Source organism: Thunnus thynnus, chromosome 17 (genome assembly GCF_963924715.1).
Source record: "Thunnus thynnus chromosome 17, fThuThy2.1, whole genome shotgun sequence".
Lineage (NCBI taxonomy): Eukaryota > Metazoa > Chordata > Actinopteri > Scombriformes > Scombridae > Thunnus > Thunnus thynnus.
Window position 1 is genome coordinate 19258744 of NC_089533.1, and position 116759 is coordinate 19375502.

The 116759-nt window shown below is 39.2% G+C and overlaps 3 protein-coding genes across 4 annotated transcripts; 2 read left to right on the plus strand and 1 right to left on the minus strand.

Annotated features, from left to right (window-relative positions):
* Window positions 1–21089: 21089 nt before the first annotated feature.
* Window positions 21090–84978, minus strand: LOC137168149 (alpha-1,6-mannosylglycoprotein 6-beta-N-acetylglucosaminyltransferase B). The gene is made up of 18 exons (XM_067570645.1): window positions 84065–84978; window positions 82564–82676; window positions 67905–68049; window positions 63854–63963; window positions 62314–62387; window positions 61452–61619; window positions 58290–58454; window positions 53959–54128; window positions 42583–42714; window positions 40671–40804; window positions 39422–39552; window positions 38665–38670; window positions 31621–31776; window positions 31374–31520; window positions 30382–30498; window positions 27656–27730; window positions 22437–22708; window positions 21090–21785 (listed from the first exon to the last, which is right to left on the minus strand). Exons 1-18 carry the CDS (start codon window positions 84130–84132, stop codon window positions 21587–21589), a joined length of 2382 nt encoding a protein of 793 aa, XP_067426746.1. The 5' UTR covers window positions 84133–84978; the 3' UTR covers window positions 21090–21586.
* LOC137168148 (trichohyalin-like) lies at window positions 34917–36974 on the plus strand. The gene is made up of 2 exons (XM_067570644.1): window positions 34917–35122; window positions 35518–36974. The coding sequence occupies exon 2, from the start codon at window positions 35570–35572 to the stop codon at window positions 36893–36895; it is 1326 nt and encodes a 441-aa protein (XP_067426745.1). The 5' UTR covers window positions 34917–35122; window positions 35518–35569; the 3' UTR covers window positions 36896–36974.
* A 6183-nt stretch (window positions 84979–91161) lies between the features above and the next one.
* Window positions 91162–99332, plus strand: LOC137168328 (neural cell adhesion molecule 1-B). Of its 2 annotated transcripts, none has more exons than XR_010924264.1 (4): window positions 91162–94525; window positions 97066–97156; window positions 97716–98033; window positions 98112–99332. XR_010924264.1 is itself a non-coding variant. In XM_067570869.1 (4 exons), the coding sequence occupies exons 1-4, from the start codon at window positions 96964–96966 to the stop codon at window positions 98483–98485; spliced, it is 804 nt and encodes a 267-aa protein (XP_067426970.1). In that variant the 5' UTR covers window positions 94540–96963; the 3' UTR covers window positions 98486–99332. The 2 variants fall into 2 exon arrangements, 1 of the variants encoding a protein (XP_067426970.1); XM_067570869.1 differs by lacking the exon at window positions 91162–94525 and adding an exon at window positions 94540–96984.
* The last annotated feature ends 17427 nt before the right edge of the window (window positions 99333–116759 follow it).

Consider the following 116759-nt stretch of genomic DNA (forward strand, 5'->3'; position numbering starts at 1 on the left):
AACTTTTTTGCTGGAGTTCTCAGAGCTTCTATCTCTTATCATAACACTGTATGACAGAATTCTGCTTTTATGTGATTTTAATATCCATGTATGTTGCCCCTCCAACTAGGGATGTGCAGAGGGTAAAATTATTTGTATTTGTATAAAAGTGAAAAGAGGCTTAAAAATCCTGTATTTGTTTTTATTAGGCTTTTAATTTTAGAAAATTGAAGTGTTACAATAAGTGTTCATGAATAAATTATCTTACGATGGAGGTCCCTACACTGGGTCTCGAACTGCAGTCTCCCAGATCATAGACGACTACACTGACTACTGAGCTAAAACATCATTCATTGCTTCATTGCAGGCAGACCTCTACCTATTTATACACCCATAACACAGAGACAGCACACTGTGCAAATATTCACAAAAAAATCCATTATTTGTGCTTTGCCGAATAACGTATTTGTATCCTGGCACACCCTTACCTCCAACACCATAGCAAGAGAATTCCTGAACTTATTCAATCATTTGGTTTCTTTCAGTCCATCAGTGGTTATACCCACTAGGTCACACTTTAGACTTGGTACTGTCATCTGGCTTTGTTCTCATAGACCTGGCTGTAGAGGACACTGGTATGGCAGATCATAACACTGTTAGCTTTAAGGCTAGGGTGTCTGTTTCTGCTTCAGATTTATGCACCCCATTTAGATCTCTCACCAATGAAGAGCTAGTTGGTCATTTTAACAGTGCTTGTATAGCTATCTTAGACTCTATTGTACCTCTGAGAGACAAGAAATCTAAATCTAGAGCCCTGCCCTGTTCTAATGAACACACTCAGGCTCTGAGACATGTCTGTAGGAAGGCTGAAAGATCATGGAAGGCAAATAAACTACAAGTTAACTTTTAACTGAAAATTAACTGAAATTTTGAGAGAATACATGTGCATATATCAGACGGCAGTTAAGGAAGCAAGATCATCCTATTTCTCATATCTCATCTCTTAGAACTGCCATCCACAGATTTATTCAATGTAATTCAACATGTCACCAACTCCCCTGCTAGTCATGAGATCGAATCCTCCCCTGAAAAATGTGATGAATTTCTAAAGTATTTCATCAATAAAATCTTTTATTAGGCTCCAGATTACACCGCAGGGTGGCGACCCTTTATCGGTCCCATCACTGGTTCACCAGTAATTTAGTCATCTCACCCACTTTGAACCCATATCTCTTCCATGCTTAGAAGAGATAATTATACACTTGAAACCCACATCATGTCCCCTAGATATCATACCCACTAAGTTTCTATTACAGATCTTTGACTTCCTTGGCACATACATCTTATATATCATAAATAGCTCGCTGGCTAGTGGTTGTGTTACTTCTTATTTCAAACAAGCCATTATCCAACCACTTTTAAAGAGAACTAATCTTGATCCCCTGGACTTCAATAGTTACAGACCAATCTCCAAATTAACATTACTTAGTCTTAGAAAAAATAGTAACATCTCAGTTAATATTGTTAATGAAAAGCAATAGTTGGGTTTCCAACCAAATGTATTGCAAATTTTGACCAAATTTTCAGAAAATTGGCAAAAGAAAATACAAATTTATGCGTGTTTCCATCCACTACTGTTATGCGAGGGTGCAATGAGATGATGTGATTAAAAGAGTGCCAGTCAAACAATACATAGTGGCGTTTCATTGCTGTTTCCCATGGCATTTATGTTTGTTTCTTGTATTAATTCAAAGAATGTTGCAGTCTCCTCATCAGTCCACACATTTTTCATCTCTCCAGTGGAGTGGAAGCTTGAGTGACATTTAAAGAACCAGTGTATAGGATTTAGTGGCATCTAGTGGTGAGGTTGCAGTTTGTAACCAAATGAATACACTTCTCCTCACCCTCCCCTTCCAAGCATATAGGAGAAACTACAGTGGTCACAAAACAAAAAGAACACTCTAGAGCCAGTGTTTTGTTACTGTAGAAGCAGGGTGATGCAAAATGGCAGCCTGTGTAGAAGGGGACCCTTTCCCTATGTAGATATAAATAGCTTATAGTTTTATGTGCAAACTGAAAATGTGTATAAAAACAGGTGGATGGAAACCTAATGACATTTTTGAGAAATTTAAATATGGTTTTAGATCTCATCATAGCACAGACTGCCCTTTTGAAAGGTGCTGCATTTGACCATAGCATCTTGCTCAGTCACCTCGAGAAGTGGATAAGCATCTGACTCTGCCCTTCAAATCATATCTCAACCGCAGAATATTCTCACTATTTGTAATGCTTCATCTTTAACTGCCCATTTTACCTTTAGCGCGCCACAAGACTCAGTCTTAGGTCCATTTGTATTTTCAGTACACGCTTCCAGTCAGGGACATTATTCATAAATATAAAATAAATTTTCACTTTTATGTAGATGACACCCAGCTATATGTACCAATAACACTGATTGATACCAGTGGTCTAAATAATCTTATATCCTGCCTCAATGAGATTAAATGTTGGATGTCCAACAAATTCCCCCAGTTAAATGAGAGCAAATCAGAGACTGTTTTATTTGGCTCACCAAACTCAAAACAGGTGTGCTTTTTGACTCTGACCTTAGCTTTGATGCCTAAGTCAAGAAAACAGTACAGTCCTGCTTTCTTCATTTAAGAAATATCATCATTGTCATCCACGCTTTTCACAGTTGCACTACTGTAATTCCATGCACTCTTGCTTGAGCCAAAGTTCTCTTTCCTGTCTGCAGCTTGTTGAGAATGCAGCAGTGAGGACTTTAACTAATTCAGGGAAATGTGATCACATCACCCCTATCTTGGCCTCTCTTCATTGGCTACTTGTTCATTTTAGAATTATTTTTAAAATTTTAGTAATTATGTTGAAGGCTAAACGGGGTCTTGCTCCAAAATATAATCTCTGAACTCCTCACCCCTTATGAACCAAATTGCAGTCTAAGGTCCTCTGCAACATTGTCCTGAAACGAAACAGGCATTTTAGCCCTGGACACGTACAACACCTGTGCCATTTCTGTAGAAGGCTGTAGACTACAGTGCATGCCACAATTACCATGATTAAAGATACTCATAAATTTAGTATGCTACAACAGGCACATGTAGAGGAAATGCTGATAGGTGAGGTGCAGGTGAAGGCGTAAAATCACAGACATGATGTGATGAAGATACAGATAGATACTGTTGCCAAAAACATTTGATATCTACGGAGCTTGCAGCTGCAACCAGTTCTAGTTCAGTGGTAATGATGTTCTCAGGATTTCTATAATCTATATTGTGTTGGTCTTTTGAAACAGAATCAGGTTTGTTGCCAAGTAGGTTTGCACATACAAGAAATCTGCCTTGGTGTTTTTGTGAGGCATAACAGTCAAGAATATACACAAAATTAAGTAATCTTAAATAATCCTAAAAGGAAAGAATTTACAATTAAAAAAAAAAAAGTAAAATATATTCTAAAAGAGAAGAGCTGCTGCACGTTTAAATATTACATAGAAAAGAATGAGAATGAAATGTACAAAATATTGACGAGTAGGAAAACAGCAGTGTGCAATTAATAATAATAATAATAATAATAATAATAATAATAATAATAATACAAGTTGTATTAAAGCTGGAGTGCGGGACTTTTGTCTCCACCCTCTGGCAGTAAGAGTAATTACAAAAACACTGTCAACACATTCTTATGTCATAGGCTACACCGTAGCCTACTCTGTTGCTGCTGTTGTGGCTGTAAAACAGTGGATAAATTGCTACTACCATCACACAACCCCCACAAAATCACTCATTTCACTATCAGAATTTGATCCATATGGTCTGATAACATTTGGAAAGTCTAGAGGAGTTGCACGATTTAATTATTTTATCCCCATTCAAGTTAGCAGGGTCAGCCAGTGGAAGTCTCTGGGTGTGCATTCAAACAGCCAGTATGGGAATGTCTCTCCCGGCATGAGATTTAAAAACTCTGTATACTGTGAAATACAGAATGATTAATCTGGTGGTGATAGGTTTAATCAGCATTGTGTGAACTCGTTCAGACAGACATTCATGTATAAGCAAAAGTTCTGCACTGCAGGTTAATGTAATGTGCCATATTCAATCCAGAGATCACAGATGTGCAAAGATTTTGGGGTTTTTATGTTAAGATAACATGTAATGTCCATGGGAGGGATAGAGTCTGTGTCAGTGGGTTTTTGGGGCCTTGTTGATGAGGCCGGCTGTAGATGGGAAGAAACTGTTCTTGTGGCGTGAGGTTTTGGTATTGACAGACCTCAGCCTCTTGCCAGAGGGGAGCATTTCAAAAGTTTATGTCCAGGGTGGGAAGGGTTCTCCATGACCTCTCCTGCTCACCTCAATGTCCTGCACATCCTGGAGGGATGCCAGATTGCAGCTGATCACCTTTTTGGTACAGCAGATGATACATTGCAGTCTGTCCTTGTCCTTGGCAGTTGCAGCAGCATACCAGATGGTGATGGAGGAGGTGAGGATGGACTCTGGCAGGTTGAACCTCTTCAGCTGCTGCAGGAAGTACATCCTCTGTTGAGCCTTTTTGGTGAGGCTGCTGATGATCAGCTCCCACTTGAGGTCCTGGCTGATGATGGTTCCCAGGAAGATGAAGGACTCTCTTGTCGACTGGGGAGTCACACAGGTTGATAGGGGTGGGTGGGGCTGCGTTCCCTCTGAAATCCACAACCATCTTAACTGTCACCAGTCACCATGGTGGTGATGGTTAGTCTCCCACCTGTAGGTGGTCTCATCCTCACCAGAGATGAGACTGATGATTCACCCACAGACCTGTTGGCTCTGTAAGGCAAACTGCAGGGGGTCTAGGAGTGGGTCTGTGATGCTTCTAAGGTGGGACAACACAGATGCTCAAAAGACTTCATTACCACGGAGGTTAAAGCGACGGGTCTGTAGTCCTGTGGTCCTTGGTTTTTTGGGGATGGGGATGATGACGGAGGTCTTGAAGCAGACTGGTACATGGCATGTCTTCAGTGAGGTGTTAAAAATGTCTGTGAACATCAGAGACAGCTGATCGGCACAGTGCTTCAGGGTGGAGGGAGAGACAGAGTCTTGTCCAGCTGTGACAGCAGAACTCATTCAGGTTGTTGGCCAGCAGTGAGTTGTTAGTGGAGTGGGGAGCTTTCGGTATGTAGTTGGTGATCTGTCTGAGGCCCTTCCAGAAAGAAGCCAAGTTGTTTTCTGAGAACTGCTGTTGAAGTTTCTCAGAGTACAATCATTTAGCATTTCTCAGCGCCTTGTTAAAACTATATTTAGACTCCTTAAACCCGTCCTTGTCCCCACTCCTAAACGCTTCCTCCCTTTTCAACCTTTACTGTCTGATTTTAGCTGTAAACCAGGGTGTGTCATTTTGCAACTAACCTGATGGTATACAGCAGTCTTCACAAAAGACATCACAGCCTCTGTGTACTCATCCAGGCTGTTGGTAGCAGAAGATCCTCCCTAGCTTCACTGGTTCACATCTTAGATTTCCTCACAACAGGTTTAGAGAGTTTTAATATTTGCCTGTATGCAGGAATCAAATGGACTATAGTGTGGTCAGAGTGACCCAGGGCAGTGCAGGGGATGGTTTGAAAGGCACTGTTGATTGTAGTTTAACAGTGATCTACAGTGTTCTCCTCTCTGGTTGGGCGTTTAATTGGCTGACAGTATTTAGGAAGTTCATGGCTGAGATTCCCTTTGTTAAAGCTGCCGAGGACACTAAAGAAAGAGTCTGGGTTTGTCCACTGCACACACAGTGTCTGGTCCGTGACCATGTGCTGTGCCTCCTGCACATGGGCCTGTGGTGGAATGTAAACATCGACCAGAATGAATGAAGCAAACTCACGAGGGGAGTAGAGAGGTTTACAGTTGATGAAAAATGTTTCTAGAACAGAAGAACATTGCTGCAGAATCACTGTCACATCTTTACATCAGCCACTGTTGGTGTAAAAACAAATACCTTCACCTTTCTTTTTGCCGGTGAGATCTGTGTCGTGATCCGCTCTGAACAGCTGGAAGCCTGCCAGCTGCAGCACAGAGTCTGGTATCGATCCACACATCCAAGTTTCTGTGAAGCACAACACGGAAGATGAAGTCTCTGTTCTTTCCCACCAGTAGCTGGAGTTCATCTAGTTTGTTGCACAGTGATTGCACATTAGAGAGAAATATTCCCTGTAACGGAGTCTGTGTCTGCTGAGATGCACGAGCACACCGGCACATTTCCCTCTCCTCCAGTGTTTCACTGTGTGAACAAAGGTGAGCACACTTTTGACCAAAATGTCCAGTAATTCCACAGGTGGGACGAGAAAGTTGGGAGATAAATACACAGAAGTTGTTTCCCTGATGTTCATGACCTCTTAGTGAAAGAACTCAGAGTACTGTAGCAAAACACTGAATTTACAAACAAAACAAGACAAAACAATGCGCACCCACACACTGAGGCAGCCATCCGCGGTACTATCTTGGTCCTGTACTACCTTGCTTCTGATATCAAGACTGATTGCAAAGCTCTGGACTCTGAGGCACAACATGGCAAATGACTCTCCTCACAATCTGCTCAGAATCAATCATCATGATGCATGCTTCCAGTACCCTTTCATATTCAAATGAGAAAGATGTTGGAGCCTACAGAGTCGGGGCAGCTGTGGAAAGAAAAACTCACTCAGGAGATCATGAGCTCGTCTTGGCCCTATTGCCACACACCACTGCAGGAGTTGCCTTCTTCACTGTCCTTCAGTTTAACAGAGATCTTCAACTTGTTATGTTGGGAAATACCATGTGACCCTGTTTGGGTTTAGGTGGTTATCAGTTATCGGTAAATATCATTTTAACTAGGTGTAAGTACTTGAAGCTAGGCATAAACTCCACAGCAGTGGCTTAAGAAGTACTGAGATCTTTTACTTGAGTAACAATAGCAATAACACAATGAAAGAATACTGCAAGTAAAAGTCTTGCATTCAAAAGATACTTATTTAAGTAAATACTAAGTACTTAAGTAAAAGTACATAAGTATTTGAAGCAGAATGTACTTAAAGTATCAAAGTACTCATTATGCAAAATGTCCCCATTTAGAGAGTTATATTTATCATATATATCATTAGAATATTAATATGATTAATTTACATGTATGCAGCATTTTAATGTTGTCAGGGTGGAGCCATTTTTCTTACAATCTATGTATATTGCTGGGTAATCTATAACAATGCTATTTTTACAGTTATTGTATAAACTGATGATGTTGTACATATCAAATATTAATCTGAAAATTAGCAAGTAAGTATTGCTGTGAAACAAATGAGTAAAAAGTACAATATTTCCCCCTAAAATGTAATGGAGTGATAGTAAAAAGTAGCATAAAAATGGGAATACTCAAGTTAAGTACTAGTACCTCAAAATTGTACTTAAGCATACTTGAATAAATGCACATAGTTACATTCAACCACTGCTCCACAGTTTGTTCTTGTTAACAGCTTGGATGTTTTATTAATCACATGGTGTCACAGATAAATTCTAGTTAATATTCATATTAGCTTTCTTGCTAAGAGTTAGATGAAAAGGTAATTACCACGCTCATGTCCGTACAGTAAATTTGTAGCTACAGTAAGGAAACATTCCACTTTCAAATGCTGCAGCCCCTAAACTGGGACATTACAATAGACCTCCCATTAGTAGCTTTTGTCATACTGGTCAGTAACACAGAGCTAACTAGCCCACATACTGTAACTGAAGGTTAAGATACTGGTTTACCCGGGCCAATATCCAGCTGCACATATAGCAAAAAAGAGGAAGTTAGCCACTTTTGTTAAATGACTGCTCCCGGATCTGTAGAGAGAAATAAATTAGTGACAGTCATGATTGTATCTGAATTGCAAAACTTTTGGGTTGTCATGCTCATATTAATTTTATTTCAAAAGCAGGTTTCTTATGTAACTAAACATAAATAATGAATTTCTAAAGCATGGTGTGGAATAGCTTTATATTAAATTGACTGAAGTTGAATTGATTTAACTTCACTTGAAGCTATAATTTAAATTTTAGGTTTCAGTGCACAGTTTTCTTGATTCCTGTTCAGCTTCCCTGCACCTCTGGGCAGAAGTGTGTTTTATTCACTGTGAGGCAACTGAAAGGCATTGCCTCCCCCACGGCAGCCAGTGGTGGGTTAACAACCTTCCTCTCTTTTCACACTGCTGTTTTCAGTAAAGATACCACCATGCAGAATATTGCATAAGACATCCACATATATACCGTATCAACATTTATTCTTCTGTATGGGCAGACAGCAAAGAAGACGGCTTGATGCAGCGTTCTGCTTTCAGCTACTAACTTGCTCAGTGTGTATCAGGCTTCAGAAAACACAAATTCTCAGAGGTGCAGAGAGATGGAGGTTTTTATTTGTTGTGACACCAAGTTGCCAGAGCTAACTAGGTGTCATATGGTAGTGTTGACATGTCATTAGTAAGCTCTGACAAGCCAGGCAACAGCTGTGTGCATCAATGCAACCTTACTCCGATTATGTTATGCTCATAGTCGAAGTAAGTATAATCGCAGTGAAATATGTGGATTATCCGATCTTACTGCGATCTTACTTTGGGGCCAGTCAGAGTATGTGTACACCTGAGTTGAATTACTGAAATAATCGAACTAACTATATGACACATGTAAACTGGATTATGAAAGGGAGTAGTCACTTTTACAATCATGTAAACGGCATACATACACTAATGTCTTAATCGCAGTATTGGTCATAATCACACTACTGTGCGCATGTAAGCATAGCCATGGACACACTCATACACACACACTGCTTCATTTTAGTATCACTGTGTTCCAGCCATAGCTGCTCCGGAAACAATTCTCTGTAATTACACTGTCTACGTGTATGAAATGACTTGCTTGTGCATGTTGCTAAAGTGATTAGAATAAGTAACTCCTGGAGCTAATTTTATTGCATTTCTCAAAATAGCTGATATACCATGCAGATAATTTCAGATAACCAGCGAGACAATTATGTCTGTCTTACAGAAATAATTGGTACTGGCAAAAAAAATATAGTGAGTGTCTGGACAAACTATAAAGGAGACCCAAAGTTCCCTGCTATTGTCTGGTGCTGTTGTAATCTTATTTGGAGAATTCAAGGAACAGGGAGGGCAGCTCAAGTGTCCTACAATGACACCACACCAACAAATACTTTCCATTACACATCCCTTAACTGAGTCATCCACAGCAACAACCAGGAAGTCAGGGGAATTGATTAGCCAAGTGTTGAATCATTAATCAAACATCGTCTTTTGCCTACTAATAGTGAGCTGAGGTAATCAACTGAAGCATTTCAGGAAGAAAGAACATCTTTAATCATGGGTAAACATCTTAATGATTCACCACACAGGATGTGCGCTTTGGCACAAAGCCATTTGCCGCTTAAGGGACATCATCTGTGACAGAGCCGAATAAAGCCAGGCAAAGCTGACAGAGAGAAGTTTCCAACTACAGCATCGCTAATACTGCAGATGAACATGGAGAGGCTATGCTGGGAATGCCTGAGGTAGAAGCTCATGTATAGAATAACATTATTGTCATAGAATGAGAGCCAAACATTTCCCTGTAATGTAGATACCTATTCAAGCTATAACATTTAATCTTCCTTATATCCTTTAATATTTTATTAGTGAACTTAAATCTTTAGCCATATAAGCGCCGTTGCTCTAGAGATAGCAAGGTAAGTCTGTCAGTTGGTCCGCCATTTTGGTCCAACTGAAATATCAATAACCACTGGACTGTATAACCACCAACTGTAATAACTTTGGTTATCCCCTGGCTTTTCATCTAGCACCATCCACAGGTCAAAATTTTAATTTGTCCAATGCTTTGGTTTATGATAGATAGCAACCCAACTTCCTTTGCTATTTCTGAGTATGTAATACAACTGTCTGTGACATATCAGTCCAGTGTTTAAAGGAAAAATTAACCGCTGTGACTATGATGATTTCTTTAAACTAGGTTACCTATGTAATAGAAATGTGCTTTTTTTTTTTATTTTGTTTTTTATGTGGTGCAGATTTGAGGTCTCGTCTATTTTCTCCACGTGACGTGTGCGGTTCTCAGCAGAAATAGACAGGGAAAACGATAGTAGCAGCGCAGCCGCACAGACACGCTGCCTGTGTGGACGCTGCAAGCGTGCGAGACGCAGCAGTTCAGCAACGCACACACACATGCACTGCTCACGCATCCTGTGTGTCCCAAGTGTTAGTGAGAGGCAGCATAACATCTCTTTCCTTAGGCTTATTTTCATTTACAAAATATTTTTCCTCATCGAGTCTGGATAAATCACACCTGTTTTCAAAGGATCATAAAACAAACCAGTGCGCTGGAGTCAGTTATGTTATGTGGATCAACTTACCGAGTGCTGCAGGGTGCTGCTGGATGTAGCTGTAGGTTACAGGTAACACAGTTGCTGTTTGCTGTTGTTCTGTATTCAGAGTTTTTTGGTTTGTGTTAGTGTTATCATGACGAAAGTCAGCTGACGTTTGTGTGTCAGCCTGCACTGTAGCTTAGCTCTGGTGGTCGTTTTCTCCTCCAGTTCACACTCCTGTCTGATTACACAGCACTATATTCGGCCTCAGAAGTTGTAATAGTGGCACCACATCTCTGCTCTGACATTACATTGTGAAGCTAGTTGTTGGTTTGTATTAGATTCAGCTCTTCTGGATGAATCACGGATAAACTTAGCAGCTTAGCTTTGCTGTTGCTCTGGTCCGGTGGTCGCGATATTTGACCTTGTATCATGAAACTAGTTTTCTTCAAAATTTTTCTTTTCTTTTCTAGTTTTCTTTTCCCTATCGCTAGCGTAGCATGGCATGGGAGTGTTTTGGGAGACCCACATTTTACCGTCCTTGAAGGCACCACTACTGAAAATGAGGAAACGTAGTTTGTAGTCGAAGGCCGATCTCCATTGTCTGCCAGATGACACGTTTTGCAGACATTTGCCAGCAAATGAGGGGGGAGCTCTGGGTTCAGGCAACATGGAGGAAAGTTAAACATTGTTAATTTGCATATATTACCCACATTGTAATGATACAATGCTGATTGAAAATCAGCAAACTTTCCTTTTAATGATACTGTAAGATCATTAACTTCCTCTCTGTCGTCTTAACAGCTAGTAAACTCAACTGCACTGAAAAGCGAAATAATTAAACTAATAATTACTGTTCTGCACATCAAACATGCCATACTCTTCTGTCTAAATATTTTCAGTAGCTATCACAGCAGAGTTTATTTAATTGATCTTGGGAATTTTTTCATGTATTTTGCACCTAGGCAGTTTTGACCAATGTGACCCTTTAAGTATAGGCATTCATAGACAGTTTCTTCACTTTTCCATCTTCAGGGACATATAACCTTTAATGCTGGTCAGCAGTTTCTTAGCCCTCTCTGCAGCTGATTACTGAGAACTGCTGTACAGAACCTACACTGCCACATTCAGTCTCTATCTTCTTCCACAGCCCTCTTACCTCCTGCATCAATCCATAGTTCACTAAATAACTCATGAGAACAGAGCAGCATGCTGGCTGTAAAACTACACGATACCTTTGATCTCTAAAAAAACTTTCACATCAAGGTCCTAACAACACTGATCCAAGAAAACATGTTTTTCTGTGATTCCCATTTGAGAGCTCTGGCCTTTTACTGTATGTTCTTGGTATGGCATTTGTAGAAGATCACTTTGAAGTTGCCATGCAAAGCCCTAATAAAAACTGTCACATACACATGCTGTTTTTCCTTTTCTGTCATCTCTCTCCCACTTCACTCTTTCCAAACTCGTCTAAACCAAGCCCCCTGCCTTGACTCTTATTCCTACTTTTCAATCATTTGTCTTCTCGTCTATATCTTCTCTCCCTTACATTCAATCCATTTTCTCTGCAGGATGGTCAGTCTTTCTCCACTTCTCTCCCAAATGCCCAATACCTCTCACACCTTCTCAATTACCCCTTTTGACAGTCCACTCAGACAACACGGTCACCAGGGCAGATGACCTGTACATAAGGGACGAGGATCTCTCATTCCCTTCTCATCACTCTCTTAGCCTACATTATTTGTCAGGACTGAGGGTATGCAGTCATCAAGCATCTCAGATCTACCCAAAAGCCAAGCCGAAGACAGCCCCCACCTCTTCAGTCAAAAGCTGTCAGTTCTTTTCCACAGAAGACCATGGAGGATTGGTTCCTATATGTCCAGTGTGCTTTACACTCAGCTCTATAGATTCACACAGAAGCTTAGTGTGAGACAGCTGTGACAGATGTAGCCTGGATGTCTGTTGCTGGAGCTGCCAGTTGGCAGAGGGAACCATAGATGAGGATGACTCAGTAACCGAGAATGACTGCGGAGTAGCCTCTTGACTTCTCATTTGGCTCTACAATGCCACTCAGGACATGCATTACTGGAGAAATACACACAGATAGGTCTAATGTGAAATTTGACCATTTACTGTAAGAGGGGGGAAATATCCTGCAAAATGAGGCACTGCCTGGAGGCCATAATATTGTCAGCAAGCAACTGGAAATGTAGCAAATATGATCCTGAACAAATATGAAAAATGATTTCCTTTACTTTCATCTGACTTTTAGGAAAAATATGAATTTAAGTGGAACCTTTACAGAATATATTTACACAAAAAGGCACCCCCATCTGCTTTTCAGCCAAACCTCACTACTGGTGCAATTTAGCCGTTTGACATTTTGGGCAATAAGTTTATTCAGGTCCTTGCTGAAAGGCAGAAAAGAAGATTGATGCCTCTCTCATACATATGTATATGTTGATTACAGCTGCCAGTTAGCTGAGCTTGGTGAGCATAAAAACTGGAACTGGGAAAACAGCTAGCTTGACTCTGTCCAAAGTAACAAAATGAGCCTACCTGCAAAGTCACTACCACCAGCATGAAATAGTCTGGCACATAACCCGTTGTGAAACCTTAACTTGTTTTTTGGAGGAGTTTTCTCTTCTATTTTTTTTTTTTTTTGAATGGAATAAACAAATAAGATATAACATGTCAGTTTTAGAAGTACTTAGGTGGATTTTGTTAGCTTCGGACATAGTAAGGCTATAGCTACAGTGATCAGACATCCTGGTTTGTCCGGGATTGTCCCTGTTTCAAGCTGGGTGGCCCAAGTCCCAACAAATATCTGTAAAACACTAAAATGTCCCAGTTTTCAACATTCACTACCAAATTGTCCTGGTTTTCACCACAATTCAAATAATAATAATATTATACTGGTTTTCAGCGCTACATAGACATTTATCATGTTCTGTCCCATTCATTATCTTAACTCAATAAAAAAACATAAACAGTGCAGAACCTGTCAGTATGCTAACAGTTAGCTATCATGCCGAAGAGAGAGTTTGTCTTTTCTAAAGAGCTCCAGGAGGCTTATTGCTTCTTTCATAAAGTACACAGCCTTGGTGCATTTTGGGAGACAAAATATAATTTTTCATCTGCTGTTGAAAGGTGTGCTCAGTAGGTGCGCTAAGCACTGAAATAATTGTCCCTCACCCTGATGAAAACGCCTATGGTGCATGCATAAGTGCATACATATGCGTGTGCATGAAGGTGCGGTATGCTTAAGGGTCCCGGTTTGGGAGTTTGAAAATATGGTCATCCTATCAGGCTAGCTGTTTCCAGTCTTTATGCTAAGCTAAGCTACCCTGCTGCTGGTTGTAGCTTTATATTTACAGTACATACATGAAAGTGGTATTCTTCTTCTCAACTAAGTACCAGCAAGAAAGCCAATAAGCATATTACTGTATTTTCAAAAATACACTTATTCGCTTAAGTTAAATGTATTCTCAGTGCGGCACCAACCTTCAGTTTGTGTCAGGCGGGTGAATAAGATAGTGTTTAAATAGTTATGCTAATCATAACAGAGTTTGCATTAATGATATGATTCCTGGCAACTTTACCATGAAACAGATTTTAACACCATCTGGGCTGACAGACCTGGCAGAGAAAGTGAAATTCTAACGAGTGTATAAAGAATAGTGTGTGTCTGTATCTATTGGTTCTTCTCTGAGGGTGTGTAGCTGAAAAATCAGCATGAACCTTTATGATTCGATATTTGCTCTGTTGCGCTGCCCCCTTAAACCTACCTGTAATGCCCCCGGTTCAGTTTAAATGAAACTGACTTCACTGCGGTAGACAGGAGAGCCTTATCATACACCAGCAGAGCTCTCTGTAAGTGGTGAGCAATCTGTTACCGCAGGTGCTACATACACATCCAATTCTGCAAAAACAGGCACGCAGACCCCAAGTTTCCATTGCACTTATTCACTTTGTTAAGTGCAATCGAAATATTAGCTGCAGTGGCTGTTGTAGCTGAAGTGGTTTCTGCAGTCGCCTCGAGTGGCTTTTAATTGACAGCAGAGTTTGATCATAGTCCAACATGGGGAATGCAAAAAACACAAACTGAAGAGTGAAACAAACAAAATGTTCAAACAAGCCAATTCATTTGCATAATGAGCAAGAATGCAATTACAATAAAGTGTTTTCACAGAATAAATGATATGAAAACAAAAGTTATCAGTTATCTTTAATGACTGTTGAACTATACCTTTTTGTCTGTGATAAGAAAGCTGAAAACAGGCAGAGATAGAGGATGAGGAGAGAAAATAGAGAAATTAGGTAGCAGACAGAGACAAATGATCACTTTCTCCACATAATTTCTGAGCTATGTACAGTATATGTGACTACATAGCTTTATGGTGAGACTGCCACAATTCTATCATTATAACTAATAAAGCTGCAACATTTATTTGTAAAATCTGTCCAGGACACACATCACTAACCTGGTGCACCACAGTTTATATCAAGTTGACTAATATTTCTTCCACTCTGCAGTTCTTTAGTCATAACAGGCGCACTCCATTAAGTTAAGTCTATGAGTGTCAATTTTTCAGACAGCTATTTTTATGAAGAAAGGCATTCACATACAGTATGCACACACACACAGAGCGGGGCACAGAGTCATTATAAGTGATGCATTTATCTTTGTGGGAGGTGGTGGTGGGTCAGTGTGAGCCGAAGGCATTGAGTCTTCACTCTGTCATCCATACTAAATAGCCAAAGAGACATGAGCGAGTGTCACAAACCAGGTCGCACGGCCATTACAAAAGAGGGAGACGCACACAGCTAAGCCAATTGACAAACTATTGAGAAGGGAATAACATAATAAACTTAATATAAGAAACTAAACTAACAGTGGTGTGTGTAATCAGTAAGATCAGCAGTGTAGGTGAGTACGTGAGTGAAGAAGTGTCTAGGTGCAATGTTGTGTAGTGCAGTAACACAACCAAAAACCAAAGGGATGTCTCAGGGAGGAGAGCACACAGCAATTGAGCTCCGAGAGGGTTTTTGAAGGAGCATTGGCACAATGGGCCCCAGGTGTTGCCAGTGTTGCTGATGAAACTCTGCCATACCAGCCTGGTCTCTTCAATCGCGTACAAATAACACAACTTTACTTACCACTTACTTACCCTACCACTTTCAAATTGTGTGCGGTGCATACACCAAAGTCCAATTTTGTGTCCAGATGACATGCCAATCCTTCCCAGGGAAGTGACATCAATATAATGTGACTTTATTTTATTTTATAAGATGATTTTTGGCTTAACAGGAGGAGGTGGGTTGGGTGGATGGCTAGATAATAAGTTGGCAAAAGCAGCAGGAGAGCACTGTTCAAGACCACCAACCGGACATCCTCAATTATGACATTTACATGCGCAAAAGATTTTTGCCCTTATTCTGAAAAAGGCAGTATTCCTACTAAGCTGTTTACATGGCTAATGAAAATGAATATTCCACTAATATTCCCGTTTACATGCAGAGGGTTTTCTGGGTTTCCCTCTGCTCCAGTGGGAGCTGTTGCCTGATATTTATGAGTGATATTGATATGACTGATACTATAAATTTATAGTTACAGGCACATCCAGTACCTAGGTTGTCCCATGATGTTTACCACACTGCTGAGTGTTTTTGGTGTATCACATCGAGTCGTTGCCGTCAGTCAAGATAATAACCAATCCCCTCCGCCCCCATTGTGGAGGAGGCGCGCTCTGCTTTTCCAGCCTGCACTGAACAGCTCTCTGCTCTCCTCTCATTCCTCTCCTCTGACTGCCTTCCTGCTCCAGTATATGTCATTTCGCTTGTGCAGGGATAAACAGGCAAGAGAGTGTGTTGCAAACTAGGGTAAAAACCCCAAGTGAGACGCATATTCCAAATGCGCTGTATACAAGTCCAAAGAATGCTCCTGAAACCAGAATAATACTGGCATATCCCACGTCTTAATTGGAAAATTATTAATGATTAATATGGAATAAGACCTAATTCAGAATATCCATACAGAATATGCTGCTTACATGACCCATATCAAATTCAAAATATGTAATATTCAGACTAGTAGTGGAATATTAGTGTGCATGTAAACGTACCCATTGTCACGTTGGGCATTTTAACCCTAACCCTAACCCAATAACAGACAGGGCAGAGAGGGTCGTCACACAAGCAAGAGAAAGAACTGATTAAAAGGAAGTATCAAATATATATCTGTAATCAGAGGGTAATCAGTCATGGAGAGGTTTTCAATATCTACAAATAATAATAATAAAATTACAAATATGATATGAGCAGACAGTTAACCTCCATTGAGGAGATTAGTTTTAGAAAGAGACAGAAGCGCCCATGCTTCTAGAAGAAGCAGAGACAAGGAAAGAAAAGGAGTTGAGCAGACTAAAGGGAGCAGAGAGGGCATCGGTGAGGAGGTGAGGTAGGAGGAATGAAGATGTCTGCTGTTTGTGGAGAAGAGTGATTAAACTTGGTCTGTGTGACCTCTCTCTTTAGAAAAGGTGGACTGTCACACTATGAATCATACTGTGTCATTGCCACTGTCTAATTGACTAGAAAACACATTCACAGTGTTGCAGCAGTTACAGTTCAGAGAAGCAAAACATGAATGCTTACATACTGAGTTTTCTCCATCGCTAACAAGTCATGGTCAAAACATCATAAATATATCATTCATTTGTGTAAATATGACATGCTTTCAGTTATTATTCTGCTAAAATCAGACTTTGTTAAAGTATCATCATGAGGCTTCTTTTCATAGTTTGGGCCATCATTTCTATTAGTTATGATAACATCATGTTCACCAAAGTAATCACTGAGATCTGTGAACATGACAACATCACTACAATGGAGTCTGACTGAGCAGGCAGACAATCAGACAGATATTAAACAAGCCAATAACCAGTTTTAAAAAACATACAAACAATCTAAACCATTTTTTGGAGGTAAAATCAAAAATGAGCACATCTGAAATGTGTTTCCACATGAGTACTGTAGGTCAAAGATGAAGCAGAACATTGGTAGATGTTTACAGTTCTCCTCCAAATACTTAAAGTTTGGCTAAACTCAGGGTGTTTCTTGTCCTGTTTGACTTCAGCATCATTTATACCCTGGTGAGTTCAAAGTTATTATTATAGATGATTGGAGTGATGGTCAAAAACTGTGAAAATAAGAACCAGGTTGTAATAAACCAGAATTATTCTTTGAGATGTAATAAAAACATTTTGTATGTGTCACATCCCTCATCAAAAAGAAAACTGTCAATGCAAACTTCGTTTTCAGTTTTGATTCTTAAAAAGGAATTTCTTACTCACTTCTGTTCTTTACACTTGTACACAGGTTATATCAGGCACAAAGGAAGTGTATGACAACATTTAGTGGAGTATGTTTAGGTTAAGGGGATATAGATGCTACTCCGCAGGCACCTGTGAGTTTGACAGTTAGTGAAAGACATCAACTACCAACTGGCAGAGACCAGGCACAGTAGGTCTAGCCTGATGCTGTTGCTGTGACTTTCAAAACAAAAAAAACTTTCATTAGCTTTATACCTCCAGGCTAGGTAATGGCCAGCACATATCCCAATAAACCAACAGGATCAAGTTGCTTAAGGCAAGCATGTGACATGTGTGCGCACACAGAGCCTGTCCTGTGAGCATTCATTTGTGTAATACTGTTATCTCTTGGCCAGCTAGTGGGATAAAAGAGGTCCGTAATAAAGTTCTCTTCTGCCTCAGTTCACTTTGTTACCTGAAATAGTCACTGCTGAGCTCTGAGCTTGCAGGCAGTATTACTGGCACACAAAGTCCAAGACTGATGCACAGCAGGGTGTTGAGTATCTGTCTGAGGTTGAAGTCAACAGGTTGTGAAGACAAAACACCTGCCAAAGGAGCACACTTTATCTGCAGGATGTAAAAAGCATCATTATGTGGTTCTGCTATATCTAAAACTGGCAGCACCACTATGACAATTCATTCTTGCCAGGAAATTAATGAAACTTTTTCAGCAGTGAAAAGCTCAAAGAGAAGCGAGCTTTTTGCTCTGCGGAGCTGAATAGAAAAGTACTTAACTGTGGGCGCAGCGCTGTAGGTTTAGCTCAAAAGAAAAATATAATTTAAGAAATGGTATGTTTATATTCCATTTTTTTTCTTTTATAAGTTTAAGTCTCAGAGGTTTTCGTTTCAACACCTGAATTCTCACCATAAAAGGAAGCAAAGCAGCAGCAATGAGATTCAAAGCCTTCCCGACTACACATACAGTATATTCTTTTTCCTTTGGTTTCTGAGGATCAAGAAAAAGTTCAATGTTAGTTCAGAGATTATAAATTGAAGAGGAGAAATGGGCACATTGTGAAATGGTCCCTTCTATCAGTCAAAGAGACACTACAGCACTGTCATTAAATGAAAACTGGGAAATTCTAACTGTCTTTTGAGGAAGTCTCATTAAAATCCTCTTATCTTAGTGAAGGGTTTCGGCTTCATTGGAGCAGCAGCTCAGATGATGATGACTTTAGTGACATTGCAGCCAATCTGCACATGCTATAATGTCTATTCGTAAAGGTGATTTAAAATAGCTTCGAATATTCAACCTCACTTTTATTCGTAAAGCTCACACAAACAAAACGAATATACCATATACCTGAAAAGATTTAGTCATAAAATGTATCCGAATACAGTATTTTTCTGTGCTCTTTGTGAAGAGCTCTGCGTGATGGTACACTTCATCTGCAATGATAAAAATATATAGTGAAAATATATGAATCTGTAAGTTGAGTTTAAAGTTGAGTAGAGATGCCACACAAGTGCCCCTAAAATCTTACTGTAATTAGGAAAACAAGAACATACCCAATTAGGACAGAGCACAATTCATGATCAGGTATATAAATTTAAAATAACATGAATGAATATTGTGAATGAACTAAATTGAAGAAAGCTGTTTAGCGCCACACACTGTACATTTCATTCATTTACTCCCTACTGATGTCACTGGCAGACATGAACATGATTGGCGTTTATTTATGAATATATTGGTCATATACAATATGGTACAAGATGGTCTTCTATTTTGTTTGTTTTTTTGGGAATTCATTATTGAACAAAATATCTTTCATCATTGTACTGTCTGTTACTGTCTACCATAAGTCCTGCTGCCTGAAGAACACACAACAACAAGAAGAACACGTAGCAAAATTGAAATTCAGAAAGCAAAGACTGTACAAGCAGAGTGGACAACAGGAGCAACATTGAACCTTTACCTTCTTAGGTATGTTAGCAAAATGTTTAAAGATAATACGGTACTGAAAAAAGCAAATTTTGATTTTTTCAGTTTGCCTTTCATTATGTGACACTTGATAATGGGTGGGCACCACACTGCAGAACATTTACTCAAGAATTGTACAATTCTGAGGTACTTTACTTTAATGCTGCTTTATACTTCATCTTGATTCATACAATCAATGGGAAATACTGAGATTTGTTTTACTCCACTAGATAGATATTAGACAGCTAAACAGTAGTTCTTAGATACTTTTCAGATTAAGATTTCACATTAAAATTATAAATTGTATTATTAAAGATTTATACAGTTATTTCCAACCTTTTTGGCTGTGGCCCCCTTTAAAAACACACAAAAGTACTCGTGGCTTCGTGACACATATCAGATGTCTATGAGTTGTTAGCAGATGCAATAAAGAAAGATCTCCCCTCAGAACTTCTCAGATGTTTTCTTCCAAATAACAGTTTCAAAAAGCAATATTTCATAAAAAAAACAGCAAAGATTTAAGTTTAAAAAAAAACATATAACTTTGTGTGTCTGAACTTTTGTTTTTTCCTCTTGCCAACCCCAGTACTCATCTCACAACTCCTCAGATCTATCTTGCGACCCCAAGGGGGGGTCCAATCCCTTGCTCGGGAACTTAATTATAAAGGAGTTAAAAGTAGCTTTACCTTGAGCGGCTACAACAGTAAAATGCTGCTTATATGCTGATATATCAGTATTAAAAACCCACAACAGTCACGGGGGTCATTTTTCTGCATACTTTCAATACCTCAATTATATTTTGCTGATGATATTTTGTAATTACAAGTACAACAATATTATGGCACCTTATTCATGAGTGATACACCAAAATAATATTGTGATTTGGCAAGTTGAGGAAGCTCTGATTCTATGTGCCGCTGCCACATATACATACACCCTTCAGTTGCTGTAATACTGCAGCTCATCTCTTATTGTCTCTTTATAGGAGGTTCATGTCTGCCTCTGTAATTTTCGCCAATAGTTCTGCTGTTAAAAGGATGTATATTTTTATCTAGAAAAGATGACACAATGTGGGTTTCTGTAAGGCCTGGACTCTGGAGTATAAATGCTGCTGTGGAATATTGTATTATATACAAACAAATATCTTCTTCAGTTAGAGCTAAGGAGGAGTCAAAAAATACCTCTGGCAACCCAAACACTATTGTGATCTTGTATCCAAAGACTGCTTTATAAACTAATGAGTCTGAGCCAGAAGTATTTGCATATAAATCACAGACTGAAAGAAGTAATTAGAATATTTCCCCACACTTGCCTGTGTGAAATTGACCATGAAAGATTGATGATATCTCCTAATTTAATTGAGTCCTACTTTATAAAAGGCAATGAATTATAATAATTTCCACCCATGTCCTGTTATAAATGATGGCAACATCCTTCTTTTTTTCCCTGTATTTTATTAAACAACACTTATATACAAATATATTCGTTACAGGACATGTAAAATAGTACATCTCAACATGGTGTAAATGGCTTTGGGTGCATCTAGTACAAATGTCCAAACTCCACTATGATACTGTAGGAATTCACACAACACTGGGTAAACACTTGTGAAACTGAGGCATGAGGCTTGATTACTCATGACTTCTTTACTAATCTAACTGATCCAATAAATGATACATTTCATTTACACTTGTGTAACGACTGTGGTCCTAATGCAGCCATGTAAACCTTTAAAATGAGGCTTCAAACACACCAGATTCAAAGTACAATCATGCAGTTCCCTGAGAGGTATTACCACCTTACCTACTTTGGCATGATGTGAAGGATTTTGCACAATGGCACTGAGTCCCAGGTCAGAGAGGTTTTACTATAGACTCTCCTCATCAAAGAGAGTCTCCTGGGATAGCCTGGATTTTGCTCCGTCGTCCATCCAGGGGCTGTCCTACGGTCATAGGCAGTCTTTGCACAGTGCCACCTGGCCGTTACGATAGTCTCTACAGGGGCAAAGGCGCTGGTATTTGGCGCTGGAGCCGGCACAGCTGAACAGCAGCGGGTCCTGCTGCAGGGCACATTCAGCATGTTCAGCTGAGAAGGCAGGGAAGAGGTGGTTCATCTCTGACTCCACTCCCTCACACTGGAATTCCAGCCTTGGAAGCAAAGACAGAAGAGGAGGACTAAGTTTATAATATATCAATAAATATCTTGGAATAATTATACCAATCCAGTATTCCTATTAATTTATTTTTCAAGTTTAAAGGGTATTAATTATATTTAATATTAATGTTAGCAGGAACGCCAGAGGGCATGAGTGATTATTCCACTAATATATTTAATATTAATGTTACAGTGTTGCCTCTAGGACCTCAGGAGTGAAGGGGAATAAAAGAGGGAAAGGGTGAGCTAGTGTCTTCTTCTGTGCTTTGTGCTGCTGCATAATTTTGAAACCTACAAGTGCGAATGAGGCGTGACACTGTGTGGAGAGAAAGTTAGTCAAGTTTATTGTTTGTAGGATTAATATTCTTGAGATGCATCATCTCCTCTAGACAATGTTGTGTGGCTGGAAAATAGAGGAGTACTAATTTCTTTATTATGTTTACTGTAATCACTCAAGTGCTCGTGTTTAGTTAAAGGAGACTCTTCTCATAAAAAAACTCATACCTTACAATTCTGTTACATTACGTAACAGAGTGACAATGTTGCTATAATGCAGTGTTATTCTGCCATATGAAAAGCTAAAAATGTGCAGGGCCAAACTTTGTGCACAGTCATTTTATAAATGATCCAAACAGACATCTTACGCGCTGAAGGCCTCCTTAATGTTGATGAAACGATACAGGGCTGGTTCGCAGATTAGTCCGGCATTCTGGCATGCCTTCACACATGACTGGCCCTCCAGCGAAGCCAAAAGCCGCAGTGCACTAAGGGGAGGCCAGGATGTGTAGGAGGTGGCATTGGGGGCCCAGCTTAGGATGCTGGAGTTGGGCAGGAGGATGAAAGGGCTGGGAGGGCTGCTCAGCCAAATCCTAGAGGAGTTCACCGGAGGAAACGGAGCTTCAGGAGAACAAAAGTCCTGCAGGTGCAAAGATGAAATGACCCTGAACAGCAATACTTTCTGTGTTATATTGCAAACACTTTGACCTGTCAGTTAAAATAAACAGTACCTGTATGCTCCACAACAGAGCAGTGACAAATGACACATTTAGCCGAGCAACACATATAACTTCTGGATAGCTGACACAGGAAATAATAAAAAACTATTACAATATAAAGGTGCTTATCAGAGCTGACAAGTACTCATCAATCTTCCAGGAAATGATATGAATGCAGTTATGCCACCCAATAACAAATGAGGCTTCAATGCAGAATTATGCTCTGGTGAGAGCTCTGATTAGATTCCCCCTCCAGCTGGGGCTATTCATAAGACCTAGGTAATAACATTTCTCTGACATGTCCCTCTGGCCTCCAGACCCGTTTATTAAACAGGCTCATAGTGCCCACAGGCAATAACTAGGCTTCCGATCTCGCCATCTCTCTCGTCCTTCCACTCCTAAACAGAAACATCCGTGATCCAAACACACACACACACACACACACACACACACACACACACACACACGCACGCGCATAACACACACCGCTCATCAAAAATATAAGGGGGTATGGAAAGAGGTGAGGTGTGTGGAGACGCTACCATTTGTAATTATATTATTTTTACTCAACCAAACAGCTTATGTATAAATGTGCATGTATTTGGATTTAAATCTACAGCTTGAATTCCCTGACTTCTTAGGTTTTATTCTTCCTTGCAGTCACTGTGATTGTTGAGATGGTACATGTATTCAAACACAGACCCTCTTGAGACAGATTAAAATCGTGTGTATGTGTTAAATCTTTATGTGATTATAGCAATTTTCAAATGATTCTGATTGCATAAGTGTGTGTTTATGGAAAAACGAGACAGTCAGCCCCAGACTCAAGTCAGAAATTTTACAATCCTACTCATAGAGGACATAAAAGAAAATTTGAAACAAACCGGGGTCTTATTTCTATTTTTGTTGATTTGATAATATTTTACTCAACAACTTAGTTGCTGAGATATGGGGATTGCCCATCTGTACTCCACTCTACTGTATTGATATTGTTGCATCCCCAGATCTCAGCAATTAAATTTTGCGTCAAAATTAATAACACTAACAGCTAAAACTATAAAAAAAGACACAGGGTTTGAAAATCTGCAATTTTCCTTTCATGTAAACATAACCCGGTTTCCAGCGCCAGTGAATCATATTTCTGGCTTTATTTACTGAGTCCTGGCATTACCCCACTTGGACTAAGTTATTTAATATCACTGCTTGTTCCAACAGACTCAGAAATGTTAAATCAATCATAGAAACACACACACACTTGTCTTACCAAAATCTCATGCTGCAAGGGAATGCAGTCTTCATTTACATCTAAGAACCCCATGAACCCTTAGAAGAAACTGTCCTCACTCACTAATGTCTTTTAATAATAAAAAATAATTACTCTCCCCCTTATAGTTAGCCTCTTTCCTCTTTATATGTAGGAATAAACTCCACCTGGTTCTTTCCTTAAATAAGAAATGTCAAGTAGTTTTTCAGATGACTGTTTTCTCCATAATTATAGGGATACAATTAAACAAAACAGATATCTAAAGGTGTGAAATGCATATTTGTGCACTGCTGCATGTGTGATCACACAATCATACAGTCTAAGCTTTCAGGAGAAGAGACTGAGCTGCCATAAGAGGATATTGTAACCTATATGTAATATGAGGGGTCACCGTGGACGGAGACGAGAAGAAGCCACGGTGGGAGATAACGAGGATGAGAGATATAGTCAGAGCGAGTAGAAAAACGAGCGTCTGACTTGAGAAGTTAGAAATAAAATTGGAAAAGTCTGAAATGGGGAAAGAGGAGGTTAGAAAAGTGGAGAGAAAGAAAAGAAAAGGAGAGGAGTCTGATTGGGAGTCTGACCTTGTACACGCCAGATGGGCAGTCACAGTCAGTCAAGGCACACTGAGTGTGTAGTGTGTGGTGTGTGTATGTGTGTGTGTGTGTGCATTTCTGACAGTGAGGGAAAGATAGTGTCAGAGCAGAGCAGAGGCTAACACATTTCCTAAACCTGCCGCCGCCAGACACTATACCGACTGTCACAACATGATAGATGCGCCAGAGGACGACAACATCTGTAAATACGGTACAGTATATAAATGGGTGTTTTATTCTGTTTGGAAGTAGGAAATCTGCTTATACCGGACATAATGACAACATATTTTGATTACTGTTTAATTCCCATTTTGATGTGTGTAAAGTGTTGGATAACAAGCCCATTTTTATGTATGAACTTTCATCACTGTCCTCGAGGAGCATCACTGAGAAAAATTAATCACCGTGTTAGTCTATTAAGCTTGCAGCTGGCATCTGCGAGGGATTTAATAGCTGACCCAGGCAGTGTAGCTGAGGAATAAATGTTGTGGCTGTGCAAATAAGAAACCCCAGAAAGGGAACTCCTTAAATGGAATTTCAGCATATCAATTGAATTGAACATGTGAAAAACTTTGTTTAAATTGCTCCAAACACATGGAAATGAACACAGTCACCACCACTGTATCAGTCGACACATTCAATTCATAGTATGACAGATACTGTTTGTAGAAGAAATGTATCTGTTCTAAGAGATGGACAACTGACAAAAGGCTTCAGAAACACTTAAGAAAATGGTTTTGGTGTTGTTGCTCTCACAAACAAGGATAGAAAAAGCAACAGCAAGCTCCTCCAAATCAGTTCAGGCTTCAGAGAGCAGCCAATTAATTCCCCTCTCCTGTCAACAAAGAAGCTGAGACAACTCAGGATGGACTAACCTGATGAGCAGAGGTGAATATCCTAGTCCTTAAATATTATGCTTCCTTCCCCCATTCATATTCTGTCCTTGTATTGTAGGAGAGCCAGGAGCGACCCGGGTGTCCAACCAGTTGCACCACAAAAACCACATTCAAATTATATTGAATGCAAATTAGTTGCATTTATCAGCTATAAACTATGATATGTGCCAGAAATCTGAGAGAACTAATAGTTTTAAAAAGCTCAAATAATCTCTGGCGAAACTGCAGTTTCATCAGTCACAAATTATATAAGTGAATACTTGTTGCTCAACACCTGAAGGCTTCAAAGATGGCTCTGCAAAATGTGCAGCTTCCTCTACTACAGCGACCCAAAAAAACACTCAAACCAAAGAAACTCTTCAAACCACTGCTGTTGTGTAATCCACTCTGCTGCCCTTCTGTATACTCAGTATATTCCAGACACTTGTGTTTTCCCCAAAATAGGCCAGAACCAAGCGGGTATTTCTGGATCTAAAAAGTGACACCAATGCAGAAGTGCCTTAAACCTGCATTCTCTCTAATGGCCATCAGGGGGCGCCTCCACTGGCTCCAAAAAGAAGTCTGTTAGTATTGAAATCTATGAGAAAATTACCCTACTTTTCACTTGATTTATTACCTCAGTAAACACTTTCCTAATGAGTTTATAGTCCCAATGGCGAGTTTCAAGTCTTCTTCAATACAGCATGATGTTCATTTTGTAAATTATGTTCCCATTTAATCTAAATTTGATGATAAAGCAGGGTATGCTTTAGGGCGTGGCTTAGTTGTGATTGACAAGTTGCTACCACGGTGACGACATTGGTTAGGTAACGTAAACATGGCGTAACCCCAGATTCACAAAGTATAGGTGTAGCCATAGCCGTCGCTTTTTCAGTGCGTTTTCAGTTCATGAAAGTTAATTGTAACATTTTGGTCGCCTAAAAAAGTCTTATTCAGGATTGGGTTGTACTAAAAGACCCTTTAAGGAGTCAAATGTTAAGTTTTTGCGGTAAGTACATTTCCTTTTAATGGTTCCTTTTTAATGTTTTTCGATAGCAAAAATTAGCATTGGCATTTGCATTATTACAGTTGACCATAGATTGTAAATGCACTGTGCTAACCAAGCTAGCAGCTAGTGTCAGGGTCAGCTCCACCCTCTCGTCCAAATATGGTCACTTCTCATCACTTCTGGCTCCAAAAATCCAACATGGCGATGGTTAAAATGGCAAACTTGAGGCTTCAAAACGGGAGTCAACAAACCAATGGGTGACGTCATGGTGGCTATGTCCATTATTTTTTACAATCAATGGCCATAACGTAGCTAAAATACACAGTTCCCATTTACTGCTTGTAATTTAGTTGTTTACATTTGTAGCATGCAACTATGTTAGCTTGTATTGGTTGCAAACTACAAGTGCAAGGAATACTTCAAAAGGGAATTAAGGAATAATCAGACGAATCAGAAGGTTGGTGGTGCGATCCCCGGCTTGTCCAGTCCAAATGTCAAAGGGTCCTTGGGCAAGACACTAAACCCCAAATTGTGTGTGTGTGAATGGGTGAGTGAGTATTAGAAACATTGTAAAGCATTATATTGCTCCCAATGAGCAGGTTGGCACCTTGCATGGCAGCCTCTGCTATCAGTGTATGACTGTGTGTATGAATGGGTGAATGTTGACATGTGTTGTAAAGTGCTTTGAGTGGTCAGTAGACTAAAAAAGCTCTATATAAATGCAGTCCATTTACCATATATCTAACTGTATATTCTTCGTATATATGATCTTGTTTTTCCTTTTTAATTTATTCTTTAGTGCTACTTTCTGTACTTTGTTCTACTTTATTGCCAAATGCATTGTTTAATTCTACTCTAATTTAAATTATTTTAATATTTGTAAATACTTTGTCTATGCATGTAGTGTGCAGGGAGCTACAACTGCATTTTATTGTGCAATCTCGCATTGTATGACAATTAAAATGAACCTTGAACATTCAACCCTAAAATTATTATTAACACAAGTTGACAGGCAACATATGCTTCAACAGATACTGCATCCAATTATTATTGGACTGTCTATTATAGTATTACAACCCCAAAAGCATCTTTGCCTGCTGATTTGGTTGAGTTTTGAGACTCACCTGGTTCTGGATGTAAGCATGAACTCTTTCAAGCATCCCCTCACAGGTGTACTCATAGGGCAAGAATGGCTCCACCTGCACACACAGATGTGCAAACAGATGAAGAAACAGTGGGGGAGTGTGTGTGTGTGTGTGTGTGTGTGTGTGTCTACAGAACCAAGCCATTGTAATTACAGCATCTGAGCATCTGATAGTTAATCAAAGCTGACACATTCATTAGCGTAATTGTGAGAAGCTTATATCATGCCACAAGCTCCACATTAAAATCAATGACCTAATACATCACAGGTGACAGCTTTGAAAATTGATTTCATTATTTTTAGTGACGACTACATCAATATGTCAAACAATGGATTAAACTGACAGTGGACCACAGGTCAACCCACTCTTAGGAGGCTGGTGTTTTTGTGCATTCTGGGTCCTTTGGGTCCAGTTATAAGTGTCTCTGTCACTCAATGTCTGACTTTTGATGGCAGATAATGGATTAAAATTCACTGAGATAATCAATCAATAGCTTTTCCCCTTCTTTCTAGCACTTTATGCAGACAGTGACAGAAAGATACACTTGTGCAGGTTGCTGTCTTTAGAGATTTATATTAATTACTGCATTTTAAAGCCTATTGTAGTTTGACAACATCAATAATTATAAAGGCTAGCATGTCTTCAGTTGGTCTGTATGGTGGATCCCTGGTGGAGAATATCTTCTGAGTGTCTCCCATGGTATTAAAGTGAGATCTCATTGTTTACTATCAGGGTACTAAAGCATTCAGGCTTTTAAATTGATAAATGGTTCCTTTTAGTGTTGTGTTCCTTTTAGCACTCTCTTATTACTTTATTTCATCCGAGTTTAATGAAATGTATCTGGCACTTCATCAGCTATTCCACAATGCAATTTGCCTTTTGGGCATCTTTGGATAATAGAATGCAAGAGAGAGAGAGAGAAAGAGAGAGAGAGAGAAAATTCTTCATAGAGGGTGATTTGAATTCAGCAGTGGAAAACATTTTTTTAAATGACAATGCAATTTATATACATAAACTAATGGCATTGCTTGGCCACAAAAAGATGTGAGCGACATTTATTATTTCATGCCATCATTGATGACATAAAATGAAATGCAATCTCATCCACATTCCTGGGGCGAGTTGGGAACAGCCACGTCCACCAAAAAAAAGGCTCACAAGCTCAGGTGGTGAGTAAGATCGGGCAGGTGTGCTTCTTTATCAGTTGCCTGTTTCTTTATTTCCATCATGCACTGTTGCCATGGCGCCAATAAAATCGGAGGCAACAGTGTTTCAGGCTGGCAGGCAGCTATTGAGCTCAAAATCAACAATATTAACAGCAGCAGTACGAACAAACCTTATCCAAAGACATGTTGAGTGAAGAAAATTATGTGCTGAGCTGGCTGTGAATACATATAAATAGTGTCACTGTGTGCTAGTAGCCAGCCTATCAATTGTGCTGCACACTGTAAAAAAAAAAAAAAAAAAAAGGTACATTTACATACGGTACCAGTCAAAACTTTGGACAAAAATTTTGACTGGTACTGTACAAGGTACTGTATTTTTACAAGACTGTGTTAATACACTGAAATTTCATTTTACTGTTAAAGTCTATAATTACAAAAGCAGCGTGTCTGTCTTTTAAAAATGATGTGAAATGATTTGTGAAGTGATTTCACAACAACGCTGTATTTTTACAAGGTTACAAGGTTTTGTTATACATAGCTGCAGTCTACATATAACGAAACATACTTTTTGTTTTATAGTAGGATCTATCTCATTAAACTTGAACATTGCACTACAAAAGCTTAAATACTATGATCAAAACACAGGATCTTCTTAAAACACACATTCTATACTTGTTTAACATTTCAGACCATGGTCTGTCTTTTTGAATTCTCATTAGGCACTAGCTCTGTGTCTCGGTAAGTACCAGTTTCACACAACTAGCCAGGTCAGCTAGTGCCCCACCTTCTTAGCACAACTACAAATGACAAATGACATGCACTATTTTCCATTTTGTCTGTTTAGGCACACATGCTTGTCAAAATGATGGAAAATAAAGCTGGTCTTAGTTCCAATTCATCTTTTACATGTAAGTCAGTCTGTCTGTGTGATTAGTGTTGTTTTTCCTTCCCTCAGGATCCACTTTTTAAGCATTTACAGTGCCATAACGGGTACTTCATTTTTCCTCTATCAGCAGGAAACACAAGGTCTATTTAACACACCTGGCAGGTAGAGGTACACATGCATCTTGGCACTGCGAGAGGCTTGGCTTAGCTGTAGCGCGGTGCTGTTCTGGTGGCAGATTGAGCACAGCATGATTGATTAATATGATCTGCTGCGGACAATGCTTAATGCCTGTGGGGCAGACCTCTGGAAAGCTGCCATGTAAACCCAGGTGTGGGCACAGTTTACATACTGAGCCACTCAATATCTCTAGCAATTAGCGGTGCGTAGAGCGTAGAGCGGAGAGCGGAGAGGGAGCCAGCTAAGCATTTTGCTGTAATGTCGGATGCCGTGATCAAGAGCTCTATTAAAGGCTGAGGGCTTCAAAAGTGGGTCAAACCAGAATATGAAGTGTGCTAGAGCAAATTATGCTCTCACCTGCACTATTGTGCAGTATTGTAATATATACTGTGGTAGAACAATATTGGAGGACCATTATTTTGTTGAATGAGCAGTAGTGGGTATGGATGGAAAACACCCCCAAAAAATCAACATACATTGATTGCCATGATCTCACGGATGGTTGCATCAAACTCTTCGGAGTTATTGAAGTCGATAGTGATGACATGCGGCCTGCCAATGTACTGCTCTGCATAGGGATGTTGAGAGGACACCTGACAAGGAATGAAAGGGATATTTTCACAATCACAATAATAACCGTTCAACCAAACAGTTGGAGATCACACAGTTGTATAGGTGTGGCATTTTTATTTATACTATGTATAGTATGAATTGTAGATAAACCTTTGAAAGTGTGTGCATATGTGAACAGATGGTCAGCTATTGAATGACTGTATTATGTAACAATGTCGCTAAAGGATTTGGCTGGTGATTTTCTATATTTTTCTTGTCAACAAATCTCAAACCAACAATGAATTGATCAACTTACAAGTATTGTGTGTAGTAAGTACGATATATTCCTCTGTGCTGTAGACAACTGTTGTTATGCAAAAACTATTACAAACACGTCAATGAGTCACACCATTGCACTGGGTGACATGTTCTTTCATCCCAGAGACTATGATTATGGTTATGTAAGTAAGTAAGTAAGACACCACTGTTAAAGTCAAGAGGTTGTGATATGTAGCACAACAAGCTAGCAATGCTCTGTAAATGGAACCGCGTTTGTCTATTGAACAAGGAACTTCTTTCAGGAGCCTTTGGAGATGTTTCTAAACAAACTACAATAACCATACTCTTTGGGGTGAAGGAACATGTCACCCAGTGCAATGTTGTGGATCACTGACTTGTTTTTAACAGTTTTTGGACAATGGAGGTCTATGGCAAAGAGGAATACCATATATCAGGCTTTGGATACACACACAATACTTGTAAGTAGGATGAGTTCATTTTTGTTTTGGCTCTGCACATGAGATTTGTTGACAATAAGAAAAATATAGAAAATTGCCAACTTTATCCTTTAACCATCACATATACTACTGAGAGTGCTCATCGTGCTCACTGATAAGATAGTGACAAGTGCATCTACCTTTCTGGAGGTGGGCTTCCCTCTGAAGAACTCATGATTAAGGGAACTGTGAGGGGGATTGAACTTGGGTTGCAAGAAGATGCAGCCATTGGCTATGGCCTCCAGAGGGGCGGGACCTTCGTATGGGAAGCCAAATCCAATGAACAGCTTGACAGGAAAATGAAAGGCAGGAGGAGGAGGAGGAGATAGTAAGTCTATATCACATCAGTATACATCTTAAATAAAAAGCCTCAGTAAAATTTGTCACCTTGGCCTTTCTGAGGAGCTGCTGCAGTTCCTGCTGAGGCAGCAGACCGTGGTTCTTGACAAAGGCAGGCACCTCTGGGGGACGCTGTGTCTCATAGTACACCGTCCCGTGGATCTCCATGTAGCGATGCAAGATGGCCAGGAACTTTTCCTTACCCTTTTGAGACATACAGGAGGAAGGCAAAATGACTTGAGCACTCTGTAAAGGGGAATTTTAACATAATAACCAGTGGAAACACTGCTACAAGAAGTGGAACACCCTCATTTCCATTCTTCTTGGTATATTCTTTAAATCCCCTATTCAGTATGACAACTATATTCATATTGATCAGTTTTAGCCTCTGGTTGCTGCACTTTATGTATAGCATGCGTTGTTTTTTGAGGCTGTTCCTCTTGACTTGTTTTGGGCACATTCTGTCATCTCCGTCGCTCTGTTCGATGTCTTATGTTGCTTTGAAAATTCACAGATCAAAGTACAGATTGCCAGACCTGTATTTAATCTGACGAATGCTGCTAATTGTGCATGCAGCAGCAAATGCAGCATTTCTATGATGATTTAGTTTTGAAGTGACTGCATTAATGTCAGACAGTAAATCTGACGCAATCTGAGCCAGCTATGCTTTTGCTTTTTCTTGTTTTAAGTTGCACTGTATTTACTTTATACATTATAAAGCACTTCTCACTGCAGTGGCCAGTTAATGAATTGAACAGATACATCAGTATTACATACTGTATGACCACTCTAGAAAGGGCAGAGCAGGAATACTTGAAGGTGTTGGGAAGGACAACAGCAAGGGCATAACTATGGTTTGACAGGGAGGAGTGGGGGATATAACAGGGAGTCCTGCATTTCAACATATATTTAGGGGTTAGGCGGGAAGTAATTAAGTTGGTCATTATGCTGAGTTCTGCCAGGATAGTACTGAATATGAAAAAGCTGTTTTACTGTATTGTCTTGTCTTTCTGTATTGTTTAACCCATAACTTTACTGAACTTCACATTTTGAGTTATTCAATTATAGATATATATATATGGATGTATATATATATATATATATATATATATATATATATATATATATATATATAGAAGAACAGGACTGACAAATCTATGTTAAATTATTGTGGCACTATCAATAGATGAGTATTGATAATACTTGAGATTCGATAGGCTTTGGTTTTACCTTCTCATAGTGTAACTCAAAATACATGCCTTTTGTAATCCCCTTTTTAATGATCCTCCAAGAACTTCATTCTTTTATGTATCCATACTTAACAATTACCTTTTAAGATTGAAGACAGTCAATTAATCAAACTTTTAATATGAAGTGCATTTCTTTATTCTCCTCCTTTATCTCTCCCTTCAACCCCATCTCTCTATTTATCCGAATTCCTTTGATCCATCCTTCTATACTGTCCTTTCTTTTCTCCTCACTTGAAAGAACCTGTACTCAATCGCAAGGATAAAGTCCTGCTACATTGTTTAGAATTTGCACCATTGTGCTTCTCAGCCGGGTCTTCAGCCTCCTCAAGTATGTGAAATATTTGAAGGGCTGGTGACTATTTTGCTCGTCAGCCAACATTAGTAATAGTAACTATGTTACCTAGCAAGAGTGTATTGATGTTGGCTCAGTCAATGTTAGCCTTACATCAACAGGTCTAAAGAAAATATGATTATTCAGGGCTAAATTACTTAATAGCCTTCTAATCAACCAAATCATATTTCCTTTCTTTCTTTTCATCCCCTCTCCAAAGAAAGACATTAAATTTGACTGCTGCTGTTGGCATTTCATTTTCATGAACAGCTGCTTGCTCATTCAGTGAGCAATTTTTCAAGTGCGCATGTGTGGAACACATCCACGTCCACAGACGCCAAAATGTACTATAGAACCGCCTAGATAGGCGGTCCATGTCCGCTACTCGTCTGTGGCAATTGTTTGGAGTATATCAGGGCCTTACAATCAAAAGCTTAATTCACATTCTCAGCCAGAATCTGAGGGCTGGCCAAACAGTAGCATATTAAACATGATTTTTGCAGTTTAAAAAAATGATAATAAAAGGATTTTGAAAATGGGGTAGATACAAACAGGATTTTGAAAAGGGGGGTACATGTCCTCCCCAGTCCCCAGTGGAATGTACGCCCCAGGGCAAGAGTACCTCTCCTCCGAGCAAAAGTATTGGTTGATGGTAATGAGGCAAACTTAAGTTGATCTAATGAGCTGACTCTGCTGTTGTTACCACTAATATCATCAGTAATTATCCAGTACTCTACTGTAGGCTTTCTGTTCATTTCAGGTTCAGGTTTTTTATGTTTTAGCTCTTTACTACTTCAAGTCAAGCACACTTCATCTTACAATTCTTACAATTAAATATTGCAGCTACACACAAGAAAATAATCAAAAATCTCGTGATAAAAACATACAAATATGAATATTTAAAATACAAATACTAATATAAAAACTTGATCATTCTGCTTTATACTTAAACTTTAACTACCAACCAAATATCTCCAAAATCAAATACCATCCTAAGGGAAAGGGATTTCTTCGGCTGTGAAAATAAACACCAAGTTCTTTATTTTCACATTAGCCAAGGAAAGCCAAAGAAATGGACACAAATGGACATGAAAGAAATGTCAGTAATCAGAAATGTCAGCTTTAATTTGGGGGTGTGTGGGTGTGGGTTTACATGAATATAGAAAGAGCTGTGTAGGAGATATAGCCCTTTAAACACATAGTGCCCAAATTGCAATGTTTCAAAAGTAATTGGGCACTTGGCTACTAAATGTTTCTCGGGCAGCTGTGTGTCATTTCAAATTTTAGTTCATGCACAAAAGAGCTCACACATGGCTCAGAGCTGATTGAGAGTTGAGAGATACCATTAAGATTTGATGAAAAACCACAGATGAAACACACAAACTACAGCTGAAGCTGATGAAATTCAGCTGGATCTAATGGATAGTGAGCTAAGCCTTTTAAAGAACAACTGAGACATGTGAAAGCAGAGTTAAAGCTTACAGTCTGAGATGGACAAAAATGCTCCAAACAGCCGCTTGAATATATTTTTAGTAGTTTTACTAGTGAAGAATGTGAAGAGGGGATGAAACTGTAAACGGCCATGTTATGTTAATTTAGAAAAGGGACTTAATGTTTGCTGGTCTGAATGTATTTTATTATTGTATGAATGTAAACAAGAAAGTATTATGTTGCTTAAATGCGTAGTTTTAAAGTTTATTTGATTTAAGTTGACTTTGTATGGAGCTCTGTCTTGTATTAACTAGAGCTCATTAGACCTGCACTGTGATGCGTACGTAGAATTTAGAACTCTACACATCATAACGGAACTGGCTGAAGAGAACTGTGGTGATCTTAGAAGTCATTTCATTACACAGAGCCCTGACTACTGGACATGTTGGCATGTTGACAAGAAAAGCATCCATTGCATCTGCAACAAGCATTTGAAATGTCCTTGGTGGAACTTTTACCAGACCCACCTCTCTTGGTGGTAAATACCTTATTAGTCTAATCTAAGATAATGTTTATTGACAGACACTCTCCATGTCTTTAAGAGATGAGAAACATCTGAGAAACAGTAGTCACATCAATGTCACATGCTTCCAGGAAGTTTTAAGTTGGTTTGTTAAAACACTAATCTCATGATTAAAGCTCATTCTCTCTGACATGGTTAAATGAAATGGAATTACTCCACTGCACTGTATATTCTGTTGTGTTTTCAGCATTTAAAGGTCACTCCAAGATACACAACCATCTTTCTTGTCTGAAAATAAATTGTACAATAATTTCTGCCTCCCAAAGACTGAATGCTCCTTTGAAAAAATGTGTCCTATATCACATTTAGAAAAAGTAAAACTTTTCCATCCCAAATGAACTCTTCATCAGGTACAGAGTTATCAAGATCCACTTTCAGTTGGAAAAGCTACACTTTCTCTACATGTTTATCACTACATATCAAGTGCATGCTGTATCTGTGGGCTTCCAGATAAATCTCCATGCACGCTCTGTGCTCCAGCAACAAATGGAGGCAGAAGCCAAAAAACCCTCTGTAGATGAGGCATGGGAGAAACTTGTGTGTAAAGAGGCACTTATCAACAGGATGAGAGAGGAGCTGGAGAAGGAAAGAGAAAGAACGAGAGGAGAGAGAGAGGCCTTTCAAAGAGAGTGTGCTGAAATGAGGAAGGATTTTCAGTTGGAGAAGGAAAACATGAATGAAGAAAGAAAATCCATCCAGAAAGAGTTCACAGCACAATTAAATAAGAGGAAGGCTTTTAATGCTGAAAAACGTTCAATGTGTGAAGCAAGGAAGGTCTTCCAGATTGAAAAGATAGAGATGGCTACGATGAGGAAAGCCTACAATAAAGAAAAAACAGACATCCAGAGGATGAGGGAGGCTTTCTGGGTAGAGAAGGAGGCTATGGCAAAAGAAAGAAGAGCCTTCAATAAAGTTAAGGCAAAATATGATGCTGAAAAAGATGCCATGTCTGAGGACAGAAAGGCCTTCAAAGTAGAAAAGGAAGATATGAAAAGGACGAGGAACACCTACATTCAAGAGAAGTCAAATATCCAGAGGATAAGAGAGGCTTTCCTGTTGGAGAAGGAGAACATGAAAAAAGAAAGAGAAACCTTCAACAGAGAAGTTAGGGTGCAGGTTATGAAGCGGAAGGCCTTCAATGCTGAAAATGACGCCATGAGTGATGACAAAGAGGCGTTCAAGGTGGAAAAGGAGGAGATGGCGATGATGAGGAAGGCCTACATTAAGGAAAAGATAGGCATTCAGAAAATGAGAGATGCTTTCCAACTAGAGAAAGAGAACATTGAAAAAGAAAGAAAAGCATTCAATAAAGAACTCAAGGCAAAACATAAGAGGAGGAAGGCCTTTGAAGCAGAGAAACACATCATGTGTGAGGACAGAAAAGCGTTTGAGATGGAAAAGGAAGACATGGAAAAGCTGAGGAAAGCCTACAACCAAGAAAGGACAAAAATCCAGAGGATGAGGGAGGCGTTCCGCAAAGAGGAAGATATGAAGGGGCAGAAGAAAAATGCATCAGTGACGGAAGATGTGACAACACTGGCCACTAAGAGACCAGTCAAAACAAGAAATACAACACTTCTGTCAACACATCAGCCTCTGCGTCCTCCAACTTCCTTTCTGTCTGGGCGTGCAGAGATGAACACGGCTATTGCAGCAGCGCCAAGAAATGTAAACATCAAAGACGCTCCGAGAAACAGAATTAGAAGTCTTTACAATGAGCCTTCATGAGAATTTAATTTAATATGTATGCATTTAAAAGAATGCTTTAAATGCATATTGACATTTATACTGTATGTTGAAAAATGAAGGTCTGCTGTTCTGTATAGATGTATATATATATATATATATATATATATATATATATATATATATATATATATATATATATAGGTTTCCTCACAGCGAGGAAAGGGAGGGCATAAATTGTAACCAGACTGTGCTGATTTGGATATGATTCCCATACAATTCATGATGTTTGGATAATTAATTTGGTATTTTAGACATTAAGCCTTGAACACTGATTCAAATTTGTGAATTATAGTTTCTATAAAAGGAACATGTAACTAAAAAGGACGTTTGACATGATTTTAGTGGTGATTTTGGTGGTAAATTTATAAATTTCCATTTATATATTTAAATGTGTGGGGATAACAAATAAGCAGGGAAGCTATTGCATATTTTACAATAAGCCACTAGTGACTTACAGTATGCAGTACTCCTTCCTTTCCCTTGGGATAAGGAACCCTCAGGGACTTCTGGAAAACAGGAAGTGTCTATATAGTCTATATAGTGTGGTTAATAGAATGAAACACCTATTGGTTAACAGTGTAAAATAATTCTTCTTCCATAGAAAGTGGAAGACATGATGTCACGTCCTGCCTTCTGTAACTCAGTGCAATCCCACATTCAGAAATAAGATAAAATGTGCTCCTGCAGTTCACTTCTCGCATTCTACAACCCAGTAGCATCCATGATAGCACGTGCTTTAAGAAGTTGAAACTTTCACGATCTTACTTTGGTTTCTTCCATATCTGTCTATGTCTGAACTAACAGCGGCCCCTCGTCTCTCCAGTGGGCTTGTCTCTTTTGTCAAGCTGTGAATTTTAATCCACAAACGTTTGCTGGCAAACTGTTGCTAAAAACAATGAAATTAAATATTTATTAATTATTGTCCTTATTGAAACATGTGGAGTAAATTACACAACAGAGAAAGGCTATGCTCCAAGGCAGGATTTTTAGTAATTTACAAATGTCAGTGGGATTTTAGATGAATCCTGATTCAGGAACAAACCCAGACTTTTCACGTATAGTAAACGTGGAGTTTTAATGGAACATGAAAGACTGAAATGAATGTATAGCTTCTGAGGTAAAACTGAATTAGTTTCTCTCAAAAAGTGTCTCTTGGGGAATGTTATGAATTATTTACCGAAGTTCTGTCTTCAAGGCATAAATCATTTATAAACGTCATCTGAGCGTTACTCCTCTTTTTTCATCTTGTGCCATTATACTGTTTCTGAGCGACACTGAGATGAAATCACACTTTCTTTTACTTAAAGCGATATTCAAAATCTATCTTTTAAGAATCAAACACACAGGCGCTGCAGACTTAAAAGACGGCTGTAGAAGTTTTGTAAGCTTCATTCTTCATGGAGAAAAGGGACTATAACCAGTGAAAAATAAACTCCATTCATTCAGTCATTTGAAATTTGTTGTAAACATTTATATTATGTTCCTCTATATTACTTTACATAAGAGGTTTGTGTTTTTTATTAACAGATCTAGATCTTGTGACATATTATTACATACAAGTCTGTAAGTCCCATTATATTTTGAAATATTTCTTTCCAGAACTGATATTTAAAAGTTAGGCTGTTAGGTATAAATTCATGCCCACATAACTGAAATGGAAAATATTTTTTTGGAAACAGAAAGTCAGGAACAATCTTGGTGTGAGTTTTGATCAGTCGATAATGTCAGTGAGAAGCAGGTGCACTTACTTGAAGCTGAGTGGATCCATCAATGATGCATCATAGGAGAATGAAGACAAAATAGTACAGGGTGAGAGCAGAAGTATGAGGAGGAGGGATGGGAGTAGAGAGACAGTGGAGAGAAAATGATACGAAATATTAGTAATTTACGAGTGTTGAGCTGTCAAAAATCTCACATGTTTATCTCAAAACTGCGGGTGGAAGAAGAGCCCGCTCTCAACGAAGGGGTATTCACTGTCTGGAGAGACCCCAACACTATTGACGTTTACACAGCAATCTTCAGACTCACAAATGTTACACTGCGACTCAAGTTGTTCTGAGAAATGGGCAATACTACGGAAATGCAGGAACAAAGCTGCAGTCGGATTCATGTGAACCAAAGCTTGGGGGAGGCTGCAGCACACTTCAAAGTTACAGTAGGAGCGAGAAACCTTGCCAGTGGCTCGGAGGGAAAATTTGCTCTAAACAAAAACAATTGTTCCTCAATCATCACACTTAAGGCCAGATTCTTCTGGAAGTCCCTTGTTTGCAGGAAATGTAACATCTAGTGGGTGTTTCACAGTGAAATGTTGTGAAGGGTTGCTGAGCTGCATCTCTGCAGCATCAATATATATAATGTATATATCTATAGCTATAGAAAAAAATCTTCCACTTCCACAAAAAACATAATACCAAAATGTTATGTATTCACACAGAGTGAAATCATTTCCTCTTCTCACAGATTAGAAAGGAAAATGTGCTAATTATGTTACTGTGTGATACTGACCTTCCACATGCTGGCTTCTTTGCCGTACACAACAGCCATATTGTTAACCTTGTTCCTCTGAATGTTCAGTCTCTCCGTCTCATTCAGCTCCTCTGCCACAAAACCCATAAAAGAGTTGTCTGGGGTGTGGGCTGCCAAGGACAAACAAAGCGATTGGCAATACAACATTTCAAGTCAAATTTCATGTCTCAAAAAAAAAAAAAAAAAAAAAAAGTGATTAAACTGAAAGAGCTGTTGCGGAGATCCAGAGTGCTGAACATGTAGAGTATACAGAACCAAGGGAGCATTGTGGGTATTCTGACAAGCTGAAATTCATCGTTTTTTAAATAATGTATTATTCTATTCATGTGTACGAAACAGTAGAAATGGTGCACTTACTGAAGTTGAGCTCAATAATCAGTTCAATAAACAATACAATGTATTTGCACTCACTTTACCTGGTCGGCTGACTTTCATTGCAAACTAGCAATGAGGTGAAACAATTCAGCAAAAGCAATGCTTTCTGCTCAGTCATCTTTGTTGTAGTTTTAACACGCAGAGAGTTTGGATTTTAACTAAAATATGCCACAGCTTACAGCTTTCAGCACACAATACAGCACTATGAATGGTAGCGCACACGATGAAAATCCACAACAGCAGGGAGATGTCAAGTGGGAAGCAGAGAGAAGCAGTATTTTCAGTCAATTTTCTAACCTGAAATGAAAGCTGACATCTTTCAGTGTCAGGCTTATGATAACAGTATTTCAGAAACAGTGGGGCAGTCCATTGTTGAGGAATTAATTGGAGGCATACGCAAACAGCTGAAGTTTCTTCTGCTTACAATTTCACCAAAGGTGCTGTGAATTTGTGTGTTTTTGTACATTTCTGTGTGTGTGTGTGTGTGCATGAGCTAAAGTGTGTATGGCTACTGGTGCTTGGCCACAGTAGGCGGTTTTAGGCATCTGTGCAGCCACAGCTGTTCTGAATGAGTTCCCCGGTCTGTTTGTTGCCCAAAGCCTCGCCTGTGACAGTCTGAGGACGGCATATAACCTCACGCAATCTGCTTGCACTTTCAGTCACATAAACACATATGTACACATGTCCATGCACACGCATCAAAACACTTCATGTTCTAGATATATAATCATCTGTCAGAATTCATGCAGACATTTAATTCAATCTTCTCCTGTGAGCAGATGTACATCCTCAACCTCAGTAAGAGCAAAAAGGAAATCTCCGTTGGAGGGATGAAATGAAAAAGTCCACATACGGAACATGGTCATGTACTGCTGGCCGTGAAGGTTCCAGTAGCCCCAGTTAGTTCTGTAGCCGTGTAGAGTGGCGTACTCCTCGTGGTTGTACGCAGGCTCAGTGCCGAAAGTGTCAATCACTCGGATGTGGCACCTGGGACAAAATAGAAAATAGGCTGAGCTAAAATTAGAACAAAGTTGTCTCTTGCTTTTACATAATACACTGATGAGTGAGACAAACAGCAAAAACAAGAAAGAATGATCCCATTATCTTTCACAGCGCAATTAGACCAGACCAGCAACATAAATGACAGAGGTACATCCAAATCAAACAGTAAGGGACATTCTATAAGCAGCAACGTTAAAACTAAGAACGTATACTCATTTTGAGTTATAAGAGCTCATTTAAGTACAACAGTGTCAAGAGGTTTGGTTTGTAAAGCTGTCGGTGGTGATGGATATCCATGTCCCCTGCCAGTACTCCCCTCACTGAGCACACAGTACACGGGCCTCAAGGTGAGACGACTGAGGCTTAAATCACAGCCTTGTTTCACAGCCACCACTGGGCTCTCAGCTAGAACGAATCATAGTTCAACCTGGACGGATCTAAACTGAATTTGATTCGACCACATCTTGGAATGCTGAACACATTTTTAGGAGATACTGTAACTATCTTGCCACAAGCAAATTTCTCTGGATTGACTGAAAAATGCTTAGAATTCTCTCTGATAATGTTAAGCCGATACTTCAAAAGGGGAAATTAAAGTTAAATATGTTAACAGAGAGAAAATATGTGGGAGCACCCCAATAGCCAAATGGTTGCTGTGCATGCCACATAACTGCAACATCCCTTGTTCAATTCCAGCCAGGGACCTTTGTTGCATGTTATTCCATCTCTCTGCTTTGTTTCCTGTTTGTCTCTTTACTAATCACTGTCAAATAAAGGCAAAAATGCCAAAAAAAATCTAAAAAAAAGAAGAGAGAGAGAAAATATGTGTTTAATTCACAATAAACAGCCTGAGAGAAGACAAAGAAAATGACATCAGCACTTTATCAGCAGTGAATGTTCACAATGGGAAGTCAAAAATCAATTGATGTAATCCAATCTGAGAAGATTTACCAGTGCCCTGCATCTCTAATCAGTGTCAGGGCTGAGGAGGGAATTAAAGTATTGGTCTGTCACTCAGTGACAGTTGAGGAGTGTTGGTCGATCAGCTGACGTTGGACTGATGCTGATTGGAATCAGTGGAGGCTTTTACTGCTGCCGTGCCTCACTTTAGAGAGTTCAAAATGCAGGAGAACCAAGATGAATCATTGTGAAATGTGTGTGTCAATTTTTTAATGGGTGTAGCACCCTTCTCCTCCTCAACACTGACAGTAAAATATGGAATGAAAACAAACTGTATTGCAGCTACACATTATCAGCTAACTGAATTGCACCCTAGAAAGCCATCCTTTGCATGATCATTATTTTCACACTGCTATAACTAAAACCTTTGTTTTCTTCCACTCTTTTCCTTTTTCATAAATATCTTTTCCACCCAGAGTTGTAGTTTGCATTAAAATTGGTTTGCTTTGTTTTTTTCTGTTTGGATATGACAAAAAAGGATTTGCTTGTACACTGTGACTGCTACAGTGCTGCCAACCAACTAGCCCTGTCTGCTTAAAATGTGAAGCATATAAAAAAGCAGAGTTTGTAACCCTGAGAAAAAGGAAGTGACATAAACCTCAAAGCCTGAAACTTTTGCTGACGCACAGTGAAAAGTTGCCCAGTGTCCACCAGCCGGTAACCCTAGCCTGTCAATAAGCCAATAGTCAAGTATTTCAGCAGAAAGGCAATTAGTGATAGAAATGTATGCAACAAACAAGCACATCACTTACTGTAGAGTGACAGTTTATTGACAAGACCGTGAGAGAGAGCAAAGTACTGACTTGTGCTTCCTCAGCGACAGACCCATGTGCTGCTTCATCTGCTGCAGGCCGTGGTAGTCAGTGTAGATGAGGTCAAAGGGCAGAGGTCCCGTCAGTGGGCAGCTTCCTCTTCCTGGAGGGACCCCCAGAAACCTACACACACAGGTCAGATGTGCTTTTAGCATCATAAACAGCCCAGCAACGTGCACAGTGGCATACAAACAATCACTGTAATCCCCACAGAAGAAGAGAGAAGAGATAAAAGACAGAAATATAAAAGCAAAAGCAAATGTCACTCCCTAGGAGAGTTTGAATAACCATCGCACAACTGTAAAAGGGAAAATATTTCTGCAAAAGTGAAACACAGCAGGTAAAGCTTATGTGTTGTGTGCTTGAACAATATCTCAAATAAGGTAGTGTACATCTAAAAGCTTGGTGAGCTTACCCTCAGTCCAATGAAACACAGACTGCAGTTTGTAAAGTGTTACAGTATGACTGGAACTGTTTCTTTATTGTATAAAGATAATGTTTCTGTTAAATGATCAGGCAAATATATAGTACAGGTCCAGCAGAAGTTGTAGGTGAAGCAATTTAACCAGGGCTGCAGTGTTTGTGCAGTTGAAAAAATTGTCAGTATTTTTCCTCCAGTGTTATTATGGCTGCACAGATGAATGTAGTCTTGCAGAAGATTGAAGACACTAAAAAAATATTTGTGAAAATTGTTGTGATGACAGAGATTTTATCATTTTAAAGTAATGATAGATCGTTACCCAGAAAAGGACCAACAAAAATTACTAATGAACTGAAATACTTTTAATGCATCAAGATGCTAACAACCGATCAGGTGAGTAATTAATTTTGATGGGACCGCCTTACTTTTCATAGCTGCTGTATGCAATTTCTCCCGTTACTCTGAAGATATGAGCGAGTATGAAACGGGTATAGTTGAGAGGGAGACACGACGAGAGTGATAGTTGAAAGCAGGAAGAGTGAAAGGGCCCAATTGCATTGTGAAGCATGTCAGTGCTCTCAGTGAGACGCCGGCAGGGCTATTCAACCTTACAACACAGAATTCAACGCTACCAAGCAGCGATGCCTCGCAACGGGGAGCCACCCAATTTATTTGCACGGTTCGTTCTGACTCTCACACGAAAACACACATATTATGCGAGAGACGCAGCACGTTTATTTAACCACATGTCTTTGACAGATACAGAGGGATGGTTGCTTTCAAGCATTATTTGAGCTGAATCTGTCTCCATCATGGTGCCATCCAAGCACTTACCACATAAATGTTAAATTCAAGAGTGCTACAATAGCGCCTTTTGCATTCGGTGTTCTTCTCTCTTGCATTGTAAGCTGTCTTACCAGACATTTTTTTGGGAATAATAATGAGTATATTACAGTTACCATAAGTGATGGACGTGTTTTTTTTTACAATGAGGCTTCATTATAAATTTCCAGTTAAACACAGGGCACTTATGTGAATGAATGAACATGTCAGTGCTGTAGAGATACTGTGCCCTTATTCTGTGCAATGAACCAGCTTGGCTTTATCAGTCTTGATATCAAGAGTCTGCTGCCAGAAAAAAATAACTAAAACCAGACTAGAGCAGTTACAAAAGAGCCTTCTGTTACAAAAAAGAAACAGGAAAGACAGATGATTTCAGTTTGTTGTCTGCTATGACAAAGTACAGCATGGCTTCAGAGTGCTGTGTTTAGTTGGGATCAAGGTAACACTTTGCTTGAGGAAAACGCAATCAAGCGTGTCTATTTTCATTAGAGTATTGCTTTGTCAAACTTCAGCAGTTCTTTAGAGCTACACCACAGTAAAAAAAAAAAAAAAACAGCCCAGGAGAAGAGGTGTGGATGTGCAGATCTGTAAAATATGAGGCAGTTTGTGAAAAGGACCAGCTCTGGTATACTGTAAAATATCTTCATTAATACATGAATACAGTTCTGTAGACTAAATTTGTAATACTATACTTGTGAGGATAATGTATTGACTTGACATTTCCTGAAGGTTTATCCTTATCTGCTACATATCTGACCCTAACATCAACCTTAGCCTGGTTATAATTGAAAACTTAACCCTAAAATCATGTCCTAAAAATAAATGGTTAACCTTGTGAGGACCAAATCTTGTCCTCATATGGGAAGTGAGTCCCCTAGCTGATTTTTGTCCCCACAATAAGATGAAGTGGTGAATACATATTGTGAAAAGATCTGATTTAGGGATGTCATAAGATCTGATTTTTCTCTCTTTTCTTCTCTCATTTTGACTGTGTATAGTTTATAGTTGTACAGCCAAAACATGTGATATACATCTTTGTGCCAAGAAAGCAACAACACACATTTGGAAACCTTCCAGCTCTGCAGTGTACACTTGTTTAGATTTTAGATTTTATATATATATATATATATATATATATATATATATATATATATATATATATATATATATATATATATATATATATATATATATATATATATATATATATATATATATATATATAGCATTAAAGGTTATCTGTGAATTTATCAAAAACTGTAATGATTAATTGACAAATTTAGGCAGAGCTACAGGCTACATATTCAGTTACATCTGAAATGTCTAACTGTGTTATTGAGACATATATATGGCCACAAAATGGATATTGCAACCAAAACCAAATTACTTGCAAATAAATAAAATCATAAATATCTAACATGTACAAAATGTAAATGTTTTGTGATCAAAGGAGATCATATAAAAAAGAGAGCACTGTCAAGTCATTTGTTCAAATATGACAGACAGCCTTCTCTTTCAGCGAAGAAAAGTAGCCAATATTAATGAAAGCCTCTCTAAAAAATAGAGAGCAGACATGTAAATTATAAATATGATCACAGTTGTACTGCAAGTAGTGGAGAAAAATGCTGTGTTCAGTGACTGTTGGCTCAAACACGTTTTTTTTTGTTAAACTGCATACACTTCATGAGTCTTTTTGCAGCTGTAGTCATAGACCCATGACCTTGCACTCCCTCTTTCTCTCGCTACCTTGTTCAGAAACACATCATGTGCAACCCAGAATCCACACACACACACACACACACACACAAATACAAATACCTGCAAAACAAGAGCATATTGATCTTTCTTTGGACACTGATCATAATTAGTGAGCACTGCAGCCTTGTGGAAACAAGCATGGCGTCTTGTTCCCCTACAGTAGATGGGATAATGAGCAAGAGAGTGTCAGCAATGGTGCTTCAAGTTTCATCAGTCAAAGGTAGACACCCAGGCAATTCAGTGCTTACACAAACAAAAGCTTTTCACTTAAGCAGTATTTCTGTTTTCTACATTGTGTGCAGGCAGGAGGATACAAGACAGTCCAGATGACAGGATCTTACTGCAGTTAGGCCCTGATGCAGGCAAGTAAGTTTATATGATAACAAGTTAACGTAATTTATATAGATGATAAAGTGCTTCATAAAAGGCGGAAGGGAAAGAGATAGGCAAGGTTAAGTGTAAAAAAGATTAAGAAAGAGAAAAGTGATGATACAAATCTTTTATAGAAAATTCCATATTTTACATCTTATTATTATAAGTCCAACTGAAATCACATTTACTCATCCCTCTTTGCAGTCAAAAATAATGCCACCATGCTTTATAAAAGTATTATTAATAGTGTATTTTCAGAATGAATATCTGGGGAAAATATCAGAAATGCTCCCTTTAGTCTCAGCCGTCATTAGTGGGCAGTCTATTGGTGTTACACCGTACGGAACGGAGACAAAGTAAACAAACTGCTACAAGTTGGACAGATAGTGTGTCGTTAACATGGATTTTGAAGTGACCAAACCAGCCTCTAACTAACTAACCGACGTTAGCGGTGCACATTTGCTTGGTGGCTTGTTCAACAAGTTAAGGTGCAGGACAAGATCTGTGTTCATGTATGTAAGTTAGATAAGTAGAGGAGACTTTAGCAGGAAAGCTAATGTGGGTTGTTGTTCAGAGTCTCTTGTGTTGTGTAGCAGGATGCTATCAGGCTTAGTGTGACTATCTGCTCTGCCTATGATAGAACGCCACATTATTGCTTTATTCAAGATTTGATTTCCTGTATTGCCATTGTAATAATGTAAAACTCGGCACAAAAATAAAATCAAATAATTTAAAATATAAATTTCTCCCTTTTGGTTTCAGATTTTAAAATAGACCAAAAGATACGTGATTTACAGAGCATATATGTAGGTTGTAGTAGACAAAAAAAAGCAGTTTAATTTCAGTTGTACTTTTTTTGGTGGGCATTTTTGCTTGTAACATTTTTGAGATATTGGTAGCGGGTTGCCTCTTAAAAAGCAACAACCACACACATTCCAGGTGTGGAAAGTATAGAAGTGTGTGTGTAAGTGGAGAAAAAGTCAAACTTCAAGGCAAACTTAAAAGAAAAACACTGAATCAAAATCTTCCACATTATACCGAAACAGCTCTCATTCATGCATTTTTTGTGATAAATTAAAATGTATCTGTATGATGTCTCCATTGGAGTGTGTTCTTTCTTTTCTATGTGTGTTTGGTTTCACTTGCCAGTAGTGTATGTATGTCGAATGTGTCAGCAGTATGCATGTATGTGAGGTTTCATTCTATGACTATAAGTATAAATTATGGCCTTACATGGGCTCTCATAGTTTAATGCTGACGCGCATTAATGTGAGAGCAGATGTATTACAGTGACTGAGTGTAGAACTGTACGTGACTCCGCTCGTCACAGATCCATTGAAGCTGCTGGTGTTCAGAGGTTTAATTGGATATATGCAAATCCATGGAAACTTTAAGGGAAGAGTAAAAGGATTAAAGTGCATTAAGGAGCCAGGAGTGTGGAAATGGGAGTACACACACATACAGTAACACACAAGCATACATACCGTACCAGACACAAACAACTCTATCTCTCTTTATCTCCCTCACACATATACACACATGGGATTAAAGGATAAGGCTGGCATTATTTTATCTTTTTATCATTATCAACAAATCCTATGAAAACACAAAAATCAACAATGAATTTATCCTACTAACAAGTGTTGTCTGTGCAGTTACAGTCTGATATGCCTCCGTGATAGACTGTACAGCTCTATTTTCCTCCAAGATTAAAAACACATAATAGAGTCATACCATTGCATATGAATGACATTTTGGTTTATTACAATGAACATAGCAGGTGTAGTTTATTCTTCTCAACTGTATAAACAGGCAACCATGAGCATGTGATGTATGCACAACAACTTTATTGTTCTGAATGTGTTTTTGGACGACACTTATTGGTACAGGAGGCATAAGCTGTATATGGTTTAGGCTGCATAGACAATAATTATAAGCCAGATAAATCCATTGTTGGCTTTGGGGTCTTCAGGGGATTTTTAATAGAAAGATAGAATAATGTCAGCATTATTCTTTAAGATATACATGTGCAAACGCAGTATTTCTCTGAGCTTTACAGAAAAAAAAAGATCAGACTTCAGAGAGGAAGAAATAAGTTGTGAGAGAATGACGCCTGCAAAGAGAAGAACAAAGGTGCAAGACTTGCATAAATTTCCTGACACCGCTTGACAACCACCATTGGGCACAATTTCTCTGTTTCACAGCTGGCTACTGGCACCATAGTCGCTCACCAGTTCGGGGGAAAGGAAGAGAGGTAGAGAAACAAACGAGTGTACGACGCCACACAGCTGCACTGCATTACTTCTTAAAGGAAGGGCACGTATGTCCAACAGAGAGGGGAATTGGCTGAGGCAGATTTCCAGGCACATATGAGGGGCTGTGGCTAGGGGCAAGGAGTTTACTGAAGGCTGGAGAGAAGGGCTCACAGTGTGGGAGGAATGACATGAGCAGAGAGTAGAGTTGACGTGCCACTGTGTGTAAAGCTGGCCTGGCAGTGCAAGCGGGGTCTGGCATGCTAAACGACCACTTGAGACAGTAGGATAGCTGGAAAAGACAAAAACTCAGATGTTGTCTCTCTTATGATCCGATACAGCTGATGTGCCAGTTGCAGATTTCATGATAAAGCAGCTCATTAATCTGGTCACTGTCACAGCACGTGAGAAACACTCTATTTTTTTGTGCTTAACAGCTGTGTAAATGTATAAAGAGTAGCTATGGCTCATTATTTTCAGTTATTATTTAAAAAAAATATATACATCAATAATAAAAACATCAGGGGGAAAAAAATCTGATTTTAAACTTTGTTTTTGTGGGTTTTGTAACTTACTAAGAGGGACTACGGTGCTAAATCAGCAGCTCATTTGTATTTCTCCCTGTTTTTCACTTCACTTTCTATTCTGGAAGCACTTTTCTGAGCTGTCAACATCACAAGAGGACCTCATTTTCTTAAACTGCTGTAAACAGCATCCTTATGCAACAGAAAACACACCAATTCTGGGTATATGCGGGGATGTAAAATCTGTGAGAGAACAGGCTTAAACCACTCAGCTCCTTATAAAAAATCTAATATTTTTCTGTGACAGTCTGGAAAAATGAAATACACCGAGCCCTACGTGTAACACATGTCACATATCACACAAGAGGTGATTGCACCAAAGAAAACCACCATACTGTTAACATCAATTATCCAGTGTATTACACTGTTGTATTAAAGATGAATCCTTATGATGTTATTTGACTGACTACACTGGCTATTTTTAACAACGCTGCTGTTTTTGCTTTTCACCACAAAGCAGAGAAACAAAGGCACATCAATCAGAAGCCTGCAGGGTGAGAGTGCATCAGCACTTATGGAAAGGCACGACCTGAAACTGGCAGTATAATAAAGCTCGTTGCTAGAGCTTCGAGGAAAAAGCAGCTTTGATTTCACGTTTCTAATTTTACACCTCTGCATATGCCTGTCATGACATTCACCGTTTGGGCTAGGCTGGTGGATTACAGACGCATTTGACCCCCCAATATGACATTTTCTTTAGGTTACTGTTCACACAATTCAGGCACGTCTGTCTGTTTGCAGAGAGAAACAAGGTGGAATTACCTGGGGACTGCGTTAATGTGCTCTGTCAAGTGCTCCACAGAAGCCCACTAGACATAATTGATATAGAAACGACATTGGCAAAATGCAAAGCAGTGCTCACATCCTGTATGTCAAACCAGAGAACAGAAAAGTGGGAGAGCCTGAGATACAATATGTACCAACAGTGACATTGAATCAGTGTGAGAAAGCAAGGGAAAGGGGAAGATTGTGCATGGAGGACAGGGAGTGTTGTTGAAAAAGCACAGAAATATCGGTGTCATCAAATTCTCTCTGGATAACAACACTATTGGGTGGTGGTGTGTGCATACGTTATTTCCTCAGTCTGCTGACAGAACTTGCTAAACCTGACAGGCTGCAGCTACCTCTCCCCTCCTCTTTTTTTTCTCTCTCTCTCAGGTGTTGAGACCCTCTGCTCTGTCGCTGGCTAATTACCCGCGTCTCTCTGGGAGGAGATGAGGGGAGATCCCCAAGCGGAAGTGACAGCTGTCTGTGCCGCCCTGCAAACTGCTGTAGGGCCCTTCCCACAGTGTGCCGATGTTACTGACAGAAATGATGTCACAGCCACTCCAGTCTCTGCTTGAATTACAGTAAATCCAGTAAAAGAATGAAGAGAGACTTCTTCCTCTCTTTTTCTTCTCTTTCTGCCGCTCCTGTCTTTAACTCTTCTCTTCATGACTCAGCTTCTTGTCAACAAGGTTCTCAAATTCATATCTCAACGTTCTCATTACTACCTTTTCTCATTTCACACACACATAGGGAGAAATGGTTCATGGGGGATGCTTTTAGTTTAAGACAGTACGAATAATAGTGCAATATTATTAAAGGATAAGGCTGGTGATACGCTGTATTTTTATTACTGTCAGCAAATCTCATGAAAAGACAAAAAACAGCCATGGACTAAAAAAGTATTACCTTGGTTGCCAAAGCCTGATATAGCTCATTCATCTGTGCCTCTGTGCCAAAGCTCCACTGTTGTCCAACAACCATTAAAAACACATAAATGAGACACACGTTCCTTTATTATGACGAACATGGGCATTGTAGTTTGTTTTGAATCAACCCCACACATGCCGTCCTGGTGCTATTAATACTCATTAAAGCACCAAATTGTGCATCAATCCACAGCTGAAAATAGTCCCCAACGAATGCTGTATTTTCTGTTTGCATAATGTTTGCTGAAAACTACAGTGCCCAGCTGTTTTAGGAGATTACTGAGCCTTTCTATAAACATTTTAAATGGGCTGAGAGCCACAGAAAGAAGATAAAAAAGTTGAAAGGTGTTGAGCGATGGGTTAATCTATCATTAATTTTGGTATTTTTATGGGATTCGTTGACAATAAGACAAATATAAAATAACACCAGCCATATCTTTTAAGGTTATACCACAGAAAGCTATTTGATCTCATTACCATCATTGGCACTGTGTTTTAGAAGAAATACGATTTTAAAACAGTCTCAAATATTAAATACTGTTTAGTTTTCACTGTTGAAGTCAAAATTTGCCATGAAACATATGCCTTAAAAGATGTGAGCCAATTTGCAGCCGTTGTCAGAGCAGTGGTCGCTCCACCGTGACATCCATCTGACACTCAAGAGTGGTGTTCTGAATTTCACGGCGCAAGATCATAGATTAACAAGACTAAGAGTCGACAGCAACACTAACGGCTCCGTCAGGTTGGAGGTGTCATGAGTTTTGTGGATATTTGGTTATAAACCGAAGTATTAGACAAAGTCAAAGTTGGACCTGATGGTGGTGCTGCATGATAAATTGGGGGAAAACCAAAATTATTACAGTTCACCCTGGACACGAATATCTGTACCAAATTTCAATCCTTCCAATAGCTGTCGAGACATTTGATTCAAAATCAGAAGTGTCAACTTCATGGTGGCGCAAGAGGAAAAGTCAGGGGATCACTAAAGTCAGCAGGATACATCATCTGGGGACCATGAATGTATGTACTCAATTTCATCACAATCCATCCAATAATTGTTGAGACACTTCAATCTGAACCAAAAAGGTGAAACGACCAACAGACTGACAATGTCATTCCACTGAGCAGCCACAAGCATAGCTAAAAAACAGTGTACATCAACAGGTAAGAGGAGGTGTATCACACATATCACGCCTCTCTGGGTGATTTGCATAGACAGTTATGCCATGCAGCCCTAACACAGACACACTCGGTAAACCAGCTATTTAATAATTCTTAGAAATGTCTCATTATTATCATAGCTGCCATTTCAACTCCATCACTGATTGGTGCATGAGATAGAAACAGATTAATATTAAACACTGAATAATACAATTGCATAATAATAATTACAATTGGTGAAAAATTACAATCACATACTCCCAAGACAGAGTAAGCAGAGCATTTTGAGAACATTTTGCATCGTGTGGGGCAACAAAAGACTAGATTGTGCAGTGAGTTTATTCCTCCTTGTTCATATTGACATTTTAGTGGAGCATCTGCAGGGAAAGTAAACCAGCGTATGTCTGTTGAGAAAAAGACTGTGGCTGAATGAGAGATATGTGAGCTTTACTGATTTGTCTAAGCAGGACAGCAAAGGGAAGACGCCAGTCAAAGTGACGACTCAGTGAAGCCACCAGAGAGCATGAATGTTGCCAATTAGAGGCATTTATGTGATGCAAACCAACAGTTTGACTCCCACTGTAACTAAGCTCCGGTTGTGGCTAATCTGTCTATCAGAGAAAACTCTAAACACATCAACAATCACATAAGAGCCACAGCAGGCTATCCAGCAATACTAAGCTCCTTTCTGAAAAGCCTGGGTGGGAAAGTGAAGAGTAGGGAATGTAAATAGATACAAGCCTGAGGGAATATGTGGGAGCACAACCCACATAATGATCTGTCAATTTAAAATAGCGAGTGGGAGAGTAAGAGTAATGGATGGAGAGATAGGTTCCCTTTTTGTAATCATTAATAGTCACAGAAAAGGGATTTATAGATCTGCAGCATCTGCCATTTAATGGCCAGTTTAAGAAGCTTGTAAAAAAAAGAGTAGGATATATACACTGAGTTATGTTTTGTGAGGCTGCAAGCAAAGAGGGAATGGTCAGCGCCCGATAAATCCACTTGGCTTCAATTTTAGCCCTCCATTATATTTTCTCTAAGGCTGAACATTTCATTTTCTGATGAATAGAGTCTAATATCAACTCTAATGGATGGCCACTGCACGCTTAAATAGATGTACATACAGTACACCAACAAAATATCAACTATCTCTCTCTGCTGTAGTATAAACACTCAAAAACACACATATATAGCCCTAACCTTGGCCGATGTTTCTTTGCAGCGTTTGGGAGTCTCTGACAGAACTTCTGCAGTTTTCTAAACATTTCTGATGGTGCTCCCAATGGAGGCAGACTGCAGTGATTCAATACACCATGACACCAATTAGTGGGGTAAATAATAGCACGGTCGGCAGAAGCATTCCCACCGCGGCATCTTTCCCACCTCACTGATCTCCCTAGTCTGTTCTTATCAAAGCAGCTTTTCTGCACGGCCTGATATTTAAGATCAAAGGGCAGCTTTAACTCATCAATGCTCTGACCTCTTCCCCACAGCAACGGATACAGTGTTCGATAACAAGCACGCATTATCATCGGCCTGTCTGCTCCAGCTTCACTCCACCCACTGGCATTAAAGAATCGACAGCAAATCAAGTCTTGTACACAGTCATTTTCCTGACCAGCCAGCGTGAAGCTGGAGCAGTTTTGAAAGATCACAGCGCCGCAAAAACGTCTGAGGCAGAACCGGTCGGCTTTCTGAACTCCTCCGATTGCACCTCGCCGGTGTGACAATCAGTAGCCTTATATTTTTAAACCATCCCGTCTGTCTGACTGGAGGAAATGCTGTGTATGTGTGCATGTGTGTGTGTGTGTGTCCACTGGCACAAGCACTTATGTTTGTGATGACATGCGACAAGCCCGTTATCACTCCGGAGTCAGTGAGCTGCAGCACGAAAGAGGTGCACAAACTGTAGAGATGCTGTCAAGCCCCCAGGCTGAAACTATGCTCTGCAGGAAGGAGAGATAGCTTATCTGTGTGTGGCCAAAGGTGATCGAAAACAGTGGGTGGGCAACGGCGCTGAGATTGGGCTGCTGATCAGTTTGCAGAGCATCCAGAATGGACAACGAATCATTTTTATTCAACAAATAAGCTAAAAGAGAATGTTTTGAACTCCCATAAAATAAGACAGGAATCCTGCACAGATTCATCAAAGAATTTCTCATAAAATTTGGAATGGATAAACATCAGGACTGCGAATCGTACAGCGACTGCAGCAGTTCTGCCTACAGCTTGAAAATACAGTAAAAAAAAAAAAATCACAAAATCAAATCTTCACTTACCCATGCAGCTCCTTGAGAGAAACAGAGATCTTGAGGTTGTGTCCCAACACATGGAGGGCTGTAAGGATGTCGGCCCATTGCACCATCTCACCCAGAGGACCCCCCTTCAGCACCTTGGGGCTGAAGACATCCCCAGACTCCTCTGTCAGAAAGCCCACATGGACTAGAATCTGAACGCAGAGGAAAAGGAGAAAAGTCAAGGCAGGAGAAGCGAAGAGCACAGTGTGTTTTGTTAATGCAATTAATGCGCTTTTGTTAAACTATTTCTGCACTGTTATTGTAGAGAGCGAGCCATTATTTCCATCAATTTTTGATTTTTCTATTCAGACGATCTCCTCCGTGGTGAATAATTGAGATTATATGAGAGCAGTTTTTCACTAACGCTTCAGAAAGTTCACATACACTTCTATGAATAAATTTAGATATTTGGCATGGATCAGTGATGTCAGATTTTAAATATAATTGAGTATCTAATGAAAGCAAGAAACCACCAATGCAACTCCCAGGAAGTACAATCAACTGTGCATAAAGTTGATTGAAAATTGACCTGCTGTGAGCTAATTGATATGCAGAATAGCACACAAGCAGTTTAATTGCTGATGGGGAAGGATGGAATTTCCAGGCTGTTAAATATGTAATGAAATTAGATTTTTCAAAAGATGACAGCATTGAATTTTTTTCACAGTTACTTTTGTGTTGAAAAAACTTTCAATGACAACTTTATTCATCTACTAGACCACATATTTACTCACCAACATTATTTGTTTAGGGGTGTGAAAGTGACTGATAACTGACACAACAGACATCAACGTGAACCCTTTCTGTTTAGACAAACACACACATCGTCAAGCTTGATTCTTGGTTTTTCCTTCAAATTGTCTTACTGGAAAAACATTTTTTCTAGCTGTCATGTTTTCAAATGTCTCCTACACCATCCTCCAAAGATTTTCTGAATAACTTTGAGGAGACTAATAGACCATGCAGCTGAAGATTCATGTTTCATTTTACATCAACAAGGCCGAGATTAAAGAGATGTTAATGAGACTTTGAGAGGCATAAAGTCATATTAGCATCTAAACTCTCCTGTGTTACACTCTGGTCTGGTTCATATCTCACTGAGCCAGACTTTCAGATTTAAATTTTATAACTAATGCCAGTGCTAATGCCAGAACCACCCAATACAGCCTCAATAATTCATCCTGGACGCAAGTAAGTCATCATGTTCAAGTCACTGTGCCTCCAGTTAAAATACAACCTGATGTAATGTGACCGTGACATAACTAATGGTTCATAACTAACTCCATTGGACATGGATACTGAATAAAGACTATAAGAGGGTAGAGTAGAAACTTGTTTCTGCACTCAAACGCTGAAAGCACAGTGCACACCAAGAACAGAAAGACAGAAGAGAAAGTAGGAAAAAAACAAGACAGGTGGGACAGAGACCTTCCATAAAACATCTCTCTTTTCAACAAATCAGTCTATTTCTGTTTTCTCAACAGCACTCAGTGTTCCAGCGATGAAAGCCAAGCCAGCAGGGCCTGGTTAATGGACAGTAACCATTACTGTCAAACACACCATTACAATAAACAAAGCTCGCTCCCTGGTGAGGAAGAAGCAGGCATTTGGGACAAGTGTGATGTTACAGAACAGGCTTTGATTTATCCAACTGAAAAAGCTTTCTGGCCGATGAAAGAAACAGATTTTAAAAAAGCAGAAGGGTACTGTCAGCTCGTTTGCAAAAAGCAAAACACTACAAATGAATTTCTGTCATTCCTCATGTTTCATTCCAGCTTTTTAAGTTTCACGCCACTTTTCAACTACAGAGGGATTTGTGTAGAACTCTCCACATGTTCATAAATGATCTGGTGAAAGTGAGATCTACATATTTCTTCACTTTAGTCCACTTTACTATGAAGCAAGCCTACAAATAGTGACACTGTGCTATATTAATTAAGGATGCTGCAGAGGGAAATGTGTTGAAAAAGGGTCAGAGATGAGCGGAGCTTCAGGCAAAAACAAACTTGAAATGCCCCAGATAAGGTTGTGTTTTTGCTTTTGTAATGAATCATTTTATGGATGCAAATGATTTAGTTACTGTGTATGTTTTCCTTGCAGTGCTGATCTTTAACAGTGTTGAGTACATACAGAACATGTTCCCACTATGGTGCTGACATCAGATTTAATGCTTAAAAGAGCAATGTAAACATGTAAAGAGGGGAGAAAATAAACATAATCAGTTAACATATCATAACATAATAAGTTAAAATATCTTGGTCATGATTTTACAAATAACTTAAAGTGGTATCCCAGTGATTTTAGTATTACACTTCCATAATGATGGGAGACTATAAAGCACCAGTTTAAAAGAGAGAACCATAAAAATTGATGTAGCAGTAAACTAAATTTTATAATTTTACAGCCCGCAATGTACAGAAAAATAATTCCCAATATACAGTGTACCAGTACAGCGCATACTGAAACATACATGTACAAGGGAACACAATGTGAAGTTAGGCAATAAGGAGGTAACAAACTGGGAACTTACAAAGAATTTACACTGTAGTTTGTTTGTTTTTTTTAAATAAGTTACATATTGCACAGTAACAACTTAAATCAGATCATCTTCCACCACTACCTTAGCCATAAATGGACACTCCTTGTTTTTAGTTCAGCTGTATTTACGGTAGAAATCTTGTCACACAAATGCTTTTCTGCCTACTGTATTGAGATTCACAAAGTGCTACAGAACTCATTACCCCACCTTCCCCCAAACTTCCAGCTTTATTGCTCAGTAATGATCATACTGTACCCTGTGATAATAGAATAAATACTTGTTGTTTTAAAAAAAAAATGACAGTATAAGTTCTCTAAGTTCCTCCCAAATTTGTTGCTTGTTGCTCAGTAGGTCATACGCTTCCTGTAACATTAAAATAGGTACCCATTACATTAAACAGTACCTACAGTATAAATATTTTTTTAATTTCCAGATTTTTACCTCCTTATTCCCTAACTTCACATCTTGTTCTCTTGTACCTACATGTATATACCAGTAAGTACAGTACTGTTACACTGTTAGTACAACATAAATAATAAATCCTACCAAAAGCTGCAAACATTAAATGTTAAGAGTTTTGATGAAGCTGGTGGAGTTTATTTATTCATTTTGAGATTGTTAAAGTGAAGATTAGATAGTGATACTGACAGTGTCATGTTTTTTAACCTCTTTGGGTCTGAAACAAAGTGAATCGATGATTAGTTGGCTCAGATGAATTACTATTTTTACAACTGTGTTCTGGAGCAAAAAATAAATAAATTGAGCAGCACACGGCAAAAGAACACTGTTGGCACCCTGCAGGCAGCAACAGAAGAATATTTCAACACCATACAAATCATAGTGTCATCAACATATGAAACAGCCAAAAAAAAAAAGCAAAAATAACAGCAATCGAAGGATGAAGGTGGTTTGGAAAACTGAGTTGATAGTGTGGGATGTGCTGTATCGTATATTGTCATATAAAATGGTGTAAATCTTAATGAAAGACATTTAACAATTATTGTGTGTCTTTTTTTATGTGCAATTTATCCACCTCAAGAATAAAAACATGCATTTAATACAAAAAACTCCAATAAGTCCTCCAAATTACAACCACAAAAGAAAAAAAAAACAAACAAACAACAAAAAAGCACTCTTCCAGGTCATTTTCTTAAAAGTGATCTTGTAAAGGTTTTAACATATACACCAGGAGAGATTTAATGTCATTGCCTTTTCATCAGGCAGGAGGCAGTGCTCTTTGGCACCTTGTGGAAATGTCCCTGTAAATGTCAGCGGTGAAAGTGCACTAAAGCCAATCAATCCCTGTGAGGAGTTAGCCTCCTTCATTATCTACTCATGTCTTTAACTCAACATACCCCACCTCACACTGAGTAGCCCAAATTAAGAGAGGAAAATGTTAGTCCAACAAAATGTCACAGCTGTTCTGGTAACTTGGGAGAGTAGCATGTGAGCATTAAAGGACTGTCTGGCTTTCTCAAAATTGTTTGATCCAAAACATCTTGTGCCTTGAAGTGTTTTGACTTTTTTTTTTCTTTTTATACCTAAACAGAACATATCCTTACATCAAATTAGGAGCGAAGGAATACGTTTCTAGAATTACGGTAAAATAAAAATCTTTTGTAGCTGAGAAAAGGACTTTAACTGGCTCATCATCTGCAGTCTTTTGCAACCACAACACTTTAAAAAGATGAAACCGCAACACAGACTTGTTCTCCTGTCCTACACTTTTATCCTCTAGTGTGTGCAGATGCATATTTGTGTGCCTCATATTCACCCTTTTCTGCTCTCTCCAGTGGTTGCGGAGCTTGTCATCTAGCCGTCGAGCAGCAGAGGCCCACTGTGCTGCCAGCCTGCGTATGCGTCTCTTCATGAAGCTCAGAGATTCCTTCCCGGTGCCCACCTGCTCCAGCAGAGTCCCAATGTCAGACTGGAAGGCAGCCTGGATGACAGGAGCAGTAAAAAACGTGTAGAGAACTCTTGATTTGATCTTTTCCTTAGTTCTACACCGCAAAATACTAAAGGCTGGCATTAAGATTTATAAGTTGGCCTGAGGCAGAAGGGGAGGGATGCTCAAAGACTACTACAAAATAGGCTGTTTATACAAGTGGAACTATTTTCATTGGAGTGAGTGGTGGCTTTTACGACTGTATAGGGCACAGATATATGAAAAATATAAAAATAAGCTAACATAATGAGGTTATGTAAGAAGGAGGGGATAGACATTACTTTACTAATTACAGGCCTGTGTCTTTACTTTCGCAGTTCTTTAAGGTGTTGGAAAAATTCTCCCTCTCACTGAGAGGTTAGACATTTCAGTTGACAAGCATGAATTGTTTACTGACAGTCAGTATAAAGTAGATTTAGAACAAACACATCACATCTACGGCACTAATTGAGTTAAGAAATAACTTACTGTATTGACAAAAAGAAGTACGCAGTGGGAGTATTTATAGGTCTAAAATAAAACATTTGATACCATTGATCACAATATAGGTGATGGTAGGTGTGGTATTAGAGGGGTTGTGCTGAATTGGTTGAAAAGCTATGTAGGAAACAGGCAACAATTTGTAAAGATAGGGGAGTATAAATCAACATGTATAGATATTACTTGTGGAGTCCCACAGGGGTCAGTATTAGGCCCGAAAATGTTCACTTTGTACATAAATGACATATGTAGGGTATCAAACACACTGAAATTTGTTTTATTTGTGGACGACACCAATGTTTTTTCACTCTGGGGAAAATTAGCAGCAGCTTTTGGAAGTGTTTATGACTGAAATTAGTAAATTAAAATGGTGGTTTGACATAAACAAATCATTAAATTTGAACAAAACTAACCTTATGCTGTTTGGAAATTGTAAAATAAACACTCAGGTATGTAGTGATGATAGACAATGTTAATATAGAAAGAGTATATTAAAATAAATTTCTAGGTAAAATATTAGAACACAAAATCTGCTGGAAACCTCACACAAGATATGTGCGAGGAAATGTGGCAAGGAGCATTGCAGTTCTGTGAAAAACAAGGCATATATTGAATTATGAAGCGTTATACACTGTGTATTGTTCACTTGTATTACCATATCTGAATTACCGTGTGGAGGTGTGGGGTAACACGTACAAAAGCACCACACACTCATTATACATATGACAAAAAAGAGCCATGAGGATAGTAAATAATGTAGGGTTTCGTGAACACACTAACAAGCTGTTTTTAAAGACACATGCTTTGAAGTTCATGGTTCTGGTAGAATTTAAGACGGCACAAATAATGTACAAAGCAAGAAGTAATTTTCTTTCTGGCAACAGAGAGAGACAGAGAGGGGGGGTTACAACTTAAGAGGAAAATTTAATTTGAAAAAACATTGTGTTCGTACCACTCTAAAGTGTATGTGTATTTCAGTTTGTGGGTTGAGTTTGTGGAATGGTTTCGATGTAGAACTAAAGCAAAATACAAATATACATCAGTTCAAGAAGGTGCACAAAGAATATTTTTTGAGAGGTACAGAGATGAGGAAGAGGCCTTGTTTCTCTCAGGACTGTTGTTGTTGTTGTTATCATTTTTTTGGGGGGGGGGGGGGGGGTTTCTCTGTAAGTATTGGGACATGCTGTATGGGCATCTGCATGATGACTATGTATGTGTAAATAGGATAAACATTTCGGAAATTATGTCAGTGTATATATGATAAACATTTCAGTTATAGAAAAGGGGTAGGACCATGTAAGTGTATACTGCTTCCTTCTCCTTTTCGGACATGTAATATCTATTTATGTTTATTGAGAATTTGCTGTATATGTTTACTGTTCATTTTATTGGTTATTCTTGCTTTGTTTTCTTACTTATTATTTTCTACATATTCGAACTCAAATTTGAAAAAAAGAAAGCCTGTCATATGTTGTTATCTGCTAGTGCCCTGCGGCCAGGCCTCTCAGACAGGTTGCCTGAGGGATTCCTGGATCATCCTCATAAATAGTCTGCTCTCATTTTACATCTCCTCCTCTGCCTGCTATAATCACTGCATCACAGCGCAAGGCCAGCATCGGAGTATTAATCAATGAAGTAACAGCATGCAGAAGCACAGAGTACTTATAAATATAAAGAAGAGTAATCTGATACACATAAACACAAAACTGTCTGTCTCTCTCAAATACACATACAATATAAAAGAATTCTCTCAAAGACTAAATCAATATGCAGAGCTGTACTATACTCTCACAATGCAGGTGAATTATTGCTCTCAAGAGCAACTTGTGTATGCCACAGCAAAATGCAGAGTACCCAGGGGAAGCCTTGGGATTAGTCTCAGTGAATACAGGCTGTCAATTAGAGCAGAAGGTAGAGTTGCAGAATGAATTCACATCAGGGCCTGTTGTGCCAGGTGTACATTACTCTGGGGACAAAAAGGGGAGGAGGCGAGGAGTGGGGTAGACCTTGAGGAGTGATTGTAAAGTACGTCATGTGTTGACGCTGAAACAAAAAATCTAAAGGTGACAGGAAAGACAGATGCAGCAGCAATGAAAACTGGGAATGACAGTTAGCACAGCAGGATACTGTGGGATGTTCTGATTGTCCCAGGAGGTTATCAATCAAAAAGTGTGGCTTGTGATTGATTTGGAAGGATGAAGTGATAAATTCTATGCATTAGAGAACAAGTTAAAAGCTCTCTGTAGCATCAGTGTCAAGCTGCCAAATCTACAGAAGGGGTAGAGCACCTTGATGTTTTGCATTGTTCATTTTGACCCATTTTCATCCAATTTGGTCCAAGACAATGGATCATGGAAGTGTGGAACCCCTCTGTTTGCATGAGGAGAGTTTAGACCACCATGTGCCCCCTCAGCTGAGTCGGTTCTTTTCACCTGACAGAAAATAAAAAATGTATTGAGAGAGATCTGTGTTGTGTGCTGTGTTGTGAAATTAAACTGAAAGACATCATACCTGTCTCTTGGGTGGAGGCTTGAAGGTGGGTGTAGCAGTCTGGTTCCTCCAGGCCAGCGGGGGGCAGAACCACTCCACCTCGCTCAGGTAGATGAGAAAGGAGCAGTCAGAGCCGTCCACGCCATAAAACGCATAGCAAGGGTCCGAGGTCCAACGAGCGCGCATCCACTGGAAGGCAAAGACTCAATCTGTTGTCTCGAGTACATACTAACAAAACTATAAAAGTATTAGCATTGTGTACACTCATCATTTCAGCTGACAAAATGTGAAGCCAGAGGGGACTTTTTAACATTTTAACTTCAACTTCAATTTGATGCCCATGTTGAATCCTTCATTACTGGATACATGCGCAGAAAGAATTATCCGTTGTCTTTATTAATTGCTTAATTAACTGATGCTCTGAGGGCAAGTATCCCTAATAACTGACAGCTTATAATTGGCTCTCGTCAGAATGATTTTGTTTCAGAGGTTCAGGTCAACAAATCTTTTGCCATGCACTGTTCTGATGAAAAGCTGTAGTGTACATGCTTGTATTGTACATGCTGTATTTTCTGCTGCTAGTTTGAACAACCTGTTAAGGCTGTAATAAATACAATGCATGCATATACAATGTTTTTCCATAACCTTATATTGTTTCATTCTCATTCTTTTCTATATTCTGTGTTTCTTTGCTGTCACTGGGTATAATGTGTTGCAACGAGGACCCGGTGCTCCACAAGGAGCTCTTAAACATCCTCTTATCTTATTACACAAAATTTATGTTGCACCAAGGTGAGTCCCTGTGAGAGAGAAAAAGAGAGGACAAAGGGATATTTGCTCTGTGTGAAATTGTTTGGGTTTAAAGTGAGATATGAAGACTTACATCCATCTTACTGGGGCAGTCTGGATAACGGGGATCTTTAGGAATCTCGCATTGTCCTAATGTACCATCCCTTACTAGAGAAAGAAAAATGCAGGGTGTTTATCAAAGCCTTTGCACTCCAACAAAAGACCACAGATCAGACATCGGCACAAATCATCAGAAAAAAGCTGAGAGAGAAACATAAAGAGGAAGCTGAGAAGAACATGCATTTTGTGCGTTTCTGTCAACCTTATTAGTATAAAAACTCTAACAATATGTCTTGTTTTATATAAGGTTTAACTTTGCAACACAAAACAGAATTATCACTTCTTTTGGTGGTCCCTATTGATCATAAGACTTAACAGTTAATATTGACTGATTGGGTCTTAACCTTATTGTTTCCTCTGGGCATTAAGTCCGCTTGTCTTATGCATTACAGTATACAGTACAGCCTTTGGGATGAACAAAGATAAATTAGAGAGTATGGCTGGCTAACAAGCTCCTGTAAGAGCTCGGCCTCCCCTGTTGAATGGCCACATCTCTGTTCCAACCCACTCACTGGATTTACTATAGATAGATTGCATTAGTGTGATTCATAAAAATCATCATCTCTCCCCCCTCTTCTTTCTCGCTCCCCCTTCCATCTTTCCTGCCTCTTTCTATCGCTCAGTTGACTCTCTTTTCTTTCTACCTCTCCCCTCCTTCCTCTCCCTTCCTTTCTTCTCCTCGAAGCCCAGTGCTACGGAGCCTAATTAAAGGAGCGGTTGCAGCTCCTCTGCCAGCATCCTGCCAAGAGCACAATCACAGACAAATAATTGCCAGCCATTCTGTCTGATTAGCATGATAACGACAGACCTCTCACGATGAAAAGTGCGGCTGCCTGCTGCTGTCTACACGTAGCCAGGTTCAGATCGGCTTTATTTAAATGATACCAGACATTATGTCACCAGAAAAAGTATCTGACACATTAATGAGACAGTGTATTGAATTGTTTTCTGTCACAAAGAGCAATGTAGTGGATACAGGGGAGGAGCTGAATCCTGGATTAAACATGATGTCCAATTTCTATCCTGCACCCAATAAAGAAATTGAGGATGAAGGCTAATAAAGGGAGCTGACAGACATGGACCCCATTAACAAGAAGGTAATTCATCATCATGATTTAAACATCCATGCTTTCATGTGGTTATGATATGGCAGCAACAGTGGAGCACTGTATGTGCCATGGTACGCTGGAGCTTCTGCACCCTGACACAAATTGTGGCTTGCTATTTGAGCGGGCAATGTGCCATGAATAATGTCTGTCATGTTCTATATGATCAATCAGGGAGTGCAAGTTAGACATAAATTGTGCATTCAAGTGTTAGACTGGATCCAGGCTTGACAGTCAGGCTTATGTGGGCAGAGAGGAAAGTGTTTTCAGATTGGATGGATTTGAAATGGACAGGGGGGGATTCATCTGAAGGGCTACAGCTATATTTGGTATTCTCCAGGTATATGAGTGGGCAGTGGGCAGGCTTTGTGTGTGTGTGTGTGTGCGTGCATGCATTTTAAATCCTACCTCTGTTGCTGGCCATGCTGCGCTGTAGGATCTGCTCCACCCTCACCGCCATGTCAGACATGTTCTGAGCTATGGCCTGGATCCGCTCCACTAGCCCTATAGGCTGAATCCTGGCACACAAAGAGGAAGAGAATATCTAAAAATGTTCCGGCAACAAGCATATTTAATGTCCCGAATTCTTTTCAAACTGCAATCAGGCACCTTAAAAAGAAAGAGGACACTACATTTCTTTTATAGCTTCCTTTTGTCCAGCATTTGCTGTTTTTCCAGCCCTCACAGTGAGCGTGAAGTAGCAGCAGAAATGTTAATTGTCTAGAACTTTAGGCGTGAAATCGAAAAAGCTTTTAAACACTGACAGATAATTTATTTGTTGAGACAAAAACATGGCTGAGCATATTAAAGTGGGTCCTTGGGGGAAATAAAAAAGAAGGTTGTTCAGTGTTTTACTGCACTTGACCTCTGTGGCCTAAAAGCTGTTGGGAAAACAATCAAGAACCAATATTTACAATGGGGAAGGAGATATGGGGGATGAAACACGGAGAGAATAAAGAGAAGAGGAGGGGTTAGAGTATAGTATTATAGTTTCAACAGATTTCAGAAATCTATAAAATGTCAAATCATCCGAAACTTTGGAGAGAAAGGAAAAATGTCTAACCAAAATGTTATCGTTCTGTGCAAAAATGAACCTTTAAAGAAAAAGATACCAGATATATTTTCCCTTTTTTTGTCTAATAGTCCAAAACCTTCAATTTACAATCGTATACACAGAGGAAATAAGCAAATGTTCACATTTTAAAAACAGACACCAGCAAATGCTTGACTTTGTTTTTGATAAATGATCATTATTTTTTTCTGGTGATTACAGTTCTATTGATTGATGAATGTATTAATTAACTAATCAATTTAGCACTAGAAGCTAGTGTTGTAAGTGTTTGTAAAATCCTGTAGTGACTAGTTGAAGACTTATTTCGTGGTATTTTTTCTACATACACTTTATGTTTAAGTTTTTAGAGAGAAACTATAGTAATAGTCATATTTTCAGACTATATGTGTTGCACTTAGTTGTACTTTACAAGAGGAGAGCCTGTGAATACATAATGTTCACAGTTGCCGGTGGATCCCATTAAATTTGTGGAAGTCCTTTAAAGTGAGATCCTTGTTTTTACACAGCTCAACACATATGCAGAGCAAAACCAATACATCTCACATGTAACAACTTCAGAGAAAAGTAAAACTTAACCCCAAACTTTTGCACATCACCACATGACTTGATGATGATGTGTGCTGCCCATTATATTCGACCAGTGTTAACCAGTGTAACTATTCTATCATTGCCATGCTTTACATGAAAACAAATACTAAAATGAATTATTTTAATGAGCTCTCTTGTTATGTAGTAGTATTTCTGGAATTTACATTGCTCAGAACTCAGAATATGTATATTCAGGAAATTTACAAAAAAACGAATGAAATGGTGGCTCTGCATTGGATGCAGATCAAGCGGTAAAACTCAGATTTCATTGAGGCAGCATGTATTTCATTGTGCGTGTGTGTGTGTGTGTGTGTGTGTGTGTGTGTGTGTGTGTGTGCGTGTGTGCCAGAGGAAAGCAATATAACTGTGTTTATATGCAAAACTTAAAATAATCCTAAACCCCAATTTAATTTTTCCATGTAGTGCCCAAGAGGCAAGTGGTAGCCAAACCTTCTCTTCTACAGTATCCTTTAGAGCATCAGGTCAGCACAAATGAATTGCCAATTACACACACACACTGGCCTACAGTATAGTGTGCATACACACACACACACACACACACACACACACATACATGCGCATGCACAGAGAGAGCGAGCAGTGATATTATGCAGTGGAACAAAACCCTTTACTTGTGCAGACAGACATTCGTGGTGTCACACACAACCAGCCCATATTTACATTGCAGGGACTTTGACCCAAGAGAGTCTATCAGCTGTTAAAGAGCAAGAGGACAACATAATTACTTTTTGAACAGCATACCATGTGGGCAAAGTGTTTCCTGCCAGAAGATCTCACACTAATCTCTAGGGTTGGCCCTGACAGAGATTTTTAATCACCTGAACGAGCCAAAATCGAGCCAAGAAAGATTATCATTAGAAATATTTCCACCACCAAGTTGAATTTAAAAACTTGTTGGCCTTTGTCACTGTAACATTTCCAGTTTATTCCCTAAGAGGCCAATTAAATGATTGTTTGAACTATATAACTTTGAGTATATCCAAAGGGCATTTTGTGGAGTAAATTAAATTCTGTAAGTGTAATATCAAACTGCAGATAAAAAAATGATAAAATGCAGAATACAATCAATATTTTCCCCCTAGGATTCAGAAAAGCAGGAGTCAGGTCTGACGAGGTGGTGCACCTCTTCTATCATTGTACATTACTTCCAGTCAGCAGTGGCCAGCAATAGTAACATTAACATTAAATGACAAACTTTATTACAATACCTTTTGCTACATTAAGAGAGGTGATTACATTATTGTGTGTGTGAGAGTGCAGGCTTTACTGAGGTGGATTTCAGAAGAGATATTTCTCTCTATTTCTCTCTATATCTCTCTTCGCTATGTGGAAGACGGAGGCGATGTCCAGGAGGGAAATGGACAGCAAAGGCAAAAACAGAAGGGAGCTTCCTCTCTTCAAATCCTGAGCAGGTGTGTGCATGAGAAAAGGTCTGTTGCTGTGGCAACCACAGAGCACACACATGACTCTGGGTTGGCAGCTTCAACATGTCCAGCAAGACCTCTGCTCTTTCTTTTTTTATATATGACAGTCTCTTTTATTTCTTCCCAAAGAGAGGGATGGGGTTGTTCTAACACATATCATCTTCTTCAACACCAATGTATGCAACACAAGGCTCTTGTCACTGCATGCACCTGCTCTACTGGGATGCCCCAAGGCTCCGTACTTGGCCCTCTTCCTTTCTCCACACTATATCTCACAGGTCCTCTTCAGCTTCCATGTATTTTTATCTTATCATTACTATGCCAATGAAATTCACCTTTAGCACACAGGTCGAGCTGGAGAAATAGATAGAATATTCTTTAGACCACCTCAAGTTCAACTTTGACAGTTGTACAAACTGTACAATAAATAATTTAGACTTTCATGACATTAATTTCCATTTTGTTTCTTTTATCACGCCATTGACACAGCAAACAGATGAACATACACATCTAATAAAAGTAACCACTCAAAATAAGCATACATTTTAAATTTGCTTCATAAATAAATCATCATAGTGATTAAGTAGCCTAAAGACTCACTGCTATTTGTTACCACAGTAATGTCAAACTCTTAACTGTGACGTGATTTGAAAATTATTTAAAATCTACATTTGGATTGCAGTTGACAAAATGACAAGGTCCATTTAGTAGCTGTTCTAGAGCTTTTTATCATATCACACAAGATGGAGTTTGCCCAGTTGTCATGGTGTTCAAATTCTTTCTGAGCTCTTTGAGCACAATACAACCAGGCAAACTCTGCTGATGAAGATTATGTGATATGATCCGGAAAAGCTACTAAATGGACCTTCAGGTAAGATTATTTTGCCAAATCTTGTTTCTAAGGTCAAGAATGAACTTTAAAGCTCAACATTTCTATTTCATGATTTATTTTTACAATATAGCACTAATTTTGCAAATAATTATGGTGAAGGGGAATTTTCACTCCATGATCCCCCTTGTCTGAGGTACTCCCTGACATTAAAGGCATAGAATGTTATCCAAATACACACCACCCCAACCCCATACCTCTAGTGTACCTCTTTTACTTACTCTGCCCAAGGAGCTTTTTTTTTTTCAAAAACTGTATATCAGGCTGTGATGAGCTGAAATACTGAGTGCTATTACTCTTCAAGAGTGAGAAGAACAAAGTAATATATTCACCACTCAGCAGCAATTTCCTAATTTCTGTGCAGTTGCCTTTTGTCTAGGCTGTGTCTAATGCTAAACCAAAACTACAAAGGCAACACTTTCCGTAAAATTAGGATTCACAGTCTGAGAGATGTGCTTGCTTTACCTGTCCAGGGCCGAGCTGAGCTCATCCAGCCTGTGGGTGTCAGTGGTGTTACCCAGTTTAGACAGAGCGTCCATCCTCTTCATGATGACCTCCAGCATGTCACTGATTTTCCTCAGCACCCCGCGAGATTCTTGGCCACCAAGTACTAAAAAGACATAGATTGAGAAAAATATTACTGATGTAAATCAGAGGTAAGAAAAGGAGTGAGGATAAATAATAAAAGAGGGAGAAAATCATTCCAGATAAAAAAGTAGAATGACCAGGAGTAAGTTATGAATTAATAATAATAATAAAATTATAATAATATAATAAAAATAGTAATAATTATGTACATTTTTATAGAATGTAGAGTGTGTCTCTGTGCAAAGTCACATTTTATATAACCATATTTGGGTTTATATAATGTCAAATACAAGGTCACAGGAACAAAACAAACTGATTGTTCAGATTTCTTTTCACTGAAATGATTCTCTGTATGAGTAGTTTCCACCAATGTAGCACAGACTCACCAAGGTCACATTTTAAATCCATCTATTTTATGCCCCATTTCATTGTAGGTTTACTTTAAAACATCACCTCATTTGAATTTCTATTTTTTTGTCCTTCAATTTCAAACCAATGGCTCACTGGGAGCCAGAGCTCTGGCAAAATACAGGAATCAGCAAATTAGTCTGACAGTATTGGTTTTCCCTTCTTGCTTGGCTCAAATAATTAATGACCTGACAGGCGGTAAACCTGGAATGATGCTGTTAGCGAACACCTAGTCAATTAACGAGCCTGCAGCTACAGACAATAAGGTCAAAGCAGGTCTCAGACTGGATCACTACACGCCAAGGTCCCGACCCAGCTCTGCTTTCTTTGATCACACTAAGCTCTACAGTCAGTTCTGAACGTGATTATTAGCACATAACAGCATCAGAGTTCAAAATCACTAAAGGGTTCAAATGCACCTTTGCCTCTAAGAAAACACAATTAGCTTGTTGCCTCAGGCTGTAGGTCTGAAGCCATTTTTAATGAGGAAAAATCAAAGAATCAAGATGAAATAATGCCACTCTCGGGACTTGGGAGTGAATTTTTGGTCTGAATCGCTGAGAAAAAAATATGAGAAACCCACAACAGACTCATATTGTTCTTGGGGAGTCACCCTTCAGTGTTCCTTCATCAATTGCATTAGGCTTTAGAAACTGCAGCGTGGGCAGACTCATTTCCCCTGTTAGAGTTCATTTATCACTGCTCAGGAGAAAGTCACCTTTTTCTCAAAATTTTTTTTATTACATCACCAGTAAATAGAATAAGGACCACGAGAAAAATCTCTCTGTGTGCATGTGTGTGTGTTATTGTTGAGATTTAAAAGAGGGAAGAGATGCACTGTAACAAAAGCTCATATACTGTCCCGGCAATGAGTAATCTTTATTCAAAGCTAGGCAGTTAGCTAATAGTATGAAGTCCTCCAATAAACCAAAGTTGTATCTTTTCTTGGACACATAATGAAGATCCACAGTTTTCACTGTAAGACTGCAACAAAGAACAAAATGCAAACACAAATTAGAATCTGAACAATACTCATTACAATGACATTACTGTAAGAAATAAAAAATGCTGAGTCACAGGGCAAAACATTTCTTATTACCAGCTTACAGCTATGGTAACTATCAATTAAGTCACTTTTAGAGCTGATTTGCAGCAAAACAAATATACAGCAAATATATTATGCATGTAGTATCAAAAGATTGACAAAAAATACTCAGAGACAAATAGTGTCCAAGGCAACAATATTGAAGACAAATTACAGCAGCAGAAGCAGTCACATTGTGCTCTCTTCCCTGCCTCATTAACTCTGAGGGAAATTCCTTGCTCTCTGACTACTGCTGTTGAATGACCAGATGGGGGCAGTACACAAAAATCTACTCAGCTATTATACACACACTCTAACAGAGGGAAAAGCACTGTCCCACAGGTCATTTAATCACGTGAGCTTGGTTATCCTTGAGCAAAATAACATCTCCAACTTTGATGCTGGACTTGTCCTCTCTCCATTTTCTTCGACTCTGAAGAGTGGCAAGATATTCCACACTGCATCTCTTCCTAAAAGTGTCTGCGAGACACTGGACCAGTTTCCACGGTTTTGTGTGGAGAGCTGCTGGATCAAAGTTGCCAGAAGGTGATTATAAAGCACTTGTATTCTGAGTCAAGATCATTGCTGGTGTGAAAACAGCTGGTCCAGGTCTGTAGACAATGGCATTAGTGGTCTTGCGTTCATTATTGCCATCACCTCAGCCATCAAGGTAGTCAATACTTCATGTGTGAGTCAAGTCTGTGCAGACTGAAGAAGAATTACATCCAGGACTGTTGAGAGCCTGCCGGCTGGCAAGTCTACCCTCTTTTGGATCTGTAGCATTCCTCTGAGCCTACAATAGATGAAACATTTGTAGATAACAGATGAGACGAGGCGTTTGCTACCAATAATCCACAGTCCTGCCGCTCTGATTTCTTCTTCCTTGATATGGCAGCACAGGTGTGTTACTTTCTCACGGTAGTATCTCACCAAGAGAGAAGCAATGTGGTGAGTATGGGGGAAGATAAGTGGTTGCTTTTCTTCCTCCGGAGAGTTGCCAGTGTCAGACAGCCTTTAACCCTGAGTAATCCATCTTCATCAATGATGGGGTTGACCTTTGTGAGTGGACTTTGTTTTGGCAATGCTTGCTTCACAATGAAACATTTGTATTCTTCCTTGAAGATCTCATGCTGCACAGTGAGAACAATCACAACTTTTGCTCGGAAGCTACAGCTCCAACTGCCATTGTGGGTGCATCTGAAAAGATGCTGAGGTCTCTTCTGTGGGAGGAGGGCTGTGGAAATGGGACATGACACCTTGCTATCTGAAGATGTTGAAGATCTTTTAAAGATTCTTTCCATCTGTTTGATTCTTCCTCATCCAAGTCATTTTTCAGCTGAGAGTTCAGAGAGCAGGGCTTCTCCTTGCGTCACTATAGGTGCCACAGATCCTAAAGGGTCATACAAACTGTTGAGAGTGGCTAAAACACATCTCCAAGTGTATAGCTTTTCCTCTTTGGAAACTTGGAATGTGAACCGCTGTTTCAAGGCTCCACAGGACTCCTAAGCTGCAATGTAGGGGTATATCATCCAATCTGAGGTACAAATCTTTAAAATCCTTGGCCTGTTCATCAGCTGGAAAACTTCCATAACCTTGTGGCTGTTGGATGCTATCTTATGTAATTGCAGGTTGGACTCTGCTAAGGATTTTCGTCAAGATGTCAATATCCTCTTCATGGGTGGGTGCAGATGCAAGTCCGTCATAAACATAAAACTAACTGTCTAACTACAAACTGCTTGGCATCAAAGCCATGTTCTCTCTCTCTCTCTTTCTCTCTTTCTTCTTTATGCTTCTCCAGTGGAGCAATAGGCTCTGCATGGTCATTTCAAGCATATTCAACATGAAGTCAATGTTCTGCCTCTTCATGTCAGGTTTTTTATCAAATGTTTTCCTGACAGAAAAAACACACTTCATTGCTTGGTCTCTGTTACTTGGAAGGTGCTGTCTGGATTATGAGATGTCCCCAAGTAGGCTTCACCCACAATGACCCACCCAAGGTCTAGCCACTGCGCATAAGGAGCACTGTAAGGTCCACTGATTTGCCCTGTCATCTTGCGTAAGATCTTGACCCAAGAGCAGGAGGATGGGAGCGTCTGGATCCACAAGTGGAATCCTGTTTGCAACTCACTTTTGGTGTGGGTGATAACATGCCACATCAGGAGATGGAATCTCTCTCTGGTCATCAGGAATCATTCAATTAAATTTGGGAGGGGAAGTTGTATTTGGCCATCCAGAGATTCAATCGTGAAATTTGTAGCTCTTCTGCCCATAGTTGTGGTTACCCCAGAGTAGGTTTTCAGTGTGTATGGGTCTGATGAGGTTGTGATGTTGAACAGATGAAAAGAAAACTCTGCTCATCAAGCAGTGCATACATTTTCCTTGCTAACTTTTTCCAGTAGGATACACTGGGCTGATTTTGGAACATGAGCATTAACTGTCTGCATTACCATAAATGTACTGCATTTTCACTCCCCATCACCTCCCCATCATCATATTTCTCGGCTTCTCTCGTTTCTTTTGTAGTGGGAGGAGGACCAGGATATAGCTCTGAGATGTGTTTTTCACTACCATGCTCCATACACTTAATTGCCTCTCTGCAGCCTTTGCCACATGCTGAGCTGACCCACAACACTTGAAACAAATGTGCCTCTCTTTCAGGAATAATATCCACTCTTCAACAGGTTTAGCTCTCTCATTTTTTGAGTGTACGGGGCTTTTTATGTATGGGGCATTGCTTATCAGGACTTTCCATTTTCTTCTCAGCAGAGTTACTCTGGATAGTCAAGGACTCTTGTGGAACCTCAGTTTTGTGTACATTTACAGAAGCTCTGTTGCCACTTTTCATGTATTTCTCAGTTTTTTTAGGCTATGTTTGCTGGGGGATGCAAAGGCAAAACTGGGGTCAATTCTTACTTTTGCCTGTTGTCTTATAAAGCTGGAGAAAAAACTGAGAGAGGGAAATGCAACTCTATATTCCTCCTTATATTTGGATCCCATGGCAATCCATTTCTCCTGCAAACTCTAAAGTAACTTGTCCACAATGGGATTTACTCCACAAACTGTGTTCAAATAAGACAAGCCTGGCAGTTATTCACCTTCTTTTGCACACTTAATCTCCTGAGAAATGTCGCCCAACTATTTTAGCTTGGCATTATCTTTGTTAGTAAGTTTGGGAAAATCTTCATCCATTTTTAGCAGCGCATGTTCAACTACTTCTGGTGACCCGTAACATTCTTCCAGTTGTTGCTAGACTAAGTGCTGTAGGGTTGAACACATGCACAGAGCGAATTCTCTTCACCTGCTCTGAGGACTAAACCAATCCATTTTATTAAATTAATAATATTATTAAAAATGTGTTATTAACTCTTCTCTCCCAGCTAGTAATTTTTGGTTCTAAAAACATTCTGAGAATGTCACATTTAATGTTCTAATAATGTTTTCAGCATAAAGTTTTCTTTTGGTTCCCAGAACGTTCTAGAAACATCTTCAAAATGTTTATTGATAACATTGCTAGAACATAATGCCTAAACATTCTTTAAAATGTTTTCAGTAGGAAGTTTTTTTTTGGTTCTCAGAATGTTCTAGGAAAGTTAAAATAACTGTCCTGTTGGCTCTGAGGAGTACATTTTATCTTCTAATTCCTCCCTTTGTCATTATTGTTTGACACTGGCTTCTTCTTTATTAGCATATCTCTTTTTCTCATCATGTTAAGTAGCTGCTTCATTTATGGCCGTCTTGTGGCAGCCTAGGGGATCAACCTTGAATAGGATTTCACTGGAGTATGCCTCTGAATACTGCTGGACATATTCGGAGGTGCACTAGGCTGAACTGAGAGGTAAGTCTACTAAGTCTTGACTAAGTTCACTCTTATTAGATTTATTAGCTTCTTCATAGGCAGCAGCTTCAGTTGCTGAGGAGTTGGCTGATACTATTTGCCTGACCATAGACTCATTGTTGCTGCATACTGTAATATCTTTTTTAATTGTGCGCGCTGTGCTCTTGTCCTTTTACTATTTTACTATACTGTCCTTGCAATGAATAGTCCTTATTCAAAGCTTGACAGTTAGCTAACAGTGTGAAGTCAAATAAACATGAGGTTTAACTTTCTTGGATATTTAATGAAGATCCACAATTTTACTATAAAACTGCAACAAAGCACAAAATGCAGACACAAATCAGAATCTAAACAATACTCATATACACTGACATGGCTATGTAAGAAATAAAAAATGTTGAGTCACAGGGCAAAGCAGTTCTTATTAAGAGCTTACAGCTATGCTAGCTATAAATTAAGTCACTTTTAGAGCTATTTTGCAGCAAAACAAATATACAACAAACATATTATGCAAGTAGTATCAAAAAATTGATAAAACAAAATACTCACAGACAAACAGCATCCAAAGTAACAATGCTGAAGGCAAATTACAACAGCAGAAGCAGTCACATTGTTCTCTACCCTGCCTCCTTAACTCTGAGGGAAATTCCCTGCTCTGACTACTGCTGTTAAATGACAAGAAGGGGGCACTGCAGTGCAAAAAAAATCTACTTCGCTATTATACATGCTCTCAAACAGAGGTGCAGAACAGCTCACAAAAAAGTTGAAGTGGTATTTCAGCTTAAAAGTGAATTGTATTATGGAGAGCCCAGATATTCCCCTAAATCTCTCCCCTTTATCGCCTGTACGTATTTCCTCCTTTGGCTTTGCACTCCAGCCATTTCAAGAATATCTTCCTTCAAACTGGCCTTAGGATGTCTCCCTTTGAATAATTCAGAAGTTAGACAACATTTTTTCCTTCCACAGACAGAAAGAAAGAGACTAAATGAATTCCTATTCAGATTTGCAGCTTTATAGCAGCAGTTTAACAAGTAATTTAAAAAGAAGAATGAAACAGGATGGGAAATGAGGTGAGACTTGTGTAGGAGTAAAGCACTGCAGGGTAACATATTACTATGCTACGCTATATTATACCAAGTAAACACTCTGCTCATTGTTGCATGTACCCAAAATCCGTTGCATGTGTACCACCCAAATGTATATTTACTGTTAGGATTTTTGTGGGCTTTCCATAAAAGAAAAGACTGTGGCTTCATGAAGAGATTTCAGAATATTTGCCAAGTCTACTCGCTGCAGTAAATCTAAACAAAGCCTCTGGGCTGAAGTGTGGGAAGAAGAACTCACATTTCTCCACAGTAATGCTCCTCATACACATTGTGCTCGTAAATCACCATTACTGAGACCAAACACCCTTCCTACACAGTGCATTTTTAGAACTGAGCCTTATATATGTTTGCAATCAACTGTTCATCAAGCCACCTTTTACCCTTGCTTCCTGCTGCCTCTCGGGAAACACTGGCTAATGTGTTTTTTCTTCATTCCAATGCAGAGTCCAGCATGCTGACAGTGGTGTAGCAAGAGTTGATGGTATCTATGTGCTAATGTAGAGCCTCCTCTGTGTCATCCCTCATCTGCTGGTTAATAAAAGGGCCTATTTAGCAGCAGCTAATCTCCTTTAACGACTCCATTTCAGAAGTGCCACAGCACAATCGATATTATGAACAAATTCCAATTAGATCACCATTTGTACTGTAGCCTGCTGTTTGCACACAGAAGCTATAAGCAACTGCCCCTAGAGACTCACTGGTTACATGCATTGTCATGCAGAAAAAGTTTGACTCAGACTGCTAAGATTTCAGTACTGGGAGGATTGCTGACAAGAATGAACTATGAAAGCTACAGTGTATATGCAGGATGCAATATCCCTCACACACTATTTTGACTGCAACAAGGTCAGCAACACCTCTAAACGGCTGTTGTTATTGACTACTTAAGCAGTTTCCCTCAGTGTGTTCTCGCTTTGCCATATAACCTGATCCCCACCGTCACACCTGCTCCTAATTGCTCATGCATGTTCTGATCAATGACCTGATACACTTTGCTTTTACCTTACCTGTTCTGGTTGCAAGTCATGCTTTTGAATTCCTAAGCCTTTTCCAGAGCCATCACAGCCTATTCATGACTGAATGGTTGGTATTTTGTTAAGATGCTGACTGACTTTAAAAGTTCTGCAGAGAACGGCTGTTTGCATGTCACACTCATCCTTCAAGTATTTCTAAAAGCCTTCATCTGAGCCAGTTATGTGTTTATGTTCAGGAAGTGGATGGCTACCAGTGTCAAACAGTGATGCTGGTGCTGGAGTTTTTATTGATCGGTCTGTCTATGGTTCATTTGAATATGGCTGCTCAAAGCTGAATTTACAAATCAATACTAAACAAAACAACAGACTGAATATCTTTCTCAGTCATCACAGAATCAATTACTAGACAGAATCGGTCACTTGGAGGCTATAACTGTATCTATAACAAAGTGCTGCAACTAACGATTATTTCCATTATTGATTAATCGATTAGTTGTTTGGTCCATAAAATGTCAGAAAATGGTGAAAAATGGTGATCACTGTTTCCCAAAAATTAAGATGATGTTATAAAAATGTCCACAACCCAAAGTTATTCACTTTGCAAATATTCACATTTGAGAGGCTGGAATCAAAGAATTTGGAAAAAATGACTCAAAATGATTAATCAATTATAGAAACAGTTGATGATTAACTTAATAGTTGGCAACTAATTGATTAATCGACTAATAATTACAGCTCTACTATAAAGTAATAATTGATTCATAGAGAGCCATGGTCAAGTCACTTAACAAGTTCTTATTTACAAGGACAGCCTTTTGCAAATAAAATAGTGGGCTTCCCTCTAATTGAGAAAAAACCTAAGTCACTATTTTGAAATATAATGGTTGAACAGAAAACATCTTTCTTTCATTCAATAATTCATTAATCCTCAAGTATTAATAGCAGAGCTTGATGTCTCTTTTCAAATCTACTGTTCAACTACTTCACTATAAAAAATATCCTAAAAAAACTGGGTGAATGAATTTCCGTCCACTGTTATAACACATTTTGGGGATATGTAGCTTGTAAACGTTCATTAAAGAGGCTAATTTCATTTCTTGGCTCGGGTGTAATGCAGGTGTTGAGCAGATCATGTCATCTCCACAGTATGTGGAAAGCATCATTACATGGTAATTAGAACTGTACACTGGTGAATAGAATAAACTGTAAACACAAGTGAAATTATTTTATTTAAACACAGATGATTTTTGTTTGCTTTTCCTCTTAGCTACCAAAGTTTGAATATACAGAAGTAGAGAACGACAGAATCTTTACTGCATTGTAGACAATTTTTGTCAACAATGTCAACATGAACCGAATCAAGTACGAATATGGCTCTACAACATCTAATATGAAATTGTATTTTACACTGAGCTCAATAAAATGGCAAAATGTCTCTACCTTTAGCAATTAATGCATCAACAAAAACACTGATTGTAGCAGCGTGTCACATTTGATTCACATTCAGCAATTCTTTCATCTCCCCATTGGCACCATCAGGAGCCGTATAAATAAATCCTGTCATCCTTGATATGCATGCTGCCTAGTTTTCTTTGCAAGGGAGCTCGGGGTCAGACCTCTCCATCTCACCTGTCACCAGGAAAAATTCATACATTCCCTCCTGCTTTGCACTCTAACATGCACAGCTAAACCTCCTCCTCTGCTCTCACTCCTCCAATTCAAATATTCATTACAGAAAAGGCTGATTGAGATTGAGTTTCTCTCTTCTGTTTGGCACCTATGGGGGAGCTGCCAGATCCAGAAGCTATTAGAGCAGAAAACCTCTGTCACTTATCCTCTGTGCAGCTCCAACCTCTTATTGTGCCTGACAGCCTGGAAAAGGGGGAAACTACATGCACCGGTTTTTCTTTAATGCTCTACTCTGTAGCTTCAATTAAAACCTGAATCTGTCTCTTTCCTTAGTTGTAGCCCCTCACTCTGCACACAGTATATGGATATACACGTTTGTTAGAAACATGGTTGTGTTTTGCTTTTCTGCACACCCTGAAACACTCCAGCCTTACTTTTATTGATTCACCACAGGTTTAAACCATATTGTTGTGAAAAAAACAAGGCACACCTGGCAGTTAAGGTGAGGAAAGGCTGACTCAGACACAGAGCACAGGGTCGGCTGGTATATCCTTACAAAAAACACACACTATTCACTGGTACTGCAGAGTGTCACAGCAAACAATCATTTTCCAGGACAGGAGTTTAGGAGTTTTATTCTCTTTTATGCTTTCACTGCTCAGATTGCACCGAACCATAAAAATATGATGAGCGTTGGCATAAACATTGTTTCCTGTTTTCACACAGAAAAAGTCTTGCATGCATGCAAAAGAAACAACAAGAATAGAAAATGCTACCTAAACCAAGCCTGAAAGTGAACTTCATGACCCACTTTGCAACTCATCCTACATAGATGACAGTGTCTGATCAACAATATGTAGCGAATGAAGAACTTCACACTGTGTCCCTGTTATATTCATTTTCAGATAGAATTATACCATGATAGAGCAGCTGATCTTTAGTCGCTGTTACATTTTTAATTAGCAGCTGTGTAAATAGTGTGTTAATGACTTTGAAATGGATTGTATTTGTGTGTAGTGCGTGTGTGCGCACTGACCTCAAGGCCACATTCACATAGAGGAAACAACATTAGTGCAGATAATTTACAGAAGCAGTTGCAGTTAAAAACTGTAGTACTTCATTTCTCACTGTTATCCCCAGGAGACAATTTAATCAACTGATAGGTCTACACCGACACTCCTACACACAAAATTAAACCAACACCAACCGGTTTTATCAACAGTCAAGTGCAGTGATAACTATAGTCTAGGTTGGAAAAAAATACAGTATAATCTCTGTCTAAAATGTGTCCATTGTAATGCCAAATAATGTTGTATGTTGTAGACAAGCCTCAACATTAAATGATTCTTTTAAAAAAACAAAGCTGGATGCCCCAATAAGGCAATCTGAGTCACCGAAAACAAGTTTGCAGTTGAATCTAGTGAAGTGTCACTGCCCATCACGACTGAAACAACAATCAGCCCCTGTTGTTGTACCTGCCTCACCGTCCAAGAGAAAATCACTGGTGACATGGGAGCTTGTGAAAGAGTGAACAATGATCAGTCATCTTTTATTCACACCTCCACAGAGCCGGGCAGTCAGCTGCAGTTATTCTTTACTACTGGTGAAATTCCATCGGTAGCAAAGGTCATTTTTTTTATTCATAACATCTACACACGCTGGAGGAGATCGCTTCTAAGGAGATTACTTATCCAATTTTTCATTCAAACAAAGTGCTAAAGTTCACAGCTTTTATAGACCTGCAAATGCCACTCCCGCCCCCCCCTGCTATGAGCAGTGTCAGAAAATACCCATTTTCATGCATCACGTAGTGGAGATTGCTGAGCCATGAAATAAAAAAGTTCTGTCGCTGTCTGTGAAAAGGATCGCAGTGAACATGATGCTCCTTGCACACCTGATGCTCTGTTACTCCACTCAGTGATTGATTAAAACTATACGGAAAAAGGCAGGTTTTCATTCACGTTAAATCCTGCAGTCTTCCAGTGGTCCAGCCACCAAATTGTAGGCGGTTGCTCTATTATTCTGTCCAACCCATTATTGTGGCAACAGCAATTTAGCAGAATAAATATATACAGTAGAAGTTCAAATCGAGGAGGTAAATATTCTAGAAATGATATGCTTTCGCTTTGGCAAGGGGGTTGAGGGATGTGACTGTCTGTTTCCCTGCAGCAAAACAGATTTTTCCATCACTTAAAGGATGGTGGTTTAAAAAAAACTCAGGTAATGGAGCCTGCAGGTAGGAAGAGCGAACACATTAACATCTGAACCATTTAGTCATGCTTTGACCAGGGATAAAACCTCCCAGGCCTATTTCGCTCTTTGTGGCAAAGCTGCATTAAGACCCCTGTGGTAAAAGGACACACTGTGAAGGTGGTCTTCAAAGAGCTTATTAGAAAGCTACAGAACACCACTGGAGCCTTTAAGATATCTAGGATCAAATGCCTCCACCTTTCATGCTTCCCACTCCGGTAGAAATAGTCTTCCTCTGTCCCCACTCTTACTTCTTTTCCACATCATTAGTTTCCTGTAGCTTCAAAGGGAAGTAATGAAGGAAACGCATGCATTTTAAATCTGGATATAGCTCGATATCCAAATGCGACTCGGTGTTATTCTGGCTCTCTGGCGTTGAATAGTGCCAAGTTGTATCATGGACACACAGTAGAAATCGATTGCTCTGCAGAAAAAATAGAGCTTGTTTCTGGATGCGGAAACCTGAAAAGCAGGTTTTGGAGTACCTCTTAGATAACATTTTTTACAAAAATAATATAAAATCAAGAACAAGAGACTGAGCTGGAAAGAGAAATATAAGGCAGAGAGAGGAGAGAGAAAGAGAAGCTGGAAAGACAATTACATATTTCTTTTTACACCTTTTGCTCTTCAGACGGTTGTTGCATGTCACAAGACGAGTAATAAACAGGGTGGTGGTTCTTCTCAGCACTGGCTGGCTATTTTATTTACCCTTTCGGATTCAAAATATCACGTGTGTCCAGCAGCAGAGGCTGGATGGGTGTGTACACTACAGTAAATACTACCAAGGTGCTGCTCCGCTGAACAATTCATCCCAGCTCGTTCATTGCGCAAACTACCCACGCTGCTAATCCACATTCCCAAACATGCCCATGTTCACGTATGCAAACACACACACAGAGGATAATAATTTACATAGCCTGGCTCTCCCTGGTTTGCGACAAGGCAGTCTTTAATGAGCTAGAGGCCGGATGCCTTCCCTTGACTATAGCCTGAGAGTGGTTAATTAATCAGACAGCTCTCCTGTCTTCTACAACCCCACCACACACCCTTCTCTCTCTCTCTCTCTCTCTCCCTCCCTCACCGTGAACCAGCTCTGCATATACTGTTTCATAAATGGGTGAGATCCTTGAAACTGTCTCCCATGATGACACCTGATGCACCTCACTGCACCAGTCCCTGTGTTACTACACTTTCAGAATTACACTGACGAACCCAAGGAAACTACTGTGAGCCAATATTACAGCCTTTATTATCTAATCCACAATCATTCAACTCTGTCAATCAAAAATATTTCAAAACTATCTTTACACAACAAACAACGTGCAGTTTACTGATAGAAACAAACTGCATTATTCAAGAAGGTTGAACTGATTACTGTTGCCTAATTTGAATATAAATAAATTCAGATCTGTGTAATATTTCACAAATACAAACTACAAACAACTGGTGTCCTTGGATGAGTTGTGATAGATAGAAGCATTGCATTCTCTTGTGCCAGCTGATATCCGTTGCAGAGGATGACATGCAGTGTCAACATTGTGCCAGGCAGCAATAAAACAGTGAGAGACAATAGTCCAAAAGCCAACACAGACTCTCCCAAATGGCTTGTTCTATAGTGGTTTATATGCAGAGGCACATAGTGCAAACACAGAGGACGTGCAGAGAAAGATAACATGTTTCTCTCAGGGACGATGTCTCTGAAATAGTTTGATTTTTTTTCAGGCATCGCTTTGTTTTTGTTGATCTCTGCAAGGTCAATGATACCAGCTACAACTATTTTTGAGTTGCCTTTTTTCTGATGAAGATATTAAGGAGATTTCATTAACCAAAACTTGATACCTTGTGCTTTGTGATAGCCATAACTGTCAGGCTGAAACAAATATTAATTTCACTTTTAAATCTTCACTGCCAGATTAGTTCATGTTTGAAATAATTTGTTTCTGCTTAAGCTTCCAAGAAGAATTCCACTGGTAAAAACCTCCTATACATGATAAGTTTAGAGTGTCTGCATTATCTGCCCACATGAATACATACAGCAACAGTAACCATAATGTAACCAGCATCTCAACACAGCAACATAAGAATCATACCTCAGCCATCACAAATCTACAGCTACTACTTCTACTGAAAATGTTCATGTGGGTCAGAACAAGGTCATTTGGGTAATAAGCAGCGATGAAACTAGGTGTAAATAAGATGGAGGTGTAGATGAGAGAAGCCTCTCGGCGATTCTGCTGATGAGCAGAGTGAGCAGTGGCCAGATGCATAAACGACGCACAAAAACCATGTACACGCCATTTCCCGCGAATAAACTGGTGTTTATAAAAACAGAACACCTCATGCATTCTTCAGACCGGCGTACACATGTCAGAGATCTGAGGGTGATGTGATGAGGTGGAGATGAAATATAAGGTGAGAGACGAGATATTTGAGTAAAACATTGTTTAGGTTGATAACCGTTTACACAGGGATTTGTAAAATGCCAATCAAAGACACATTTATAAAAAATAACAATAATTAATTATTTCTGTGTGATTAATTTCTATCATTATTTTAATTTACACGGGAGTTCAACACTTTATTAAGCTGTTAATACTCTTTTTTATTTTATCCTTAGTTGTGTCACACCTTGTAAAGTCACTTTAGACATGAGCGCTACAAACTAATCATTGATTACATTTCTGAGATATCACTGCTGACGATGGTTTACAGCTCCATGTGAAGAATTAATGATATGGACGCCATAAGCACAGCCGTGCGTAATGGTCGCGCGTAATGACAGCTGTTCTGGCTGTTGGAGAACCCCGCCGGTCCAACACAATCGGTGAAACGGCGCTTCTTCTTTCCCGTTTGTTTCATTGACAGGTGCACAGACGAATTGATATGAAAGCGCGGTTAACTGCGTGTCTTCATCCATGTATGGCTCATTGTGGGAGTGGAGATGAGGCTCGTGCACGTGCACCCATTTCTGACAGAGATTTATAAAAAAAAAAAAACACAACCATGCGTAACACAGCTTTATAAATCTGACGAAAAGAATACATATGCATATGTCTGGCTTTGTGCGTGCACACAGTGAATCTGCACTGAGTTTTATGCATGTGGGCCCAGGTCTGTCAGCCCGCTGGCAGCAATCAAGGAAGCCCCGCGAAGCACTCAGCAAGCTTCCTGCCCGTTCATTACCAGCGCAGGGCACAGCCACTGGAGTCAGAGGCTATCAAGCAGCCCTGAGGAGTAACTGCTGGCTTACCCTCGGCTCGCACGGTGAAGGGGGAATCTCCGGGTCGCTTGGCCGAGAACTGGCCCCCAAGAGAGGTCATTAGAAAGCACAGGCTGAAGAAACCAATCCCCACCACAAAGATCCTGCAGGAAGGAGAGGCAGAGAGAAGGGGGCGGTTTAGTGACAAAAGAGCAAGACACAAGGTTAGAGCGCATAAGACAGAAAAGAAAAAGAGTATAAATGATAGATGAGGACAAGGAAGTTGAAGAAGGGAAATTATGAGACAAGGCATGTTCTTCAATTTCACAGTAGAGGAGGTGCAAGAGAGTTCACTTAAAGTCAATAAAGTTACTCTGAGTTGAGTTAAGTCCACCGTGAGGCTTTATGGAGCGTGGACATATTTCTCAAAGTTCATATTGTACCAATCAACCCACAGAAAAGCATTGTGTACTCGCTTGACTGTGTCATTTCAAACGAACCATTACAATGGATCACACTGTGCTCAGTGAGCAAACATCCAAAATGAAAGCATCAAATTACAGGCGAATAGCTGCATTTTGGAGGCAGCAGTGAACACACAGCAAACACATGCTGGAGTTCTCCAGCTTTGAAACAAACGCTCTGGACCGATTAGCTAAAAAAAAAAGAAAAAAAAAGGCTCGTCTGCACGCTCCGGGAGTCGTGCTGAGAAAATGTTTGTAAATGTTTGTAAACTGCAGGACAGATTGTCACATTTCCATTCTGTAGAGTGCAGATTGCTTTCTTGAATTTTTATAAGGCATCATACTGACAACACAGAGGCACAGCTAGAGTCTGAGTGAGCGATAGTGCCTTAATACTACCCAGTATGTGAGGTAATGGGGAATAATTTGGATTTGATGTTCAGGGAAGCATGCAGCGCTGTGTGACTTTTGCACCTATTATACAGTTAGACCTCTTCTCTCTGTAACAGCCACTGCTGTGTAGGCTATGAGCATAATAATTCGCATAATAATATGTGTCATGCCACTGTTTTCACTCAGAAAGCTATAAAACATCTGAGGACTTTATACCTGACAGATACACTGGCATCATCACTGCCATGGTGATTACTCATCTCACAACGGGTCATTGAGCTTTTATACAACCTATCTTGTCAAACCTGGAAGTTTTAATGAGTTTGTGGCTGCTTGATGTGCTTTCTCTCCTCCCCATTTGCTGGTGGTGAAACTTTTAGCTGCGCAAGCAAACGTTAATTGTGGCACAACGGGCGTCCCGTCGCTCCAATTAATGCCAACGGTCTCCAACAACCACGAGTGTATTTATATACAGTGACGTCATATCAGATACCTAAAATGTTTTGCCGTTTTTGTTGTATTATTTTTTAATTTCACCCCATATACATACATATTTATTTTCATGATGTTGCGGAAACAATAAATAAAAACCCGTCACATTATGTGAAAAAGAGAACTTAGTCTGCTGTTGTTATTTTTAAATGTCAGCAAATGGTGTAAAAAACTGTAATAAATCGAGGAGAACATGTTCTTACCTGAACGGTTTGAAAGTGAGAAGACATCTCCTCACCATAATGGAAAGGTCGCTGTTGGTTGCAATCATTTTCCACACACATAGAAAGCTCCGGGTCTCCTTAACATGGTGCAAGTCCGTGTGACAACCAGCGTCAAAACCATAACTTTCAACCCGAGTCCAGAGGATGGACGGTGAGCGTGGTGGTGAAACAGGCAACTTCTCAGCCTGACTGCTGTCAGTGTGGTGCTGCGAGCAACTTCAGCCGGAATCCCTCCGGCGAGTCCTGCAGCAGCGGGTCGATAGTCCTCCTCCCGCTTGCGGACTGATCTGCAGAGGAAAAATTAGGGGCAAATGTTGGGTGGCTGTCCTGTTAGCAGTTATGATTTTATCCCTAACACTGTTAAATGTCCTGGAAACATAGCGGAGTGGAGGTGCAATACGACAGGACTGCAGAGTTCTTTGAATTCCTCTGAGTGGATGAAGCACAGACTCGCTCCTCTGGTTTAATACTTCTTTAGATGGGACTCGTTTAGCCTACTGATAGCGCCATCTAATGATTCATACTGGAAAACCAAAGTTTATTCTGTGGATACATAACGAGAACAGACCCTGGATGAAGGGATGAACAATAAGTGTCTCAATCCGTATAAGTAAGTAAATTTAACATGTTAATATTATTGGAAACAAGTAAAATAATTAAAGCAGTCGTGGAGTGAGATAATAAGCTTGCTAATATGCATTAAATCCTCAAGAGGCCACTAGATTGATGGCAGTGAATAATTCATCATGACATGAACTCTCTGGGTTTCTGGAGACATGAGCGTAAATCTCATCCAACTGAAGATCAATTTATCAATTTATCAAAGCAGATCACTATATAATCCCAACACTGACGTGGAAAAGTCTTCAAAAATACATTTAAAGGGAGCATTGTAATTGTTGCCTCTGAGGTGTTTGGACTCATTTCAGCACCATGGACAGCGCCGACTGGGAACCTGCAGACAGACAGCAGCTCGGCAGCGACACCCACCGGACTGAACACAGAATACACTGAATTTAGTGTGAAACATACAGTACTCTATGCTCTATTTAAAAGATAATAGTAGCTTGTTTTCTTTATTTGCGGTTTTCAGAGGACAGTAAAATCCAGCGACAAAATACAGATGAAATTTAAAAATAATGATTAAAAAAAAGTCAGATTTGTCAAAATGTTCGTGCCAGTCTTCATGATCAATTTGAGAATTCAACCATGGAACAAATTATAATTTGACATATAAGTGATAATGTAAAGATGTTGGTTTATAAGATGCATTGATCACTTTTGACTTAAAAAGGGACATTTCATCACATTATGAACAGTTCATACATTAACAGAAATATTATACATAATCAATTGCTTTTGTGATGAGCTTCTACAACAATTTAATGAAATCTGACACAAGCCTTTTGACATCTATTCTGTTTTTATTGCTATTGTTATCTTTTAAGTTTTGCTATGGCTATACAAGAAACATGGGTGAAGAAAAAGAAAATAAACAATAAAGTAAATATAGTGACTTGACCTTTGCTTACCTAGTGTGCCATCTTGGAGGGAAAAAAGGGATAAGAACTCACATAAAAAAAGTTCACATCTAGTGTCAGCCTAATGGACAACGAGAGGCAGCATCCTCTGTTGCCATGACAACTCGCTTTACACTGACTATGTTGGGCCTTGGCTCTTCCTGTTGCTGCTCTTGCTTCTTGGCCCACAGCCCAACAAGACTGGCTCTGCTGACATTACAAGCCCCGGCTGAGATTTAAAATGAACCACCGGACAGATCACATTACTACAACATGACTGGTCTTCATTTGTCTGACTAACTGTGGTGCTGCAGGACATAAAATAAAACCTCCGCATGAGTAATCAGTGACAAAAAGGTGTGTCTGTGAAGGTGATTTGGCCCTTTATTTGAAAGCAATGTCTGGCTGTGGCTGTACAAATAAGCAAATCACTCTCAAGGATAAGTAAGTGTTCATTGAAGCTGAGATAAAGTTTCACTTCCCTTCAGTGAGGAGACGATGAGTGATAATGTCACCTTTAGTTTAACCACGGACACACCAGCAGCAGAACTCTCTCAGAAATCTCTCTTTCATTCCCTTTAGCCTATGTCATTTCCCCTCCTTCATTTTTATCTCTCTTCTTTATCTGCTTACTCATAGTCATCTTCCCCTTCTCCTGCATCATGTTGACATCTCCACCACTGCATTATCCACAATATTTGCTATTTCGCTGACATATACTGCCTCCTTCTCCTTCACTGTGTTTATCTTTCTATCTTTCTCTCTGACTGTCTCTTGAGTACCTACTTCCACTGCAGTTTTTCTCTCCCTCCCACTGTTTGGTTTGGACTCCCTCTGCTTTACTGAAGATTCACAGAAGCAAATCCCCAAGGACAAAAAACTCTTAAAAGTAATTCATTTAAACTAAACACTGTATTTTACAGGGAGACATACACCTGGGAAAAGAAGAGGCAGAAATGCAGTAATGAAACTATTTAATTTTACTGGAGCTTCATTGCAAAATGGGTAGAAAATCCAATGTACTATGCAAATAGTCTTTTTACAATTATTTGTCTGCCTGGAATGTGGCAGAAAATACTCACAGAATTTCAGCCCGCATAACATTGCTGAGCTTCACTCGAAGCAGAAATGTCTTCCTGTCTCTAGTGTATTTCTGTGGACTCGACTGCCATGATGTCTGTAAAAGGGAAAAGGCCAAGTAATCATAACAACAGAAGAGCCTTGCATATATTTGCATGACACAAACAGGAAAGCAAAAACTAATTTAACCTGCGGTGGGTGGCAAATTTGGAGTTAGTGCAAAGTAGTTTATGGTTGATATCAGCCAAATTCAAAGATACAACTCAATGAATGAAGAAATCTTTAAGTTTACTTCAAATCCCCAAACACTAAAAGACAGAGCAGGTGAAAATATCAATATTGTGCTGGTGGATAGGAGACCAGAAGAGAAAACACTATACATGTAAAATATCCTCTTAGTACTGTACAACTGTGGTTTAAAATGGCCAAACAATCATTTCTTGAGCAACATGATAACTGTCACATGCTCCACAAGGTCTAACACATACATTATGTACTGGGCATGCCCAAAGTGCGTTAAATTCTGGAGTAATTATTTCAAATATCTGAAGTACTTATAACTCTGTCCCCTGAAACTAAAATCATTGTGATGGCACCTGAGAAGATTTTTTTTTTATTGGTCAGGGTTGATATTCTGTATTTAAGTGGTTCCCAACCTTTTTTTGTCTGATTTACCCCCATGGCCCCTTACAGATAAAACCTGTGTCTTCATTGGCACCTCCTGTCAGGTTCCATGCTACTTTTTTTCATACAGTTGAACTCTCCATGTTTAGGTCAGTTTCATCATTTTGCATTTGGAATAGTAAAGGGGCCGCATTTATATAGCACTTTTATCCGGAGTACTTCACAATATATCACTCTTCCACGTATTTACAAACACACACATTGAGGACTCTTCTGCATGTGGACAGGAGGAGCCTGGGGATCAAACTGCCAACCTTGCAACCCCACTCTACCCACCTGCACAGCCCCACCATTTGGAATAGCAGTAGCTGGACATTCATCAATGTCTCCATCTCTTTTAGCTTGCAATTTTAACCATTTATTCATTAATTAGCTAACTATTTGTACAGTTTATCCATTACTAGTGAGTTGAGCTAACGTTACTCCACAATCTTTCCACTTACCCCCTGGCAGAATTACCAATGGGATAACTATCTCTGCTTGGGAATCACTAGTGTAGTTGTTATACCATGTTATGTGCCCGGTTGTATGGTAATCTCAGCAAAATAAGAGAAATCAATCTAATCACAGAGGATAGCTTTCAGTATTTTTCTTTTTTTTAATGGATACTACTGTATTGATTGAATATCTATTTAGCATCCTGCTGCCCTTGGCTGTGCAAACAGCATGCTTCCATTTAGTCTAAGAGGACAGAAAGTTGTCTGTGTGCAGGAGGTTGAATGAATGAAATGCATTTTATTTTTCACTTTTTATTTTCTCAATTTCATTTCATTTTTCATCTTATCATGATTTTCATGTTAAAGTCTGCCAGGCATACATTACAAGAGATAGCTCAGTTTTTGTTATTGTAAATACATTACACTAACATATGAGAACACTGTATGTTAACTTAAGTTTATATCTGATATAATATGTTTAACACATTATGTAAACAGCCCCCTATTTGCTTGCTTTCCTTTTCTCTTGCCTCTGTAAGTGGTGTCTTGGAAGCCATGTGGACTGGGAACCTTTGGGCGTATGACACTTGATGATAAAAATATTGGCTACAATAATTCATTCTAGTCTATATTGGAGACCACAAGATGATTAAATTACATATCAGAAGTTGTTCCATTGAACAGAGATCACCTTTTCAAATGTTCAGCACGCAGCCACAGTCTTTAGTACACAATCAAAGACAAACTGAAAAGACGTGAACAAACTCAGACTCTCTAATCTGCTCATACGAGCCCATGCAGCCCTGCTTTGACTCTGGGTTTCATTCCTTTCAGCAGCTGTCAAATCACAGTCATTCAAAATGTTTCAGGTAGAGAAACCAGCCTGTGCCATTCTTTTATAACTTGCAATTAACTGCAAGCACCAAGCTGATTTTTGACATCAAATGACACCAATCAGACACCTTAAAAACAAGATTTTATTTAAATTCATGTCCCTTTCTCCAGCCTTCTATGCTCACCAGCTACATTTGATCAGTTATTTCTCACAGAGGAGTTCTTTACATCACCATACGTTCATGACACATTTTAATGTAAATGAGAGTAATGACACAGCCTTAGTGCTGCTCTAATATTGGTGCTGAAAACGCAGTAATAGTCTTGATGTTCGTTCATAGATTTCCATCAAGATTCAGATGATCCATTAAAGTCCTAATGGCTGTGCATGTCATAGAAACTAAAAGATGTCTGTAACTGAGAGTCTGCACACCACAGGGTCCAGCAGAGATGAGCTATAAAGATGACAGGCTGAGTTCTCTTCTCTGCAGAGGTTCAAGTGGTGAACCACATGTATTCATGGCAGCTACATTTCACAGAAATATATTTACATAATGATTTAATGAAATGTATACTTGCAGACTCGCAGACTCAGCTTGATTAATATTTATAATGTGTTCTACAACACAGTTATACAGCAAGGGTACAGCGTACACCATGTGTGTACATCCTGTTCGAGTGACTGCATCTGCAGAATAGCACCTTACGAGTTATTTTAGGAGTTTCAAAGAATTCAAGTCTCTGGCACACCCCTCACCGTCACACTGCATGAAAAGAAGTGAATCTGTCAAAATATGCAGCTTGTAAATACAGGTATAAGCTCACTCTTTGTGTTGTATATGAATATAAACAGATCAAACTTATGTGAAAGGCAAACTTCCCAGAAAAGCCAGCTACATTTACTTTTTTGGAAGAATGGAGAGATTTTTTGAAAGTCCCAGTTCAAGTTTCACTAGTTGAGCTGACTGTTGGCCAGGTGTGACAGTATTATGTTCATGGTCCGTTCATTGTCTTGGATGGTATGCGGGGGATTCCAGTGTTACCACTCCCCACTTGCACTTTGCAGAGTATTTGTGAAACATTATAATTTCACTTATTATATGCAGAGGAAAATATACTCTATACACCATATTTAACGTCCATTAATCACAGGGTTTGTGGGTTGATTCAGGCTCCTCTCGTCCTTGAGTGAGACACCAAACCCCAATTTGCTCTGGCTTGTTAGGCCAGTGCCTTGCATGCTGGCTTGGTGTAAATGAGAGGCAAATTGTAAAGCGCTATGTAAATGCGGTCCATTTACCATTAAGTTACTTTCTAGTTTAGCGTAAAACATATAAGCTCATTAAATATAATGTATTGGTAGATTAAGATATCAGTGGACATAACTCGCACAATAAACAATAAACAGTGTAAACACAAGCGGTCTGCACAGGGTTGTTACTTGATAATCATTGTTTCACAATTCTAAATCTTTAAGATTAATTTAATGTGGAAAGGAGACTTTTAAAGGCTTTTTGGGTGAAGCTGAGAAATTCCCAGTTGAGTATATACATTTTGAGCACTGCAGTGCATCTCTGCACTGTTTGTAGGTAATTGTCACCAGAAGCAAAATGGCAAGTGATGACAGAAGCTGGAGCCTTATATCCAATTAGAATGAAAGGTTTGCCCTCAGGGTACAAAGCAGCTTTTCTGAAGTACATGTGAGAAAGGTGCCCTGAGAAAAAGTCAAACTCACTGCACACTACATAGGCCTGAAATCTTTGAACTGTGTTTACCTGCCATCATTTTTTGTTTGATTTCAAAAATAAGATGAGGAAATATTAAAACATTAAATGCCTCTGTGCTGCAAATAGATCTATACTATATACTGTATCATACTCATAACTCAAAACTGTAGAAAACTCTATGAATGTGAACTAATATTCTCAGGTTTCACTTGTGAAGTAAAAACTATACAAAAAAACCCCAAAAAATGAAAAGGAGACAGATATAAGGTTTGTAAGATAGCACCTGTGTTTGTTAAGCTTCCAAGTTGTGCCGTACAGTAGAAATACCAATCAGTTTCAGATTCTTCTTTGTTCTATTCTTCTTTCTCATTCTTTTGTACAGATATGATCCTGACAGATCAAAGAAAACTTTACATTTCACTATTTTCCTCAGTTACTGTCATCTGTCTTTCACCTGAAAGGAAGATTGTAGGCAATAACCCATTGAACACTGTAGGAGTATTAACACTTTATTAATGAATTACCTCATTATTGGGGGCACCACCTCCTTTTTGGTTAGGATTTGTTAGTGCCAGGAGGGAGCACTTACCCTGGTTCAATTTAATCAATGAATCGGTCTCATGATTGTAAGTTCTTGTCCCAAACAGTGACCTCTGTTTACTGCAGCTCAAAGAAACAACCAAACAATTTTAGGATAAATGAAGACATTTATTAATAGCTAAACGTATTTTCTTCGTATTCTTTTTCTTCGTATTCTTCTTCTTTGTATTCTTCTTCGTATTCTTCTTCTTCTTCGTATTCTTCTTCGTATTCTTCTTCTTCTTCTTCGTATTCCTTTTTCTTCGTATTCGTACTCGTATTCTTCTTCGTATTCTTCTTCGTATTCTGCTTCTTCGTATTCTTCTTGCTAAAAATGGCACCCATTCAGTCCTATAGGAATTGCTGCATGGATGTATAAAGAGAACTGGATACAGTGTCGGAGTCGGGGCCCCGTTCATTCTTATGAAAGTTGCTCAGTGGCGCATGAAGCCAAAAAAAATCGACTTCCCAGTATGAAAGTACCCGGATCTTCGGCTACTTCTGGTTTAGCCCTCCGGCTAACTTGAATGGGGATAAAACAATTCAATCATGCAGCTCTTCTAGGCTTTTGAAATGTGATCAGACCAAATGCATTTAATTCTGATAGTGAGAAAAGTCATTTCATGGGGGTTGTGACGCTCAGAAAAATGTATCCGCTGAATTACAGACGTTTCTTTCACAATGTAAGTCTATGGGAAAAAGTCTTTTTGGGCCAGTGTGCATCATGTGACGTTGTAATTACACAGTTTGGCCGCTATGTCAAATTGGCTTCAAAGCCTGGCGCTCTTTCTGTACTGTATCCAGTTCTCTTTATACATCCATATATTGCTGTTGCTGCCCGATTTGCATCGCTACCTGATTTGCATCACGCATATGCAAGCAGGTCGACCATCTTGGACAGCTAAGCACGGCAACACCACTTGGACAAACAACATTAGAGTTGAGTTTGTCACTGTCCGATCTGCGTGGTGCATACGCGAGTGTAAACATAATTAAACATATATATGTAAACATATATTTTGCAAATTATTTATTTTTAGTACAAAGTAATTTCTTGATTATTTGAGAGGTCTTAATAGCTTTTTTTGTTCGTTGTTATCTTGGAAATACAGACAAAGAGTTGTAGTTCAATACAGAACAGATGGATGTTAGGTGTGATCTGAAGCACTAGGCCATTTACACACAAAAAAGAGCTTAGCAACCAATAACCTTACTACTAACGTAGGGTGACATATTTTAGAAAAGTCCGACTCGCTCTTCAGCAGGACGGCTAACCGTTAGCATACTGACGGTTTCATTCATAAAGAGCTGCAAGCGTCGTAGCAACAGCCATGACAACGACAAATTAAATGACTGACACGCCTAGAGACAAATCAGTGTTGAATTCAGACGCGTGATGCATTGTTTATGTTTTCATATTGGGTTAACTTATATTAGGTGAGATAACGTTAATGAGTCGGACAGATCATGACACACGTAAAGTTGGAAGCAGCATGGTGCATTTCACTTCGCTCCATCCTGGAAAGACTGGGGTGAAATACACCATTAGATATGTAATCTCTCAAAAGTTGATAATACTCGAAAGTTTTCATTTTTGTGGATGTAGTAGTACTGTTGTAACGTCAGGTACCGAGCAGTGACAGAAACTGTTAAACTCAACTCTAATGTTGTTTGTCCAAATGGAGATGCCGTACGTAGCTGTCAAAGTTTACGCGCATGAGCGGTGTAGATCGAGCAGTGATGCGCATGCGTGATACAAATCGGGTAGCGATGCAAATCAGGCAGCGACAATTGCTCGCCTGGAGCATACGTCAAAAAAAGTTTCTAGCTTCCGGGTTAGCTTCCGCATTGTGTGGCCCACTGAATATGCACAGTAGTGTTTGTCGCTGCCCGATTTGCATCGCTACCCGATAATCGGGCAGCGACAGTGTTTCCCCCGCTGGCCCCACCCACGACCCCCTGCTCGGCACATAGAATTGACATTGTGATGACGTCACAGATTTTTAAATTGCTTTTCTCGGCTCGAGGAAGGTTTTACAAACATAAAACCTCCATGGATCAAAAGTTCATAACAGAAAGAGTCATAATGAACGTTGTTTGCAGTTCGAGGGGTCCTGTCAACAGTTTTACAGGCGTCTCTTCTACAATGGTGGTCTATGGGGAAAATCCTTTTTGGTCCGCAGGAGGATTTTTCACTGCAATACCGCGAGTGGCCACTGGGAAAAATTGGCTGCAAGGCTGAGCGGCGGCGCCCTATCCAGCTCTTATTATACATCCCTACCTCGGGGGGCCCCCCCGCCTTGCGGGGGCTGCAGGGGTATACTTTACGGCCCAGTATAAGTTGCATGATGATCAGACATTTAATTTACATGAATTTCAGGTTTGACTTAGATTTGAAAGGGGGCTTCACAAAGTCCTCAGGAATGTGGGTTAGTTTATGGCTTTGGTGATAAGAGTCTGTCTTCCCTCTAAGTTGGGAGTTGTTTTACCCTGGTCCAAGTGACCTTTAGGAATAATTCATGCTTTTGGTTCGTGTCATAATTCAACTTATCAAAATGGTTTATTGGGAGGTCTTTGAGTCTGTTGAGCATCACTGATCAAACCCCCACTTAGGGTTACAAAGGTCAGTTCTGCAGGCCGATGGTTTGCTCTTACAATCCCTTAGGAATCCAGGGAGTCTGTCTCTTATTTTCCTTAAGAATCAAAGATTAGTTAACAGAATTAAAGAACAAGCGGTTGTCCTCCTACAACACTAACAAAACTGAGCAGGACCACTTTCAACTCTGAAAAATAGTCTGATAACTTTGATATTTGATTTGGTGTCTTGAGGATGTCTGTGAAAATTCTCAGTCATCCAGGTCATGGTTATCCAAGGAGTGTTGAATCGAGGGCAACTGGACTTGGCTGAAGATACCTGAAGATGTTTCTCATCGAAGGGGCTTCTTCCATTCTTACTAGTATTTAACCTCTGTGGAGTCGTTATCAAGGTCATTGATACCACTAAACTCGTTAGTGCTCCTGGCTGTTGTAATGACAGTCATTAAGTGTCATTGGAGTCACATGAGGTAGTCATTGGAGTTGTCACATGAGCCAGAATGTGAATGGTTGTTAAGTCTCCTGGGAAGGAAAGGACAGCATTGAAGGTGGGTGATAAGTGGTGTCGTAGACTTCCTCCCATGTTGAGAGATGGCTTCTCTACTTTAAGGTAGATGGTCTACTTCTCTCCTCTTTCAAACCATCTGTTCTCCCTATCCAAAATATGCACATTGTTGTCCTTGAAAGAGTGTCCCTTGTCTTTCAGGTGTAGGTAAACTGTCTTGAACTGTCTTGTCTTGTGTCTTGAGGAAAGAAAACTTGGTTTCAAATCATACTCCTTTCCATCTCTGTTAGGGTTAGCTGTTGTGCCTTCACTCATCATGCTGTTGCAGGTTTTCTTGCTGTTGTGTTTTCCTCCTCTCATCTGTCAACCAGGTGCCCTCAGTGTACTCCCCTGTCTTGCATACTTGAGGCTCATCACTAATCACCCATGACCTGCTACCTGGTTTCCCAGTGGCTCTGTCTGTGGGAATAGAATCAAGGGTAATTTATTCGTATTGTTTGCCAGATCTTTTACAGTATGATTCAGCCTATAATACCTGCCTCAACCTGTTGCCAGTTAATCTACCTATTCTTGCCAATTCTTCTTTGCCTGTGCATGGGCTAGTGACAAAAGGTATTTCCCCTTTGGGTAGTAATAAAGCAGACTGTCACCAAATACCTGCAAAACTAATCACATTCCCATCAGCTTCATCTGAAAACTGTGCTCAGTGCTAATTAGTGAATGTTAGCATGCTAACACACTAAACATTATATCTGCTTGGTAAAAACAACATTATATATGTGAGCATGTTATCTTGTTGATGTTAGCATTTAGCTCAAAGTACCACTGTGCCAAATTTGAGCCCATAGACTGTATATAAAGATATAGATATAGATGGATAAACATAATAACACATCACAGAGCTGATAGCATGGCTGTAGACTCTTCAGTGTTGTTAAGTTGTCGAGTCGTATTGAATTTGCGTAAAATTAAAAGATTAGCTGTTATTTTGTCCTGCTATAAAAAATGCCTTACTAATGAAAGCTGATAATGCATCTTGTCTGCATGGCGAGGAAGAGTAATTTATAATTTCACGCTCGCCTATCTTGTCATTCTTTATCAGTGGTATTTGGAGATGTCAGAAGTAGAATCAGATTTATGTTTTAAGTTTGCACATACAAGGAATTTGTCTTGGTTTTGTGGTGCATGACAATCAAAAAAGTAGAAGGTAAGAGAAAAAACAAGTATCTATACAAAGTAAGAAAAGTAGAACTAGCACAAAAGACAGGTGGTATGTCTGGATAGATATCTTTTCTAGCGGATACAAGCTGGGTTTTTTTTAATCTCTATCATGAGGGCCTGCTTCCACACCTATGGCACAGCTCTTTTTCACTGTTTATGGTGAAATTGGAGAATGTGGGCGGAATCTCCCTGTGATTTTAAAAGGTAGATGGTGAAAGTATTGTGAAATCCAATACATCCGGTGTGTAAATGTTGCTGTGATTTACAAAGAGACAGATAAAAGGTTATATAAATTATTTGCTGTCTGCAGGACCTGAGGCATTTCTAATGTACCAGGCACACAGAAAAACTTGTACCCCCTGTAGCAGTGCAATGTTGGAAATCAGCCTAGTACTTTTGTCTTTTATAAGTTTAATTACAGCCTACACTGTTTGTTATTTTGGTGTTACAGCCACATTCCAGATCAAGCTGTGTCAGCTTAACAAATTTCAGCCAAATTAAAAGAAAATCTGTTAAGTAAAACAAATTTATTGTGTGTTCCCTGAAGAAAAACTCCCCAGCAAAACTCCTTGAACAAACAATAGCTGATCCTGAGATAATGGAGAGGGTTTATTGCTGGAAAGTATTAATCTAACAAATTCAAATGCCATGATGCTTCATGCTCAACACTACCCTGAGGTAAGGTCACATTTTTTGGCATTTCATTGCAGAGAGTAGTGGTTTAAATGAGTCAGACTGAGATAATAGATTGTGCAAGAGAATCTTCTCCAAACCGTAAACAGTACCTCAAACGTCTGTTACAATGTGACTCAGATAAATGTACCAGATAGTAATAATAAACAATATATTTTACAGTCTAAATCTATCTTAATTGACTTTTTGTGAGTGTAAGTAAACATATAAATAATCAAAGTAATCTTACATGGAAAAAATATAGGTAACCAGCTAGAAATGCATAGAAAGGAGATGTAACAAGAATTTCAGGGAGAAATCTAATTATAGAAAGAACAAAAAAAAAAAAAGAAATACAGAAATCTGTCATCATTGAATTTTGTCTGAAGCCTGTTGACAAATAAAAATGATTATCTCAGCCTTCAGGATTAGTTGAAATATAGTGTTTCAAGTTGCTGCTAATCTGGTTCGACACTTCAATCACCCATCCTGAAGAAAATACAACGTCCTTATTTCCACCAGCCCTTAAACAGCAAATTGAACTCCTATTTTAAGCTTTTCCTGATGTAATCACCAAAGGATGGCATAAACTCACTCTAACTTTATGTGTAGCTGTAGTACTGCTTATTGTCAGTGGCAAGGGTCAACAGAAAATGCAGAAGGAAACACCAAAAATGACTGAGAAAACTCAGTCATTTTCACAAATCAGGGAAGAAAAGCCAATCCTCACAAGGACAGTTTCCTTATATGGTACTGCGGGTATCAAAATAATAATCCTCAGGTTATTTTCTTGTTCTAGGGGTTGAAGAAGGCAGAAAACTTTCACTCTGACTGTGTCTCAGGAGTCAGTTCATTCCAGGGCAAGTCTACTCATGTCCAAGTGTAAACTTGACACTGCCTGAAGTTTCTGCTAAAATGCTGAGTCGCTGAATGTTCTTTCATAAGTCCTTTTGAGCTCGAGCACATTAAATGACAGTGGACCTAAATCTTTATCATCCTACACTTGAAAAACATTATTGGCCGTATGTTCAGAAGAACACAAATGGTGAGTACAGACAAATTTGTTTTACCTCATGCAGCTCCGTGTTTGTTTCATCTAATGCGATAAATATTGATTTTAATACAGATCAAAGCAAGCAGTCTCTCCTCTGCTGCGAGGACACAGCATGTGTTTGGCTTGGTTTCCATCATCTGGCTCACTTCAGCAGTCAGTGCCGGTGAGGCTTTGTTTTGTACATGAAAAGTGCATGAAAAGATGTGTTCATCAGAACATTTTTGTAAACAGATTTAAAAGCTTACAGGTTATGCTAGGGCTTTACAAAGTGTGTGCTTATCAGTGTGTAATAGTGGTAAACTTTTTATGATTTAAGGAAAAAGAAGTTGTGGTTTATCTTTAAGAGAAAAATACAAACAGCAGATCTACAGATGACACAATAGCACTGTATTTGTAAAGTTTAACATAGATTTTTTTGTCTTTTTCACTTTTTTTCTGGTAAATCTCCCATCATGAACCCCATTTTGGGACTTGAAGGAGTAGTTTGATGTTTGGAAAATTAGCATATTTGCTTTTTCGCTGAGAGTTAGATACTTTTACAGAATAATTATTATCAATTCAAACTCAGTGTTCTTTTTAGTCACTCCCATATTGAGTTTTGACATTGCAATATTAAAGTGAAATGTGATCAAAAATCAATTAATGGTGTATTTAATTTGCAGGAATTATTAATCAGACTTTGTAAGATTTTTTAACCTAGTTCCATCTCTTTGATAATTCAGTTGGTGAAGCTGTGGGGGTACAGACCATCCCTAGAGTGGTGGCACATTGTGGAGACAATGTGACGCTGACATGTGACACCAGCTCATTACGTCTGTCGGATATCACATTATTTTCCTGGGTGGGAACAAATAAAACATTGTGTGAATATAACGGCAAACATGACCCTGAAGTTATGTGTGAAAGCACCGCAGAGACGACCCACCAAAAGCTCACTCTGACTCTCATCAACGTGATGCCGATCCACCATGGAAAATATCTTTGCAAAGTACGCTCCAAAATGGGAGTAAACAACAATTCAAGTTTTGTTACGATACAAGGTGAGTTAGCTTGTTCATTTTCTTTTTTGATTTTGTCTGTGTTGTTTTATCTTTCTAAAAGTTCTTTGATCTTTGCAGACTGCCCTGGAAGTTCTGGCTCCTTTATCAATGAGACTTATGCTGGGTGTTTTTTCAATGGAGTTTACCCCAGTGGCACAGTCCACTGGTTCCAAGGGGATGTGGACTTAACTGAATCTGCCAGCATGCAGGAAGTTAAGGACAAACATGGACGGTACGATATCACAAGTACAATAAATGTACAGAAAGGACACCTGACCCAGCCTTATAACTGCTCACTGTGGCTACCTCATGCCAAGAAGTATTTCTCCAGTAAACAGCTACCTATGGTGGGGGAATCAGGGAGGTCATCAGGCAGGTCGTCAGGGAGTGTAGCCAAACTGCAGTGGATCTGTATGATAACGGAAATGGTGATGGTGAAATTTATGATGTAAATGAGATGCAAACAGGCAGATTTCAGGTGTCGATAGTTTGTTTCTCAAGAACCTGGAATATGGAAAAATGAAAAGAGAAATAAAAATGAGCCAGTGAGTTATGCAATGATTCAGGATTTGGCGTATTGGACATTTTTCTGTTTTATCCATCCTAATACATCATGTTTGTAATTGTACAATGCTGCCATTGAATGGATATGTTGTGTTTTTTAACATGCTATATAATTTCTTGTATTTGATAGCTTACAGACAACTGTCTATTGTGGAGAGGGGGTTTATAACTTTCATAATCACTCTTGTTTTTAATGTTAGTTTTATGCTCACTGTAACCAGGAACTTCTTTATGTAGTTAACCTTCATTTCCTCCTGATGGCCAGAGGGAGGCAGTCTTCCCATGCAAGAACAATCAGTAGTATTCACTGCTTCTATATATTGTAAATGCTGTAAAGGAGAACTCTGCTCAGTCTGTTTGTCCACATAGATTCAAATGTGTTGCAAATACATGAACACTGAAGGAGATGAAATTTGCCACTAGTACTATGACATAACACGGTGGTTAAATTGAATACATTGGAGACACATGAGTCAAAACATGCTATGAAATTATTCAATTTTTTTCAGTTAACCATTTTATTTGCTTTTATGTTCTCAACAAAAAGTCACAGATGCCATTTTATCACATGTTCTAAGATGTTTATCATTCACATTTAACCCAAAATACAGCCGTTGATGTTGCTAATCTTGTCTGGACAAAATGCAGTGGATTGCACATTGAGGACTTTAAAGTCAGTTTTGTAACATGCTTCATACTCAGAGTGTAAAATTTAATAAATGCAGTCTATGTAAACTTCCTGTTGGTTTCTACCTCGTTCAAACCTTCCATCCTCTCCGTACAGGATTCGTACATTGTATTCTTCTATGATAGATGAATCTGTGAAAAGGTTGTTTTGGTTTTACACTCCTCACTGCACTTCACTGCAAACATAGTTGCTTGAGAGATGTTCAGGCATGCAACCTCAGGTGTTGCCTCAGTAATGTCGCCATGTTTGACAAATACAGGAATGCTGCATTTTGTGCAAATCTTCTGGTACTTTTCAGAGACAACAGGAATGAGAATTTGGTTGTTTTAGTTTGGTGGTCTTTGTTGACCTAGTTAGGGTTTTAAGGTGACCGCAGGCTTCAAAGACTGTTGGATGTGCTTCTCTTCCCTGGTTTTAGCTTCAATGTTTGTTGATCATGTCTCTGCTTGATGAGGCAAGTTTCAAATCACACCTGTGTTTTTCTCAGGTGGATGGGAGGGGCAAGCAGTAAGGACTGATCTGTTGTGTTTTCTATTTCAGTCAGTTTATTGTTACGCATTTCCTCTTTTGTGGAACTGATATTAAAATCCAAATTCAGAATCACCTTGTGCATGTAAAAGTGATGAAATCTCTACCATGACTAGCAAAACATCTTCAATTCTGCAGTCAGTCAAGTGGATAGTTTACCTTCAACTGGGAGAATGAGATGAGTCAACAATCGAGCCAGCAAGCAAGAACATGAACGAGTCTTGTGTTGCACAATCATGATTTCATATGTGGTTTTCATCATATCAGAGAAGGTTACACAAATAGCAGAAAAGGTGAAAAGAGAAACATCTTACTGAAATCATGGCGCCAAGTGAAGGGCATAAAAATCAATAATGATCATGTTTGTATGAGGACAAACTGTGCCTTTTCAACTTGCTGCTGCTCCAGAGTCAGAGAGACAAAAGACGTCCATCCCCAGGGCCTTGGTGCTGGTAAACCAAACTACTGGTGCAGGAGAGGCAGTTAAGAGGCAAGATAATATGACCTGAGGAGACCCTGCTGAGAGCAGATACACACTGCAGATTATTTACTTAGGACAGAACACAGGGGATAGAGCTTATTTGCTCCAGTAGAGCAACAACGAAATTAGACACATTGGAAATCAATGAGAGAGGCAAGAAAGCGGTAGATTGTTTCAATTAATGTGATTGTGTGTGTTTACTAGATTGTGTTTGTGGTCAACTGCAGTGTGTTTGAGTCAGTACCCTTACAGTTAGGGATCTATAACTTTTATTTAATATAACTGACACAATGACACAATCAATACATATGGCACAAACTATACACAGTATACACAGTTTATGCATTCATTAACAGAAATATAACGGTGTTCATTATAGTTCATTATAGTCTACATGTCGAAGTGTCCTTGGGCAAGATACTGAACCTCAAATTGCTCTGGAATCAGTGTGTGAATGGGTGAGTGAACATTAGAAACATTGTAAAGCGCTTTGGATAAAAAGCGCTATATTGCTCCTAATGAGCAGGTTGGTATTTTGTATGGCGCCCTCTGCCATCAGTGTATGAATGTGTGTGTGAATGGGTGAATGTTGGCATGTGTTGTAAAGCACTTTGAGTGGTTGGTAGACTAGAAAAGCTCTATATAAATGCAGTCCATTTACCATTTACCAACAAAAAACTAATTATCAAATTAGCTTACAGAGCAATCCCTGCTCTCTATTTGGGAACACTTTCAATATCAAGATTAACATTAGTAGTGTCACTGAAGCTATACCTGTCTATGAATGTATTCAGTCATGTTCCTCTTGATACCAAAGCTGTACACTGCAGCTGACTCCCCAAGATTTTTGCTGTATCTCAACCTTTGTGTCTGCAAAGGCAACATGATTGAGTTGATGTGCTCTCATCGAGATAAAACACAGTTGCCATGGTGAACTGAAGCTGGCGAGACCTCACGTAAAGAGAATATATTGGATTTTTTTCTCATTTTTTTTTCTTTTGGTGCAGACCACTGAATGAGTCCTTCTGAAAGAACAGCAATTAGGTATGTTGGGCTTTGAAAGGCACTACAATACCATTCTTCATCAAACTGAGAGGTTGGACTTGTGTTCATTGCCGTGTTACTGAGGATCAGTTGCATTTGCTTTTATTTGCAGGTGTATGTAGTTCAAATGGTCAGGCTACTCTGAATTCCTAGAAAAATAAAGGGATTATGGTTTCATACAGAGTACTTTATAAAACTGCATTACTCAAAAAGCCAATTATATAACTCTTTCAACTGCTTTAAACTGTTTCTGTGAAATGTCTTAAAGGTGCAGTGTGTAGAATTTAGTGGCATTTAGCAGAATGGACTCAGCAGAAATGGATTATAATATTCATAAGTATGTTTTAATTGGTGTATAGTCACCTGAATATAAGTATTGTTGTGTTTTAGTTATAAATACATAGGGAGCAGGTCCTCTTCCATGGAGGCTGTCATGTTGTACCACCATGATTCTAGAGTATCAGTTTGTATTCAGTTTGTCTGCAACATCACCACTAGATGCCACTAAATCCTACACACTGCACCTTTAATACTTTTGTGGGAAAATGTGTTCTTATTTCCTGACACTGGATCTAAAGATTAGACGAAATGTCTGTTGTTAACCCTCACAGCAGAGCAAAACAGCGATGCAATTCAAACTTTGCTTGATACAAAAAACACCTACACACACAAAGCACCTATCTGAAGCTGTTGAGTATAGGAAGTGAGGCCAGTTTTACCATATGCATCTGAAAAACAGTCTGATTATAGGTAAACACAGTGACACAAATCCTGGATGTTGTATTTTAAAACATGTGGCACATCATGTCCTGTACAGGTGAAGAGAAAAATAAGGAAAAAGATAGCTTTCAAAAACTCACTCACACACTTTGTTGTATTCAGGAGTCTAGAGTCATCCACAGTGCAAATGTTCAGAGTACCCATGATCACAAACCTCTCAGCTCCTTTTGGTACTAGACCACAAATGATTCACAATCAGCTACTATTATTTCTCACATCACCTATCATCCAGATCCTCCTCCAACTTCAGATTTTTATGCACAATACAGGCTGCTCAAGGCTGCACGTGTCCCCAAGTGGCAAGACTTGATGACATGATAATGGACACAGGGCTGGATGAACCCAGGCCTGAGTTCACAGCTCCTCCTTACCCTCACGTGAGTGGAAAGTGGATTCTCAGAATAACACACTTCTCTCCACCCTTCGGTGAAGCTGTCACATTTGCTCCCATATATGCTGCATGGTATATATACAAGTTCTTGGAAACTTGGATCTTCTTCTCAAGTGACAGAATTATCACCAGCACACCAACGTCACTGTTTTTTTTTTCTTGACAACCAAAAGACCTTTAACAGATCAATTAATCCTTGCAACATGAAGTGGAGAGAACAGGGCAGACATGTACCTTTACAGACAGAGATGTGTGAGCATATATAGCCTAGCAGATGAACAGTGACAACCATTGTTAAAGTTCTGTATCTATCCTGCAGCTTTTTCAAACCTCTTCTTAACATTTGGAGAAAAAGTGTATGATTGCTACATTTTTCTAATAATGAATAGTTCTGATTGCCTCGGCCCCTGACAGAGAAAATGTGATTTATAAAGTGCTTCACAATACATCTTTATTATGTCTTGTGAAAAAGAGATTTGATTGAGCCTCTGTCTTCAGCAGGAAACATGACAATAAGGAGTTTATCCATAATGATTTCAGCTGACCCGTCCTGTATGAAGAAGGCATTTTTCGAAAATTTTGACATGTGACAGTAGGAAAAGCACAGCTGTAAATTATAAAATTAATGATGGCTGAATTCCATTTATCTGCTTCAGTTTCAGGGTCCTGATATTGTGCATGATGGCTCACTGTCACACTGTCATGGCTTACTGGGACACTTCATGTGAATAAAGCCACCGTTAATCTGATTAGTAGCACCTGTGCTTTTCCTACTATGACATGTGTAAATGTCTGCTGTGAGAAGGCCTACAGTATGTTTCAGTAGTGCAAATGTTTTCTTTCTTCAAATCCTTAATGTATTTAACAAAAAATTAGCTGCTACCTCATATGAAATTAACAGCGAATACAACTATTTTATCAGTAACGGTGAAAATTTGGACACGTAAGTGGGAAGATAACGTTGATATGTAACATTTAATCAGTAAATGTTTTTAATTGACAGCAAAAAGTTGAGCTCTGCCACAGGAGAGCCATAAAAAGAAATCCAACATCAAACATTGAACAGTTATATAACCTTCCAATTATTTTATGTAACTGTGGTTGTTATGGCTCCTCCTCTTCTCTCGGATTCTTCAGTCTGTGGATACTGAGCACCATTAACACATACAGTACATACATCCATGACCACACTTACTGTATATACAACTACCCAGTCTGCAGCGATGTGGTGTGACATCATAGGTAAAGTAATAAAGTAGTTGAAGAGCTATATTTAAAAAAGTAGGACACATTTCTTTTGATAATGTTAAGATGTCTACAACTCATGTAGTGACTATGATGGATAAAATGTCACCATTGTTTTTTAAACATGCGTAATGATGAGATTATTTTATGATGTCTGTGTTAAATTCTGATATAAATGCTCCTTAATTTTCTTGTATTTCTAACTGTGTTTACTATAAACATTTGTTGATTATAATCTACTGCATATTTTTGATTTGGACTCAAGGAAGATTGGTTGTTAACAAGGTAACAATTGATGAGAATCCAAATAAACAACAAACAATATACATATACTGTATGTAAACTACAAATACAAAACAACAAATTCTTAAACATGTCAGGGATCAAACAATTGCAATTTTAATCAAGCTTATTATTCAAGCACCCTTTTCTCAAACAGCTTCATGGGCACGTAATGAATTTTACATTTGGATGCAGTGGATTGGCGTTTCTAAAAGACAGGTTTCCCGGGGTATTTAGTCATTTCAGTATTCAGAAATAAAGCAACTTGCTGGAAACCAGTCAAAATACTATTTAAAGTGAGCAGCAACTACATCAGCATTGAGGCTGAAGCCAATACGGAAGTACCTTAAAGTGCCTCCAGAAACTCTCTCTCCAATGGACTCCCATTCAAAAAGCGTTGACTTCTCTCTAGAAATACTAAGTTAATATTTCCCAATGATTATGGTCATTATGGTCTCAATCGCTAAATTCAGGCCCTCTAATAAGCGTGCTGGTGGTCATTGTGGAAATTCATTGGTCTGTTAATGAGATTTGAAGACGTATAGTAGCATGTTAGCATACTGTATGAAATTCCTGTTGTACAAGTTAAAAGCACAGAGCTCCTTTATTCTGGATATCATATGAACCTTCCAGTACTTTGCACCATATAAAGGAATAGATTGCTAATAGAGCTAATGGCTAATTCTGCACTCTGAGCCAACTGGGGAGACAACTGCACATGCTAGCAAGGCTACTAAAAACTAGCCTACTAACACCTTCAACTGTCTCTATCGGTCACATGATCATCTCCTTACAGGTTGTAGTTGTTCGTTGAGAGCTCTACCAAGTCAACCAGGAGGTATCCTTCATGACACAATATCCTTCACATTGTCAACCATTACTTTTGTGATTCATGCAGTTTAAGGTCCAAAACTTTTCATGTTTATCTGCAGTACCTATAAACTTTTCTACACCTATGTTGTGTGTGCATCTCACTGACAAGGTTGCTTGGAAACCCATCTATTTCAACCATTAGTCCAGTTTTTCTGTCTGCTGCTGTGAGTGGTCAATCAATTGAATGGCCATGGTCATAGTGTGTGGGGCCCAGCTCGGGTATTTTCAGATAGTCACAACCTAATGCATCAGTCCTTTTAATTTAAAAGGCCTGTCATAAAAATGTAATGAATTTGCCTCTCATACTGAGCTACAATCAGCCACAGAATTGCAGTGAGAGAAAAATTAAGGTAAAATGATAGTGACACAGAAAGGTAACTGAACTATTAAAGAATGGACTTAAAACAGTGCACACAATTAAAACATGAGGAACTTATTCACCCTTTTTTTGATGAAGACTACTGCTTCACCCTGAGTGACACCATCAGATAAAAAAAAAAACGTGCTCAGTGGAGTCTACAGTCAATTGGTAGACATCACTGGTCACATTACTATCCATTATCTCGCTGCATTACACAGTCAAACAAATCCTCAGGTCATGTGCCTCGGAACCCAAACACAGAAACCAACCACTACGCGCCCTTGATGATGCTCATGACACTCAAGAGTTTTCACACTTCTGCCTCAGAGACAGAGCGCGTGTGTGTTTGTGTGAAGTTAGATGTGCAGTGTATGCTTTCCTGTGTGTTTGCCGTCTACTGCAAGCAACCCACTAACATTAAGACCCACACTGGGAAATCAGGTGAGAGCTCAGCACAGTTGAACTCACTGACTGGTGAAGAGGAATGCGTCATCGCTGGTTTGACACAATCTGGGCTGTGTACAAACAGTGGAGGCCTCTGCTTGATCGTTTTGCTATGAAAGTTGGTGAGACAGCAGTGAGTGGTGATGGTGGATCTTCACTATTCTCACAATTGCATTCATGCTTTGATTTTTTTTCAGTAGTATTTTAAAAAAATTTAAGATTGTGGGTGCTATTTAGATATTAGATCACTGGACTTTAAAACATCTGTGGCATTTACAGAACTGAGTGAATTTAGCTTAATAAATCAAATAAAAGACGAGTGCAGGTGAGTAGTGGTCTGGCCATAAACTTGAAAATAGCACCAACTCTAATTGCATTTCTTGCGCATTTTAAGGCCTTTTTGTTTGTGTTTTCCAGCTGCTGGAGAGATTATAGCTCATTAAACTGGTATAAATCAATGATACTTATGCCATGGTTTTCATACTGGAAGTACTAATAGTGTTAATTATATAACAATGAAAAGCCTTATTGTTCAAATATTTAACAAAGTAATTTGTTTACCAGCTGGTTTTACCAAGATGGTGAGCATGTGTATTAGAGGTTTTCTTATTTTTTATTTACAATTACAACGTCAAATAATAAAATAAAAAATTTAAGATAGAGAAAAAATGTCAGCACTGTTAGAAAGAAGGAACCCTTCCTCCATTTCAGACATGCTGTTGCAAATTTCACCAAGGTTATAAAATGCCTCAAGTAATCTACAGCATGAAGAATGACTTCACCTTGAAAAAGGTTTTGAGAGGCGCAATGCAGACCGAGGGCTTTCAAAGCAATAGATGAGAGGATATTTTTATTTTGCACAGGGCAGAATATGCTTAGAGATAGAAAATATCTCAGACATCTATGTAGTGATTCTCAAACAGGTCTTCTGGGATTTATTACTTAACATTTCACAGTTTGTTGCGTTAGTTGTCAATGGATGAGTGTGAACCATTGACCCCACTTCAAATTTGCAATCCCTGTGAGCAGTTAAACACCCCGTAAGCCAGACTTTATAGGATATTTAGGAGGGGAGAGAGAGTAAATGTCTGACTGTAAGTGCTATCATTAGTCTCCATGGTAATGATCAGCACCATGATGATATAACAGTTTTTTTGCAGCTAGTGATCACCATTTTTCCTTGCATGCAACCCTAACAGTTCACAAAAAGTATATATTCACAACTGCCTCCTTGGACTGTCTGGATGTCAACATTACTACTTGCTGTGTGGCCACAAAAGATTTGTACAACAAAATGGTTGTGATGTTTGAATGACCTTAATTAACCTGCCATGAACAAGTACTTCCTCTGTAAGAGCATGATGTACCAAACAAGATGGGTAATACATGGATTCTGCACTCCTGCCTGGTTTAGACTAAACAGATCTTCAGAAGAAAAAACATCCAGGTCATGCAATTCTAACATCCTGCGCTCAAGATAAAATGAAGGTTATGTGTTAACCTCTAACTGAATGTAGAGTAGTACAAATGGAAAATGCAGAAGAAATTCTGCATTTTCTGTGTAACCTTGAAGAAGCTAGTCTTGGCCTTGTGATGCATTATATAAAGACAACTTTAAACATTCTCAAGTGTTGGTGACACAAAGGGACGTGACCCACTGATCAATACAGTCCTCTTTTCAATAAAGGGTGCCCTACATAACAACTCCGGAACCCAAGAAATTAACTTACGTTATTATGATATTACTGACAGAGGTTAAGCCGTTTCCTTGTGGATCTTATCATAACCATACTGCTTATGACTGAATCTTAGAAAGCCTCTGTTAAGAGTAGGCTGACAGCCTGAGTCGTGACAAGAATAACACATGCCTTAAACTGACCCAACAGAGATATTTTTCTCCTGAAAGGAAGCAATGTAGACACTCTGAGATAATATTGGATGCAAGGTTCAGACCACGCGTATTACTTACACTTATACATGGTGGGCATCTGTATGCAAGGTCAAAAGTGAATAGATAATGCTTAGTGTTGATGTCATCTTTAAAAAGAATTCCTAACTAGAAGTCAGGGAGCAGGTGTACAGCATTGACATAAATCACCATGGATCCTTTGACTGGAACAGTAAAATTCCCATATGAATAAAAAAACTTGAAATCCTTTATCTGTCAAACATTTCTGGTAGACTGACTACAGACGACATGACAGCTAAGCCCAACCTGCACCACCAAGAATAGCCTGGCTCTGTTCATCTCTGTTTTTCCTGTTCATTGTTTTGTAGCTGTCAGATGAAGAACATCAGGGACGAGGACAGGTGCAGTGCTGCAATCCATGCTCTCAGTAAGATGTGGTACAGAAAAGCCATTACACTCAAGAAGGAACTGTATCTTCATAGTGACGAGCCAATAGTTCACTATCTGTATGATGTCTGGAGTAAAAGTTATTATTCTTACTTTTAGCTTTGAGCTAAAGGCTAACGTCAGCATGCTAACATGCTGGTGTTAAGGAGGTATAATGTTTAACATGTTCACTATCTTAATTTAGTGTGTTAGCATGCAAACATTTGCTCTATAAAGATTATCAGTCATGCAGGTCATGGTAAGTGCTAAGTCCATGGCAACTGGACTTACTTTAGATTCTTGAAGATTTTTCACCTCCCTCTTCAGTTCTGACTGACTGGTGGTGAGTCCTGGGCATGTACACCTTGCAAGTCACTGAGGTCACACATGGGTTGTTATGTCACGTTACCATAATTTCAAGTTTCTGACTTGGCACCTATGCTTTTTGTGATTTTCTGTTATTTATATACCATTATAATGTCAGATATGAATGCTGGAAATGGTCAAATTTCCCAAACTACTACATATGTAGAAATGCTCCCTGCAAGCCAAAAGCCAGGTCTTAAGCCAGTGGAAGTGTCCCGAAGGGCAGCTTCTAAGAGCTGACCAATCAGAACAGAGTGGGCTCATCAGGAGGGGGGCCTTAAAGAGACAAAAGCTAAAATGGCTTTTCAGGTAGAGGCTGAACTGAGAGGCAGTGTAAAGGGTCAGTATGAGTTAAATAAGGAGTTTTTAAAATTGTAAATCATGCAAAGATATTCCAGTAGAGCCCTGGGTTAAAAATAACCTATTTGTGCATGATACGTCCCCTTTAATAATACATACCTGCTTGAAAAACAAGCAAACATGGATGCCTCACATCAGCCAAAGTCCATCATTCAATGTAATTAAACCCAAATTTAATGGATATAAAGTAACTTTGTCAATTAAACCCTGGACCAAAGTGGTGGACTGACAGACATTACCATCCCTAGCATGGCTAAAAACATTTGCACTTCAGCAGAAAGAATGATTCACAGCAACAGTAGACCACACGAGAAGTTATTTGACAGTGACAGCAAATCCCTGTTGATATGCCAAATAATCTAAATGGCTTTGATAAATAATTACTTCACAGTCAGAACTATGACAATCGCATAAAAATAGCCTACACACACACACATACACCTTATTTTATCTCAGTGGATGAGAAACATTTGTGGTGGCCTGATAAGCTCAAAACACAAACAAATGAGGGTAGGTCATCAATATGTCAACCTCCCCCACTGCCATCTTCTTGCCCAGTAGCTTATTTTATGCTGATTTTATGCTAATTTCATTTGTGTGCCCTTCTCAAGCTTTTTCATACAGTACAAGTCCATGAGCAGAGATGAAACTGAAAAGAAAGGTTAACCCTCATCCTACCAACATATTTAACATACAAGGACTACAGACTGGGGTCCCTGGAGACCCCAAGAATAAGCTACCGTAAGAAATTATCGTCATAGCAAAATGTTAACTTATTTCTTCTCAAAACATTATTAGTTATGTAATTAATGCCATCTGAAAAAAGAAACAACAACAACAACATTTTTAGGGTTAACCCTTTCCCAGTACACCTCTGGGAAGAACAATATTTAGGGTTGTCAACAGAGCTTCATGAGGAAATCTGTGTCTGCTGCATCTATGTCTGTCTCCTTCAAAATGACTGACGGGGTGCTCTTACCCCCCTGACAATGTGTGATACTTTGAACTACGACCTATAGCAAACATGAACTCAATAAACATCTCCATCCATTAAAACTGCATAGGGGGAATTGGGTGCTTTTGACTGGGGTCCCCCAGGACCCCAGTACGTGGGTATTTTTAAGCACTAATTAATAATAACTAATTAAACAGAAAACAATTATATGAAGTCTTTGGGAACAAAACCATTGACAAAGTCCTGAAAAATTGGAATGATAGAATAAAGCACCTGTGACAAAAAGTAAACCTCTGGGTACCCCAGTTGGTAGGATTAAGGTTAAGAACTCATGTGGATTTAATAGGCTTATACTGTGAACTACATGCCAGGCTAAATGTTTTTTTTAATTTTCTTAAACTAGCTTCCAGACCTCTGAACACAATTTAATATCTGTAGAGCAAAGAGTGAAAATTAGAGTGAAAATTAGGTTTCTAATTCTATTAAACTTTATCATAAGAATTCAAATGAACATTATTGTTTGACCGGTGGCGGTAATCAAAAGGCACTAATCATGCCATGAAGGGTAGTGCTCCCTTATCATTCAATTATGCTTCAGAATAAATCAACATTTAAAATATTATCAGGATAAAAAACATTCTGCTAGTTTGTGATGTGCTTGTTGTGGTAAATGCCACTGTGGTCCAGGTTTGTCATGATTTTCAAGGTCCATCTCAATTCATCATCCATTCCTCACTGAATGTGTAGCTTTCATTAGGCTGTTTGTCATGGTTTTTTTTTGTTTTGTTTTTTAAATCCACTATATCAGGGAGAAACTGATAGTAACCCCACCACAACTAACAACTAACAAGCTAATCACATCACACAACCCCAAAGTAGTTTGCAGTGGGCATATACTTACTGTACTGTGTGTATAGCACATTTCGAGCCTGCATTTACTCTGATATTCTGAGAAAAATAACTTACAACTTACTTACAATTTTGCAATTCTGCTTCCCTAACACTCAATAACATCCTAATAATGTCCAATCACAAGTGTAGAGACTCTGCTAAACAATAAATTTATTTAAAAAGATAATGACATTGGTGGTGTCAGTGAACAGCTGGGAGTAATCGGCAGCCTTTGTATCATTTCATAAGTTTAATATAGCAATTCCTTGATACAAAACACCTTTCAGTGATAGGCGTTATGTATCCTTGGTGAAAGGCTTTCACCAAGGAAACTAAAACCCAAGAACTGAATCATTGAGCCTCAAGATAGAAACCAGCAAACCATGGTCCAAATTAAAGCAATGCTTGCTTCAGACTGCTCCCTAATGCTTTGGACAACATCTGAGAGCAGGCTTGGGGACTCTTAACCCTGCAGTAATGAGCGCAGAGGAGCACATCACATCTGCAATGGTCTTTGAGGATATAGAAAGAGATATTGAGATCAGTGGCTTATAGGTGATTGTTGGTCAGTTTGCACAGTTTAGATAGAAGACCCAGAATTTATATCATACAACATACAGTTGGTATTAATACATATTCATCAGGTGCTTTTGCACTATATACACAACTCAAAGGATAGGATTTGGTGTACACAATGATGAAATCTGATGATGGCTTTAGTACTTTTCTGCAGAATATGTTATATATATTAATTTACAGGGACATAAAAATCAAGCCAAGATGGGTATAAAAGAGCTTGGTACATTGTAACTTATGGCTTTAAAATGGTTCATGACAATTATATGTCATTAGTAAGAAGCTTTTGGGTTGCCAGGTTGTGACATTAGCAAGTCATCTACAATTATAAATATCAATACATCATTAATACATGCAGATTTAAAAATTGGAGGGCTCTTCCTGATGAATTAAAGAGCTCAAAAGACAAATCAAGTGTCACAATATTTTTCACAACCTGACAACCCAAACGTTCATCTTATTTATGGATCTATAAAGCATTATTAAACAATTTATTAACCATTAATGAAGCCATTAGTAATAACTTATAAACCTTTCATAAAGGGTGCCAAATTAGAAATTGATACCAAAAGACGCAACATGCAGAGATGCAATGCAAAAAGTGTCCAAGCCAAGTGGCACCTACCACATTTTGAGGATGAGGCCAGTGTGGAAGTACCTTAAAGTGCAATGCCGCCGACGGCGACTAGATACTGGTTCCAAAAAATTCCTGGCTCCAATTGACTTCCATTCACAAAAAGTGGACTTCTCTCTAAAAGTACTAAGTCATTATGGTCTCTATCACTAAATTCAGGTAGTGTGCTGGTGGTCTTAGTAGGCTTTTCCAGAACGTGAAAGGCAACACCCCACATTCCCTATTTGGAAGGTCCTGGATCCAAATAGCAAAAATGGCGCCGACCATAAGCAGCAACTTTGGGCTTCAAACTGGCTCAATGCAAACCAAAGAGTGACGTACATCTTTATATACAGTCTATGGTGCAGGCTCTAACAGCTAATGTATTAAAGACATGACATTCAGCTCCAAGTGAAGCTTCGTTCAATAAAACTACCATAGAAAAATACATAAATATCACAGGTAAGTGTGGTTTTCTGTTGTTGTCTTCCCTCTGGGTGACTTCACTGAATATCTTTCTTTACTCGCTTGAACATGAACATATTCCCACTTTCTACTATATATCTTCCCACTGTAAATTTACAGTGCATGTGTATTTACTAAAAATAACACAAGGATTAGGATGAGCTCTGAAAAAGGACTCTGCACTTCATACATACTTGTCATTTCACTCAAATCTAAAATAAAAACCCTCCCTCTTCTCTATGTCTCTTACCAAGCTGCTTACCCCCCTCCCTTCAGTGACACAGGTTGCATAACCTTGTCCTCATACTCCCAGTCCAAAATGTTTTCAGTGTCATCATGGGATGTTCTAAATGTGTTGAGTACAGGCTAACGAACATATTACACAAGCATCCACATGTATGCTTCTATTTGTGTCTCCCACCTCGCTGGGCTTCTCTAATGACCCAGTCAGCGCTGCAAACTTCTGAGGCATAAACAGCCTCCTCTTCAATCATTGCCAACCTTGACACAGAAAAGAAGCCATGCACCAGTGTTCTCTTGTCACATATTTTTTGACCCAGAAAAAGAAAGATGAAAGAAGCAGCCAGGGACTATTGACTTTTTAAATCTCCATTTGGAACTGAACTCTACACACACACTCACACAGGCTGATCCTTTTAACTCATAACAACAAATGCTTACACAAACAGAGAGAATGCCTTTTACTGCTGTGAGGTGTAATGAGACCAGTCACCACTGGCTAGCTGCAGTTGTCCCTGCCGCCACCACCGCCACACCTATCATTATCCAGGACATGATGTTCCAGCACCAAAGGACAATGTCAGAGGACCTGTCGCCAAACTTAGGAGGGAGGAGGCTTTGAAAACACACTCGTGAGAACGACCTGCATGTGCGTGCTTTTTCAGTCTAAAGTCACAAAGCCACTGAATGAAAGGATGGATTAAGAGAAAGGATAAGAAATCAGTGGGCCAGTGTTAGTGGGCTTTTGTGAGCTTTCTGTTCTGGGCTTCATGTTGACAGACATGTAAAGTGGGCTCTGTAATTTACAGGTTAAAGTGTGTTTGATTAAGAACAAGCAAGATCAAGAATAAGAAAAATGACAAGTTAAGAAAAGTTCTGGATTTATTATCACCAAAAAACATTTGCCATGACCATAAGCCCACATGATAGAAATTTTCCTCCTTTGTATATACATCTTTATGGGCAGACACTGACAGAAGCAGATAAAGCAATATCAAGTTGTCTCCTTTTTCACATGTGTGCTTTGGGGTTATGGCTTAAGGCCAAAATCCTGAAATAATACAAACTCAATTTGTATCTAAGCTCCACTATAAACCTGCCAAAGGAAATCACCCGGTAGCCTAAAGCAGCGGCTGGAAATTTCTGGCCTTTCATTTTTAAATCATTCCTACGCCTCGCAGTCTCCACGGGGAAGAATCCATCCAAAAATGTGCTGTCAGATCGTTCCGTCGCCCAGGCCATTATGTATGTGTCACGCTGTTTCTGCTGCGAGAGAGATGATGGAGCAGTCTGCAGAATCAGATCTAAATGTTATATTTATGTCAGGCGATGTCAGGCAATTTTAACTGTGACTGTTCATTCCCCAAAATAATGAGATAGTCCATCAAAGTCTGGCTAATTTACCCTGAAACCCTCCTTTATTTTGTGGAGGAAAGAGATCTTGCTTCTAATGTGTAGACGCAATGTTCATAAAGACATGTGGTGTTGTGCTACTGTTTCTCGTGTAAATAAAGATAATAAAACTTCAGAACAAACTGTACACTTCTATACATGTAAATTTCATGGGATTAATAGTGTAGCAGTTTACCTCAGCTTTACTGCATGTGCAAACAAAGTGTGCATATCCTGTGTCTGTTCAGACTTCATCATACCCTCCACTGGAGTGCAGAGTCCCTAAATTGCCCACTTAGCCCAGCTGTAAAGATCAAATGACGTTACAGTGTGTTACTGCAGGGTTTCTGGGTCAGCCTCTATAACAGCTTAAGCAACATCTGTGTCTATTTATGCCACACAAGAGGAAAAAGTTTACACTCACATGGGACTTTCTCACATGGGCAATTATTAGAAGCTGTTTGTTTAGCACTCAAGTTCCTGTTTGCAATACAAACCTCAATCTCTATGAATAGACCTGTGGCTTTTTCACCTGATGACACATCGACGGCACTCGACCAACAAAGTGTGACAGCACCTAATTTTCTTCTCTGCACCCCGTCACATATAATGAAGTAAGACTTGACTGATGGGCTGGGCTGCTGCTCATATCAACACACCCTGCCCAGTAAACACACACAAACAAACCACACGTCTATGATCTTATCTAGCTACTGTGTGTTAATATGAGCATTCCACAAACTATTAATGCTCCTTTAGGCTCATTAAACATTTTTGTGTAATATAAATAGCTTAAAGGTCATTACGTAGGTCCTGAAACTGAAACCTTCCTTTTTGTTAGTGTATTCCTTGGGAAGGGAGACATACTAAACAAACCACATGGGTAGAGACTAAACATCACTGTCTTCTTTCATAATTCTTCTTTCCTAGAAAACTGGTGACTTGCACACAAAAACCAAAATTGATCAACAGAGCACCAGGTCCTGAGAGAGTGTTTCCCTCCTCTGTGGCCAAATAAAAGACTGTGTGCTCTAAGAACAGCTTGTTCCTTCAGTACCAGAGGCAGTCATCATCACAGACTAACACCTCAGAGCCAGTGAGAGCAACCAGCAGCTCAATACTGCAATATAGCCCTGGCAGGATAAAGCCCTTTGCTGTGCTGGTCTGCTGTTCTCACACCTGTCTCTAAACTATGAAATGCCTAAAACAGAAATTCAAAATGGCTTAATGTGACTTCATGAACCTATCATGAACTGAAAATCTCTCTTAAATTGTTATCATATGTTGGGAGCAACAAAAATTGAAGATACTGTATTATGAGGGAATTTTACAAGTGTATAAAAAAAGTCTTAACAATAAATCAATATATAAATGGATTAATACTTCTTAATAAAATAAATGAAATTAAATGGGAGCAAGAATAAAGGCTTTCAATAAATTCAATTCAATGACAGTGCTCATTAAGGAACATTAAGATCTATTTTGGGCTTTTTTTAATTTATTTTTTTCTAAAATTTAAAGCTGCATTAATCAATATTTTCATATTAACAATAGATCACACAAGTAAGTAATAGATCACATAACTAAGTCTGAGACCATTTTTGGACCCCACTGTATGTCTAATGAAGTCCTTTGTAGTGAAGAACCTACAGATACAGTAATTATCACCTGACTCTGCAGTTTCCCTGAGGTGTCTTTTAGCTAATTTTTTGGTTTTATAGTCCGAGCTGAAAGAGGAGCTGAAAAGATGTGGGGAGTAAAGGCATTTCAGAATGCCATTGACAAAAAGAGGAAGAGTATACTAAGTTCAGGACATACTGGATACGATTGTTAATGGAGATACAAGTGATTGAATCAGAGAGCAGTGATGGTGATAAAGAAAACATAGCACAGCTGACACAAGCTGACACATGCTATGGCCCTGTAGCTGACGTAATGTCCTGTAACCATTTCCAGTACTTGCTTTCATTAGAAGAAGGACAAACTTTGGGAGATTAGGCCATGATTGGATGCATTCAGAGAGAAATGCTAGATAGTGCCAGAGGAGCATAACTCTGTGATTGAAATGATGATTCATTTTAAGGGGAAGTTCAGTGAAATCAGACAATACATGCGTGGGCAACCCCATCTCTGGGATTTCAAGGTTTGGGCAAGAACAGGAGTCTTAGACATACTATATGACTTTGATGTGTACCAAGGGAGTGTGTGGGGTAAAAGTGCCAAGTCTGAGCTTGGATTATCAGGAGATATAATCATGAAGCTTGTATCAACACTTCCTGCAGGACAAAAGGTATTTACAGACAATTTCTTCACTTCTGTGCCTCCACAGAAATCCACGTCGTTAGAACAGTACACCCTGTACATGTGCCAAACCTCAGAAAAGAAGGAGCTGAGAAAACAAGGCAGAGGGAGCTTTGACTTGAGAGTGGAGGTATGACAACCAGTCAGTTACTCTTCTCTCCACTTTTGATGGTCCACAACCAGTTGACAAGGTTGACCGGTGGGACAAATCCACAAGTGAGCAGACCATCCATTGTGTAGACGCACAATTGATTCATGAGTTGGATCAATTTGCTTGATTCCTTTACAGCCAAGTACAAGTTCCACATTAAGTCCACACACTGGTATTAGTATATTTTTTGGCACACCATCATCTTTGGAGTGGTCAATGTGTGGCTGCAATTCAAGTGTGACTGTGGAACCCTGCAGATCCCTGAAAATGAAGTCATGAACAGGAGGCACTCTCAGGCACAGCCGGTAACCTCTCTCATCCAATTCAATACCCTGAAGAGAGGCAGACGATACATGGATGAGGCAAGAGTACTCCAGTGTGAAAAAGATGGCCCACAATG

Coding starts and splice junctions, on each gene's coding strand:
- LOC137168148 (XM_067570644.1), top strand. CDS start 35,570: ATGTTTATCACTACATATCAAGTGCATGCTGTATCTGTGGGCTTCCAG.
- LOC137168149 (XM_067570645.1), bottom strand. CDS start 84,132: ATGATTGCAACCAACAGCGACCTTTCCATTATGGTGAGGAGATGTCTT. Junction 62,388..63,853: donor CAGCATGGCCAGCAACAGAG/GTAGGATTTAAA, acceptor TTCTTTCTCTAG/TAAGGGATGGTACATTAGGA. Junction 40,805..42,582: donor CTGTCGCTGAGGAAGCACAA/GTCAGTACTTTG, acceptor ATTTTGTCCCAG/GTGCCACATCCGAGTGATTG.
- LOC137168328 (XM_067570869.1), top strand. CDS start 96,964: ATGTTCAGAAGAACACAAATG. Junction 96,985..97,065: donor TGTTCAGAAGAACACAAATG/GTGAGTACAGAC, acceptor ATTTTAATACAG/ATCAAAGCAAGCAGTCTCTC. Junction 98,034..98,111: donor AAGTTTTGTTACGATACAAG/GTGAGTTAGCTT, acceptor TGATCTTTGCAG/ACTGCCCTGGAAGTTCTGGC.